General features: G+C 43.1%; 1 protein-coding gene across 1 annotated transcript; it reads right to left on the reverse strand.

Moving 5' to 3' along the window:
• Positions 1–13,476: 13,476 nt before the first annotated feature.
• LOC117039804 (transmembrane protein FAM155B-like) lies at positions 13,477–111,075 on the reverse strand. The gene is made up of 4 exons (XM_033137001.1): positions 110,864–111,075; positions 109,883–110,495; positions 20,319–20,490; positions 13,477–14,087 (listed from the first exon to the last, which is right to left on the reverse strand). The coding sequence occupies exons 1-4, from the start codon at positions 111,073–111,075 to the stop codon at positions 13,477–13,479; spliced, it is 1,608 nt and encodes a 535-aa protein (XP_032992892.1).
• Between the last annotated feature and the right edge of the window lie 33,104 nt (positions 111,076–144,179).

Genomic DNA, 144,179 nt, shown 5'->3' on the forward strand with positions numbered 1-144,179 from the left:
CTGCATCCGGCGGCTGGCTTCGGCATGCCATTCCGTTGGCGCCATAACAGATTGCAGGTGCTCCAACCCTTTGTGCCGTGAGTATGATGGAACAAGGGACCGCCGGGGGGATCCTGGCAAACCCTCCACCTTCAACGGAAGCACAGCTAGACCAGCTGCAGGAGACTGTACAGCAATTGCTGCAAGTCAATCTAATGCTTCAAGGGCATGTCTAGCAGTTAACTCTTGATGTGAACAGCCGGCAAGCGCCACAAGGCGTGGCAGGACTTTCACCTCCGCACCCACCTCCTGTACTGCCTGCTAAGTCCCAGGGGGATAGGCAAGAGTTCCCAGCTTTCAAAGTGCAGGCTATGATGTACATTTGAGTGAGGGAAGCAGAGTTTGGGTCCTCTGAGGCCAAGGTGGCGTTCTTGATTAGTTTACTGGAAGGAACTGCCAGGCGCTGGGTAACGCCTGTGTTGGTGGGGAATCACCCTCACTTGAAAGACTATGACCGTTTCCTGGAGGACCTGACAAACATGTTCGAGGACGGGCAGAGGAAGTCGGCCAACACCCGGAAGCTCTTGCAGCTCCAGCAGGTCGACGGGGCCTTAATAGACTATGTTAGAGTTTTGCTTACTCTTTCAGGAACTGGGGTGGAATGAGGAGGCCCTGTTAGCGCACTTCAAGGCGGGACTACATGACAGCATCCTGGATGAGATGGCCAGGGTGGGACCTCCTCGCTCCCTGGATGCTGCCATCCAACTCAGTGCCCAGATCAATGAACGCTTGCAGGAAAGGAGAAGAGAGAGATGGGCAGTGGATAGACCGACGAGGAGTTGGTTACCTCCACCCCTCGCACTTCCTCTGCCAGCTGAGACAGGGGCTGCAGACCAACCAGCGGGTGAACCCATGCAGCTTGGAGTACGGGGGCCGCTAACCCGAGCAGAGAAGGAGCGGTGGCGCCAGGAGAAACTTTCATTTGTACTGCGACACTTTGCTCATAGCTGCCCAGCAAAAGGCGCCACCAGCTCGCACCCAATAGCCATGGCAGGGGAAGGGCCTTGTTCTGGGCCACAGCCACAGGGAAACCCCAACTCCCAGCTCTGGTAGAGGCCGCAGGGTTGGGAAAGGCGGTCAGTTCAGAACTCCAATGGCCTGCCAGTACTTCCCCCTCCCCCCGTTACCGATCCCAAGCTTGGCCTTGGACGCAGTGTTGCGGCTCCCGGATAGAGGGAAGGTGAGATTGCGGGCCTTAGTGGACTCCGGTGTCTCAAATTATTTTCTGGATGAAGATCTAGCCCAGCAGTTAGGGCTGGGAACCCGAAAGTTGGAGGTCCTATTAGCCGTCCACACCATCGACGGCCGACCTCTGTTCTCCGGCACTGTCACCCATGTAACGACCCCTTTGTCGCTGGAGTTACCAGGACATCGCGAACAGGTGGTTCTGTATCTGGCTAAGCTGTCCACGACTCCGCTGGTACTGAGAATGCCATGGCTGACGCGACATGATCCGGTCATCGCATGGGGCCAGCGCTCCCTCGTGTTTGTTTTGGCGTTTTGCAGGAACCACTGTCTGGAAGAGAAGGATGCAGGAAAAGAAGCAAAACCAAGGACTCAGGCCAAAATAACGATTTGATAGATATAAGTAATTCAAGTCTCTTGTTAGTTTTATTCCTTGAAGTTAGTAATACAAATGAAATGACAATACCAGGACAAGGCCTTGTTTCGGTATTCTTCCACAGCTTAAAAATTAAGTAAGAAAGATATGGTGTGGTCTGCTAAAGAATTAAAGTAGTAGTGGTGCAGTTTGAGATTATAAAATGAGTTATAAGACCAACTGTATCGCTGCTGCTTTAAATTCTCTCAGTAAATTGTTATAACTCGTTTTGCAATCTCAAACTGCACCACTACCACTTTAATTCTTTAGCAGACCACACCTTATCTTTCTTTTAAATTCCACAAACGCATTTTGAGTCACTCAGCTTGAAATAATTGGTTCACTTTGACCTAAAAACTCTAAGACACTAATAGGTAAGATTAACTTTCCTTGTACTTTCCTTGTACATTTCTTTGGATATTTCATATATGTGTTTGTAAATCTGTAGACAACTTCAGACCTTTGATATGATAATTAACATAGGGTCTCTTAATTTTCCAGCTGAGGAAGAATACCGAAACAAGGCCTTGTCCTGGCGTTGTCGTTTCATTTGTATCACAAACCTCAAGGAATAAAACTCACAAGAGACTTGAATTATTTATATCAAATCGTTATTTTGGCCTGAGTCCTTGGTGTCTTTTTTGCTTTTCCTGCATTATTCTAACAAGAACTCCAATTTCTTCAATGGAAGAGAAGGATGTCGTACTGGGTACAGCAGCACAGGGCACGCAAGAGGGAACTCTCACAGGAGAAGAGAGTCAGTTGCCAGCAGAGTATCGCTCCTTCCAAGTCTTGTTTTGTGAAAGGGAGGCAGACCAGTTACCACCCCATCATCCGTATGATTCTAAAATCGACCTCCTTCTGGGCATGCAGCTTCCCACAAGCCGGCTTTACCCGATGTCCGAAACAGAGCTTGCTGCATTGAGAGAATTATTGGACAAGAATCTGGTGAGAAGGTTCATACAGCCCTCCAAAGCGCCTGGGGGTGGGCCTGTCCTGTTCTCGGCTGGTTCCTGATGCGGACTGCTCCTGACTTTGGCTTCTCTTGACCCCAGTACTGATACCTGACTTTGGCTGTTCCTGACTCGGTCCGTTAAACCTAGGCTCCGTCTGCATCCAGCGGCTGGCTTCGGCACGCCATTCCATTGGCGCCATAACACCAGGAGAACCTCCCTGTGGAGAGCGTTCCACAAACGCAATGCAGGAATCATAGTTGAAGCAGCCAAAAGATGGCCAATTGCACCCCTAACCTCACAGCTTGGTGTAAAACACGGGGGGGGGGGGGAAATCTCAAATATTTATGGGGAGAACTCTTTTTTTGTGCTGTGAGTCAGGGCTGTTGCCTGAGCCTTGGGATATGATATCCCTGCCATCTTCATGAGACTATGATGCAGGCGCAGGTGCTTGACATCCTCCCCAGGAGGACTTCAAACTCCGGGAGCTACAACAGAGGATTCCCTCTCATCTCACAGAACTTCAGTTCTTGGATCTTCTTTTGGGGAAGCCTGTTGCAAACTGGCCTAAAGTGTTGCGGGACATCCTGTCAGCACCAGCAGTTCTTAAAGTCCCCACTCTTCCTTCTATTGCTTACTGATACTCCTTTAGGGGAGTGGTAATGACAAACCTACTTTTGCATCCAGAGAACCCCAGGGGTCTAACCTCAGTATCTCAGATCAAAAATAGGACCAAGCTATTTGAAGGACTCTATCCTCCCATATCTCCATCATGGATCACTGCCTTGTCATGGCGAAGTGGCTTGAATAACTAAGGGAAGCTATGAGCTATGCCATGCAGGGCCACCCAAGATGGACAGGTCATAGCGGAGAGTTTAGACTAAATGTGATCCACCTGGAGAAGGAACTGGCAAGCCACTCCAGTATCCCTGCCAAGAAAACTCCATGGACAAAGAAAACAGGCATATAAAAGTTATGACGCTGGAAGATGAGCCCCTCAGGTCGGAAGGCATCCAACATGCTACTGAGGAAGAGCGGAGGACAAGTACAAGTAGATTCAGAGCTGATGAAGCGGCTGGGCCAAAGCCGAAAGATCGCTCAGTTGCAGATATGCCTGGAAGCGAAAGGAAAGTCCAATGCTGTAAAGAAAAATATTGCACAGGAACCTGGAATGTAAGAACCATGAACCTTGGTAAACTGGATGTGGTCAAAAATGAGATGGCAAGAATAAACATTGACATCCTAGGCATCAGTGAACTAAAATGGACGGAAATGGGTGAATTCAGTTCGGATGACTATCATACCTACTACTGTGGGCAAGAATCCTGTAAAAGAAATGGAGTGGCCTTCATAGTCAACAAGAGTGGCGAAAGCTGTACTGGGATGCAATCTCAAAAATGATAGAATGATATTGATACGAATCCAAGGCAGATCTTTTAACATCACAGTAATCCAAGTTTATGCATCAACTACCGGTGCTGAAGAAATTGAAATTGACCAATTCTATGAAGACAACACCTTCTAGAAATGACACGAAAGAAGGATGTTCTTCTCATTATAGGGGATTGGAATGCTAAAGTAGGGAGTCAAGAGATAAAAGGAACAACTGGCAAGTTTGGACTTGGAGTTCAAAACAAAGCAGGGCAACGGTTAATAGAGTTCTGTCAAGAGAACAAGCTGGTCATCACAAACACTCTTTTCCAACAACACAAAAGACGACTCTACACATGGACATCAACAGATCGGCAGCATCGAAATCAGATTGATTATATTCTCTGCAGCCAAAGATGGAGAAGCTCTATACAGTCAGCAAAAACAAGACCTGAAGCTGACTGTGGCTCAAGATCATCAGCTTCTTATAGCAAAATTCCAGCTTTAAATGAAGAAAGTAGGAAAAACTATTGGGCCAGTAATCAAATCCCTTATGAATACACAGTGGAAGTGAGGAACAGGTTTAAGGATTTAGATTTGGTGGATAGAGTGCCTGAAGAACTATGGATGGAGGCTTGTAACATTATACAGGAGGCAGCAACGAAAACCTTCCCAATGAAAAGGAAATGCAAGAAAGCAAAGTGGCTGTCCAATGACGCCTTACAAATAGCGGGGGAGAGAAGGCAAGCAAAATGCGAGGGAGATCGTGAAAGACAGGGGCGTTCCTAGCCCCTTGGCTGCCGGGGGCGGGAAGCCAAGAGGCACCTCTGGGGGCGGGGCATTGCGGTGCCGGGTGGCGGATTCGGGATACTCCTGAAGCTTCCGCCCGGTGGCGGCACCCCTTTGTGCCGCGGCTGCTCGTGCCTGCGTGAGCAGCCGCTGCACGAAGGGGTGCTGGGAGGTGAATTCGGGAGTCTTTGCAGGCTGCAAAGACTCCCGAATCCGCCGCCTGGGCTCCCTTGGCAGAGCGCAAGTCGGGGCAGGGAGAGGGACGGCCCCTCTCCATGCCCCGGCTCCGCAAGCCAGCCAGCAGCGGAGCGAGGCAAGGGGCGGGCCAGCCAGGAGAGGGTGGCACCCCACCTGGCTGTCCCGCCCCTTGCCTCCATGCCGAGCTGCGCCGCTGGAAGGGGGGGCTATTTTTGGCGCTGCTGGGGCGGAGCCGCAGGGGCGGCCAGCAGCTCTGCCCCCACCGCCCCTCCCCTGCGACGCCCCTGGTGAAAGATACAGGAAACTGAATGCAGATTTCGAAAAAATAACAAAGAGAGACAAGAGGGCCTTCTTAAACGAGTAATGCAAATAAATAGAGGAAAACAACAGAATGGGAAAAACCAGAGATCTGTTCCAGAAAATTGGAGATATGAAAGGAACATTTCGTACAAAGATTACCACAATTAAGGACAAAAGTGGAAAGGACCTAGCAGAAGACACCAAGAAGAGGTGGCAAGAATACACAGAGGAATTATACCAGAAAGATATGGAGGTCTCGTACACCCTAGGTAGTGTGGTTGCTGACCTTGAGCCAGACATTTTGGAGATTGAAGTCAAATGGGCCTTAGAAAGCACTGCTAATAACAAGGTCAGTGCAAGTGATGATATTCCAGCTGAATTATTTAAAATTTTTAAAGGATAATGCTGTTAAGGTGCTACACTCAATATGTCAGCAAGTTTGGAAAACTCAGCAGTGGCCAGAGGACTGGAGAAGATCAGTCTACATCCCAATCCCAAAGAAGGGCAGTGCCAAAGAATGCTCGAACTACCGCACAATTGCACTCATTTCACACGCTAGCAAGGTTATGCTTAAAATTCTACAAGGCAAGCTGAAGCAGTATGTGGACCGAGAACTCCCAGAAGTGCAAGCTGGATTTCAAAGGGGCAGAGCAACCAGAGACCAAATTACGAACATGCGCTGAATTATGGAGAAAGCTAGAGAGTTCCAGAAAAACATCTACTTCTGTTTCATTGACTACACAAAAGCATTTGACTGTGTCGACCACAGCCAAAGAAATGGGAGTGCCGGATCACCTCATTTGTCTCCTGAGCAATCTCTATGTGGGACCGGAAGCTACAGTTAGAACTGGATATGGAACAACTGATTGGTTCAAAATTGGGAAAGGAGTACGACAAGGCTGTATATTGTCTCCCTGCTTATTTACCTTATATGCAGAATTCATCATGCGAAAGGCTGGACTGGATGAATCCCAAACCGGAATTAAGATTGCCGGAAAAAACATCAACAACCTCAGATATGCTGATGAGACAACCTTGATGGCAGAAAGTGAGGAGGAATTAAAGAACCTTTTAATGAGGGTGAAAGAGGAGAGCGCAAAATATGGTCTGAAGCTCAACATCAAAAAAACTAAGATCATGGCCACTGGTCCCATCACCTCCTGGCAAATAGAAGGGGAAGAAATGGAGGCAGTGAGAGATTTCACTTTCTTGGGTTCCATGATCACTGCAGATGGTGACAGCAGTCACGAAATCAGAAGACGCCTGCTTCTTGGGAGAAAAGCAATGACAAACCTAGACAGCATCTTAAAAAGCAAAGACATCACCTTGCCGACAAAGGTCCGTATAGTTAAAGCTATGGTTTTCCCAGTAGTAATGTATGGAAGAGAGAGCTGGACCATAAAGAAGACTGATCACCGAAGAATTGATGCTTTTGAATTATGGTGCTGGAGGAGACTCTTGAGAGTCCCATGGACTGCAAAAAGATCAAACTTATCCATCCTTAAGGAAATCAGCCCTGAGTGCTCACTGGAAGGACAAATCCTGAAGTTGAGGCTCCAGTACTTTGGCCACCTCATGAGAAGAGAAGACTCCCTGGAAAAGACCCTGATGTTGGAGAAGATGGAGGGCACAAGGAGAAGGGGATGACAGAGGATGAGATAGTTGGACAGTGTTCTCGAAGTGACTAGCATGAGTTTGGCCAAACTGCGGGAGGCAGTAGAGGATAGGGGTGCCTGGCGTGTTCTGGTCCATGGGGTCACGAAGAGTCCGACACGACTGAACAACAACAATCCTCCCATATGAGCCTGCCTGGGCTCTGGGATTAGATTGCCATATTTCAGAAGGTTAAAATCTGGACACATAAGTTTTGTGGCTGTTTTTTGGGACATATGGCAACCCTAGTCTGAAATCCCTCCTGTCTACTTAAGGCTGCCACCATGCAGCCTGGAACCAAACCTTTGCCTCTTGGGCCTTCTCGGCTGCTAAGCATGAAGGGCCAGGCTGTTGACAGGACACCCTGCAAGAAGTGAACCACTACTAGTGGCAGGAAAAACCCCATGAGGAGGAAGCGGAGGTTGTGCTAGGGTGACAGTAGTCCGGGGGAGGAGGATGGTGTGCACACTAAGCTTGACGTTTTGGAGCTATTTTTATGGAAAATAGGCAAAAATGACACTGCCAACATGGGTTGGCCGATTTCTGCCTGGACTGCAGTATTCCGGATATGTCCCGGAAATTCTGGACGTATGACAACCCTATCTGAGATCTTCTGGGGAGGCCGTTCCCTCTATTCCAGCATCCTCACAGGCTTGCTTGGTGGGGACGTGGGACAGGGTGGTGGCTGCTCCCAGACAACATTGGAACTCCCTTCCCAAAGAAACCAGACTGGCTCCCTCTTTACTGTCCTTCTGCCAGCAGGAAAAGACTAATATATTCCAATAGGCATTGGGGGACGGACTGGTGTTTTCTTTTAAGGAAAGGGCTTTCAATACTACTGTGCTGTTTTTATCTGTATTTTAATAGATTTGTGGTGTTTTAAATATTTTAATTTTATTCAAGTTGAACTACTTTTTAACAATTATCTTTTATGTTTTTAGCTTAATTTTATCTGTGTGATTTTAATCTGTGTAAGACACCTTGAGTCCCAACCTGAGAAAAAGGTGAGGTATAAATAATTAAGCCAACAAATAATAATCAGGGCTGGGGAAAGCTTTTTTTTTTCTTGGGTCCCTGGAAAGGTTCTGCCCATCAGCATGGTCAATTCTGGGCTGGAGAAAGAGTGTGCATGCTCTAGCTCGAGCCGGTCATCTGCCTCGGAACTCCCCTGCCAAGCTAAAAAATTTATGGCCTAAAGCAATGTAAGATAAACAAAGACTAAAGAGTGTGAAGTTGTAGAGAAACCAGGGGTGCCGAATTCAAGCCTACAAACTTGGTAAGAAAGTCACTAAATTAGCTTCAAGCCTAATAGAGATGCCCAGCAGCTTCCCCTTACCTACGGCTTTATTTAACAATTTAAAGATGGCAAAAACATTGAAAGATTTATCAGTTCAGCTAGCAACTTTTCAGGACTTAATGCTTACCTCCCAAAACAACATTAGAGACGACATTAAGTCGGTGAAGGGTGATGTCCTACAGATAGGAGTCTAAATTAAGGGGGTGAAGCAATTAGCAATTCAAGCTAAAGAGCTAGCCCAGGAAACTACTCTAACTAAACAGGTGGCAGAATTGTTGGACCGCCAGAGAAGAGTTAATATGATTTTGGTGGGAATCCCAGAAGAAAAACAGGCTAAAGAGTTGGAAGAAGCACTGAGAACCTGGCTATGCACTCAAGGAGTTAGTTTGAAGCCAGAAGATGTGGAACGGGCCCAACGCTGTCGAGGGTCCAAGGGGAGAAAATCCCCCAGGAATGTAATAAAATTTTCTAGAGAGAAGCTGCAACAGCAGGTCTACCAGACTCTGAAGAAAATTAAAGAGCTGAGTTTCCAAGAGAAAAGAGTGTGGGTGAGTCGAGACTTATGCCAGGCTACTTTAAGGCAAAAAAGCCAAATGAAACCGTATACACAAAGACTGCATAATAACGATATAAGGTTTACCTGGGTATACCCTGCCTCTATACTGATTTTTAAAGACGGTATAAGGTTTATAGCCAAGAACCCAACAGAGGCTGGGACTTTACTGATGCAGCTGGGAATTGAAGTTGATGAGTTACTACTACAGGAAATGGAGGATGAGGAAGAGGCGGATGCCGGAGAAGGACCCTCGGGTGAAGCTTCTACATGACTAGAGAAAAGACCAAGAACACACTCGCAGAATGCTACGACTTAAAGGAGAGTAAAGAGGCCATCTAACAAAAATTTTTAATTGAGATGTTTTGATCAAGGGGAGGGAGGGGATGCGTGCTTTCTTGGAAATGGAGAGAGGGGATGAAAATTCTTCCCCAATATGTTTTCTCTTCCACCGGGGGGGGGGAGGGATAAAGAGTTGTAATGGGGATGGGAATCCTCGGCTTAACGGACACAAAATTCAAAGCAACAAAGAATATGGTTAACTCAATCAAAATTACTTCATTGAATGTCAATGGTCTGACACCCAACCTTAAACGATATAGGTTATCTAGGCTACCTAGAGAAGAAGGAGCCGACATAATGTGTCTTCAAGAAACCCATAAACCAAAAAAGACACTATTTAATGACTTAGCTTGGGAGGTATTAGCAGAAGCAAGAAGTAAAGCGAAAGCAAGAGGGGTGGCAGTCCTGGTAAATAGGAGAACAAACATTAAGGTAACAGAAACGGTGTTGGACAAGGAAGGTAGATTTATGCTGCTCAAAGGTAAACTGGAAAATAAAGTGCTAACAATAGTGAATATTTACGCTCCAAACAAAGGACAGAATAAATTCCTAAATAAAGTACTTAAAAAATTTACCAGTTGGCAGAGGGCGAAATTATAATAGCAGGTGATTTGAATATGGATATCTCAAGAAATAATTGTATTGAGTAAATGGGGATTGCAAGAAGCATGTATCTTAAGTTTAAAACCCAAATCTACCCATATCTCTAGCAGACATAAAACAGCATCCTGTATAGACTTCTTTCTTTTGGGAAAGTGTAGTAATTGGATAGTCAAGGGAATTACAACACACCCAATATTAATTTTGGATCATGCCCCTTTAAGTATTGAGTTAGAACTAAGACTGAGCAAGGACAAGAGATATAATAATCTAATAATGACTAAAGTTCAAGACAGAGTATATGGGAAATCGGATCAGGTTATTTTTTTCAAAATAAAGGTTCAGTTACTCCAGATATCCTCTTGAATGCAGCAAAATGTGTCTTTAGGGGGCACTGTATAATGAAAGAAAAATCTAAAAGACAATTAAAAATCCAGGAATTGGAAATATTACAGAACAAACGATTAGATACTGCTCCAAAACTCAATATCAAATCAGGAAGATTAAAAAACGATCTGACTTTACTGTGGAAGAAGGAAGTAATGATCAGAAATGATTTTCAGAGGAACAATATAAAATCAGCAAAAGACTTGCAAATTATCTGAAAATAAGGAAAGAGAAACAAAGAGTTAAAAGTATAAAAACAAATGGTATTAAAATCAAGACCCAAAGGAAATTAAAGAGGCTTTTGCAAGTTTTTATTAAAATTTATATTAAAAAGGGAGGTAACAAGATTTCAGGAGAACATAAACCTAAAACTGGAACAGTCTGAGAAAAGTAAACTAGACAGCAAAGTTACAATAAAAGAAATAACGGATACAGTTAAGGAATTGAAAAAAGGGAAATCTCCAGGACTAGATGGTTTTACGGCCGAATTTTATAAGGAAATGGTAGAAATTTTGGCCCCGGAACTACTACAACTTTTTAACAGTATACTAGAAGGGGAAAAGGCCCCAGAATCATGGAGAAAGCAGAAATAACAGTAATCCTAAAACCAAACAAAGACCCTAAAGAAGTAGGCTCATATAGACCCATAAGCCTATTAAATAAAGATTATAAAATCTTTGCCAAAATTATGGCAAACAGGCTAAAAAATGCCATCCCCCAAATAATAAAAGATCAATATGGATTTGTTAAGGGTAGGAATATTACTCACCCAATTAGAAATATTTTCAATCTATTATATCATGGACAATTAAAAAAGTTCGGGTTACTGAAATTAGACGTCTTCAAAGCATTTGATACACTCTCACAGGAATTCTAATGGGAAATAATGACTAAATATGGAATAGGAGAGGTTTATCGGCTTGCGATACAAGAACTATATAAGGAAGGAACAGCAGTGGTGAGGGTTAATGGTGAATACTCCCAACCTTTCCCAATATGCAGAGGCATTCGGCAGGGGTGTCCTCTTTCGCCGTTCCTATTTATAATGGCTATAGGACAACTAGCGGAAAGGATAAGGAACTGTGGAAGGACAGAGGGCTATAACATTGGGAAAGAGGAGATGAAAATTAATTAGTTTGCAGTTGACATTATTGTAATTATAACAAATCCTAAGGAGGGGATAAAAGAAATAAAGATAATATTAGAAGATTTTGAGGAATATTCCGAATTGGGGTAAATATAACAAAATCAGAAATAATGTATTTTAATGTGAATCTAGCCGAAAAAAGCAATTAATAGCATAGCAGGTATGGGCCTGGGTTCTAAAAGAATAAAATACCTGGGCATCGAACTCTGCAGAAATATTAACAAGACTGCAGAATTCAACTCTAAGAAGGTATGGAATAAAATCTGAAAAGATATGAAAAGATGGAGAAACAAAACTAAGCATTATAACTAGAGTCAAGGTTACTAAAATGTTCTGGGTCCCTAAGTTGAGCTATCTGTTCCAAGCTATCCCACTAGAGATGAGAAAACAGCAAATGGAACAATGGAATCATGAGATAAGACAATGGATAATTGGAAGTAAAAAATCAAGGATACAAAAGAGATTTGTGTACAACCACAAATCAGAATTAGGGTGGGGCCTCCCTAACATTTATAATTATTACGAAGCTGTTCAAGTAACAATTTTACTAGAAATTGCAGCTGAAAACAAACAAAAGTGGATCAAATTTGAGGATGAGGCCAACAATGGCGCAGGAAGATTTGGAATTTTTACAAATAATGTAATCAAAGATTTGAAATCTGCAACAGGCCCCAGGAAATTGGCATTAAGCATATGGAGGAGATGACAACCTTTATGGTTAAAAAGGATGTCTTTATGCGCACCCCTAGAAAGCATTTGAGGTAATAATGATCCCAAATGGTGGAAAATTCTCAACGCTAAGGGATATCATATAGTTAAAGATATGTATAGAGGAGAGTCCTTAAAGACATTGCAGGAAGTAACAGAGAACATAGGTAACCAATATTGGTTAAAAATTGGAGGACTATACAACAAAATTTCTAAAGTCCAAGAGATAGGAAATATGAGTTCAGAAGAGCCAATAGAGGAATTATACAAACAAATGGGAAAAACTAAACAAGGAATGATAGGTAAAATCTACAAGAGAATGATTACAAATAAGAAACAGACAACCCAACTTATTCAAAAGATGTGGCGTAAGGAAGAACAAGTTAGCGAATCAAAGGTCGAAAGGATAATGAAAGGAATAGATGAGATTAAAGTAAGCAAATTTAGAGCTCTGGAATTAAAATTCTTTCTAAAATTGTATACAACTCCGGCCCAGCTAGCTAATATGGTAGCAGGATTGAATTCTAACTGCTGGCATTGTAAACAAACCAAGGGATGGTTCTCCCATATGTACAGTGGTGCCCCGCTAGACGAAAATAATTCGTTCTACGAATTTTTTCGTCTAGCGGTTTTTTCGTCTAGCGAAGTGGCAATGTAAACCGCAGTTTTCGCTAGACAAAAACCGCGGGGCAGCCTCCCGCTAGACGAATGCCTTCGTCTAGCGAGTTTTTCGTCTAGCGAGGCATTCGTTGGTGGCATGTCCCAGAGGACACGGATGATACAGGTGTGTCCTCAGCTTAAGCCCTTCAAGGAGCAAGAGAATACAACTTGCAAAATCATAAATTGTAGAGTTGGAAAGGACCCAAAGGGTCATGTAGCCCAACACTTTGCAAAGTTGAAGGACAACCAATGACAGATGTTCGACCAAGAGCTCTCAAAGGCTGCTCAGGAGTCAGTGACTGATGGAGGAGCCTTGAACAAGGGTGGGTGGGTGGGGAAGGAGGGCATCACACCATCATGATTATAGTTTTGGCCTGGGCTAAGAAGATGATGGCGGGGGGGGGGGGGAATCCGCAACAGATCTCTGTCAAGCCATTTCTGTTGCCTCTAGTGCAGGTAACCTGGTATGGGGAAGAGATCCCTGTGGCCCTATAAACGAGGCACATTACAGGAGGGGGGAGAAGCAGCCCTCAGTGGGGCTGGGGTGTGTGTGTTTGCCTCTCCTCAGAAGACAGTTCTCTTAGAGCCGCTCCTGTGGGCCTTCCCTCTGCCTCTGAGCCATTTTGAGGCCAAAGGCTATCAGGCTGAAGCCTGCTGCTTACTGAACCATTTTCTCAAGAGGCCCGGCCTGAGGCCTGCTGCCAACTGAAGCCTTCACCAGAGCCTAAGAGCCTGAGGCCTGCTGGTGAATGAACCATTTTTAACTGAAGCCTGCTGCTGGTTTAAACTTTTTCTTCAGAGACCCGGCCTGAAGCATGCTGTTGAAAGATTCCTTCCACAGAAGCTGTTCCCATAGCCTCACATGCTTCACAGACTCTCTCATTGCAGGGCAGTCCCTGTGATGAGGTGCTCTGGGGGGTGGGAGGGGGGTCTGCATGGGGGTGGGTCTGTGTACATCACCCCCAATCCTATGTCACCTCCCACCACTGGACGAAGAGCGTTTATGCACCCAGCCCCTTTCCCCCCACTGGTGAAAAAGAGCTGGCAGTTGCCTTTTCCCTGCATTGCAAAGGAGGGTCCCTTGTCCCTTGTGAGGGTCTCATCCATGGCAGGGAGGGCCCCCAGGCTCAGTCCCACGCTGCTGGGCACACTTGAGAAGGACACCATGGTGTGGAGGAGCATTAGAACCAGGACGCAGAACCGGATCTTGCCACTGGTGAGGTGGGAGCCCGCAGACACAGGCAGCAGGGATGGATGGTGCTGGTGCTGGTACTGGGTGTGGTGGTAGTAGAGGTTGTAGTGCTGCTGCTGCTGGTGGTGGTGGTGAACGTGGTGGTGGTGATGGGGGATGTCACGGCGTTGGTCATGGAATGACTCTGACTTGGATTTGGCTGATGTATTGCAGCTGTCGTCTGGGTGGTGATTGCATGAGTCCCACCGCATGTCGCAGCACTTGGCTTCCTGTTCAGGCAGATTGCTCTCCAGCAACCCTGGCAAAAGGACAACAACAAAGGAGGAGGAGTTGGGGGGGGAGAAGTGGTGTCAGATCTGCTAAGTGCTAACTTCAGGAGCGTTCGCTGGTGTACATGAAACCAGGGTAGTTACAGGAACCTGCTAATGGGCAGGAAAAAGGAAGAAGGAAGCAACCAGAGGGAATGATTGGTGGCTTCTGTTGTCTCTATACTAATGCACAGAGCATGGGAAATCAACAATATGAACTTGCACTCTTAATCAAAATTGTAGAGTTGGAAGGTCCTCTGGGTCATTTAGTCAAACCTCCTACAATGCACAAATCACAGCTAAGAAATCACTGAAAGGTGGTCATCCAACTTCTGTTGAAAAACCTCCAAGGAAGGAGAGTCCACCTCTGTGATCAAATCACAGAGAGCAGATGACTTATTTTGGACCAACCTGGCACTAGCTAGCAGCAGCACCCAGGGTTGGCTGACGTGGTTTCCTCATATTCTGAAAATCAAGAGACAAACCGGAAAAGGGTTGGCATGTACCAGAACACTAGGAGGTGCTGGATACACACAAATAGCTTCCCCATCCCTTCTCAGGGCATGCTGTTATGGGGCACAGGACCTTCAACTAGGCAGGCCTAGTTGAACCTATTGAAATGAATCATGGACACAGAGGCAAGTAACTGGTCTCCATTATTTACACAGAGTTTTTGGAGTTTGCCACTGGTCTATTTGAGGGCTTTAAATGTTATTGGGAGAAGGAGCTAAATGTTCAAATAGAGAAATCTGAATGAATGAATGAATGAACAGTCTTTATTACGGTCAGAGACCAGAAAATCAATAAAACAATTTGTTTCATAAACAGCATCTATATACTAAAATCACATTTAAATTTTATAATCAGCACATTTAGACTTTAAAAATTGGTGAGATATCTCACCAATCTGTCACTTTAAAATCATTCCTAAGGGGATTAAGTGGACTCTTTATCTCTAATATTTGCTGATGTCACGGCATGTCTTAATCTTGACGCAATGTAACAGAATTTAGCTACACTCCTAGTGATCTCTGGATTAGAGTCCACTAGTAAGTATCTGATGTATGTTTCAGTTGAATGACCTGGTAAATTCTTTAGAAGGGGTTCAATTAGCTCCTTCCTCGTGTCTCGATACAATGTGCAGTACAGGGCGACATGCCCAATTGATTCAATTTCGTTATTAGCACAAGGGCATAGTCTCTGTTCTAACGGGATCTGGTAATATCTGCCAGTTAATAGCGCCGAGGGAAGAGCATTAAATCGGGCCCTAGTGAATGCCCAGCAGTGTCTGGAGTTGTCTAGCAATTTTAAATAGTTTGCTGGGTGTATCTTTCGGTGCTCATATAGCTGCCCATATGTTGAGGAAAGTTGAGTTCGATCGATTTGGCGTTCAATATCCGAGATTCTTTCCTTAATTATTTTTTTCACTCTTTCCATTCCCAAACTCAGAACATACCCTGTTGAAAGTCCATATGAGGCTATTTTTCTTTGAAAGAAATCTGAATGGAAATCACTGTGGTTAGATAAGCCATATAAATCGGTTCCATCATATGTGAGGGAACATTCTCTTAAAGATCTGCATAGATGGCATAACACACCTATGAAGATGTCCCATATTACATCACAGTCAGCACAGGACTGCTGGTGGGGCTGTGGGCTTCAAGGGATATTCCTCCATCTTTGGTGGGAATGTCCTCACATTCCATTAATTCTGATCCCAAGTATATCAAGGAATACCTAAAATAAGTAAATCACCTGTTCAGGCTTCCCCACAACTATACAGTAATTATTGAATATGTGGAGGAATAACATGAAAACCTGTAGCTCCAGAGTTTTTGACACTGTTGTTAGCTGCAGCTAGAATAATAGAAACATAGAACTGCAAAGTTCTAAGGGACTCCAAGGGTCATCTAGTCTGACTCCTTACACTGTTAGGATTTCAAGAGCCCAGCAATGAAAACCTTAAAAAATCTGCATTTCGCTGTATCATAGAATCATAGAGTTGGAAGGGATCCAAGGGTCATCTAGTCCAACCCCCTGCATTGCAGGAAACTCAGCTAAAGCATTCATGACAGATGATCATTCTGTTGTGATATCAGTACAAGCCGAGCTGCGAAGAGCCTCGTCTGCGAGGCACCTGACTAAGAGTCATGTTTCACTCTGTGGGAAATCCAACAATCATTCCACACATGTGATGTCATTGTAATTTACTGTTGTATTCTTTACTTTCAGTTCTGCATCAGGAGGTGCAGACGCTTTACAGACAGCTCTGAAATAATGAGCTGCTGCGCAGAGGCATACTCTGCTCTTAATCTCCAATAAAGTAGGTTTTTAGCCAAAAGGCTTGTGTGTGTTGTTTTCAAGCTGGGAACAACCGCATATTACATTGTGCCCCTGGACTCTAGAAGCCAGAGGGCACGGAAGCTTCGTCCGTCTTGGGGTCAGTCTCTCAACTTGCCCCCGCGGGAAGTTTTCATAATATTGGTAGCAGAGGATGGTTGGTTTCCGAAGACATCGGACTCTGTTTGATTTATGCCTGATATCTGCCGGCAAAGAAAGCAGCTAAAAACAGCGTTCCGGGGGAGAGTTTCGTGCTGAAGACGGCCGTTTCCCGCTGTGACGACGCGTTAATTAGACTGTGAGTAACCTGGACTGATTTACGAGGCAATAAACCTCAGAAGGCTAGGTTTGTTTGCTTAAATTGCTTTCTGAAGACAGAGAGTGAAAAGCCTGCTTTTTCGCCACAATGGCAAAGGATAGCAAGCAAAGCAGCAGCTCCCTCTGTCCATTGCTCACTGATGAAAATTATCAGACATGGCGTATTAAAATGGAAGCTGTGCTTACCAGGCAGAATTTGCTTGATGTTGTCACTAATGCCCCTCCACTGTTCCCTACGCCTCGATGGCTAAACAGGGATAATCAGGCGAAGGCAACCATTGTTTTGCATCTTGACCAATCTCAGTTAATACACGTCAGAGATTTAAATCACGCAAATGACTATTGGATTGTTTTGCGAGATGAACATTTAAGGATTGCGGCAGGGAGTTCCATGCTTCATTTCCAACGTCTCACCAACCTAAGGCTAAAGGAGGGAGACAATTTGCGTTCGCATCTTAACCATATGAAAGAATTAAAAAGTGAACTCGCACAACGCAACGTTCAATTACCTGAAGACGTGTTTTGTTTCATGGTTTTGAATAGCCTCCATGCCGGTTATAGTGCTATTGCATCACAGCTAGGTGCCCTGGATGCTCAAAACTTAACCGTTGCCAGAGTCTTCTCAACTTTGCTAAATGAGCAAGATCGTTGTGCTGCTCAAAATGAGGCTAATGGAAGGGGGAGTGAAACATCCTCTACCCCACCTAGTGGTCCAACTGAGCATGTGCAAGCTCTTAAAGTCATACGCTGCACAAACTGTGGAATGAGAGGACACAGTTTCCAGACCTGCAGAAAGCCCAAGAAAGGATCTACCTAACAAGCAGGTGGATCTACAGGCAAGGCGCAAGCCAAAGTCTCCAAAGGGCGCACAGTTGCATTGCTTACACAAGGCGTGCAGGAGCAGGATGACATTGACATTGACCTGGCTTTTGTTATTGATTCAGCTGCCAGCCACCACATGACCGCAAACAAGCGTTTATTTAAGACTTTTAAGAAGCTGGACTCCACTGTGTCGCAGGTGAGTGGAACACACCTGAAATCGACTGGAGTTGGAACTGTTTATCTTCAGAGTCTCCAGCTATCTATTAGCAACGTTCTCTATGTGCCAGAAATTGCCTACAACCTTCTTAGTGTAGCGCAGCTTACCGAGAAGGACTGCGAGCTCAGACTACGCAAAGGACTGTGCACAATTTTTAAGGATGGACAAGTTATCCTTACAGCTCAGAAGAACAAAGATGGACTATTCTTACTGTCTTTTGATTCTACTGACTGTTGTTTTGATGTTGTTGACTCTTATTTTGCAGGTGCTGCTAAGTCCAAGGAGACTACCAAACAGCCACGCAGAGAAAAGGTCACAAAATGTTTCCAGCAGGTTTCTGCTGATGTAATAGGACTTCTGCCAAAATCTAGAGGCGAAGCTACCTGTTATTTATTGCTGTCTGATCGTTTCTCTAAATTCTCTTGGATTTACACTATGAAAAGTCCGCAGCAAGTCTTGGCCAAGTTCACTGAATTTTGTGCTAAGATAAATTTCATGCATGATGGCAAAATTGAATGTTTGTATACTAATCAATTACCAGTGTTTGATTCACAGGAGTTCCAAGAGTTCCTAAGTCAACATTGCATTCGGCACAAAGTTGCTGTCAGCCAATCATCGTGGGACAAAGATTTGTGTGTTAAAATTAACACAATACTACGTGAGGGTATGCAGGCGCAATTGCTAAGTGCAAAGCTGTCTGAACAGAATTGGGCTGAAAGCCTATCTGCCTTCACATATGCTTGGGTCAGGAGTGTTCCAAAAGGAATGGAATGCTCACCTTATGAGATACTGTTTAACAGAAAGCCTTCTGTTAAGCATCTTAAGGTTTTTGGTTCTCAGATGTGGGTGGAATCACTTGAAGGTGCAACCATCCAAGGCATTTTTATGGGCTATGAGAAAGGTCAATACAGAATTCTATTGCCTTCTTCAAACACAGTAATTCTTACTCAGGAGGTAGAACCTACTGTAAAGCCGGAGACACAGGTTCTCCAAAGCTTTCCCATTGATGTCAATACATATGAGGATTCTGACACCAGCAGTAGCAGTGCAAGCTCAACCACGGCTAGTTCCGATACAGGTGAAACTGTCATCGAAAGACGGACTCATGCTATGTCCAGGCCATCATCATCAGATGAAGATGATGTGCTAGGATCTTTAGAGCCACTGTTTACAATTGGTAAAGTTTCTCCAAAAAGTCCTGTTCAGGAGAAACTCAGCAAAGAGGATCTACATCTTGTGCGTAGATCTGAGAGAGTAACAAAGGGTCAGGCGCCCAAACGCTACTCCAAAGAGTTTGCAATCTCAGCTGTTGCAAATGTAGCTGTAGTTTGCACTCAAAATAGAGACACTCAGGCTCATTTCACAGATGTGAAAAAGCCACAGCAACAGGTTGCAAAGTTCAACACTGTTTCTGCCAACACACACAGAGCAAGCGCTCTGGTCCCCTGGAGAGTTGGTTATCAAAGGCTCAAACTGGTAGAACCAGTCTCAGAGAGTTCCAAAGATGGAACGAAGACAACAGATTCATACTGTGTATATGATAACTGTTTGTTTACTTCTCTTAATGATGCCTTAATTTTTGCTGCTCTTTCATTGTCTAATATCGGGGGAGGATGTTGTGATATCAGTACAAGCCGAGCTGCGAAGAGCCTCGTCTGCGAGGCACCTGACTAAGAGTCATGTTTCACTCTGTGGGAAATCCAACAATCATTCCACACATGTGATGTCATTGTAATTTACTGTTGTATTCTTTACTTTCAGTTCTGCATCAGGAGGTGCAGACGCTTTACAGACAGCTCTGAAATAATGAGCTGCTGCGCAGAGGCATACTCTGCTCTTAATCTCCAATAAAGTAGGTTTTTAGCCAAAAGGCTTGTGTGTGTTGTTTTCAAGCTGGGAACAACCGCATATTACATTGTGCCCCTGGACTCTAGAAGCCAGAGGGCACGGAAGCTTCGTCCGTCTTGGGGTCAGTCTCTCAACTTGCCCCCGCGGGAAGTTTTCATAACACATTCAAGCTCTGCTTAAAAACCTCCAAGGAAGGAGAGTCCACATCCTCTCGAGGGAGACTGTTCCACTGTCAAACAGCCGGGTCTTAGAAATCAGAGCTTCCTTTCCTAAGTGCTCACAGACCAACTGCTGAAATATCTGTTCTATGACCTTTCCTGGATGTCTTGATTTATATTGCTGTGTCTCACCATTTCTTCCTCTTACAATTTACAGTATTTATTGTTTGATTCCTCTGGATATGAGACAATTTAATACCCTGCTATAGCACTTTTGGGTTGTTAATTATGTTAATAAAACATTTTGGGTTGTCTCTTGGGGTACATCCCCTACCTTTGTAAGCGGTAAAAGGTGTTCGACAATAAAACATACCACCTCAGAAGGTGGTAGACTCTCCATCATTGGAGGTTTTAAAACAAACTTTGGATGGATGCTTTAGTTGAGATTCCTGCATTGCAGTGGGTTGGACTAGATGACCCTTGGGGGTCTCTTCCAACTCTACAATTCTAAGCCTTACCTGTGCAGATGAAGCCAGGCAGTCCTCCATAGATCAGCTCACCATTGTCAGGCAAGACAAAGGGACACCTTGTTTGCACCTCCAGGCAGTATTGATTGCATGGGATCCGGTGTTGGCACTGCAGTTGGGTCACATTGAAGTACTCAGAGCACAGCCAAGCCTTGTAGACAGCCTGCAAGAAGGGAGGAGTAAGAAGGAGAGGGTGTCAGGAAACAGGGATCCGTGTGAACTCAACAAGGAACAGACTTGCATGCTGTCATTTTCAACTGGTGAGCAGCGGCTCCTTGGAGAATCTTGAAGGATTGTCAGGAGAGCCGCGGGCAGCCCTGGCCTCCCCTCTTTTCTCCTGCTTGCCCAGCGAGCAGCTCAGAAGAGTAAGCAAGCTGGCAGGCAGGTGGTGTGAGTGGTGCCGCTTCCCTGGGCCAAGTCCTGCCTGGTCCTCAACAGTAAGTGTGCCGCTGCCTGCTCCCGAACCGGCCACTAACCCACATGACTCCCACCTGAAGAGCCACTATGCAACATCAAGCTTTTTGTCTTCTTCAATGGCGCCCTGGAAGCACCAGACCTGTTGCATCTGCCTATTGAACCAGTGCCCCCTTTCCTCTGCCACCTTGCAGACACCCTCCTCCACCGCCCCTGCTATTTCTTTTTTGCACTTGTTTCCTCACTTAGCTCTCCCTTTGTCATCTTTTTCTCTCTGGCCATCCACACTAAAAGGGGCCCTTCCCTGTTTTCCTCAGGGTCCCTCTGGCACTAGGGTGCCTGAGAACCAGTGGTCAACTCCGGGGCTGCTTTTCCTTGCCTGTTGAACCACCTGGGCTCCTCTCCTTAGTTCCCTACAGCTTTGCAAAGACTAAATTGGGGGATGCAGCTATAATTTTGTTTTTTCAGCATTCCCGAGACTGTATTTCCACTGTTGTTTTTTTGTTGTAAGCACTTTAGGCTTTACACCCACACCCACACCCACACCCACGCCTACGCCTACTCACCTCCACTTTTCTTTTTCCACATCTCAGGATCCATTTCATTTCCCATCCTCATAGTACAGTGGTTTTCAACCAATGTGCTACAGCACCCTTGGGCACTTTGAATGATTTTGGGGGAAGCCACAGGCAGCACTGGTCTCCAACTCTCCTTCTGCCTCTCCCTCCTCCTAATAGACTAGATTGTGTAGATTAGATTAATAGAAGAGGCCACATGTGGCAGAAGCGGGCCTGACAGAAAATGTAGTTCCCGAGTCCCGCCTCTGCCTCAGAGGGGACTGCACTGCCCACAAACAGGCTGAAGGCGAGCCACAGAAAGAATGTAGTTGGTCAAGGGAGTCGTGGGCTCAAAAAGGTTAAAAACCTCTGTTGTATGGAATAAATAAAAAACCAACACCCCTGGAATTTGATTTGCCATAAACCTAAGAAGAGCCTGCTGAATCAGGCCAATTGCCCATCTGGTTCAGCATCCTGTTCTCACAGTGGTCAACCAGATGCCCATTAGGAGAAGCTCACAAGCAGGACCTGATCACAAGAGTCCTCTCTCTTTCTGCTGTTTCCAGCAAATGGTATTCAGAAGCATTTCTTCCTGCAACCATAGAGGCAGAGCACAGCCACCATGGCTACCAGCCTCAACAAACAATTCCTTAACAAACAGGGTCCCTATAAAAGAAAATTTCTCTAAGTTTCTGTTCCGTTGGTACCTTGGATTGGTCTAGATGACCTTTGGGGTCCCTTACAACTCTACAATTCTATGATTTTAACACTGTAACATCTTCGCTGGAGATACAGAACAGCCACTGGTGCTGGGATGTGGCATATATTCTGGATGTGTCTCCAAATTAGAAAATTCTGAGAAGGTATAGCAATGGAAATTGATGGAATAACTGACTATAGTTTATCCAAGGATCCTCTAATTTTACTATTAGAATACGTTAAAGAAACTGTACTAATAGAGGACAACGAATTAATGCAACACCTCTTAACTCCTACCAGAATTATTATTTGTCAAAATCAGGCTGGGGTGGAATGAGAACACCATCCAGGAATGGATAACTCAAATCTGGGACATACTGTACTGCACATGATTAAGCTTGCATATATGGTGAAAACCAGAGAGGACAGTCAGCAAGGTAATGCCTTCAACAATAATTTGACTCTTCTTGTAACGTACTGGAGTAATAAGGCACAGCACTGATGACTGCATTGCAGGCGGTTGGACTAGATGACCCTTGGTGTCCCTTCCAATTCTAAATCCTATTATTCTATTTTATATAAATCAACAAACAAATGTACTAAAGATTAATACTAATGCCAGGGTGGATTTGATTTAAGGCATTTTTTTACAGAAAGACTCATTCTTGCCGGTACCATCTTAATATTTACAGAAAGAGGAAGATTTCATTTTTGGATCAATAAATTTCCAGAGTCATTTTTACAGTTAAATAAAAAATGACTGATACGGTTCTACTCTTAAAAATACATAGACAGATAATTATGAAATTATGGTAAGGTTTAATAAGTTAACTGTTTCTATTTGGACAACTTTTCTGCTGTACTTGATTGGAAGGAGAAAAAGAATCATTTCCTGAATCACAATTTTAGCACACATGAAAAACTTAAAACAAATCCTTATTTCCTGATGAATAGCCTTTGGACTAGAATGTAACTTAAATAGAACACTATCTTTAGAAATATTTTTCCTCCAAAAGCATTTATTTTAAAAATCCAATTTAAATTTTAAAAACCCCTATTTAAATCAAAAGAATCACACACACACACACACACACACACACACATATATATAGTAAAGGTAAAGGTACCCCTGACCGTTAGGTCCAGTTGCGGACGACTCGGGTTGCGCGCTCATCTCGCCCTATAGGCCGAGGGAGCCGGCGTTTGTCCGCAGACAGCTTCTGGGTCATGTGGCCAGCATGACTAAGTCACTTCTGGTGAACCAGAGCAGCGCACAGAAAATATATAATTGATTTTTATCCACCCTGGTATGATCGGATTTGTGATCATATCAGCTGGGAATGATGGGAGTTAGAGTTCTTGCAGCTAGACATGAGTCAAGTTGGAGTCCGACCAGCTAGGCATGATAGGAGTTGTAGTCCTGCCAGCCAGCCAGGCATAAGAAGAAGAAGGAGGAGGAGGAGGAGGAGTAGTAGTTATTATTTGTACCCTGCCCATCTGGCTGAGTTTCCCCAGCCACTCTGGGTGGCATGATTGCAGTTAAGATCCTTCCAGCTGGGCATGATGGAAGTTGTAGTCCTGCCAGTTTGGCATGATGGTGTTTGTTGTGCATTTGTATTGCAGGCACAGCACAGTAACAGAGCAGCCAGGAAATAGTTAAGGGAATAGTGATTGCTTTTAATTAGCTACAACTGGGTTGGCTAGGCTAGCCCAAGTGCCTATATATGGCAGCAGGGCTGAGGTTTGTGTGTGTCTTTTACTTGCTTGCTGCCATGAATAAATATATTACGATATGACCACTGGCTGGACTCAATATATAACACTGGTGACGAAGGTGGGATTTAGCCAGTGAAGCGCCGCAAAGACGGAGACCAACAGCAACACCCGGGAGGGATCGGCTGGCAATAATGGCAACACGTGGCTCAATTGAGGAGTTTAATATCAATGAGCCAGAGGAATGGAGTGATTACTGTGATAAGACTTAAGTTTTACCTCCGTGCTAACAGGATTACTAGTGCTGAGGAGCGACGGGATACGCTCCTCAGTGTGTGCAGAAAGGCTACTTTTAAACTAGCTAAGAACCTTATCTCCCCGGCCACTCTTGAGTCAAAGACTTTTGAGGAATTGACTGCAGCACTTGGCAGCCATTTTGAGCCGGTGCCTTCACAATTGGCCTGCTGGCAGATGTTTTACCAGGGGTACCAGCAGAGTGGAGAGTCGGCATCATCGTTTGTGGCCGCCTTGAGGGAACTCACCCATTATTGTGAGCTCCACGACCTGGAGGAGATGCTGAGGGACCGTTTTGTGTGTGGCCTGCGTGATGAGAGGCTGCAGCGGGAATTGGTTGCCAAGAAGTCTTTGACTTTCCAGGAAGCTTATGACTTTGTCATCTCAAAGGAGGGAGCAGATCACACAGTTCGAGAGCTCTGTGGCGGACAGACGACCGGTGCACATGCAGTGGAGACTGACGACGCGGAGGAAGGCTCGTCGGATGAGGTAACGGTGGGAGCGTTGAAGGTGTTTCAGTCTTCCCACCAGTCCTCCCGCCGGCAGCAAGGAAGTTGACAGTAAGATGACTGGCCCAGTCGCCCCCCAGGAATTGTGACAGTTGTGGAAAAGCACACGAGCAGCGGTTTTGCAGGTTCCGCAACGCCCAGTGTCGGAAGTGTAAGAGGATGGGCCATATTGCCCGAGTCTGTCTGGTTGGAGACCGAGTGCTGCGAGACGGAGTGGAGAGAGATCGAGGGACTGGAGATCGTTCAAGAGAGAGATTGGGGCACTGGGGCTCAGAGCCTGAGATGGTGGGTCAGTGTTCTTCGACCCGTATTCAGCCCCAAAGTGAGAGTGTATGGCCACCACCAAGGATCACGAAAGTGGTTTGCATAGAGGGGGTGCCCTGTGAACAGGAAGTGGACTCTGGGTCGGGGTTCACGATTGTTTCAGAGCCCACTTTCCACAGTTTTTGCCCCCAAGCGGGCCGTGATTGTCTTCATCCCCTTGATTTCTTTTTAAGAGACTTAATCAGAATCCGGTGCCTGTCCTAGGTGTTGGGGATTTCCGCGTCCAGCACAGAAAATTTAAAGGCAAACTGAAAATTGTGGTTGCTGGGGGCTGGCGGCCAGACTTATTGGGGCGCGATTGGTTTGAGGCTTTCGGCATCCACCTGGAGGGGCCCACAGAATATAGTCGGCATTGTCTTCTTTTGATGCGTTGTGCCAGGAGTTTGCCGGAGGGCAAGGTCACAGAGGAATTCTGGCCGTACGAGTGCCGGCGAGATGAACTGTCGGCTCATAAAGGGTATCTATTGTGGGAGAGTTGGGTTGTGGTCCCCCCCCCCCCAAGCTGCGACAGCGAGTGTTGGAAGCGCTGCATTAGGGTCATCCAGGAATCGTAAGAATGAAGGCATTGGCTCGCAGCTATGTGTGGTGGCCAAAAATGGATGAGGCCATCGAAGAATGGGTGCGAAAATGTTATCCATGCCAAGAATCAAGGCCGGCAATGCCTCAAGCCCCGGTGCAGCCATGGGAAGTTACCAAGGAGCCATGGTCATGTTTACATGTGGACTTTGCGGGGCCTTCAGGGCCAGACATTACTGATTGTGGTAGATCCACACTCCAAATGGTTGGAGGTTATACCAGTGGCCCGCATGACCTCGGGTGTTGTTATACGGAACCTGCAAGCCTTGTTTGTCACCCACGGTCTGCCTGACACCCTTGTGTCAGATAATGGGGCACAGTTTACATCAACTGAGTTCAAGGACTTTATGGACGTTAATGGAATCCGCCATGTTACCTTGGCCCCGTTCCACCCGTCTACAAATGGTCAAGCGGAAAGGATGGTGCACACCACTAAGGACGCGCTGCAGTGGATAGTCTATGGAGATTGGCACCAGCGACTCTTATCCTTTTTTACTATCACAGCATGTAACACCACACTCAACAACTGAGAGGAGCCCAGCAGAGTTACTGACGAGGAGGCGCCTGATGACCCGCTTGGATAGACTGCATCCGGATCATGCGGCAGATCGGCCGCAGCCGCAGGAGGCTACCAAGGCGCTTTGGATTTCCCAACAGGGTGACCCTGTTTACACCAAGAACTATGGGTCCAGCCCTGTGTGGATTTCGGTCACAGTTTCCAGGCCGACTGGCCCCGTGTCATACGAGGTTGAGGCGGATGGAGCAGGTACTCTTTGCCGCCATGTTGACCAACTACGGCAGCGGTGGCCCATCCGGGAAGATGAATCGTCCACAAGGGAAGTGGAGCAACCGCCGGGGCCGGTCAGCAGAGAACCAGCAGTCACCCGTCCCCCTGAGGCAGTTGAAGTCCAAATGGGAGACAGCGAGGCCGAGCCGGTAGAGGTTGAGAGTGGAACCAAGCCATGGCTAGAAGTTGAAGAGACCCAGGTGGGGGGCAGCCCCTGGGAGTCCGAGCTCAGACGGTCCCAGAGGGTGCGAACCCATCTGCGATAGCTGAAGGACTTTGACTGTGGTTTGGTATGGGGGGATGGGGGCCAGGTGCTTCATTGTGTGTGTTGCACTCAATGTTGTTGTTTTTATCCACAATCGGGTTGTTCTTGGCTAAGAGGGGAGGGGTGTTGTGTATTGGATTGCAGGCACAGCACAGTAACAGAGCAGCCAGGAAACAGTTAAGGGAATAGTGATGCTTTTAATTAGCTTCACCTGGGTTGGCTAGGCTAGCCCAAGTGCCTATATATGGGAGCAGGGCTGGGGTTTGTGTGTGTCTTTTACTTGCTTGCTGCCATGAATAAATATATTACGATATGACCACTGGCTGGACTCAATATATAACAGTGTTTGTGATCGTATCAGCTAGGTATGTGAGGTGGTGTAGTCTGGCTGCCTAGGCATGATGGGAGTTGGAGTCCTTCCGGATAGACATGCTTGGATTTGAGATCCTATCAGCACAGCATGATGGGAAGTGTAGTGCAGGCAGCAAGTCCTGATGGGAGTTGGAGTCCTGCTGGCTATGCAGGATATTAGTTCTGCTTCCAGCCAGCCACGCTGGGAGTTGTAGCATGGTGTCCGATTCAACAGCTCACTTTCCATTGCAAAGCCAGGTGCTCATCTCTGCCAAGCTAGTCGCCAACATGCTCTTGGTGGCTGGCGCCGACCACATCATCACTATGGACCTGCACACCTCTCAGATCCAGGTGAGACCCCCAGGGCTCATCTAGTCCAGCCCGCATGGCCACGTGTGGACTTTCTAAATATTTGACTATTCAACACTTATGTTAATGGTGTACTTTTTAATTTTAATAATAATTGGTGTTGTTAAATATTTGAGCGCTACGTGACCTAAATGTTGGTAGTAATAGCAACAACAACAACACCACATTGGCCTGAATATAAGCCTCACTTTTCCCCCAAATTCCAACCATGAAAATTTAAAGCGCGACTTAAATTTGCGACCTTACAAAAGCTGGCTTTTACGATATCTCTGTTGAAACAGACATACAGTAAAACGGAACAGGTGCGAGTAATTCATGAGGGCGGCAGCTGTGTTAATGCCGTCCAGCGTTATCTGTGTACTTGGTCAATAAATCATCCTTTCTACTGAACTACGCTCTCTGTGTGGTCGAGCTGGAGGCTGGATTCCTGACAACCAATCTCCCCGCTGCACCAAGGATTCCCTGCCTGAGCTGCTTCAGGTGGTGGCAGATGTGCTCCTGGAGACACCTAGTTTGGTTGTTCTAGGGGATTTTAACATCCATGCCGACACGACCTTACAAGGGGCCGCTCGGGACTTCGTGGAAAGCATGGCCTCCATGGGGCTGTCCCTGAATAAGTCTGGCCCCACTTATGGGGTGTTAAAGCGTCCCTCTGTGAGGGACTGAAACTGCCTTGGTCGCGCTGGTCGATGATCTGCGGTGGGCTAGAGGAGCTGGGGGCACTGTTATACAGTGGTTCCACTCCTTTCTCCTGGGCCGTGTCCAGAAAGTGGTGTTAGGGGATGAGGGTTCAGACCCCTGGGCTCTCACTTGTGAGGTACCTCAGTGTTCCGTCCTCTCCCCATGCTTCTACATGCAGCCACTGGAAGAGATCATCAGAGGCAACATGCAGATGATACCCAGCTCTACCTCTCTTTTAAATCGGAACCAGCGAGGGCAGTGAAGGCCCTGTGTGGAGGACTCCCTGGTCCTGAATGGGCTAACTGTGCCCCTGAAGGACCAGGTGCACAGCCTGGGAGTCACTTTGGACTCACAACTGTCCATGGAGGTGCAGGTCAATTCTGTGTCCAGGGCAGCTGTCTACCAGCTCCATCTGGTATGCAGGCTGAGACCCTACCTGCCCGCCGACTGTCTTGCCAGAGTGGCACATGCTCTAGTTATCTCCCGTTTGGACTACTGAAATGCGCTCTACATGGGGCTACCTTTGAAGGTGACTCGGAAACTGCAATTAATCCAGAATGCGGCAGCTAGACTGGTGATGGGGAGTGGCCGCAGGGACCATGTAACACTGGTCCTGAGAGACCTGCATTGGCTCCCAGTATGATTCAGAGCAAAATTCAAAGTGTTGGTGCTGACCTTTAAAGTCCTAAACAGCCTCGGTCCTGTATACCTGAAGGAGCGTCTCCACCCCCATCGTTCAGCCCGGACACTGAGATCCAGCACAGAGGGCCTTCTGGCGGTTCCCTCACTGAGAAAAGCAAAGTTACAGGGAACCAGGCAGAGGGCCTTCTCAGCAGTGGTGGAATGCCCTGTGGAATGCCCTCCCATTAGAGGTCAAAGAGATAAACAACTACCTGACATTTAGAAAATACCTGAAGGCAGCCCTGTTTAGGGAAGTTTTTAATCTGTGACATTTTAATGTGTTTTAATATTTGTTGGAAGCCACCCAGAGTGGCTGGGAAAACCCAGCCAGATGGGTGGGGTACAAATAAATAAATAAATAAATAAATAATAATTCCACTTGTCCCTTTTTGATTGTCTGCGCTGGGAGGGTGCAGAGGACGCGCACTCACCTGCCGCTGCAAGGGTGAGTGGGTAATGAGCCACTGTTTGAAATATCATGTGCATTCCATAGCTTCCCTGCAAAAGGAAGTCCTGCTCGCCAACATTATGGAGTTTCTTGAGAAGGGTTACAAGCACCTGCATGAGGGTGAGCTGTTAGACATTATATGCTTGGACTTCCAAAGCCAGTGTGGTGTAGTGGTTAAGAGCGGTAGACTCGTTATCTGGGGAACAGGGTTCGCGTCTCCGCTCCTCCACATGCAGCTGCTGGGTGACCTTGGGCTAGTCACACTTCTCTGAAGTCTCTCAGCCCCACTCACCTCACAGAGTGTTTGTTGTGGGGGAGGAAGGGAAAGGAGAATGTTAGCTTCCAATGGAGAGATCCATCTAGGTGTTTTCCTTTCAAGCAAATCCTTATATCTATCCCAAACATTAAACAATGCTTTCTTAACTATATGATTTTTAAACCTTTTATGTGCCGAAATCTTATCATACCATAAATAAGCATGCCAACCAAACACATTGTCAAAACCTTCCAGATCCAGCAAATTGGTATTTTCCAACTTGAACCATTCCTTGAGCCAGCAAAATGCTGCTGCCTCAAAATATAACTTTAAATCTGGCAGGGAGAAACTGCCTCTTTCTTTATTGTCTGTTAGTAGTTTATATTTAATTCTTGGCTTTCTCCCCTGCCATATAAATTTGGATACAGTGGTGCCCCGCTAGATGAAAATAATTCGTTCTACGAGTGTCTTCGTAGAGCGAATTTTTCATCTAGCGAAGCGACAATGCAGCGCGGAGGTTTTCGCGCTGGAAAAAATTTTTTTCGTCTTGCGAGGCAGCCCCATTGACATTTTCGTCTTGCGGGGTAGCCTTCCGCTAGCGAATGCCGTTCATCTAGAGAGTTTTTCGTCTAGCGAGGCATTCGTCTAGTGGGACACCACTGTAATACCTTTTGCCATTCACTAAAACATTTCACAATATCAATAATAGGCAATACCTGAAATAGAAACAACATTTTTTGCAATACATTCATTTTGACTGCGGATATTCGGCCTAAGAAGGATAATTTCAAATTTGACCATATCTCAAGATCTCTCTTAATTTCATTCCATAACCTTTCATAATTGTCTTTATATAGGTTCAAATTTTTAGATGTTAGGTTTACTCCAAGGTATTTCACCTTCTTGGTGAAATTCAAACCTGTGCTGGCCCCAGGGGTTTGTCCGTGAAGCAAGGTCTAGTCTAGTATTTTTTTTTATAATAAAGGGCGGTGAACCCGTCCGGTCCCGGGGATTTTCCTAATTGAAGTTTTTTAATTGCCTGATGCAATTCCATTGCTGTTACAAGTAAGTTGAGAGCTGATAGTTTTTCTTTTGATAATTCCTTTAATTTATGTTTTTTAATACAGTTGTGCCCCGCTAGACAAATGCCTTGCTAGACGAAAAACTCGCTAGATGAAGGCATTCGTCTAGCGGAAGGCTGCCCCGCAAGACGAATTTGTCTATGGGGCTGCCTCGCAAGACGAGAAAAAAAAAAATTTCGACTAGCGAAAACCGCGGTTTGCATTGCCGCTTCGCTAGACGAAAAACCCGCTAGACGAAAATACTCGCAGAACGAATTATTTTCGTCTAGTGGGGCACCACTGTATATAATTTAAGCTTTTCAATGTCTACTTCCTCCTTTTCATATAAATCTGTATAATCTATAAAGCCATTATTTATTTTATTTTGGTCCGTAATCAACTTATCTCCTAATCTAATTCTGTTGATGATGCGCTGGTCTTTTCTTTCTTTCAGTTGCCAGGCTAAAAGACTGCCTGGCCTATTACCATGCTCAAAAAATCTTTGTTTCATGGATTTAATTTTCCACTCTATCTCATCACTTATTATTATTTCATATTGAGTCTGAAGAAATTTTATTTTTTCCTTGATAGCCGCATTCTCGGGAGTTCTAAATAATTCTTTCTCATTGCTTTTTATTTTCTTCCATATATCTATTTCTTTTCTTTTCTTTTTTTCAGGAATGAATTTTGCTGAATAAAAAATCATCTGAGGACGGTTTTACTCACCTCCCAAACAGTTTTGATGTTAACTTCATTGTTAAGATTAAACTTGAAATATTCTTTTAAAGTTTTCTCCACTGCTGATAGAGTTTTTTCATCTCTCAATAAATTCTCATTAAGTTTCCACCTTCTACCTCCTGATTGTCTATCTCTTATGTTGATTTGAATAGGGTTATGATCTGACAGGGTACACTGAAGTATTTCCACTGTTTGGGTCCCCATGAGAATTTCTTTTGTTGTCCATATAGCATCTAATCTTCCTGCTGACTTTTTAGAAAGTGAGTAGTGTGTATATTCTTTATCATAAGGATGTTTATATCTCCAAGAGTCAAATAGGCCCATAACATCTATCAACTGAAAAAAAGAATTTGGGAGCTTACTTTGTTTAATGTCTGCTTTTTTCGCAGTTCTATCCGTTTTAGGCTCAGCTACCCCGTTAAAATCCCCCATCAGTATCAGTTTCTTCCCGAGGTAATCGTATAATTTTTCCTGCAGCATCAAGTAAAATTCCTTTTTCCTTTCATTTGGGGCATAGATTCCAATCACGATTAGTTTTTCTCCCCTATATTTGATTTCCACCACTAAAATTCTCCTTGGTCATCTCTATGTAGAAATTTTGGTTCTAATTTAGGGTGGATGTACATGACCACTCCTCTTTTCTTTTCTTTTTTTTACTATATGAGGAAATAAATTCTTGGCCCAGCTTTTCATTAATTAATTTTTTTTTTAAAATAATCTTTATTAGAGTTTTTCCAATTATAACCAAATTACAACACATGATTAAATTTTTCTAACCCCCCCTTTCTCTCACCAAGAGGAGCATGCCAAATAAACCCCCCTCTCACTGGGGTGAACAATTATGCTTTGCCAATTTAATCACTTACAATGCACCTACCATCTTAACACTCGAGGACTTCCCGATTCCCACCCGTTGACTCCCAACTTAAACCTAATTTACAGTTATTGCCAATTAATCCCCATACTATTTCCTCTCCTTCTTACATTTACCAATATTTCTTACAGAATACTTTTCCAGCTTACAAATCTAATTCATCATTTTTAACTATCCTCCACACTCACTGTATTTCTAAGCTTTCATTGTCTAATCCCCAATCTATTGCAACAACATATTTAGGATTGAATTTACATTAAAGTCCTTCCCCCCCTTATCTCACCATTCATTTTAAGACAATTAACCATTATTTCATTAATTAATATTCTATTATGTTTTGTAATAACATGGGTTCCCTGCAAACACGTAATATCGTTTTTTTTTCTTTCCAACATGGAAGATTTTGTTTCTCTTATTTTTCTCATTTAATCCATTTATATTCCACAAAGTTATTTTCAAATCCATAGTTTATTGTTCAGCTATAATAATATTTATGCAGTTATAAAAGATACTTTAATTAAGGTGTTCCTCACTGCCTGGTTCTGCTGCATCCATTTCAGCCTGTTTCTTATCTCCAAAGTCGCCCCAATACTTTCTCAAAAAAAAATTCAATATCCGCACCTGACTGCCGTTTTTTCCTCATGCCCTTATAGGAAAAGGATATCCCCTTGGGATATTCCCATTTATATTTCCCATCTTTTTTCCTTAGGGCTTCCACAAGTGGTTGGTACGCTTCTCTTCTTTTTAACAGGCGATAAGGAATGATTTTATATATCAAAATCTCTTTTTCCATGATCTCCAGTTTTTTCCTATTGCTTGTTTGTAAAATCTTGTTTCTTATCTCCATTGTCTTAAAAGTGACCAGACAATACTTGGCTGTTAGCTCATCTGGTCCTGGGGCCTTCCCAATTGCCATTTGGCTTATAGCCAGTTCCACCTCATGTCTCGTAATCAAGTCATTAAGTAGAGTCTTCTTCTCTGTAGGAATTTTCTGCAGACCTTTGGAATTCAAAAACTGTTGCATTTTGTTTTTATTTTCTTTCTCCTTTGTATAAAGTTGCTTATAATACTTCTGAAAATTTTTTCCTAATCTCTGCAGGGTTCTCAATACATTTCCCATCCACAGTAATACAGGTATGCGTCATGGTATTTTCCTTCTGTCTCCTCTTCACTTGCCAAGCAAGTAATTTTCCACATTTATTAGCCGATTCAAAAGTCTTTTGTCTCATTGATTTTATCTTCCATTCAATCTCCTGATTGATAATTTGAGAATATTGAGCTTGTAAAGCTTTGATTTCTTTCAGGATCTGTTGGTTTTTTGGATTACTTCTAAGTTTCTTCTCTTTCTCTTTCAATTGGGATAGAATCTTATCTTTAGTCTCATTCTGAGACTTTTTCCAAATTGAATTTTGTTGAATTAAAAAACATCTCATGGCTGCCTTGCTTGCATCCCAAATGACCCTCAAAACAGTTTCAGTATTCATATTTAAGTCAAAATAGTCTCTAAGGGTCTTTTCAGCTTTTCTTACGATCGGATCCTTCCTGAGTAAGGCATCATTCATTCTCCATCTAAAAGAACCCTGCAGATTTAATTTCAATTCAATTAAAACAGCATTATGATCGGAGTAAGTCTTTGGTAATATCTCTGCTTTTATTGCCCTTGGAACAAGGTCTTTTGTAATCCATATATAATCGTGGCAGCTAAGGGATTGTTTTGGCTTGGAAAAATATGTGAATTCTTTCTCAATTAGATGTTTTATTCTCCAAATGTCCAATAAGTCCAAATTCTCTGCCAAATAAAAGAAAGTTTGGGGTAGTCTTCCATCATTTGAAAACTTGTGTCTCTGAGGTCTATCCATTAAAGTGGAAGCCACTCCATTTAAATCGCCCATCAATATAATTTTGTAGTCCAATAACTTTGTTCGAAGGTTTTTAAAGAAGTCCGATTTGCCTTCATTTGGTGCATAAATTCCAACCACTAAAACTTTTTTTGCCTTGCGCTGTAATTTCAACTGCTATATATCTTCCTTCCTCATCCTTAAAAAAACAATTTCGGTCCCATATTCTCTTTGACATATATAACAACACCTCTTTTCTTGACTGTGTCCGATGATATAAATTCTTGGCCTAATCTTTTGTTCTGTAGGACTTTCCTGAATCGTCTTTGTCAGGGAACTGTCCCTGGCTCAGTGCAGGGTGGTGGAAGGGCTCTCGAGATGCTACAGAGAGCCCTGGCCCCACCTGATGAGCAGCACCTCCTCTTCCAGCAGAGGTAGCAGCGATGTCTCTTGTGGTTTGGGGCATGCAGCTCAGAGGCTTGAGAGCAGAGGTTCTGGGGATGTTGGAGACCCTGCACCCACCTCGCTCAGCAGGCAAGGAGGGGACAAGCCATTTCCGTCACCCCAAGTGCACAGAGGGGTGAAATGCAAGGATGGGAGGTAGAGATTTCGTGTTTTTTTTAAATAAGAATTTATTCAATTTTCCATAAAAAATAACAAAGAAAAGATTACAATACAAACATACAAATACAAAAAAAGAAAGAAAAACATTAAAAAAGAAAAATACAAAAGCATTAAGAAAAAATACAAATAAAAAAGAAACATTTATCTATTATCTTAATCTTATTTTAAATCTTCTTCATGGGACTTCCCCCGTCCTCTCAACAGCGTTCAGTTCTAGTTTACTTTAGTAACTTTGTAACTATTTTGCAATCATTCACCATAATTCTTCAAATTCCAATATCATCCTATCTTATTTCTATAGAAATTAATTGTATATTCATTACTTCAAATACAAACAACAACATCTTCTATTAATTCTGTTTCCAACTTGGATTTCTCTGTTTGAAAGCCTATTTTCTTATCTGCCTTAAAAACTTCATTTATTTGATAGTACTGCAACCAGTCAGTAACCTCATCTCTAAGCTGATCATAACTTTTCAACTTAAAGTTTTGGCCTTCCTGTTGCAGTATATCCGCATACCTTAGCCATTTTGCAGACATGTTAGGTCTCTTGTAGGCCTTAGCCTCTACTGGAGATATCCATCTGGGGGTCTTTTTCTCTAATAAGTCCTTATTTCGAATCCAAACCTGATATAAGGCATTTCTAATAATATGATTTTTAAAAGCCTTGTGGGCTTTGACTTTATCATACCAAAGATACGCATGCCAGCCAAACACATTATCATGTCCTTCCAAGTCCAAAACATCCGTGTTTTCTAGTCTAAACCAGTCCTTTAACCAGCAAAAGGCTGCAGCTTCAAAATATATCCTCAAGTCTGGCAGGGAGAATCCACCTCTCTCCTTAGAGTCTGTCAGTATCTTATATTTTATTCTAGGTTTCTTCCCCTGCCAGATAAATTTCGATAAGTCCTTTTGCCATTTTTTAAAACAATCCAATCTATCAATTATAGGTATCACTTGGAATAAAAACAGCATCTTTGGTAGCACGTTCATCTTTATAGCTGCAATTCTTCCCATCAGGGAAAGCTTTAACCTAGTCCAAATCTCTAGATCATTTTTAATCTCGTTCCACAGTTTTTCGTAATTATCCTTAAACAGGTTTACATTCTTTGAAGTCAAATTCACCCCCAGATATTTTAACTTCTTGACAAAGTTCAATCCAGTTTGTTCTTGTAATTTCTCTGCTTGCAATGGTGTCATATTTTTTGTCAATACTTTCGTTTTGGCTTTATTCAATTTGAATCCTGCCACTTGTCCAAACCTATCAATTGTCTCTAGAGCTTTAGGGAGACTTCTTTCGGGTTCCTCTAGGGATAACACCAAGTCATCCGCAAAGACACGAAGTTTATACTCCTTCTCTCCCACCCTTATTCCTTTTATCTGCTTATGCGTCCTAATCATGTTCAGAAGTACTTCCAGGACCATGATGAAAAGTAAAGGTGAGATAGGGCACCCTTGTCTTGTTCCATTTTCAATCCTTATTTCTTCTGATATTACACTGTTCACGATTATTTTTGCTTTTTGTTCTGTGTAAATGGCATTAATGCCATTCATAAATCTTTGACCGACCCCCATCTTTTCCAAATTTTTCTTCATAAAAGTCCAAGAAATATTATCAAAGGCCTTTTTCGCATCAATAAACATCAATGCTGCATCTGTATTTATCTTCTTTTCCAGCCTTTCCAGTATATTCACAATATTCCTTGTATTACTATTTATATGTCTTCCAGGCAAAAAGCCCGCTTGATCTTTGTGGATATAATCTTTCAGCAGCCTCTTTAATCTTGTGGCCATAACATTTGCAAAAATTTTGTAATCCACATTTAATAACGATATTGGTCGGTAATTTTTCATTAGTGTTTTATCAGAGTCTGGTTTCAAAATTAGTGTAATATACGCCTCCTTCCAAGAGTCTGGTGCCCTAACTCCTTCCAATAGTCTATTGCAAATATATTTCAGAGGTTGAATCAGCCAGTCCTTCAGAGTTTTATAATATTTAGCAGTCAATCCATCTGGCCCTGGGGCCTTCCCTATCTGCATGCTATTAAAAGCTTCTTCTAGTTCTTGAGTTGAAATTGGGTGGTTAAGCATTGTTACCTTTTCTTCTGGGACTCTATGTAGGCCATTTTCCTCCAAGAATTACTCAATATCTTTCTCCTCTACTTTTTCTTCTTTGTACAATTTCTTATAAATTTTTTGGAAGCATTTCCTAATCTCCTCCGGGCTCTCCACAATCTTCTCTTTAACCTTTAAATTGGTGATGATATTCAGTTTTTGTCTCTTTTTTAACTGCCAGGCCAACATTTTTCCACATCTATTTGCAAAATCAAAAGTTCTTTGCCTCATCATCTTAATTTTCCATTAATTTCTTGGTTTAAAATCTTTGCATATTGGGACTGCAAGATCTTTATTTCTTTCTGAATTTGCTTATTTTTTGGATGTCCTCTTAGCTTCTTCTCTTTTCCTTTTATTTCATTCAATAATCTTTCCTTTTCAGAATTTTGTTGCTTCTTTTTAGCTTTTTCCCTTATCAGGAATCCTCTCATCACCGCCTTGCTTGCATCCCACACAATCCTTTTCTCCACTTCTTGGTTCAAATTTAGCTGAAAATATTCTCTCATCTTTCTGGCAGCTTCTTCCACTAGCCTGGGATCTCTCATCAAAGCATCATCCATTCTCCATCTAAATGAGTCCTTGGAGTGGATCTTTAAATCCAATTGTACCGCGTTATGGTCTGAGCATGTCTTGGGGCAGATTACTGCCTTCTGTATTTTTGGTGCCAAGCCTCTAGAAATCCAGATATAGTCCAGCCTCGACCACGACGCTGTGGTTCCGAAAAATAAGTTGCTTCGGTTTCTGTTGGGTTCTTTAATCTCCTTGCATCTATTAATTCTAAATTGTCAATCATCTGAAAAAAGGTTTTGGGCAGTTTCCCTTCGTTAGTAATTTTTGTTCTTTGTGATCTGTCCATCAAAGTGGAAACAGTCCCATTGAAATCTCCTAAGCAAATCACATTATAGTCCAAATACTCCACCAGCAAGTCATGTATTTTTTTTTTAAAGGCTGACTTTCTTTCGTTTGGTGCATAGAGTCCCAGAATCATATATTTTTCGCCTTGTACTGTAATTTCAATTGCTATGTATCTCCCTTCTTCATCTTGAAACAGCTGCCTTGGATTGTATTTCTCTTTTGCATAAATCACAACTCCTCTCTTCTTGACCTTATCAGATGATATAAATTCTTGTCCTACTTTTTTGTTTTGTAATATTCTTCTATGATGTCGGATCACATGGGTCTCTTGTAGACAAATTATATCCAAATTCTTCTTTTCCAATGCATGGTACACTCTATGTCTCTTCGGCCTCTGGTTCAGGCCATGAATGTTCCACGTTAGAATCTTCAACATCTTAAAGTCTTGCCCCTCCTTTCGCACCTTCTTCCTCTTCCTCTTCTTCTTCCTCTTCGCCTTCACCTCCTTCTCCTGGTACTGGCTTTCCTGGTGTTGCCAGCTGATACAATCTGTCTGGGTCTAGTAAGGAGCCTGCGAAGTCCGCAATGTGCTTGTCCAGAAACTTCTTCTTATCTTCCAGGGACCGAATTCTTACTCTTCTCTCTTTATACTTGAAATTCAGGCCTTCCGGAAATTCCCAGCTGAAAGGGATCTTTCTTGCTCTCAATTCAGTTGTCAAGTTGTTGTAATCAATCCTCCTGTTAAAAAAGCACCTTGGGATATCTTTAAATATGATAATCTGCTTCTGCTGAATCACCAGGTTGTTCTTATAATGTAAATCAAGAATCTGGTCTCTCTGAAATCTGTTATGGAATACGATCATACAGTCATTCACTCTTTTCGGGTTCTTCTTTCCTTTTGTTCCAAATCTATATGCCTTTACGATGAAAGATAGTAGATCGTTTTCTTCGAGCTCCCAGAATACAGAGAATTCCTTAATTAAAAAGTCCTTCAAATTGTCCTGCTCCAACTCTGGGACGCCCCTTAGCCTTAGGTTCACCTCTCTTTCCTTCAATTGTAAAAAGGCAAGAGATTCCTGTATGTCTTTTTGTTGCACTCTGATCCTTTGAATTTCTTCAGGGTCAACAGTGTCAATTTTACTTTCCACAGTCTTGATTTTTTCTTTAAACTCCTTTGACTCTTTTTTAAGCGTCTCCACTTCTTCTCCAATTTTCCCAATCGCAATTTTATTCTCTTTCACTGTCCTCTCAACCGAAGAAATTGCATTTTTCAGAGAATCAGAGGATTTTTGGATGTCACTTTGAAGTCCTCTAGTTTCTTTGAGCTCAGTATGCAGCTTCTCTGCAACTGCTTGCAGATTAGCATTAAGTTTCTCAATAGCACTAATCATTTGCTCTTCAGAAGTTTTTGACACTGAGCCCTTCCTCTGTTTTTCCCCTTCTTTGACTTTGGATCTTGTGGATGCAGATGGTGCAGTTGGTGTTTCTTGAGCTTGCATGCCTAAATTGGCTGTTTTTTGACAGCTCAAGGTCACCTTAGGCAAGATAAGTCTCAGAGAGCTGGTCTCAAAACAATCCCAGTTGTAAACACCAGGTGGCTAGCAGACACAGTCAGAAACCAAGGACAAAGAGAAACCAAGCAGATCTTTGAGAACAAAGGACCCTGTGCTTCCGTTTCTCCAACTTACTTTAGCAAACTTTTAAAGTCAAGAAAAGTGCCTCAACCAAGCCTAGCCAAGGCAGTTGTTGCATCAAGTCCACCAAAAGTCTCCAAAAATGCAATAGAGTAGCAGGAAATAATACAAAGTTACAGTTCTCCGTTGGAAACAGTAATTTAAAAGTGCACAACAAAGTATCGCTGCCGCTAACTGACCCGGTCTCCTTATCCAGAGGGTGTAGTGGTGTCTTCTAAGTTATTTGTAAATCCACAAAGGAAGAAACAGTCAATAATCCATATAGGTCCAGTAAAACGTGAAATCAGCCTCAAAGTCTTAAATGTAAAAGCCGCGGCTCAGCTTCACTGACGTTACTTTCATCTTGCCGCTGTCAAAAAGGAACGGGCTTCCTCAATTTTACGTTCCTCTCCGCAAGCCAAATTCAGGATTTTTAAAGCCAAATTAAGTATATTAAAAGTCTCTACTTACAGATTTCTTAGTTTGAGTCCAGATTGAGAAAGAAGGGGTCCCAGCCAGAAGGGGTCACTCCTGGATTCTGCTAGCGAATGATACGGTAATGTTTTTCAGCACTCTGCACTGTAAGTAGTTTGCACAATAAAACTGTTAAAAGACAGTTCAGACTCATGCTTGCTTACTCGTGAGCAACCCAACGCAGACCTGACAGTCTTGTTAAATGGGTTTCTTGTAAACATACCAAATCCAATTTCTGCTTCAATAAAACATGAGCTATTTGATTCCTTTTTCTTGGGGAACTAAGGCCATACACATTCCAAGACAGCACCCTCAGTGCCATCTTGGGAAAATCTTTAATAGAAAAAGGAAATAAAGTTTATACTGCAGCTTCTGCTCCTTGAAGTTCTTCTTATTGTTTCAATGGTCTAGGTAAACCAAATGGTAGCAGACTTGGATCAAAATCCTTGGCGTATTTCTCAAAGAATCTTCTCTTTTCCTCCGGTGTCCTAATTCTTTGTTTCCTTCCTTGGTACTTGAAAGAGAGGGCTTGGGGATATTCCCAACGAAAGAAAATTTTCTTCCTCTTCAATGTGTCAGCGAGGTCAGCAAATTGTTCCCTTAATTGAAGAAAGCATTGGGGGATTTCTTTAAAGAGGACTATTTGTTGGTTTTGAATTACTAGGCTTTTATCGTAGTGAAATCTGAGAATTTTGTCTCTTTGTTCTCTCGTCTGGAATATAACCATGCAGTCTGTGACTCTCTTCGTGTCCTTTCTTCCTTTAACTCCCAACCTGAATGCACTCACAATCCAACTGGCTACGTCTTCTTCTTGTAAGTCCCAAAAGGTCGTCAGTTCATTAGTAACCCAGTCTTTCAGATTTTCTCTGAAAATTCAGGCACTCCTCTCAATCTCAAATGCGATTCCTTCTGCCTCATTTGTAAAAAAGCGATATCATTAAGAGCTGATTCTTGCATCCTTTCCACATCCAGAATTCTAACATCTTCTAATTCCTTAACTTTTGAATCTATTGTAGTAACACTGACTTTGGTCTCAGCCACCTCTTTTTTCAAAGATCCTAAATCCTCTTTCCCCTTCATGGATCACTGCCTTGTCGTGGCGAAGGGACTTGAATTACTCAGGGAAGCTATGGACAGGTCATAGTGGAGAGTTCGGACCAAACGTGATCCACCTGGAGGAGGAACTGGCAAGGCACTCCAGTATCCCTGCCAAGAAAACTCCATGGACAAAGACAACAGGCATATAAAAGATATGACGCTGGAAGATGAGCCCCTCAGGTTGGAAGGCATCCAACATGCTACTGGGGAAGAGCGGAGGACAAGTACAAGTAGATTCAGAGCTGATGAAGTGGTTGGGCCAAAGCCGAAAGGACGCTGAGTTGCGGATATGCCTGGAAGCGAAAGGAAAGTCCAATGCTGTAAAGAAAAATATTGCATAGGAACCTGGAATGTAAGAACCATGAACCTTGGTAAGCTGGATGTGGTAAAAAATGAGATGGCAAGAATAAACATTGACATCCTAGGCATCAGTGAACTAAAATGGACAGGAATGGGCGAATTCAGTTCGGATGACTATCATATCTACTACTGTGGGCAGGAATCCCGAAAAAGAAATGGAGTGGCCCTCAAAGTCAACAAAAGAGTGGCGAAAGCTGTACTGGGATGCAATTTCAAAAATGATAGAATGATCTCGATACGAATCCAAGGCAGACCTTTTAACATCACAGTAATCCAAGTTTATGCACCAACTACCAGTGCTGAAGAAACTGAAATTGATCAATTCTATGAAGACTTACAACACCTTCTAGAAATGACACCAAAGAAGGATGTTCTTCTCATTATACGGGATTGGAATGCTAAAGTAGGGAGTCAAGAGATAAAAGGAACAACTGGCAAGTTTGGCCTTGGAGTTCAAAATGAAGCAGGGCAAAGGCTAATAGAGTTCTGTCAAGAGAACAAGCTGGTCATCAAAAAAACTCTTTTCCAACAACACAAGAGACGACTCTACACATGGACATCACCAGATGGGCAACATCGAAATCAGATTGATTATATTCTCTGCAGCCAAAGATGGAGAAGCTCTATACACTCAGCAAAAACAAGACCTGGAGCTGACTGTGGCTCAGATCATCAGCTTCTTATAGCAAAATTCCAGCTTAAACTGAAGAAAGTAGGAAAAACCACTGGGCCAGTAAGATACAATCTAAATCAAATTCCTTATGAATACACAGTTGAAGTGAAGAACAGGTTTAAGGATTTAGATTTGGTGGATAGAGTGCCTGAAGAACTGTGGATGGAGGCTCGTAACATTATACAGGAGACAGCAACGAAAACCATCCCAATGAAAAAGAAATGCAAGAAAGCAAAGTGGCTGTCCAATGAGGCCTTACAAATAGCGGGGGAGAGAAGACAAGCAAAATGCGAAGAGATCGTGAAAGATACAGGAAATTGAATGCAGATTTCCAAAGAATAGCAAGGAGAGACAAGAGGGCCTTTCTAAACGAGCAATGCAAAGAAATAGAGGAAAATAACAGAATGGGAAAAACAAGAGATTTGTTCAAGAAAATTGGAAATATGAAAGGAACATTTCGTACAAAGATTACCACAATTAAGGACAAAAGTGGAAAGGACCTAACAGAAGCAGAAGACATCAAGAAGAGGTGGCAAGAATACACAGAGGAATTATACCAGAAAGTTAGGGAGGTCTCATACACCCCAGGTAGTGTGGTTGCTGACCTTGAGCCAGACATCCTGGAGAGTGAAGTCAAATGGGCCTTAGAAAGCCTTGTTAACAACAAGGCCAGTGGAAGTGATGATATTCCAGCTGAACTATTTAAAATTTTAAAAGATGATGCTGTTAAGGCGCTACACTCAATATGTCAGCAAGTTTGGAAAACTCAGCAGTGGCCAGAGGACTGGAGAAGATCAGTCTACATCCCAATCCCAAAGAAGGGCAGTGCCAAAGAATGCTCCAACTACCGCACAATTGCACTCATTTCACACGCTAGCAAGGTTATGCTTAAAATTCTACAAGGCAGGCTGAAGCAGTATGCGGACCGAGAACTCCCAGAAGTGCAAGCTGGATTTCGAAGGGGCAGAGGAACCAGAGACCAAATTGCAAACACGCGCTGGATTATGGAGAAAGCTAGAGAGTTCCAGAAAAACATCTACTTCTGCTTTATTGACTACGCAAAGGCATTTGACTGTGTCGACCACAGCAAACTATGGCAAGTTCTTAAAGAAATGGGAGTGCCGGATCACCTCATTTGTCTCCTGAGAAATCTCTATGTGGGACAAGAAGCTACAGTTAGAACTGGGTATGGAACAACTGATTGGTTCAAAATTGGGAAAGGAGTACGACAAGGCTGTATATTGTCTCCCTGCTTATTTAACTTATATGCAGAATATGCTGGACTGGATGAATTCCATACCGGAATTAAGATTGCCGGAAAAAATATCAACAAACTCAGATATGCTGATGACACTACCTTGATGGCAGAAAGTGAGGAGGAATTAAAGAACCTTTTAATGAGGGTGAAAGAGGAGAGCGCAAAATATGGTCTGAAGCTCAACATCAAAAAAAAACTAAGATCATGGCCACTGGCCCCATCACCTCCTGGCAAATAGAACGGGAAGAAATGGAGGCAGTGAGAGATTTCACTTTCTTGGGTTCCATGATCACTGCAGATGGTGACAGCAGTCACGAAATTAGAAGACGCCTGCTTCTTGGGAGAAAAGCAATGACAAACCTAGACAGCATCTTAAAAAGCAAAGACATCACCTTGCCAACAAAGGTCCGTATAGTTAAAGCTATGGTTTCCCAGTAGTAATGTATGGAAGTGAGAGCTGGACCATAAAGAAGGCTGATCGCCGAAGAATTGATGCTTTTGAATTATGGTGCTGGAGGAGACTCTTGAGAGTCCCATGGACTGCAAGAAGATCAAACCTATCCATTCTCAAAGAAATCAGCTCTGAGTGCTCACTAGAAGGACAGATCCTGAAGTTGAGGCTCCAGTACTTTGGCCACCTCATGAGAAGAGAAGACTCCCTAGAAAAGACCCTGATGTTGGGAAAGATGGAGGGCACAAGGAGAAGGGGACGACGGAGAATGAGATGGTTGGACAGTGTTCTCGAAGCTACTAGCATGAGTTTGGCCAAACTGCGAGAGGCAGTGAAGGATAGGCATGCCTGGCGTGCTCTGGTCCATGGGGTCACGAAGAGTCGGACACGACTGAACGACTGAACAACAACAACAAATCCTCTTTAACCTGTTTCAAACTTTTGTTAATCTCCTCCAATCCAGCAGAATTTGTTTTGACCTCTGTTTTGATCTCATCCAGTAGTCCAATGACCGTCTCCTCAAAGCTAGGTGTTTTGGAGTCTCTTCTTGCTTTTGACATAGCTAACAATAAGCCTCAAGGTCGAGTTCCCGGCGTGCACTGCGGGAGGATGGCGGACCGTAACATCTCTGCTATCTATCACGAGTTAATTTGGCGGTTGCGATGGGAGTAAAGCAGCCTCCCGACCTCCCCGGGACGACGGGGAGGGCTGCCTTGCCCGCGGTACCCTTTAACTCACTCTGGACCCTTCGGGACCGAGTGGGTGGGTCTGGGCACATAGCGCTCCAGATAGATAGAGCTCCTGGAGCCAGCCCCGTTCGTGCGCGTCCCCTTCAATTGGATATATAAATTTGTTTAAAGATTTTGGGCATGTCTCGGACAAAGGAGTGGGAAGAATGTTGCCAACTGCAGCCCTGAGTGATTAAGAATGAAGACTGGAAGAAGACATGGACTTTACATTGGTATGTGAAGGAGGGAAAAGAAGGGGGGGTAAGCTCTGGGATCTCCGTTTGTTTTGCCTCAATATCTACTTAACACGGGCGAAACCTCCCCCAGAAAATCCACTTTCACAGGCAAATGGCAAGTGGACTTTAAAGACTGAATGCAAATTAGATTGGAAATTACAAGAAATAAACTGTATGGAGTTGAAATAAGATTTGGACTGATTTAAATAGTAATGGAGGATCTCCAGCTGGTGTGACGCAGCAAGAATTAATTGTGGATTGTTGATGAGAACCTGTGGAGCTGAACACCGCTTCAAAGGGAGAAGCCAGCTTTGACGGACGATTGATAGTGGAATTTACGAGGTGTCTGGCTCTCCTGGAAAGGAGCGGAGGAGGGCACGCAGAGTTGGGGAAGTTTGCTGTGTCGTAGTTTGATTTACAAGCTTGATTTATGAGAAGACGAAGGCAAGATGGCGCCGGCTGAAATACGATATTTGGAGGATGACGGCTTTATCCATACAAAGACATTATTTATTATAATCGTGTCTGCTTGCTGGCATTGATCAGAGGCTGTGAAGATATGGGTTTTTGAATGCAACGGGATGAGATCAGAAAAGCGCTCTGGAGTCCAAGACATGGGGAACTCATAAATTAAAAATTTGGCATAATTGGAATTGTTATAATTGGAAGTGTATAATTAATTTGGATTGTAATTCGATTGGTAATTGGAAATATATATTGGAAAATCAATAAATATGATTTAAAAAAATAAATAAGCCTCAAGGTCACAGCTGTGCCTTGTGATAAGCAGGAAGTTGCAGTGTAAACAGTTCAGTCAAAACCAAGCCTTACTGAAGCATTCAAAATTTCCCAGTCTTAATAGCTTAAAGCATCTCTAAATAGTCCAGAACAAGTGCAAGAAAATAATTTTTTCTACTTTCAGAATGAGTAGAAGGAATTAATCTAGTGAACTGTGCTGAAAATCATTAAAATCAAGCAGTATGGGCAGCTGCAACAGTATTTGCCCTTTTAAACTCCAGGCAGCGGAAAACGAAAGTAACTTTGTATCCAGTCTATTGTGATGTAACAATGGAGTCTAGCCACTGCTGACAAGCGATTCTGCTTTCAAGAGGAGGGAGTGGGTTATTTGTGGGGCATAGGAATTCGTTCATCCCCCCCCCCCTCCAAAAAAGTCCGGCCCACCACATGGTCTGAGGGTTGGTGGACCGGCCCACGGCAGAAAAAGGTTGCTGACCCCTGCTGTAACCTCACTTCTCACAGGGAGGGAACCGCCAGAAGACCCTCAGGAGGTGGACCCTGGTATCCGGAGTGGACACGCTCCTTCAGGTCTACTGGGCTGAGGCTGTTGAGGGCTTTAAAGCACCAACACTTTGAATTGTGCTCGGAAATGTCCTGGGAGACAATGTAGGTCTTTCAGGACTGGTGTTATATGGTCTCGGTATGACTTGATTTAAATCCTTTTTTTCAGAAAGGTTCGATCTTGCTGGCATCCTCTTAATATTGACAACCGGAGGAAGGTTTTATTTTTGGAATAATAAATTTCCAGAGTCATTTTTACACTTATATCAAAAATAACTGATTTGGTTACACTCTTAAGACAGGTAATAATGTAATTATGGTGCGGTTTAATAAGTTAACTGTTTCTATTTGGAAAACTTTTCTGCTGTACTTGATTGGAAGGAGAAAAAGAATCATTTCCTTCATAACAATTTAAACAATTTATTTCACTAAAGCAATAACATGATAGCATATGTATCCATGATTGTTAACTGATGTGGTTAAACAATTAAAATAAAACTTAGACTGAGTTTTAGCACACATGAAAAACTTAAAACAAATCCTTATCTCCTGATGAATAGCCTTTGGACTAGAACATAACTTAAATAGAAAACTATCTTTAGAAAGATTTTTCCTCCAAAAGCATTTATTTTAAAAATCCAATTTAAATCCAAAAAATCCGATTTAAATCCAAAAAATCTGATTTTCATTTTTTTGAAAAAATCATTGATTTTTATCCACCCTGACCAACACCATTGCTGATAAAGGACTTTTAATTCATTCAAGATTTAAAAGGGATATGTACAAAAAGGGGGGAAATCACCAGAGAGGAATTCAAACAAATAGCCAGCACGTGTAGAGACAAAGTCAGAAAAGCTAAAGCACAGAATGAACTCAGGCTTGCTAGAGAGGTTAAAAGCAATAAAAAGGGCTTTTATGAGTATGTCCGTAGCAAAAGGAAGAACAAGGAAACAGTGGGGTCACTTAGAGGAGAAGATGGTGAAATGTGAACAGGAGACAGAGAAAGGGCAGAACTCCTCAATGCCTTCTTTGCCTCAGTCTTCTCCAAAAAAGAAAACAATGCCCAACCTGAAGAATATGGAGCAGATGATTCAGCAGGGGAAACACAGCCCAGAATAAGTAAGGAGGTAATACAAGAATACTTGGCTAGTTTAGATGTATTCAAGTCTCCAGGGCCAGATGAACTACATCCAAGAGTATTAAAAGAACTGGCAGAGGTGATTTCAGAACCACTGGCAGTAATCTTTGAGAATTCCTGGAGAACAGGCAAAGTGCCAGCAGACTGGAGGAGGGCAAATGTTGTCCCTATTTTCAAAAAGGGGGAAAGAGAAGACCCCAACAATTACCGCCCAGTCAGCCTGACATCAATACCAGGAAAGATTCTAGAGCAGATCATTAAGCAAACGGTCTTTGAGCACCTAGAAAGGAACACTGTGATCACTAAAAGTCAGCATGGGTTTTTGAAAAATAAGTCATGTCAGACCAATCTGATCTCATGTTTTGACAGAATTACAAGCCTGGTAGATGAAGGGAACACGGTGGATGTAGCCTATCTTGATTTCAGCAAGGCCTTTGACAAGGTGCCCCATGATATTCTTATAAAGAAGCTGGTAAAATGCGGGCTACACAATGCTACCATTCAGTGGATTTGTAACAGGCTGACTGACCGAACCCAAAGGGTACTCATTAACGGCTCCTCTTCATCCTGGAGAGAAGTGACTAGTGGGGTGCCACAGGGCTCTGTCTTGGGCCCAGTCTTATTCAACATCTTTATCAATGACTTGGATGATGGGCTTGAGGGCATCCTGATCAAGTTTGCAGATGACACCAAATTGGGAGGGGTGGCTAATACCCCAGAGGACAGGATCACACTTCAAAATGACCTTAACAGATTAGAGAACTGGGCCAAAGCATTTTAACAGGGAGAAATGTAAAGTACTACACTTGGGCAAAAAAAATGAAAGGCACAAATACAGGATGGGTGACACCTGGCTTGAGAGCAGTACATGTGGACACTTCCGGTGTGAGCGCCATTCCGTGCAGTCGGGAGCTGTTTCAGTTCTGAGACAGCTCCGGTGTTTTCGGGGATTGGAGCGACTGCAACCGCACTGCGGGCTCCGTTAAACCTCAGGAGGAGCGTCCCAAGGACTTGGGTTCTAGCAGGCGCCAGACGTGCCGACCTTGCTCTCGAGCAACCCTTGTAAAAGGGAGGCTTGAGCGAGCGAGGCTCCGGTACTGCGCTGAAGAGCCATCCCTAACCGAAGACACGAAGCAGCGGGTACTGTCAGATTTTGAGCGCTCCGCTTTTCTTCAATCTGGATCTAAAACAAGGACTCTGTAAGTACGGAGCTTAATTTGAACCTAAAGTGTGGAAATTCGGCTTGCGGAGAGAAATTTAAAATGAGGAAGTCCGTTTCTCTCTGACAGCGGCAAGATCAAAGTAATGTCAAAGGAGCTGGAGCCGCTTAAGACTTGCTTTAAAGTTTAGCGCTGATTTTAGAGACTGTTCAAACCCCGGTTTGGGGTAAGACTGAGACATTTTATTGCTTTCTTTCTATGGATTTACAATTTTATAAGAAGACACTGCTCACCCTCTGGATTAAGGAGTCCGGGTCAGTTAGCGGGCGGCAGATACATTGTATTATATTACTTCCGATTTGTGTTTCCAACTGGATACTTTTGGTTTCCTGCTACTGTTTAACTTGGAACTGCTTAAGTTGCACTACCATTTGGATTTTAAGTAACAACGGACTTGGATCGTTGTGGTTTGGTTACTTTTCTTGACTTTGGAAGACTTTTTAGATCTTTTAGAACTTTAAGTGCTCAAGACTGTTGTAAGACTGTGGAGCTGGAATTGCAAGGGGACTCTTGTTTTAAAGGACGTCGCTGGGTCTGCTCTGCTCTTTGTTCTCCGACTCTGTCTTGTGGCCACCTGGTGTTTATTTTTAAGATTGTTTGGGGTCTGGCTCACTGTGACTCATTGTGACTGAGGTGACCTTGAGTTCCCAGCTGCAGAGTGTTTTGGAAATGCAAGAGATAACTCCGACTACAAGGGCAAGAACAAAAAAAGCCTCTGTTACAAAAAGTATTGAAGAGCAAATGCTTGCTGCTATTGCAAAAGTTAATGCCAATCTGCAGGCTGTTGCAGAGAAATTACAAAGTGATATTAAAGAATCATCAGATAGATTGGACAATTCAATCCGAGCCATTGATAAGACGGTGAAAGAGAACACGGCGGCGATTGATAAGACTGGGAAAGAGGTTAAAGTCCTTAAAAAAGAATCAGAGGAATTTAAAGAAAAAATTAAGATTGTGGAACATAAAATTGAAAGTGTTGACCCAGAGGCTTGAATGTCAACAAAGAGACGTGCAAGAATCTCTTGCTTTTCTGCAACTGAAGGAGAGAGAGACGAACCGAAGATTGAGACATCTTCCCGAGTTGGAGCAAGACAGTTTGAAGGATTATATAATTAACAAATTTTCTGTATTCTGGGAGCTGGAAGAAAACGATTTGGCAGCATTTATTGTGAAGGCCTACAGATTTGGAGCCAAAGGAAAGAAGAATCCAAAGATAGTGAACGACTGTATGGTTGTGTTCCAGAATAGACAACAGAGAGACCAGATCCTTGATTTTCATTATAAGAAGAACCTCGTGGTCCAACAGAAATCGGTCATCATTTATAAGGACGTCCCACGTTACTTTTTGAATTTGAAATTCAATTACAACGATTTATCAACCGAATTGCGTGCAAGAAAGATCCCCTTCAGCTGGGAATTTCCAGAAGGCCTAACTTTTAAGTATAAAGAAAGGAGAGTGAGAATTAGATCATTTGAAGACAAGAAGAAATTTTTGGACAAACACGCAGCAGATTTCATAGGATCCTCATTGGACCCTGCAAGATTGTACCCAGCTGGACCAGGGGGATCAGGCCCAGGAGAAGGAGGAGAATTAGAAGGAGCGACGGGAGGCACTGCGAAGTAAAATGACGTTGAAAGTGTTGACGTGGAATGTTCATGGTTTGAACCAGAGGCCGAAGAGACACAGAGTATACCACGCACTAGAAAGGAAGAATTTGGACTTAATTTGTTCACAGGAGACCCATTTAATCCAGCACCACAAAATGATTTTACAGAATAAAAAATTAGGCCAAGAATTTATATCATCGGACAAAGTCAAGAAGAGAGGAGTTGTGATTTATGTAAAAGAGAAATATAATCCAAAACAGTTGTTCAAGGATGAAGAAGGGAGATACATTGCAATTGAAATTAAGGTACAAGGCGACAAATATTTGATTCTGGGACTTTATGCACCAAATGATGGAAAGTCAATTTTTTATAAAAAGATCCATGACATGCTTTTGGACTATTTGGATTATAATATTGTTTGCCTCGGAGACTTTATTTTTATTTTTTTATTATCAAAAAAACTTTATTGATTAAAACACAATACATCCAATACATTCTCACAATAACATACAATATCATTTTTATCATACATTTCCCCTTTTTCCATCCTCACACCCACCACCACCACCCCTGACTTCCCTCCATCACTCTTTCGACTTCCATTATAAGCTATTTGTTCACTATTTGTACAATCATAGTTACTATATATTTCTGTAATCATCTTTAATTCTTTATATTAATTTATTATTCTACAATTCCTTCATACCTCTTACTCCAAGCATATTAGCACTTCTTTCTTTGAGCAATGTTTCTCCATATACTCTTCATAACATTTCCATTGTTCCTTCAAATTTTGATTTGTTTGGTTTCTTATTGCTGCTGTCAGTTTTGCCATTAACAAATACTCATTTAACTTGCCTATCCACTCATCCTTTGTTGGGACCTGTTGTGTTTTCCATTTAGCTGCTATCACCATTCTGGCAGCCGTGCTAGCATACAAAAATACACTTTTATTTCCACTTGGTATTTGCTCATCTAATAAACCTAGCAAATATGCCTCCGGTTTCTTTACTATTGATTTTTTCATCATTTTTGTCATTTCTGTATGTACCATTGACCAAAAATTTTTTATATCCTCGCATAGCCACCACATGTGCAATAGCGTCCCCACTTCTTTCTTGCATCTCCAACAAAGGTTAGACTTCAATTTATACATGCTCGCAAGTTTCACGGGGGTTAAGTACCACCTATAATGCATCTTAAAAATTTTTTCCTTAATATTATATGAAGCCGTGAATTTAATGTCCTTTCCCCAAAATTTGTCCCATTGCTCCAGATATATTGTATGCCCAAGATCCTTGGACCATCTTAACATTGTCTCTTTTACTTCCTCCCCCATCAGATCCCACTCTAATAACAGATTATATGCTCCCGATAATACTTTTTTATTATTTTGTATCACCACTCTTTCAAATTTGGAAATTTCTTTTGAGAAACCTTTCTTTATATCTGCATTAAACATACTGTAAAGCTGTATGTACTGCCATTTATCAATTTCATATCTCCTTAATTCCTCAAATGTTTTTAATTTATATTTGCCTTCACGATTTTCAATTAATTGTCTGTATGTCGGCCAAATTTTTGTTATATTTAATCGTTTCCTAGCAATGGCTTCTAATGGTGAGATCCACCAAGGTGTTTGCATTTCTGCATATCTTCCGTATTTTTCCATACTTTGTATAATGCTCCCCTTAAGATGTGATTGGTAAATTCCTTATTTATTTTTGCTTTCTCGTAATTAAGATATGCATGCCAGCCAAAGCTACAATTAAATCCTTCTAGATCCAAAATCCTATTTCTTTCCAATCTAATCCATTCACACACCCATATTAAGCATTCCGCTTCGTAATATAATTGCAGGTTTGGAAGTGCCATTCCTCCTTTTTCTTTCCTTTCTGTCAACAGCTTATATTTTATCCGGGGTTTCTTCCCCTGCCAAACAAATTTTGTAATGTCTCTTCTCCATTCATCAAAACAATTTTCTTTAATGATAATTGGTATAGTTTGAAATAAGTAAAGCATTTTCGGCAGCACATTCATTTTTACAATCGAAACTCTCCCCCATAAAGATAAATTTAGTCTATTCCATCTTTCAAATTCCTTCTTTACCCCTTTCCATGTTTTCTCATAATTATTTTTAAACAAATTTATGTTTTTCATGGTTATATCTATTCCTAAATATTTGGCTTTTTTGACAATTTGTAATCCTATTTGTTTTTCTAACGCCTTTTGTTCATTTACTTGCATATATTTTTGTCAGGAGCTTTGTTTTTTCCATATTTAATTTAAATCCAGATACACCCCCAAAATCCTCTGTTGTTGTTGTTGTTGTTCAGTCGTTCAGTCGTGTCCGACTCTTCGTGACCCCATGGACCAGAGCACGCCAGGCACGCCTATCCTTCACCACCTCCCGCAGTTTGGCCAAACTCATGTTAGTAGCTTCGAGAATACTGTCCAACCATCTCATCCTTTGTCGTCCCCTTCTCCTTGTGCCCTCCATCTTTCCCAACATCAGGGTCTCTTCCAGGGAGTCTTCTCTTCTCATGAGGTGGCCAAAGTACTGGAGCCTCAACTTCAGGATCTGTCCTTCTAGTGAGCACTCAGGGCCGATTTCCTTGAGAATGGATAGTTTGATCTTCTTGCAGTCCATGGGACTCTCAAGAGTCTCTTCCAGCACCATAATTCAAAAGCATCAATTCTTCGGCGATCAGCCTTCTTGATGGTCCAGCTCTCACTTCCGTACATTACTACTGGGAAAACCATAGCTTTAACTATACGGACCTTTGTTGGCAAGGTGATGTCTTTGCTTTTTAAGATGCTGTCTAGGTTTGTCATTGCTTTTCTCCCAAGAAGCAGGCGTCTTCTAATTTCGTGACTGCTGTCACCATCTGCAGTGATCATGGAACCCAAGAAAGTGAAATCTCTCACTGCCTCCATTTCTTCCCCTTCTAAATCCTCTACTAATTCGATTACTTTGGCAATACTTGTCTCCGGGTCTTCCGTTGTAACTAGGATGTCGTCTGCAAAGGCCCTAACTTTAAATTTCTCTTTACCTAATGTTATTCCTGTTACTTCATCTTCCTCTCTTATGTTTATTAATAATATTTCCAATGGCAAAATAAACAGCAGTGGTGAGAGGGGGCAACCTTGCCTGGTGCCCCTCTCTACCAAAAAACTTTCCATTCTGCCTCCGTTTATTATCAGATTGGCCGATTGCTTCTCATAAATAGATTTTATTCCCCTACAGAAATCTTCTCCCAATAATGACATTTCCATTACTTTCATTAGGAAGCATCTTGACAGGTTGTCGAATGCTTTCTCAGCATCAATCATTATAAAGCCCGCTCTCTTACTTGGTCTCAATTCTAAGTATTCTATTAGATCTATCACAATCCTCATATTTGATTTTATATGTCTATTTGGTAAAAAACCAGCTTGGTCCTCATGTATCACATCCTTTAAAACCATTTTCAACCTATTAGCCAGGATGCCCGCAAACAATTTACAGTCGTTGTTTAATAGAGAAATGGGCCTATAATTATTTACAGATTCTCCATCTGTTCCTTGTTTGTGTATTAACACAATGTTCGCTTCCTGCCAAGAAGTTGGTATTTTCCCTTCCTTCATGCTCTTATTCATTATTATTTTTAGTGGTGCTATTATGGAATCCTCTAATTTTTTTGTAGTGTACTGCAGCTAATCCGTCTGGACCTGGTGACTTTCCTCATTTAAGTTTGCCTATTGCTTGGTGTATTTCCGTCTCTGTTATCGGCTCATTTAAGATTTTCGTTTTTTCTTCACTTATTTTTGGTATTTTCCTTTTTTTTAAGTAATCCTGTATCTCCTCCTCTGATTCCTGACCTTTACTATATAAATTTGTAAAAAAACACCTTAGGTGTTTTAACCAATAATTTCTCATATTTCTCTATTTCTTGTTGTATTTGCCTTAGCTTAGATTCTTTTATACGTTTCTGAATTATGTTCTGTTTTATATAAAAGCCCCTTATGAAGGCTTTGCTTGCGTCCCATACTACTTTTAGATCCACGTCCTTTGTCATATTTATTTCAAAAAATTCTTTCATCGCTTTTTGTGCCTCTATTACAATCTTTTCATCGTTTAGTAACCTCTCATTCATTCTCCATCTTATCTTTCTCTTGTTATTATCTCTTATTTCTATCATAACTGGATTATGATCCGTAATTTATTTTGGCATGATCTCTGATTTACTTATTTTGGAAATTAAATTACCTGAGACCCATATCACATCAATACTACTAAAAGATTTTTTTGCATCAGAGTAAAATGTGTATTGCCTCTCTTTCTCATTTTTCTCCCTCCAAACATCCTTCAGATTATAGTCCTATACTATCTGAAAAAAACTTGTTGGTAATCTCCCCGATCTAGATTTGACAGCCCTTTGTGATCTATCCCATTCCAAAGAGGTTACCCCATTCCAATCTCCCATCATAACCATTTCATCTTCACTATACTCTGCCAATTTTCTCTGTAATTTTTTGAAAAAGGACACTTGATTTTCGTTTGGGGCATATATTCCTATTAGTAGTATTTTCTTCTTATCCTTAACTATTTGCACTCCTAACATTCTCCCCTCCTCATCCTTAAATTTTAGTTCTGCTTCCAATTTTGAATTTATATACAAAACAATCCCTCTTTTCTTACTTTTATCTGAAGCAATAAATTATTTACCTAATCTTCCATTGACCAGGACTTTTTCATGCTTTTGCGCAATATGCGTCTCCTGTAGGCATATCACATCCCATTTTTTTTCTTCAAAACACGTTCTATCTTATTTCTTTTTTTCTTATCATTTAATCCATTCACATTCCAGGAAACTATATTTAAATTCATTTGTTTTATTTACTAAAATCAAATATAAATTCACTTTATTTATTACTTTGTAATTTATCAACACCGATTAATACAGAGCCAAAAGTAGTGATAGTAATAAGCTTATGGTTTGCTAAATCTTCACAGTTCCTTACTCTGCCTTTAGGTCTCTTCTGTTAAGCTGATTGACCTCTCCTCTGAACCTCTCTGTTCCTCCTCTCTCACCTGGTTCCCCTCCCCTCCCAGTTCCTTCTTATAAGTTCTCCTAAATTTCTCCAACTCATCTACTGTCCTTATGTTCCTTCTCCTGTCTCTAAACGTAAAGGACAGACCTTCCGGAAATAACCACTTAAACATTATGCCTTTCATCTTCAGTACATCCGTCAATGCTTTGTAGTTCCCTCTTTTTTTCAAGATTCTTTTCGGTATTTCCTTATAGATCAACACATTATGACCATCAATAATCAACTTCCTTTTTTGAAGAATCTTATCTTTCAGCAGTCTATAGTTTTAAAAAACCAAACAGTCCCCTGGCCCTCTATATTGTTTTTTAGCATCTGGTCTCATCCTAAAAATTTTATCCACATCCATCATTAATTCTTCTTCTTTTACATCCAGCCCTTTAGCCATTTCTGTTATTAGTTTACTCATAATATCTTCATCTTGCATCTCTGGGACACCCCTTTTACTGCCTCGGAGACTTTAATGGGACAGTTTCCACATTGATGGACAGGTCGCAAAGGACTAAAATTACAAATGAAGGGAAACTGCCCAAAACCTTCTTCGATATGACAGATAATTTGGATTTGATAGATGCATGGAGTTTGAAGAATCCAACAGAAACTGAGGCAACGTATTTTTCAGAACCACAGTGTCATGGTCAAGGTTAGATTCTATTTGGATTTCTAGAGCATTGGCACCTAAAATACAGAAGGCAGAAATCTGCCCCAAGACTTGTTCAGATCATAATGCTGTACAATTGGACTTTAAAACTTTCTCCAATGATTCTTTTAGATGGAGAATGGATGATGCGTTGCTGAGAGATCCCAAGGTAATGGAAGAAGCCGCAAAGAAGATGAGAGAGTATTTTCAGATAAATTTGAATACACAAGTAGAGAAAAGAATTGTTTGGGACGCAAGTAAGGCGGTGATGAGAGGGTTCCTTATAAGGGGAAAAGCTAAAAAGAAGAAGGAACAAAATCTAGAAAAAGAAAGATTGTTGGACCAAATAAAAGAGAAAGAGAAGAAGTTAAGAGGTCACCCGAAAAATCAACAAATTCAGAAGGAAATAAAGATCTTGCAGTCCCAATATGCAAAAATATTAAACCAAGAAACTGAATGGAAAATTAGGCTGATGAAACAGAAAACTATTGATTCGGCTAACAAATGTGGGAAAAGAAGAGACAGAAACTGAATACCATCACCAATTTAAAGGTTAAAGACAAGAATGTGGAGAATCCAGAGGAGATTAGAAAATGTTTTCAGAAATTTTATAAGCAATTGTACAAGGAAGAGAAAGTAGAGGAGAAAGTTATCGAACAATTCTTGGAAAAGAATGGATTGCACAAAGTCCCAGAAGAGAAAGTAACAATACTCAACCACCCGATTACAAACCAAGAGATGGAGGATGCTATCAATAAGATGCAGATTGGAAAGGCCCCAGGACCAGATGGTTTGACAGCAAAGTATTATAAGTCCTTGAAAGATTGGTTGATTCAGCCGTTGAAGGATGTACGTAATGGGCTGTTGGAGGGAGGTAGGGCACCAGACTCATGGAAAGAAGTGTATATCACATTAATTTTGAAGCCAGATACAGAAAAAACATTAATGAAGAATTACCGACCAATTTCATTATTGAATGTGGATTATAAATTTTTTGCAAATGTCATGGCCACAAGGCTAAAAAGAGTGTTGAAGGAATATATCCACAAAGACCAAGCAGGTTTTCTACCTGGAAGACATATAAATAGTAACACAAGGATTATTGTGGATATATTGGAAAGGTTGGAAAAGAAGATAAACACTGAAGCAGCACTGATGTTTATTGATGTGGAGAATGCCTTTGACAATATTTCTTGGAGTTTTATGAAGAAAAATTTAGAAAAGATGGAGGTCGGCCAAAGATATTTGAATGGCATAAATGCCATCTATAAAGAACAAAAAGCAAAAATTATAATAAATAATGTGATATCAGAAGAAATTAGGATTGAAAAAGAAACGAGACAAGGGTGCCCTATTTCCCCTCTACTTTTTATAACGGTCCTGGAGGTCCTTTTGAACATGATTAGAATGGACAAGCAGATAAAAGGAATAAGGGTGGGAGAGAAAGAATACAAATTGAAAGCCTTTGCCGACGACTTGGTTTTATCCCTACAAGATCCTGAAATCAGTGTGCCTAAAGCATTAGAGATAATTGACTCATTTGGACAAGTAGCTGGATTTAAGTTAAATAAAGCCAAAACTAAAGTGTTGACAAAAAATATGGTACCTATGCAAGTACAGAAATTGCAAGACCAAACTGGACTTAATTTTGTTAATAAGGTGAAATATCTGGGAGTCAATCTAACTCCTAAGAATCTGAACCTGTTCAAGGACAATTACGAGAAATTGTGGAATGAGATAAAAAGAGACTTGGATATATGGACAAGATTAAAGCTTTCTTTGATGGGCAGAATAGCAGCTATAAAAATGAATGTATTGCCAAAGATGTTGTTTATATTCCAAGTACTCCCGATTATAGACAAGCTGGACTGTTTCAGAAGATGGCAAAAGGACTTATCTAAATTTATCTGGCAGGGGAAGAAACCCAGAATAAAATATAAGATTTTGACTGATTCTAAAGAAAGAGGTGGATTCTCACTGCCAGATCTAAGAATTTATTTTGAAGCCGCAGCCTTTTGCTGGTTAAAGGAATGGTTCAAGTTAGAAAATACGGATGTGCTGGACTTGGAAGGACATGATAATGTGTTTGGTTGGCATGCCTATCTTTGGTATGACAAAGTTAAAGCCCACAAAGCTTTTAAAAACCATATTATTAGGAATGCCTTGTATCAGGTTTGGACTCGGAACAAAGATTTATTGGAGAGAAAGACCCCTAGATGGTTGTCACCAGTGGAGGCTAAGGCCTATAAGAGACCTAATATGCCTGCAAAATGGCCGAAGTATGCTGATATTCTGGAACAAGAAGGTCAGAACTTTAAATTGAAAAGTTATGAACAATTGAAAGAGGAGGTATCTGACTGGTTGCAGTATTATCAGTTAAATGAAGTTTTTAAGTTAGATAGAAAACAAGGCTTTCAGACAGAGAAATCCAAGTTGGAAACAGAACTAATAGAACCGAACACTAAGAACCTTTCCAGGATGTACAACTTGTTGCTAGAGTGGCATACAAATGATGAAATGGTTAAATCAGTAATGATTGACTGGGCAAGAGATGTGGGGCATAATATAATGTTGGAGGATTGGGAGAGGTTGTGGAGGGAAGGTATCAAGTTTACTGCATGTAATGTATTAAGAGAAAACATGAAAATGATATATAGATGGTATTTAACACCAGTGAAATTAGCTAAGATGTATCATGGTTTGAGTAATGAATGTTGGAAGTGTAAACAAGTAGAAGGTACCTTCTATCACATGTGGTGGACGTGCCCAAAGGTAAAGGACTTCTGGGAGAAAATTTATAATGAACTTTAAAAAGTGTTGAAAAACACATTCACTAAGAAACCAGAGGCCTTTCTGCTGGGCATGACCAATCATGAGATCCCCAACAAAGATAGAATATTTTTTATGTATGCCACAACAGCTGCTAGGATTTTAATTGCTAAAAACTGGAAAACTGAAGAACTACCAACAGTGGAAGACTGGCAGATGAAGTTAATTGAGTATATGGAACTCGCAGAACTGACCGCGAAACTCCGAGACCAGAGGGAGGAGAAGGTGCAAGAAGATTGGAATAAATTTAAAGAATATTTGAAACGACGCGAAAAGTTAGACATTTGAAATTGAAATCAGTGGATATTATAGGCGAGGGCATTGAAATGTTAGTTTAAAATAGAATATAAGAAGATAGAATTGTGATTTTTTATTTTTTGTATTGATGTTAAGAATAAGGTGATAGATAGATATCAGATGATAGATAAGGGTTAAGATTAATTGTAAAAGAAGAGTTAAAGGGGTTACAAAGTTACTACAGTATATTTGAAATGAACGCAGAAGAGAGGGCGTGAGGAAGTCCCCCAAGTAAGATTATAAATAAGATTTAAATAGTTAAATTAGTCCGGGCAAACTACAGAAAAAAATGCTAGAACCTGGGCAAAATTGCAACATAAACGTTATTAATGGCATTTTTATGAGAATTGGGTGTAGAATAACATATTAAAAATTAGACAAAATTAAATGACAGGAACACTGTGAAATCGTGATTTCAAAATGGCCGACCTGCTGTATCAATTGTATTGTATTTCAATTAGTTTTCTAAACTTAATTGTGTGTATCCTATGTTTTTTAATTGTTGATATATTAGAAAATTTTGAAAACAGTCACGTTCTTCTAGCTGCGGACAATATTGATCACAATATTCTTACACTGAATGGTGAAACACATTCCATGGTATGGGGATGATAGCAGCAAAACCCCCAGCAAAAACCTTTTCTCGTTGTATTCCAAGAAAGAATATGTTGAGCTGTGACTTAAAAGCTGCTGCATCTATCAACATTCATGAATATCGATTTGCATCCAGTACTCTCAGAGGCATTAAGTTTAAAATATTGCCTGATATCTATCCCACAAATGTCAAAGTAGATCTGCTGTGGAAACTGTCAAGGAACTTTGAACAACCAATGCCTGGCTGGTCTGGAATGATGCACTTAATACATAATAACCAAAACAACCAGAAAGTTGAGAAATCATCAGTACTTTTCCTACCTATCATTGATATGAAGCGCACTGAAATGACTTGCATCCTGTCTACCTTAACATACCTACGAGATTTAGCTCTTAAGCACAATATACCAACTATCATAACATTTGATCAGCCACTCTTTTGGAAAGCATCACAAATAGTTCATTCATCATGTGTTGGTAGTGCTCTCAAGGACATCATTCTATTGCTTGGTTCCTTTCATACTTTCATGAATCTTCTTGGGGCCATTGGTACACTCATGGCAGGATTGGGCCTTAAAGAAATCCTCGAAGAGATTTATGGGGAAAATACAGTAGTGCATATGTTAAATGGGAAATCAGTATCAAGAGCTTTTCGTGGACATTTGATTCTCGATTCATGCTTAAGTGCTGAAATAATGTCGCAGATAATTGAAGATCATTCAGAATTCCCCCAGGTCTTAAAAGAAGCTTCTGCACTGTATGATTCACTAGTGTCCTGTAACAAAACTATAGAAGAAGTGGATTCTTCACAGACTATGATACACATAAGCTGTGCATTGGATGCAAAGAAGAGCGAACTGAAAGCAAACTCAGCAACAAGTAAACTATGGCTTGAGTATCAAAATATGGTTGATCTTGCTAGAAACCTCATCACAGCAGATAGAACTGGTTCATGGAAAATGCATATTGATGCCATACATCAGTGTCTACCCATTTTCGCAGCTGCGGGTCACAATAATTACTTGAAATCGGCATACCTATATTTGCAGAATATAATTCTGTTGCCAACAACAAATGCGACTATTTCTGCAATGTTTGAAAAAGGATTTCATGTGATACGCAGAAGTGAACGGTACTGGGCAGGATTGGGTTCTGACTTAGTAATCGAACAATGTCTGATGTGCTCTCTTAAAACTACAGGGGGGTTGACCAGAGGAAGTGGATTGACTGGCGTTCAGAGAGCAGTTTGGTCTTTATCATTGCCTGTATCGTCAGGGTATAATCTAGCTATGCAGGAGTTTACCAATGTGTCATATTCATCAAGTGAACAACACAAGGAACTATCTAGTGCAAGGCTGATTAGAGACAAAAGTGATTCACAACCGGTATTGAGCAAGTTGCAAGCATTCTCGCCATTTACACCCGAGTCAAGTCTGCGAAATATTGTAACACGTGTAACTGCAGATTTGGCAAATGTTAATGTGCATGAATTGCAATAAGTTGGTAAGGTCATTGTAGCTAAACTTATTGACCAAGAAGTTTTTGCATATAAATGTAAGCGCTCTGACAAAGTTAAAACATTAGCGTTCTCTGCTGCACTGAAAATTCCTGGAGATGATGAAAGAACGATTGACCCAGCATTGCTGTTTCAAAGGCTATTGGACATTGTTAACACAGGCGAACTAAATTTGGAAGAAGTGCTGCAGTATGAATTGTGCTCATACCCACCTTCATTGTTCAAATCATGCTCTATACCCAGGAAGGCTGACAAGCCACAGATAGTACATGTTATCAAAAAATATGTGATGCAGAAACAGAATAGTTGTAGTACCGAATATGTTCCAAAAAGTGATCAATTCGTGTTAGATGGTGGTCCGCTGCTGCATTGCCTTAAATGGAAGAAGCATGAAACGTATGATGACATTTGTTGTTGTTCAGTCGTTCAGTCGTGTCAGACTCTTTGTGACCCCATGGACCAGAGCACGCCAGGCACCCCATCCTCCACTGCCTCCCGCAGTTTGGTCAGACTCATGTTGGTAGCTGTGAGAAAACTGTCCAACCATCTCATCCTCTGTCGTCCCCTTCTCCTTGTGCCCTCCATCTTTCCCAACATCAGGGTCTTTTCCAGGGAGTCTTCTCTTCTCATGAGGTGGCCAAAGTATTGGAGCCTCAGCTTCAGGATCTGTCCTTCCAGTGAGCACTCAGGGCTGATTTCCTTCAGAATGGATAGTTTTGATCTTTTTGCAGTCCATGGGACTCTCAAGAGTCTCCTCCAGCACCATAATTCAAAAGCATCAATTCTTCGGCGATCAGCCTTCGTTATGGTCCAGCTCTCACTTCCATACATTACTACTGGGAAAACCATAGCTTTAACTATACGGACCTTTGTCGGCAAGGTGATGTCTCTGCTTTTTAAGATGCTGTCTATGCTCCATGGACAAAGACAACAGGTATGATGACATAGCATGTTCTTATGCGAATTTTACAACTCGTCATTATGGGAAAGCTATTATTGTCTTTGACAGCTATGAAAACATCCCATCCATTAAAGATATGACTCACAAATGTCGGAAATCTATGTTCTCTAGCCCTGAAGTACACTTCTCTCCGCAAACTAAATTCATATTAAAACAAGACAACTTTCTTTCCAATGAAAGTAACAAACAGCGAATCATTCTCCTCATAGCTGAACATTTGAAGAGACAAGGATGCACTGTTGTACTAGGTGAAGGAGATGCTGATGTTGAAATTGTGAAGGCAGCTGGGGCATCACCTCAGTTCCAAACTACTACTGTGATTGGAGAAAATTCCGATTTATTGATTCTACTCCTGTATCATGCTAACCATCAAACGGAATTTAATTTGTATTTTCGTAGTGATAAACAAGGAAAAAATCCAAACCACACATTTGACATTATTGCTTGTATTGCTGTGACAGCACATCCAGAATATTTGGGATAGGAAAGGCAAATGTTTCAACAAACGTATCACAGATAATCGACTTCGTGAATTAGCATCGGCATATCAATATAGAAGATGCTGGTCAGAAGGTGATGGTTATACTTTTTGGTGGAAAAGTTGATGATACCCTTGGAACATTATGACATCGCATACTAGTGGACAAAGTAACATCAGCAAACTCTTTCGTTGCACCAGAACATCTACCACCAACTACATCTGCAACAAAATTCCATAGTTTTCGATCATATTACCAGATAATGGAATGGTCATGCCACAAAGAGGGTTTACGACCTAATGACTGGGGTTGGATGATAAAGGAGGACAACCAGCTTCACCCTGTGATGTCAGACATGGCCCCTGCACCTGAAAGTCTTTTGAAAGTTATCCACTGTAACTGCACCACTGGTTGTTGTACATTCCGTTGCACGTGCAAAAAAAATAGTTTTCCATGTTCAACAGCTTGTGGTCAGTGCCAGACCATTGGTTGTGAAAATGTGTTGTTGATTGAACATTGTTCTGATATAGAAGATGATATGGATGACTGATGTCTGCTTTCGTTATTTGTAATACATAATAAAAGTTCTGGTTCAAGCGCCTTATTGTGACCTTTTTTCAATGTACCATTGCTTTCACTTTGTTGTTTTTAGCAAACATTTAAATACAGAAATTATGTAGCCTAATAACTAGATCAATGACAACTTTGTATTATTTTCCCTGATGTTTGGTAACAACAATTAAAAAACATAGGATACACACAATTAAGTTTAGAAAACTAATCGAAATACAATACAATTGATACAGCAGGTCGGCCATTTTGAAATCACGATTTCACAGTGTTCCTGTCATTTAATTTTGTCTAATTTTTAATATGTTATTCTACACCCAATTCTCATAAAAATGCCATTAATAGCGTTTATGTTGCAATTTTGCCCAGGTCATTTTGTATATTGACCGGACTAAATAGGTGTTTTAATGTAAGGTATGTTTTTTTGCTGTTTTAGGTGTGTTTTTATGTATTGTATTGGTTTTTGTTCTGTATTTTGTAGTTTGTATTTTGTATGTACTTTTTTTTCCTCTTGTGTTTTGTTTAAATACCAATAAATTCCTTTATATATATAAAAAAGAGCAGTACATGTGAAAAGGATCTAGGAGTCTTGGTAGACCATAAACTTGACATGAGTCAACAGTGTGATGCAGCAGCTAAAAAAGCCAATGCAATTCTGGGCTGCATCAATAGGAGTATAGCGTCTAGATCAAGGGAAGTAATAGTACCACTATATTCTGCTCTGGTCAGACCTCACCTGGAATACTGTGTCCAGTTCTGGGCACCACAGTTCAAGAAGGATACTGACAAGCTGGAACGTGTCCAGAAGAGGGCAACCAAAATGGTCAAAGGCCTGGAAATGATGCCTTATGAGGAACGGCTTAGGGAGCTGGGTATGTTTAGCCTGGAGAAGAGAAGGTTAAGGGGTGATATGATAGCCATGTTCAAATATATAAAAGGATGTCATATAGAGGAGGGAGAAAGGTTGTTTTCTGCTGCTCCAGAGAAGTGGACACGGAGCAATGGATTCAAACTACAAGAAATAAGATTCCACCTAAACATTAGGAAGAACTTCCTGACAGTAAGAGCTGTTCAACAGTGGAATTTGCTGCCAAGGAGTGTGGTGGAGTCTCCTTCTTTGGAGGTCTTTGTCAGGAATGCTTTGATGGTTTCCTGCTTGGCAGGGGGTTGGACTGGATGGCCCTTGTGGTCTCTTCCAACTCTATGATTCTATGATTCTTTGACTTCATCAGCAATGACAACACCAATAAGGAATGTCAGGGCACCCCAAAGTGAGGCTCCAAATGTAGGATAGCCTTCCTGCGTCTTCCTCTGTGAGGCTAGAGAAGGGCTTGGGGGAGTAACTCCAGTCCCCCACCCTTATTTTTCCCCTTTGCTCATGGCTACCATTCACTTGCTTCCTCAAACCCAGTTGTGCTGCCCTGGCGTGCCCACCCCCACAAGCATCCTGCACATCCTGCTTCCCTAGAAGCAGGTTGCCATGGCAGCCGTTAGATCCCCCTCCCACAACGAAGAACAGGGATGAAGAGCCAGTGTTTGAAACTGGGAAAGGAAAGCTAGGTGCCACATGGCACCTAGAACCTGGGTTGTGGGGTGCCAAAACACAGTGTCTAGTTGCAATTGTGCTGTGGTACCCCACAGACCTCCTAGCTCATGCAGCACCAAAAGAGACACGTGTTTTGGTGCTGTGCGAGCCAGGTGATTCCCCGCAGCAGGACAGCTGCTCAAGCTCATCGAGCTCCAGTGACTCCACTTCCTTTAGAAGGCTGGCATTTTCCTTGGAGCCCCCTGTCGCCAAAACATCCACCAGTGCCAAGCCGCTTCCTCCTTTTTGCTCAGGCTGCCTGGGGCTGAGGCAGTGACTCTCGAGCCCCAGCATCAGAGGGCTACTCCTGGAGACAGAGGGGGAAAGTGTGATGCTGATGACCGCAGCAAGAGGATCCAGCCAACAGCGTGCAGGCACTTGACCCTCCGCCACTGTGGATGCTGCTGAGGAGCTATTTGGGGCTGCTGCCCAGAGCCCCAACAATGATGCAAGTGCGGAGCTGCTCATTCTGCTGCTCCAACTTCTTATGCCGCTTCTGCAGCTTCTGCACTTTGGCATTGGTGGCGCTGCGGCTCCAAACAACCCTGCGACCCTCTCACTCCACAAGGCAATGGCATGCAAGAATTAGACTGAAACAAATGAGGAAGTGGGGTGTCTTCCGGCTCTGGGCAGAGCCAATAGAAGGGAGGTAGTTTCCTGCTCTGTGCAGAGCCTACAGAAACTAGAATATTGCTGTGCCTACATTTCCCAACCTGTCTTGAGGTCTAAAAAGGGAGAAAGGAACTATCTTTTCTTAAAGTGGCAGCATTGTTATTCCTTCTACCTAATACTAATACACAGATTTGCTATCACTAAATAACTGACCTTTGTTGGGGGCAGAACAGGATTGCTTCTCTCTTGGGGTGGGGAGCAGGAGGAGAGATATGAATCACTAACTTTGCAAGCAAGCTGTCTTTCTGTGGTAGCAAAAACCCACCCCACAAAACACAACAGGCCTTTCCCTGGGATTCTGAAGGCTGTAACAACTGATTTTTCAGCCCGCCCACCCCCCATCTCGCCTCTGTCTCCCTTTGCTGCTCTGTTGAGGCACATTTTCAGCTCTGTTTGGGGTTCCTTGCTCCTAGATAAAAGGGGTGGATTGGTGTCCTTCCCCTTCTTCCTTTTCCAAGTGGTCATCTCCCCCACCCCCTTCTCTCAGAAGAGAAGGGGGTGTATGGGTGTGCTTTTAAGCAAAATTAGCTTTGCTTTGGGACTGAGGGAGGGGGAGGAAATCAAGGAAGGGGGGTTGCTTTGTTGTTGTTTTGACATGTTTACTTCCTTCCAGCTTGTGGGCATTCCTTTCTTGTTTATTTAATGAGGAACTGGAAGGCTGCTTTGAAGAGGTTTGGGACGTCCTCTCTTCCCCCAACCCCCATTATTTAGGAGAAACTGCTCCTAGAACTATATTCTCAAATTCTAGATATTCAAATGAAGGTCTGCAAATGCAAAATGCATTACCATTTACAGAGTTTGTTTACCACAGTAAATGTGGTATCCCAGGTACCCAGAACCTTTCATGTATCAGGATTTTGAAGGCTCAGATGTACAGGCAGTACATTCACCACCTTGAAATCGGCAGCCCTGCTTTTCCTTGCATGAGGAGCGATATATTGCTGTGTACTGCTGGGTCGAAATCGTTATCGTGGTGTGATTTCAAAGCTGATTTGGATCAATATATTGAAAAATGGCTCAACGCTAAAACAGACCATAAAATATGTGATATTACCATGCAAAAATGACAAAAAAAATAGTTGGAGGAGGCAAGTGATGGGGCCGTGGACCCCCTGGATGCGTTCCGCAGACCCCCAGGGGTCCCCAGATCTCTAACTGGGAACAACTGGTCTACAATACTGGCTTTATAGTTTATGTTACTTGTCAAACTCTCTTTTTTATTGTTAATCTGTCTTTTTGTGAACGTTTCCCAATTAATAAAGGCTTTCTTCTGTTACGGAAATGAAGGTGGGGGCCACTACCAGTGCTGTCAAGTATCCCTTTTTCCCCGGGAATCTCCCTTATTTCAAGCAGTTTCCCCGCTGCTATCCCTTATTTTTTATATCCCTTAAATTTCCCGTTTTTTCTAAGGAAGCAGCTCCTCTCCCTCCCCCTGCTGGCCAAGGACTGGGAAGACCTCGCCTCCTTGCAGCCTCAAAGCAAGCGGGAGCCATTTCCTGCGCTTACAGGCGTCGTAGCCCACGGGCAGCATTTCCAAAATACAGTAAGCCTACTGCATGCGTTCACACCAGTGCCGCCCACTTTTGCTTCTGGCTCCGCCCACCACTGCCATGTGACTGTCCCCGGGATAGGTGAGGCTGCTGATCCCTTATTTTCAAATCCGAAACTTGACAGCTATGGCCACTACACGGAAACAGTTTTCCCCTTCCTCCTCAAAACCAGGGATGATGAGCCCAACTACCTTTCCTCACAGTTGCATAAGCAGTACACTACACCATAGCAATAAAATTTTAAGTTTACAAGAATCAACCGTTGAAATACAAACTCCATATGTATAAATCAGGTATGTCCAACAGGTAGATCGTGATCCACTGGTAGATCACTGGTAGATCACTGGCTCCCCACAAAGAAGCTCAGCAACTTTGGCTCCCCTAAAAAAGCTCTACATCTTTGCCCTGAAGCCCCCAAAACAGGGCTTTCCTTCCTAAAAAAAGCTCAACAACCTCGACCTGAACCCCCCAAAAGGGGGTAGATAACTGCTAGTTTATAACTCTGTGAGTAGATCGCAGTCTCTTGGAAGTTGGCCACCCCTGGTATAAATTAAGAGACAATATTACTGTTTATGAATGAACTCTGTATTTTTGAATCACCTAAAGATCAACCAATAGGGAGCTTTAAAATTTGACAGCTAGCCAATCGGGTATTATCAGTGACCTCTATTATGCAAAGTAGGTAACCAGCAGGGAAATGCTGCAAAACCCTCAGTTCAGTCTTTGCAGGGTTGACTGAGCACACTCCTACTGTGCAGATAATGGGGCAAGTCTATCAAATGTATCCATCCTAGTTTCAATTGCCTTAAAGTGTTACATTGTAACAAGAAGTGTCAAAATGTATCCTTTTGGACTTGACAGCGCTGGAAGAGTGCTAACCTTTGGAAAACTATATAAAATCAATGCCATAACCGATTCTCCCCATTCCAACAGCATTTTACTGCTACGAGAAAGGCAGACTTGGACATCACTTTCCTTCATAATCCTCCAAGCACGAGGTCACATACACAACTTGGACGCCCCCTCCCACCATAATCCCCGAGACACATATACAACACCCTCCCCAGGGAGGTGGAAAGACAGTAACAATGGACAACCAGGTGTTCACAAGGCCCATCCTCGGGAAGCCCCAAAGGGCAAGGATATGTATAGATAGCTTTATTGTTCTATGGCTGATGGGTACTTAAGAGGTGTCTGGAACTGAATCTGATAACAGGCAAGTTGATGACTCATGTAACCTCACAACTGTGGGAATGTTCAGGGATGCAGGAGAGGATATATTGTTTAATTATATCCTTTCCAACTTGTTTTAACAAGTTCTACAATTTAGCAGAGTAACATTCCCCTTTTTTCAAACTTGCATAGCGGATGCGTTTGCTCTAAAATAAGTTTTGTTGGTAATTTCCCCTTTTGTTGTTGTTCAGTCGTTCAGTCGTGTCCGACTCTTCGTGACCCCATGGACCAGAGCACGCCAGGCACGCCTATCCTTCACTGCCTCTCGCAGTTTGGCCAAACTCATGTTAGTAGCTTCGAGAACACTGTCCAACCATCTCATCCTCTGTCGTCCCCTTCTCCTTGTGCCCTCCATCTTTCCCAACATCAGGGTCTTTTCTAGGGAGTCTTCTCTTCTCATGAGGTGGCCAAAGTACTGGAGCCTCAACTTCAGGATCTGTCCTTCTAGTGAGCACTCAGGGCTGATTTCTTTGAGAATGGATAGGTTTGATCTTCTTGCAGTCCATGGGACTCTCAAGAGTCTCCTCCAGCACCATAATTCAAAAGCATCAATTCTTCGGCCATCAGCCTTCTTGATGGTCCAGCTCTCACTTCCGTACATTACTACTGGGAAAACCATAGCTTTAACTATACGGACCTTTGTCGGCAAGGTGATGTCTTTGCTTTTTAAGATGCTGTCTAGGTTTGTCATTGCTTTTCTCCCAAGAAGCAGGCGTCTTCTAATTTCATGACTGCTGTCACCATCTGCAGTGATCATGGAACCCAAGAAAGTGAAATCTCTCACTGCCTCCATTTCTTCCCCTTCTATTTGCCAGGAGGTGATGGGACCAGTGGCCATGATCTTAGTTTTTTTGATGTTGAGCTTCAGACCATATTTTGCGCTCTCCTCTTTCACCCTCATTAAAAGGTTCTTTAATTCCTCCTCACTTTCTGCCATCAAGGTTGTGTCATCAGCATATCTGAGGTTGTTGATATTTTTTCCGGCAATCTTAATTCCGGTTTGGGATTCATCCAGTCCAGCCTTTCGCATGATGAATTCTGCATATAAGTTAAATAAGCAGGGAGACAATATACAGCCTTGTCGTACTCCTTTCCCAATTTTGAACCAATCAGTTGTTCCATATCCAGTTCTAACTGTAGCTTCTTGTCCCACATAGAGATTTCTCAGGAGACAAATGAGGTGATCCAGCACTCCCATTTCTTTAAGAACTTGCCATAGTTTGCTGTGGTCGACACAGTCAAATGTGTTAAATTTCCCCTTTAGTCCCTCATAAAAAGATAGACACGACACAATCTTCTATAAAAGTAGTATAAAACTCTCACAAAGCGTTTACTCACATTCTGTTCACAAATGGAACCCAGAAGGCAGACTCAAGTTACAAAAGTACTACACACCTGGAAACTATCCTATAAGGAGACAGCTCTTTTGTCCTCTCTTGGCATCTTAGGCTGAGCAGATGTTGCTTCTTCGACAAATGTGGCCAGAGAGAGAGAGAGAGATGGCTGACCAGTCCTGCTCTTTTGTTACCTGGGCAGGTGAGGTCACGCCCACCTCTAGTCACATGCAGAGGAAGTCTGTCCCAGCCGAGGAGAAACAGGAAGTTCCGACTGGCTGGTCCAGACATCCCCTTTTATGTCCACTCTAGGGATGTTGTACTTGACTGCTCTTGTGTTTCACATCCCACAACAATAGCCCCTCCCTGGCTGTGACATGTTGGTGATGTATCAATGATGTATCGATGATGCTTTTGGAAAGGTATTATGGGAAGGGAGGGAAGGTCTTAAAAGGTCATGTAACCCAATGTCCAGGGTTCTTACCCTGTGTGTGTGGGAACCTGTTGCGCAACAATAAACATTGAGGTCTACTGACTACTGATTTGCTCCATTACTTGGCTGGAACTTCCTTCTTTGCTGACTGCATAGATCCACGGGGGCTTGCACCCTGACAAGCTGGGCTGCAGAGCATCCTGGCACCCAGAATTTTCCTTAACACTTCACTCAATAGGCTGTCAGTCTTCCATCCACTGAGATCCAAAGAAACTCTTTCCCCTTGCCTAGTGGTTGCTACTAGCCAAGACGACTACTTGCTAGCAGGACACCCACTATTTTTCAAAAGCCAAGCCACCCCCTACTTTTGAAAATTTTGATAACTCTATGGTAGTTACCTGTGCAAAGCAATTTTTTGAAGAAAATGTGGGGTAGCCCCTAATAAGCAAAGGATTTTAGGTATACGTACTAAAAGAAGCAGACCATAAAATTTGTGATATTACCATGCAAAAATGACAAAGATTTAGTTGCAGAGGACACAAATTTAATTAAATAATAATAATAATAATAATATTTATTATTTATACCCCGCCCATCTGGCTGGATTTCCCCAGCCACTCTGGGCGGCTTCCAACAGAAATCAAATACAAAAATATCAAACATTAAAAACTTCCCTAAAAAGGGCTGCCTTCAGGTTTTTTCTGAATGTCAGGTAGTTGTTTATTTCCCTGACCTGTGATGGGAGGGCGTTCCACAGGGCGGGCGCCACTACCGAGAAGGCCCTCTGCCTGGTTCCCTGTAGTTTTGCTTCTCGCAGTGAGGGAACCGACAGAAGGCCCTCGGCGCTGGATCTCAGTGTCCGGGCTGAATGATGGGGGTGGAGACGCTCCTTCAGGTATACAGGACCGAGGCCGTTTAGGGCTTTAAAGGTCAGCACCAACACTTTGAATTGTGCTCGGAAACGTACTGGGAGCCAATGCAGATCTCTCAGGACCGGTGTTATGTGGTCCCGGCGGCCACTCCCAGTCACCAGTCTAGCTGCCGCATTTTGGATTAATTGCAGTTTCCGGGTCACCTTCAAAGGTAGCCCCACATAGAGCGCATTGCAGTAGTCCAAGCGGGAGATAACCAGAGCATGCACCACCTTGGTGAGACAGTCCGCGGGCAGGTAGGGTCTCAGCCTGCGTACCAGGTGGAGCTGGTAGACAGCTGCCCTGGATACAGAATTAACCTGCACTTCCATGGACAGCTGTGAGTCCAAAATGACTCCCAGGCTGCGCACCTGGTCCTTCAGGGGCACAGTTACCCCATTCAGGACCAGGGAATCCTCCACACCTGCCCTCCTCCTGTCCCCCAAAAACAGTACTTCTGTCTTGTCAGGATTCAACCTCAATCTGTTAGCCGCCATCCATCCTCCAACCGCCTCCAGGCACTCACACAGGACCTTCACGGCCTTCACTGGTTCTGATTTGAAAGAGAGGTAGAGCTGGGTATCATCTGCATACTGATGAACACCCAGCCCAAACCCCCTGATGATCTCTCCCAGCGGCTTCATATAGATATTAAAAAGCATGGGGGAGAGGACAGAACCCTGAGGCACCCCACAAGTGAGAGCCCAGGGGTCTGAACACTCATCCCCCACCACCACTTTCTGAACACGGCCCAGGAGGAAGGAGCGGAACCACTGTATAACAGTGCCTCCAGCTCCCAACCCCTCTAGCCGGTCTAGAAGGATGTTATGGTCGATGGTGTCAAAGGCCGCTGAGAGATCCAGCAGAACTAGGAAACAGCTCTCACCTTTGTCCCTAGCCCGCCGGAGATCATCGACCAGCGCGACCAAGGCGGTTTCAGTCCCATGGTGAGGCCTGAATCCCGATTGGAAGGGATCCAAATGGTCCGCTTCTTCCAGGCGTGCCTGGAGTTGTTCAGCAACCACTCGCTCAATCACCTTGCCCAAGAATGGTAGATTTGAGACTGGGCGATAGTTGGCCATATTGGCCGGGTCTAAAGATGTTTTTTTAAGAAGCGGTTTAATGACCGCCTCTTTCAGCGGGGCTGGGAAGGCTCCCTCACAGAGGGAAGCATTCACCACCCCGCGCAGCCCATCGCCCAGCCCCTCCCGGCTAGCTTTTATAAGCCAGGATGGGCAGGGATCAAGGAGACAGGTGGTTGGTTTCACTCGTCCAAGCAGCCTGTCCACATCCTCGGAGGTAACAGACTGAAATTGATCCCACGCAACTGGACTAGACAGGACTCTGGCACTCTCCCGCCCTGGCCCTGCTCCCACGGTGGAGTCTATCTCTTTCCGAATCTGAGCGATTTTATCCGCAAAAAACTTTGCAAACGCATTGCAGGAGATCTTGGGGTCCCTACCAGGCCCCGATGACGAAGGTGGCTCCGATAGATTCCGAACCACCTGAAAGAGTCTCCTGCTGCTATTTTCCGCAGATGCAATAGAGGCGGTGAAGAAAGTCTTCTTTGCCGTCGCTATCGCCACTTGGTAGGCTCGACGTTGAGCTCTAACCTGTGTTCGGTCAGATTCAGAATGGGTTTTCTGCCACCGGCGCTCTAGCCGTCTCAACGATTGTTTCATCGCCCTCAGCTCCGGGGAAAACCACGGGGCTGTCCGGGCTCCATGCAACCGGAGAGGGCGCTTCGGAGCCAAACAGTCAATAGCCCTGGTTAGCTCCACATTCCAGAGGGCCACCAGGGAATCGGCTGAAAGGCCATCAACATGGGATAAAGTATCCCCTACCACTCTCTGGAAACCATTTGGATCCATTAAGTGGCAGGGGCGGACCATCCGAATTGGTCCCACCTCCCTGCAGAGGGGAAGGGTTGCGGAGAAGTCCAGTTGCACTAGGAAGTGATCTGACCATGGCACTTCTTTAGTTTCACTTTTTTTTAATGTCAGATCACCAACATCCATAGAGGTGAATACCAGGTCTAAGGCATGTCCTCGGCTATGAGTTGGACCAGACTTATTCAGGGTCAGCCCCATGGAGGCCATGCTTTCCACGAAGTCCCGAGCGGCCCCTTGTAAGGTCGTGTCGGCATGGATGTTAAAATCCCCTAGGACGACCAAACTAGGTGACTCCAGGAGAACATCCGCCACGACCTGAAGCAGCTCGGGCAGGGAATCCTTGGTGCAGCGGGGAGGTCGATACACCAAAAGGAATCCTGTACTGCCCCTATTGCCCAACTTCCAGAACATGCACTCAGAGAACTGGGTCTTCCCAATAGGACGCCTGGTGCAAACTAATGACTTCCTAAAAATCACTGCAACCCCCCCTCCCCGCCCACAAGGCCTGGGTTGCTGTGCGTAAGAGAAACCTGGTGGACAAGCAGCGGCAAGGACAGGCCCATCTGCCTCGTCCAACCAAGTCTCTGTTACACATGCCAGGTCAAGTCCACCATCCACAATCAAGTCATGGATGGCCGTGGTTTTATTTAACATTGACCTCGCATTGCACAGCAGCATCTTCAGGTCATGTGGGTATCCCTTGCTGAATCCAGTATCCGTCCGGTCAGGACCAGACCCGGAGGCAGGAATAGTCCTCAGACAACGACTAAACCTGCCTCCTCGGCAATGACATGGTCTGGTCTTAGCGTAACTCCTCCTCCTGCCCATGATCACTGAGATCGGTTGTCCCAGTGCATCCCACCCTGTGGAACCTGCCCCAGCCATTTTGTTGGCCAGGACCCCCTCCCAGGCAGCCCTGACCCCACCCCTTAAGAACAAAATTAAACCTATATAAAAACAGAAAACAAAACACAATAATACAAAGCAAAAACTATAAAAATTACAAGTAACCCAAATTAAACAAAACTCAAAACCCCACTAAACATCTATCCCACCCCCACAACAAAAAAACTTAAAAAGATGAAAAGAAATAATGATAATAGAAACATTTTAAAACATAAAAAAAAGAGCTGGACAGCAGCAGCACTCAGGCACTCAGGCAGGGGAGTCCTCCTGGGCAGCAGCAACCAGCAGCAGTGCAGAGGCAGCAGCAGTCCTTTTATGGCCTTACCAGGCCCCGCCCTGGGCCAGGTGGTGAGTGGCAGGAACGGGGCCCTCAGGCACTCAGGCAGGGGAGTCCTCCTGGGCAGCAGCAACCAGCAGCAAAGCAGAGGCAGCAGCAGTCCTTTTGAGGCCTTACCAGGCCCCGCCCTGGGCCAGATGGTGAGTGGCAGGAACGGGGCCTTCAGGCACTCAGGCAGGGGAGTCCTCCTGGGCAGCAGCAACCAGCCAGCTCCTGGGCAGCAGCAACCATTTGCTCACTTGTAGTAAATTAATGTATACTACAAGTGAGCAAATTATGACATGTCTAACAGCTACTAAACCTCATTAGTAATACTGCTAACAACAACAGCAACACGTATATACCTACACACCCCACCTGTCTGGCTGGGTTTTCCCAACCACTCTGGGCAAGATGTTGATATAACAAGATGTTGAAAATGTTTGTTCACAAAGATATACGGAACACAAAGGAACTACATGTTTCAAAGCTTTTTCACCTAATTTCTTATAATCAGCAAAAACCTTCAGCCAGAATTGGTACAGTCTACATTCTTTGAAAAATGATTTCAATGAACCATCACAAGTCACGTCAAGAACCGCATCTTGCTCTTCTGCAGATAGAGTTGTTAGTTGTACAACACCACATTCAAAAGGATTCCTTATACATGAGTTTTCAGGATTTGGTTCAGGGAAGTAATCTCTGAAGCTAGTCGCTAAATCACACAGGTGCTCAGTGATGTAATGTTTTACTTCTGGTATCAATGCTTTGTCAATGGCCTCCAGAAATGTCTCCAGTGTTGGGATGTTAGTGAGGCTACCACCTTTTACTCGGCTTGCCATAACCATAATTTTTAAATCACTGCCTGAGTCTTATCTTCAATGTAAAATCACTACCTTGAAGGCTTGTTTTGAGAGTGTTCAAGTACATGAAAATGTCTGCTCAGTAGGCTACCATAGGCTTGGGAGGCAACTAGGGAAGGGCTGAGGCTGAGGGTGCTATGCACACTGGCTGGCAGGCTCTGTTGCATGTGGTTGTTGTAAACATGCCCATATGGTCCTCAGCAGCTCCCCTCCTTCAGGCTCTGACCCACCCCACCCATCTGCCAGGCACTCAGATGGACTGGCATGCACAGCAAGGGCAAGGAGGCACTGGAGGTCCTCTGAGGTAGGCTGTCTGACTGCATCCTTCCAAATGATTTGTGGTTCAAAAGATGAAATTTCTCTTCACCAAGCACTTTAGTCCCTCTGTAAAATCGCCACCCTCTCCATATCAACTAAAAAAACCCACCCCTAACAAGATTACACACTTAATGGAACATGCTGTTAGTTCCTCAGAATGTCTTTAACTCAAGAAATATATATGCTCTTTTTTCTTTACTTTTTATTTCTTTATTTATTACATTTATATACCACTTTTATCTTCCAGGGATATAGAATCATAGAATTGGAGGGGACCCCCAAGGGTAATCTACTCCAACCCTCTGCAATGCAGGAATCTCAACTAAAGCATCCATGGCAGCTAGCCATCCAACATCTGCTTAAAGGTTCTCCTCAATGGGTGTAGCAAGGATTTATTTTTTGGGGGGGCAGGCTTTTGTTGGGGGGCAAAACCTCAGTTAGTTAAGTATTTTTATTGATTTTTATTGATTTTGGGGCAGCTGCTCCCCTGCCCCCCCCGGCTACGCCCATGTCCTCCTCCCCATTTCATCCCCACAACAACCCTGTGAGGTAGGTTAGGCTAAGAGATGGTGACTGGCCCAAGGTAACCCAGTGAGTTTCATGTCTGAGAGGGGATTTGAACCCTGCTTTCCCAAGTCCTAGTCCAACACACTATCTAACCATTACACAACCACCATGATAGCTATCTGTAATAGACAAACACAGGTGGGGAAACTGCTGTACATTTTTACATGATCGAAACAACTCCTTGCAATGTTTTCTCATCAATGATATGTACAATACATTTCAAAAGAAACATGACTATCTTCTATTATTCAATAGAGTGAGAAGACTACACATCTTAATATCTTTCATCTCTCTGCTGTCTTGATTGGGTGGCTCTGCATACCTACTTTCAAGTTTTTTGCTTTAAAAAAGAACACCCCTCTTTCCCCATTGTAACATCCCCTACAATGGCCAGTCTTTTAAAGACCCACAAAATGTAGAATCATAGAACTGTAGAGTTGGAAGGGGCTCTAGCGGTCATCTAGTCCAGCCCCCTGAAATGCACAAAGAGCTGCTGTTCTGCAGCAAGCAGGGAAACCAGAAACCAAATCCTCACTCAACCATAGAGCTTCCAAAGAGATCTTGGGCCACTCACTCACTCAAACGAACCTACTTCACAGGGTTGTTGGAAGGATAACAGGACAGGGAAAAACTATAGAGGCCACCCTGAGCTCTTTGGAGTTCAAGCAAGATATAGAACATTAATCTTGTGAATGGGATGGTGGTTCCAGTATAGATGTTTAATGGATGTGAACACAGGAGCATAGGAAGTTGCAATCCTCCAGTGTTTGTGGCAAACGTTAAAACAGCACAAAAAGGAGACCAATATGGTGCCATGAATCAAACCTACCTGGGACCTTCTGCACGCAAGGCAGAGCTCTGCCATAAAGCTCTCCTCTCTCTTCAAATACATGGAGCATGTGCAGTTTTGCATTTTGGTTGGAAGGAACCCTAAGGGTCATCTAGTCCAACCCCCTGCTATGCAGGCCTCAATGTATTTAATATGTGTTTCTTAAATATGTATGTTTTAACAGCTGATTATTAATATTTTGATACTTTTAGTTGTATTTGATTTTAACTTCTGGCTTCTTACTGATAATTTAATTGTATATTTTCTATTTTATGCAAATATGGGTTGTTATTTACAATATAAATACAGTACAACTAATTAAACAAAAGATAAATAAATGTAAATAGTATGACAGTTCTGCCAAACTCATTAGCTTTTTAAAAAATTGTAATCCACAGTTAATACTTAAATAAAGTGCTGATCTGTACAAAGAAAGATAACCACCTCCCGCCCTACCCCAAGTCTAACATATTGTCCCTATTTTCAAAAAGGGGGAAAGAGAGGACCCAAACAATTACTGCCCAGTCAGCCTGACATCAATACCAGGAAAGATTCTAGAGCAGATCATTAAGCAAACGATCTGTGAGCACCTAGAAAGGAACGCTGTGATCACTAAAAGTCAGCATGGGTTCCTGAAAAATAAGTCATGCCAGACCAATCTGATCTCATTTTTTGACAGAATTACAAGCCTGGTAGATGAAGGGAATGCTGTGGATGTAGCCTATCTTGATTTCAGCAAGGCCTTTGACAAGGTGCCCCATGATATTCTTGTAAAGAAGCTGGTAAAATGTGGGCTACACAATGCTACTATTGAGTGGCTTTGTAACTGGCTGGCTGACCAGTTACAAAGGGTGCTCATTAATGGCTCCTCTTCATCCTGGAGAGAAGTGACTAGTGGGGTGCCACAGGGTTCTGTCTTGGGCCGTCTTATTCAACATCTTTATCAATGACTTGGACGATGGGCTTGAGGGCATCCTGATCAAGTTTGCAGATGACACCAAATTAGGAGGATAGCATCTAGATCAAATAGGAGGATAGCATCTAGATTAAGGGAAGTAATAGTACCACTGTATTCCACTCTGGTCAGATCTCACCTGGAATACTGTGTCCAGTTCTGTGCACCACAGTTCAAGAAGGATACCGACAAGCTGGAACGTGTCCAGAAGAGGGCAACCAAAATGGTCAAAGGCCTGGAAACAATGTCTTATGAGGAACGGCTTAGGGAGCTGGGTATGTTTAGCCAGCGGCATAGTGAGTCCAGGGTAGGTGCTGGAAGAACTGCTGGGAGACGTATCACTAGATAGGAGTGGCTGGGGCTGCCTGTACCCACTGCGACCTTGCCTGGCCGCGGAGGGCAGATCCCTGACAGTTACACAGGATTAACATAGGAGTAATGCTTTTGGGCAAAACGCAAATATGAGATAAGTATCGGAGGATACACCCTGAGTGCCCACCGGAACAGGACAATAGACTCTTGGTTTGCATAGTCTATCACCCGGGTGGGTCCGGAGGGAAGCATTTGCCCAGTGATTATCCCCTGGGGTATTTCCCTGTGTGTACGTGACCTCCTGCTAGAGGGATTATGGCGGGGACTGAGTGTTTTGTAAGTCTTTGACCAAAGTTACAATCTGGTGGAAAAACCGAGCAAATCGGAAATACCATTGATTTCTTATGAATTTCCATGTATTTGAGGGATTTTGCTATACTGTAGACAGTTCTGGAAATGCCCTGGTCTGACTTGTTACATTGTAGCAAGTTCTGATTGGATTTTAACAAGATGCAAGGTTTCGATTCACTCCGTCCATTGTTCTCTCAGCGGGGAGCTGTCAACGCCTTGTCAGCGCTTAATGGAGCGTGTAAGGGAGCTCCAGCAGAGCTGCCTGCAGAGCCGTTGCATTGAACTGATCAGCTAGAGTGCGCTTCCATGCAAATACACTGTTCATTCATAAAATACATGACTCAACAGTAACCTTTTCTGAGTGTAGCAATGGGGAAACAAAGCCTTTATTCATGGGATTTGGGGGGAAGTTTCCTTCGGGAGTTTGTGTAGTGCTTGTGCAACATTGTGATGGACAGAGGGGTCGTTGCTCAGGAGGGTTCCCTAGAAGTCATCGCCTCGGTCCCTCGCTTGTTTACTCAGAAGGAGATCTCGTTTAGGTACCCCCCACCCCTCAAAAATTTATGCAAGGTGGGGACTTAATTTATGCAAGGTGGCAACGCAAAACGGATCGCTGCAGTAAGGGGCGACCATTTCGGGCTGTCAGGACCTGTAGGGGAAGCGCCTGGGCTACGCGCTCCTCTGAAAAAGCCCCACGGAAGAGTGGGGTCTTGAGGGGACCAGCTGAAGTGGGGGAAAACTCACCGCAGGCTCCCGGATTCCTTGCCATTGCGATAGCAGTGAGTGGGGGAGGGGGAGCCAAGAGCGGCTTGAGTCCGTTCACGGCAATATTGCAGTCCAACAGCTGATGCCATAAGTCACCACCAAAAGTAGCAGGTTTTCCAAGCAAGGTAATTAATGCCAAAACGTTGGGACTCTTTAATTTTTAAAAAATTAGACTTTAAAAACCAATTTGGCGAAGACAGAAACCAAACAGGAAGTCAACTTCTGTTTTCTAAATGACAGGCTCTGCAAGCAGATTTGTGAATGGGAGCTGAAACTTTTTCTACAGCCTTTGGAGCTTCTCTTACATCTTTTGGCTGCACTTTGATAAGTATTTGAAGGACCCCTTCTTTGATGGGAGCAAAAACTTGGGCTGAACTTGAACTATTGTCTTTTTGAATTTGGAATGACCACTCTGTTTATGGAGAGCTGAGTGACCAGGCAAGTAACAGGCAATCTTGGTGACAGATCATAAATATATAAACTTCCCAAATAAATTTGTAATAAATTAAAAGGACCCAGGGATTTTGCATGTACAACCAAAGCTTGGCAGGAGAACACTCTGTCGAACTTGTGGGGTAACCTCAGGGGAGGCAGAGTGCCTGGAATAGCTGGTGTTGGATTTGAAAGGAGGAACTTTTCCACATTAGTATTGGAACTAAACCAAGGCATTGCATTGGAAATTATAAATATTGGATCTTGCCACGCAGTGAACTACAACATTATAATATTAACATTTGGATGACAACCGATTTCTCCCTCTGGCGGCTTCTGGATTATAAAACTCATTGTACACATCTGGAAGATTGTTGGAATAGAGCTGAAATATAACTTTGCATGGAATCCTGAATTTAAAGAAAAATTGAGCTTCCTTATATTGACTAAAGATATTTAATAGCCAAATTCTCCTTCCTTTTTCTATTTTTCCTTTTTGCTTGCTTCTTTCCTGGGTGAGATATTTTTAACTTTGTGCATATATAGTTTTTGAATTGTTTTGTGTATAAACTGTGTAAATTGTGGGAGTTAGTGAGACACAGCTGGTGGGCCTGGAAGTGGAATTTTCCAGTACCGAGCTCTCCAGAGGGAAAGAGATAAGAGTTGGTAGCTCTGACCTTAAAGTCAGCTGAACTGAAGTAACTGTTTTAAGAACAGTCATGCCAGAAAAAAGCAAACAAGAACAGATTATAGTAACAAGACAGAAAGTGCTAGAGAAGAAAAGAGTCTCTGCTCAGGAAGAAGCGGGAAAAATAGCTAAATCAGATCTGTCAGAACTTATGGCTTTACATTTTGCAGAATTTAAAAAGGGGATGGACCAGTCTATGGAGAAACTAACTAGGGAAGTAAAAGCTGACATTGAGAATAGTACTGAAGTACTTTCACAGAAATTTGATAAATTAGATGAAAAAGTGAATTCATTGGAATCAAAGACTGGAAAATTGGAAAAGTCAGCTGGAGAGGTAGAAGCACTTAAGACAGAACAAGGGGCGATGGGGGATCTCACCACGAGGCAGAATGATCTCGAAGATCAGTTTCTCCTTCTTCAATTACGGCAGGAAGTGAACACTGTTCGAATAAGGGAGTTACCGGAAAATGAAAAAGAACAAGGCCTGGCTACATACTTAAGATATTAGCAGATTGGATGGAGGAAGGCCAAGCGGGGATGGAGGAACTGTTTGAAAACATTTATCGAGTTAGGACAAGAGCCTCTAGAGAAAGGAAACAACCTGCAGACGTCTTGGTAACTTTTGTTACAAAAAGAGTGAAGGATGCAATCCTTCAAAAGAGTTTTGAAGAGGGTCTGCAGGTTGAGGGTAATAAGGTGGACTTTTTCCGGGAAATCCCCTTTAAAATTAAGAATCAGAAGACAGAGGTACAAGAATTTGACAATAGCTCTCAGCAGAGCAGACATAAGATATAAATGGGAATTCCCGGAATGAGTTTCCTTTACATACAGAAAGAAAAGATACAGACTCGTGACGGAAAGTCAGGCACAGGAATTTTTGGAAAGACGTAACAGAGACTTTGAGTTTAGAGATGAGGCTAAGGGAATGAAAAGCCCACTAAGACAGCAAAAAGAGACACTGGAACAACTGGAAGGAGCAGTGGGAGGAGAAATAGATTTTTAAAATAAGTTTGATAATGGCAAATCTTAAAGTACAGTCATACCTCGGGTTACGGCTGCTTCAGGTTACGCGATTTCGGGTTGCACACCATGCCGAACCCAGAAGTAACGGAACAGGTTGCTTCTGGGTTTCAACACTCGCACATGCACAGAAGCACTAAATTGCGCTTTGCACATGCGCAGAAGCGCCGAATTGCATCATGCGCGTGTGCAGACACAGCAGCGAACGCTGTGGGTTGCGAACACGCCTCCTGCACGGATCACGTTCACATCCACTGTACTTAGCTGCAATGTGAATGGATTGAACAACAAAGCAAAAAGAAATAGGATTGAACATGCAATTCTTAAACAAAATTTAGATATAATTTGCTTACAGGACACACATGTAGCTAAAAGACATGGAAATAATAGGAATAAGAGTAAAGACAACTGAACATAAACTGAAAGCATTTGCAGACGATTTAGTTATTACTGTTGAAGATCCACAGAACTCTCTCCCCAGAGTTTTAGAAAAGATCCAAAAGTTTGGGAGGTGGCAGGTTTTAAACTTAACAAAAGCAAAACTAAATTATTAAAAAATCTAAAAGAAACAGAAAAGAAAGAGCTATCAGAAGCTTTAGATATAGAAGTCCATAAAAGGTAAAATATTTGGGATTATGGTTGATGTAAGGTTCGCGTGAAGGTGCTTCACGAGTAACGGAGCAGGAGCCCAAACAGTCTTTTGCAGTTTCATTGTGCAAACTTTTTACAGCCAGCGCAGAGCTACAAAAAGCATGTCTGTCTCAGTCGCTGACAGAATCCGGAAGTGGCCCCTTCTGGCTTCTCCCCCAGCATAACAACTTTGGCACCCCAAGTCTCCTCCTACCCTCCTTGCGTTTCACCCCTCTGTGCAACTGAGGTGCCAGAAATGACGTGCCTCCCTCCTGACCAGCCGGGCAAGGTGAGTGCAGGGTCTCAGCAACATCCCCAAGCCCTCTCCCCGCCAGGCTCCCTGTTTGTGGCTCCTGGCTAGAAGAGGCGCTGGGGCTCTCAGTGGCATCCCTAAGCCCCCTCCCCGCCTGGCTGGTTCCTTCCCTCTCCTCCCCACAGGAGGTGTGGTGGCTTTCCCCGCTGGAAGAGGTGCTGCTGCTGAATTGGCGTCGGGGCTCTCTGTATGCTAACGGACCCTCCGTTCCCCTCAGCGGGCCAGGAGGCAGTTCCCTGACAGGTGACTACAAAAAATCTTAATATTTATAAAGATAATTGGAATGAAATAAAAAGGAATCTAGAAATATGGAACAGGATGAATCTTTCCTTTTTAGGAAGAATTGCAGCAATAAAGATGAATGTATTGCCGAGAATGTTGTTCCTCTTTCAAACAATACCGATAATAAGTGATAATGCTTGCTTCAAAAAATGGCAGAAAGATATTTCAAAATTTATCTGGAGTGGGGGGAAACCAAGAATAAAATATAAAATACTTACAGATGTAAAAGAAAGGGGAGGCTTTTCCCTTCCAGATTTTAAACTTTATTCTGAAGCAGCATGTCTTCAAATTACAAAAAGAAGAGGCAATAGATTTAGAAGGACATGATAACAAATTTGGATGGCATGCATACTTATGGTATGGGAAAGCAAAGGTACATAAAGGATTCCATAATCATATAATAAGAAGGTTCCTATTAAAGGTTTGGGAAAAATATAAAGAGTTACTGGAACCTAAAACTCCATGGTGGATATCACCTGTTGAAGCATTGTCATTCAAAATGTCCTCAAAGAAAGGAATATGGCCAACATATAGAGAACTACTAATTGAACAGGAAGGTAAATTAAAATTGAAAGAGTATGACGAAATAAAGGAATATCTTCAGAGTTGGTTGCACCATAGCCAACTGAATGAAATTTTTAAAGAGGATAATAAAAAAGGATTTGCCTATAGAGTTTCCAAATTCCAAAGAGACGTTATAGATGAGAACTCTAAATTGTTTTGTTTTTTTTTAAAAAAAGGCATATGGCACACTTTGGAATGGGAAACTAAAGATGAGGAAGTTAAATCAGCAATGATTAAATGGGCACAGGGCATAGGGCATAATATACAATTTGATGATTGGACAAAACTTTGGAAAGTGGACTTGAAGTTTACGGATTGTATATTGTTGAAAGAGAACTATATGAAGATGATTACAGATGGTATGTTACACCAGCAAAATTGGCAAGAATGTATAAAACAGAACAAAGGAACTGTTGGAGGTGTAAAGAAGGGGAAGATACCTTTTTTTTCAAATAATATTTATTGTATTTTCAAAAAAGAAAAAGAAAAGACATCTACAAATACACACTAACAACAACAAACAACATAACACAGTAAAAAAGAAAAACATCAAAAAATAACCACACAAAAAATACATCATCATACTAAAAATTCTCCATTTTCTTATCATCTTTTACGGACTTCCTCCTGTTTCCCCTTATTTGCGTCCCTTAAGAATATTTCACGTAACTTCCAAATTTAATTTCTCCCGTATTTTATGAATACTATCAATCTTAAAATTCAAACTATTTAAATTTATAACTATTTGTAACTAACACAAATTCAAAATCTAGTTCTATAATCTATAATTTCCTAAAGTTCTTATTATTTACTTCAACTTATACATTTAACAGCCTATCCTTCTTTTGCCAGTAAAAATTAACTTTTAAATATTACAATGCTTTTTTAAATACAATTTAAATTTCCCCCATTCTTTCTCCACCACGTCGTCTCTCTGGTTACGGATTCTTCCGGTCATTTCCGCCGGCTCCATATACTCCAACATCTTCATCTGCCATTGTTCAATAGTAGGTAGCTCTTCCAATTTCCAGTTCTTTGCTATTACAACTCTTGCTGCTGTTATGGCATATAATACTAAATTCCTATCACATTTCAAAATGTCTTTACCTAAAATACTTAATAAAAAGGCTTCCGGTTTTTTCTTAAAAGTATATCTAAGAATTTTTTTCAACTCATTATAAACTCTTTCCCAAAAGTCCTTCACCTTCGGGCACCCCCACCACATGTGAAAAAATGTTCCGTCAGATTGTTTACATCTCCAGCACTTATTACTTAAACCATGATGCATTTTGACCAGTCAAATACCACCTGTAAATCATCTTCATAAAGTTTTCTCTTAGTAAACTGCATGCCGTAAATTTGATATTTTGATTCCACAGTCTCTCCCAATCCTCCATCATGATGTTGTGCCCTAGGTCTTTTGCCCATTCAATCATTGCCGATTTCACCAACTCATCTTGTGTATGCCACCCCAGTATCAAATTGTACATTCTGGAAAGATTTTTAGTTTTTGGTTCTAATAGTTCTGTCTCCAACTTGGATTTTCCTGTCTGGAAACCAACTTTCTTGTCTGCTTTAAATGTTTCATTAATCTGATGATATTGTAACCAGTTTGTAACTTGGTCTTTCAATTGTTCATAACTTTTTAAATTAAAACTCTGTCCTTCTTGTATCAAAATCTCTTTATATTTCGGCCATTGTCGATCCAAGTTTTTACTTTTATGTGCTTCAGCTTCCAAAGGTGATAACCATCTGGGTGTTTTGTTTTCTATAAAAACCTTATATTTCATCCAAATTTTAAACAGAGAATTTCTAATTATATGTTTCTTGAAACCACGGTGTACTTTGCATTTGTCATACCATAAATAAGCATGCCAACCAAAAACATTATCGTGTCCTTCTAAATCTAATACATCAGCATTATCTAACAGAAACCAATCTTTCAACCAGCAGAAAGCTGCTGCCTCATAATAAGTTCTTAAATCTGGCAGGGAGAATCCCCCTCTATTTTTTGCATCTATTAAAATCTTGTATTTAATCCTGGGTTTCTTTCCCTGCCAGATAAATTTCGTTAGATCTTTCTGCCATTTTTTGAAACATTCCATCTTATCTATAATTGGCAACGACTGAAACAAGAATAGCATTTTTGGCAAAACATTCATTTTTATCACAGAAATTCTACCTAATAATGACAATTTCAATCTAGTCCATATTTCTAGATCTCTCTTTATCTCATTCCACACCTTCTCATAGTTGTCTCTATATAAGTTTAAGTTATTTGCAGTCATATTAACACCCAGATATTTTACTTTCTTCAAGAAGCTAAGCCCTGTTTGTAATTCCAATCTTGTACTCTCTTCTTTACTCATATTTTTAGTTAAAACTTTGGTTTTGTTCTTATTTAACTTGAAACCTGCGACCTGCCCAAAATGTTGAATTGTCTCCAGTGCATACCCTGCACTGTTTTCTGGATCCTGTAGGGTTAAAACCAAATCATCTGCAAACGCTCTCACTTTGTATTCTCTTTCTCCCACTCTTATTCCTTTAATATCTTCATTTTGCCTAATCATATTTAATAGGACTTCCAGGACCGAAATGAAAAGTAATGGGGATAGAGGGCACCCCTGTCTTGTTCCCTTCTCGATTTTTATTTCCTCTGAGACCACATTGTTCACAATAATTTTTGCTTTCTGTTCATTATATATTGCATTTATTCCATTCAAAAAATTACCTCCCATCTCCATCTTTTGAAAATTTTGTTTCATAAAATTCCAAGAAATATTATATTCTCCGCGTCGACAAACATCAAAATAGCTCTTGTATTACTTCTCTTTTCTAATCTTTCCAACACATCCACTATATTTCTTATATTTCCATTCAGGTGCCTTTCTGGCAAAAAACCTGCTTGATCATTGTGGATGTATTCCTTCAACACGCTCTTCAGTCTTTTGGCCAGAATATTTGCAAATATTTTATAATCCACATTCAGTAATGAGATTGGTCGGTAATTCTTAACTTGTGTTTTATCAGTGTCCGGCTTCGGTATCAGAGTAATATAAGCTTCCTTCCAAGACTCTGGTGCCCTCTTGCCCTGTAGTATTTCATTGCATACCTCCATCATTGGTTGAATCATCCAGTTTTTTAAAACTTTATAGTACATTGCTGTTAGGCCATCCAGTCCTGGAGCCTTATCCAATTGCATAGCTTTAATTGCTTCTTCTATATCTTGTTTTGTAATAGGGAGATTGAGAATAGCTTTTTTCTCCTCTGGTATCTTACGCATTCCGTTTTTCTCCAAAAACTGTTGGATCAAATCATTATCCTGCTTTTCTTTCTTATATAGTTGCTTATAAAATTTCTGAAAGCATTTCCTAATATCTTTAGGATCTTCAATACTCTTTCCATCCTCCATTAAATTGGTAATGGTATTCTGTTTCTGTCGCTTCTTTAACTGCCAAGCCAGTAGCTTCCCACATTTATTTGCCGATTCAAAGGTTCTCTGTTTCAACCATTTAATTTTCCACTCTATTTCTTGATTTATTAAATTAGAAAACTGTACTTGTAACGCTTTGATTTCTTTTTGTAACTGTTGATCTTTTGGTTTACATCTCAATTTTTCTTCTTTTTCCTTAATCTTTTCCAAACATTTTTCTTTCTTTTCATTTTGTTTTTTCCTTCTAATTGCATTTTGTTGAATCAGGAAACCTCTCATTACTGCTTTGCTTGCGTCCCAAATCACCCTTTTTTCCACATTTGTTTCCAAATTTATTTCAAAGTAGTCTTTTAGGGTTCTTTGGGCCTTTTCGACAATTTTTCCATTTCTGAGAAGCGAATCATTCATCTTCCATCTAAATGAACCTTGCAAAGTCAGTTTTAATTCCAATTGAACTGAGTTATGATCCGAGCAAGTTTTTGGGTCTATCTGTACCTTAGTAATTCTTGGTGCCAAGTCCTTTGTAATCCAAATGTAATCGAGCCTACTCCATGCTAGTACTGCCTCTGAAAAGAAAGTTGCTTCCCTTTCCAGAGGATTGCGCAGTCTCCATGAGTCAATTAAATCCAAGTTATCTGTCATCTCAAAAAATGATTTTGGTAATCTTCCTTCATTTGAGAACTTGGTTCTTTGTGATCTGTCCATCAGTGTGGAGACCACACCATTCAAATCTCCCATACAGATAATTTTGTATTCCAAATAGTCTAATAATATGTCATGGATTCTTTTATAAAATTCCACTTTGGCATCATTCGGTGCGTAGATTCCCAGAATTAAAATTTTTTCTCCTTGCACATTCAATTCTATTGCCACATATCTTCCTTCATTGTCCTTAAAAAGTAACTTTGGATTATACTTTTCCTTTGTATATATCACCACTCCTCTCTTTTTAACTTTGTCTGACGAAATAAATTCTAGTCCTAATTTTTTATTCTGTAGCACTCTTCTGTGCGTTCTCATTACATGGGTCTCTTGTAGGCAAATTACATCCAAATTCTGTTTAATTAATATATGGTTTACGCGGTTCCTCTTGGCCTTTGAGTTAAGGCCTCTTACATTCCACGTCAAAAGTCTTAACGCCATTTTTAGTCTTTGTCAGGTATCGGTGCTGCTGCTCCTAATGCGTCAATGTCGTCGTCGTCGTCCTGTTCTGGTCTTGTTAGTGGTTTTGGTATCGGTAGCCTTGATGATGGTATTCCCAAACTCCCAGGGTGCTTCTCTTGTTGTTTTCCTTCTTCAAATTCCTCTGAATGTTTATCCAGGAACTTTTGCTTCTCCTCAACCGATCTTATTCTTACCTTCCTCTCTTTATACTTGAAGGAGAGGCCTTGTGGAAACTCCCACCGGAAAAAGATTCCCTTCTTCCTCAGAGCTGTAGTTACGTCAAAATATTTTTTCCTAAGATCCAGGAGGTATTGAGGAATGTCTTTAAAAAGTATGATCTTTTGGTTTTCAATCACCAAATTTCTTGCGTAATGTAGTTCCAGTATTTTATCCCTATCTTCTCTGCTTCGAAATTCAATCATGCAGTCATTGACTGTTTTCCTTTTCTTACTTTTGCCTCCAAATCTAAATGCTCTCACCACTACTTTATTTAACTCCTCCTCCTCCAAGTCCCAAAATTCCGCCAACTGCTCAATCAAAAATGTTTTTAGATCTTCTTTTTCCAGTTCTGGTAACGCTCTAATTCTCAAATTATTCTGTCTCTCTCTCAATTCAATCATCGCCATCCGAATCTGTAAGTCCTCCTGTTGTTGGTCCACCACCCTGAGTCGGATATTTTCAATAGCATTCACCTGTGTTTGCACCTCTGTGAGTTGCTCTTTATTTTGTTTTATTTCTGCCTTCATCAAACCCACCTCCTTCCCAAGTCTATCAACTGTTTCTGTGTTCTGTCGCACCTCCTGAGTATTTTGCTTCAATTGCTCAGAAATAGAATTCTGGCCTGCCTGCAAGACGGCTAATTGTGCTAAAATTTGCTCCTCAAATGTTTTCATACAGCCTTTCCTTTGATCTCTCCTTTTCACTGTTTGTGCTGGTGTAGTTTTGTCATCCTCCATCTCAAGGTCACCCAGCTGCAGATATGTTCCTAGGCTCTGAGAATTCCAAAAGTCACTTTAAACTGTCAATGCAATTTATTTGTGGCCACTAGAGGGACCTTCTCCAAACCGTCTGTAATTTCAGTAACTCACCACAAAAGAGTACCGTTTCACTTTCAGGCAAAGTCCAAAGAGTTAACAAAAGTTTTTGTACAAATCCAAACTGTTTCAAAATGTTTCTAAGTGGCTTTCCTGCTCCTTGTCACCCTTCAAAGTCCTCCCAGGGCTTCCACAGGATTCAAAGTAGCAGTAAATTCAAGTTGGAAACAATGTATCAAGCAGTTCATACAGCTCTTTCCTCCACAATGGCTGCCCGCGGACTGACCCGGTTCTCCGTAATCCAGAGGGCGCGCGGGGTTTCCTCTTTTAAATTAAACCTTTTTAAAGTATTTCAAAGTCCACTTTCTTGCCCCCCCCCACAAGGTTTTACCCTTCAGGGGGCTTGCTTCTTCCAGATTTAAACTTTTTCAAAACTTCTGAAAAGTTCTCGGCTGTACTAAAGTCCCGTTACAACAGTCCTATCGCAAACAGGGGGAAACGGACTCCCTTTTTACGCTTCCCTCCGAGCCAAATCTTCTGAAAGTTTTTTAAATTAATGCTCTTTACTTACAGAGTCCAAATTTTCAATCCAATTAAAGGAAGGATGGTGCGCTCTTAATCCGTCGGCAATGCTGCAGCACGGTGTCAGGCAAGCGGTCGATTCAAGCGCCCGCGCCTACCACCTCACCCGCTCTCGGCAGCTCTTACTAGGGCTTACCAGGGGGCGAAGGAGGCGCAGAGGGCATCTGCCGAATCCCCAGGTCCTCAGAACTCTCAATCTGAGGTTTAAACGGGGCCGAATCGCAGTTTCGGTACCCCAAAAGCCTGGCAACGTCGGTACCCTCCCGGACTGGAAAGGGACCCTGCCGATCGGTAATGGCGCCCACCGGAAGTCGGAAGATACCTTTTGTCAGGAAACCCCCCTCCCCACAATCGACGGGATGGCGGGAGCGTTTGCAGCATAGGGAACCTCCTGTGCATTTCACCAGCTCGTCCTCCCCCTCCTCCTCCGCCGGAAGCTACCATTCCTCCAGTGGGGAGGGGGAGTCGGGAGCAGGAAGGTGGTGCAGGGGCTCTGGCAGGATCGCAGAGCCTCAGCCCCAAGGGGAAAGCAGGGAACGGGGTCAGGTTCCCACGCTCCGAGGGCGCAGACAGGAAGGACGCGGAAGGGGGAGGCGGGGGTTCAGAATCCCGCGCCTCTTTTGCTGGACAAAGAACAGGAAGGGGTCATTCCTGGACTCTGCGGAGGGATGAGATGGATGTTTGAACTTTTGCTCCACTGTATATAGCTGTGCACAATAAATAACTTAGTTTTTAGAAGTTCTGCGTTTGGCGCTGTACTCATGAGCAACCACTGAACGTCCTTAAACCTTTTATCATATGTGGTGGGAGTGTAAGAATATTCAAATCTTTTGGGAAATGATATATAATGAACTGAAAAAATGTTTAAAATGACATTTATTAGACTTCCGGTGAGGCAAGATGGCGATCGGCATGGGACCACAGAGCTCCCGAAAGTGATCTACACGATCGGAACTGCCCGGCTGGATCCCGTGCCGCCGAGACCGCCGCCGCTGCGCAAACACAGAGAACGTCAGCAGGGAGGCTGCTGGATGCACACACACACCCCGCGGGACCGCGAGAGAGGACTCACCCGCCCAACGGCCGGGCGGATCCCTGGGCCCCGAGGCCTAGCAGCCTACAAAGACCTGCCTCGCGGAGCGCCAGTGCTCTGGAGGCTGAAAACAGACGCCCCAACCCCACCAGCGCTCCCGCCGCCGCTAGAGCCGCCGCCCCCGGAGAGAGGTAGGAGGGCGAACACCTTCCCTGTCCCCAACGCCCCCGGACCAGGGAAAAGGAGTTCTGGGCCCCGAGGCCTAGCGACTTAGAAAGACCTGCCTCGCGGAGCGCCGGTGCTCCGGAGGCCGAAGAGGGACGCCCCAATCCCGCCGCCGCTACAGCCGCCCCCCCCCCCCCAGGAGAAAGGTAGAAGGGAGAGGACGCTCCCTGCCCCTATCGCCCCCGAACCAGGGGAAAGGAGAGGGACCCCTGGGAGGGGAGAAGTGCCAGCCCCCCACCGCCATCGTCGCAATTGCCGCCACACCGCTGTGCCCCGGAGGGAGCGAGGCCCTGATCCTGCAGCCCAGGACCACCGCAACCGACACCAAAAGAAAAGGGAGGCGAAGGACGGACACGGAAAAACACAGGTCCGACCCAAACTTACCTCCCAAAAGACTGGCGCTCTAAGAAAAAGCCTCCCCTTGGGAAGACATCGCTTTTTTATATATATTTGGAGGGGTTTCCCCTTTCTCCCCTTATTTTTATTTTTTATTTTTTATTATTTTTTAATTTTAGTTTTATTTTTATTTCCCTCTCCCCACCCCACTCTATAAAAATACCCTTGAGGAGAAGAGAGAGAGGAAGAGGGGAAGAAGAAAAGAATTTATTTTATTTTTTTATTTTTAAATAGAGGGGAAGAGAGAAAGAAAAGAGGAGAAGAGGGGTTTCCCCCCTTCTTCCTGCTCCTGTTTTTATCCTAGTTTCTGTTTGTTTTTTAAACCACTACTTTTTGTCTTTGTTCTTGCGGGTTTTTTTTTAAATCCCCCCTCCCCCCCAATCCATTTTTGCTCTCACTGTTTATCCATCTGCTCTTTCAGCCCCCCCCCCCGCATCCCTCTCTTATACTGTCCCTTCTCACCTTCTCTCCTTAAAATAGTTTCCCCCTTCTTGCTTCCCCCCTTTTTTTCTTTCTTCTCCTCTCCTTCCCCCCCCTTTTTTCCCCTCCCTCCCCCCCCTTCTTTAACTTTTGGAGGGGAAAAAAAAGAAGGGGGGAAGGAATAAACTTAAACTAAACTAAAACAAAAAACATTTTTTTCCCTAAAGAAACCCCCCACCGCCGCTGTAACCACTCTATTTGAATTTTTATCTTTATTTTTACCCCTTTCTCTCCACCTCTTTCTCCCCCTCCCTCTTTTCTTTTCTTCTTTCTTTCTTTCCCTTTTTTTAAATTAACCTCTCCCCCCCATACACCTTACTCTTACCATTTCTCTTTCAAAAGGGGACCATTACCACTACAGCCATCCCTTATGTGAACTTTTACTTTTATTTTCATTCTATTCTCTCTCTCTCTCTTTTTTACCCCTTTCTACACACTACTTAACACCACCCCCAATTTATGTTCTTCCGCCCATTTTTCCACTCCCAGCCCCATTTGTCTTCTATCCCCACCTCTCCCTTTCTCTCTTTCCCTTTGTGTCCCTCTCTCCCCAATTTTTAAACCAAATCCCCCCCTTTAGTCCCCTTGCCAACCTATCTTAGAGGGGGGAGACCTCTCTCTCACCCACCACACCCCCTTAAAACAAAACCTTTCCCCTATAGTAGCCACAATCCCCCCCCACATCTCTGCCCACTGAACCACCCCCCCAAAGTGAATTGTCTATCTACTAACCCACCTGTTTGTCTACCTATCTGCCCCCCCCCACTCTGACAACACTGCTGAGGCGACTCCGGAAATCCCAGAGAAGCCCTTAGATCACAGCCAAGAAGTGATACAAATGGCCGCCTAAACCAAACGCTCTGTAAAAGCCACCAATCAACGCCTGATCAACCCAACAACACCCAGGAATCACCAGTGTTACAACCCCTAACCGCAGCACACCACACTCCAAGAAGACGCTGAGCAGACACCAAACCAAAACCATCAGGGAGACCAAAATGGCACCAACCAGGGAGATGGCTAACGACACTCAGAACACAACACCCCTCCAAGACGACAACCACCCAATAACAAGACGAGATCTGAGAGAAATGGAGGCTAGATTAGCAAGGGAACTGAAGAAAGAAATGAAAGACGCAATGGCTCCCATGCAGATACTAATCGAAGCTCTAACCTCCAAAGTGGAAGCTCTAGAGAACAAGACCCAAATGCAAGAGAGAACAATAAAACAATACCAAGAAGAGAACACACGGGTGATGGAGAAACTGAACAAACTGGAAGCAGAAAAAACAGAATTGAGAATCAAACAAGCAGACCTTGAAGACCGAAGTAGATGCTGCAACCTCCGTTTTCGCAACTTCCCCGAAAACGCAGAGGAGAAAAGCACAGCAGATCTAATTGTAAGCTGGCTGAAAGACACAATCCCAGGTTTGACATTTGAGACAGATGACCTCGAGAGGGCTCACAGAGCCCTAAAAGCTAAACCGAAACCCAACACCCCCCCAAGAGACATCATAGTGTGCTTCGCACGCTACAAAAAGAAGGAAGAGATATTGAACAAACTCAGAAGTACAACCAGCCTCCAATACAAAAACAACAACATATCAGTCTTTCAGGATTTATCCCAAGACACCCTAAATCGGAGGAAAAGTCTACGCCCATGCACCCAGCGTCTTCAGCAAGCAAAGATCAACTACCGATGGGGCTTCCCCTTCCGCCTCATCGTAACAACAGACACAATGCAACACATGGCTACCAACATACCTGAAGCTCAGCAAATACTAGAGGACCTCAGATTCGACCTTCCACCGGAATGGCAACAGGAGGACCCACCAAACGAAAACCGAAACCACAACACTGAAACAACAGCAGACAAATGGACGACAGTGCAGAAGAAAAAGATGAGAAGAAAGCAGCAAAACAACACATATAGGTACAACCAAATACCGGCACGCACAGAACCATCCCACCGAAGACTCAGCACAAGAATTCAGTCCAAATTCAACCAAACCAACACCTCACAAAGGAATGACCCTACAACAACAGTCATAACTGAATGAAGCAACCGGAAAACACCCTAAGCTACAGGACGGGTGAATGCCCCCACTCCCCCCCACCATAAAAAATGCCAACACTATCAACAACCCCCAACACCACACTTCCACAGTAACCCCCACCCCAACACCAGTCCAGACCTCAACCACACTCCCCCTCACCCAACAACCCACTCCCTCATCACCCCCACTCCACACCAAAGCAAAACAATCTCTCCAACCCAAACACAACCCACAATCAGGCTTCAAATTGATACCTAACCAACACAATGGTGGCACCAGAGCACACCAACACACACACCCTTACCCTAACACACCAACAATGTTGCTATTTACACTGACAACATTGCTTCTGAACCTTATTTACAACACTTACAACATTGGCATCAAAAAGACGCCTCAGACCATCTCGCTGGACACCCCCTGTCACAGAAGACAAGGGAGATGGCCTGTCCCTGAACACGGCCCTCCACACCAGCCGAGACCCAGGACCAACCGGCTAATCGCCAAAGGGTCCAAAACACCCCAAACAAACGCATATATGACCACACATAGGAAACCCTCTACAACCTACCCCCCACTCTCTAACCCAAACCCAAACCCAACCCCACCAACCCCCTATCCACCACAACCTGGGTCAGCGCAACCCTGTTGGTTCAATAAACAACATAAAATGAGAGACATAAGACAACCCAGACGGGTTGGCAAAGAATCATCCTACACAAGAAAGAAACAAGATGGCTAACTTAAAAGCAATTACACTAAGCGTGAGGGGGTTGGGAAATCCCATCAAAAGAAAACGCATCACCTCATATATAAATAACATGAAACCACACATCACCTTCTTACAAGAAATACACAACCCACCCAAAGGGAGCAAACTCCTGAATGACCCCCGCTTCAGTCAACAAAGGATAGCAAACGGCTCAGGAAAAGCCCGGGGGGTAGCTGTGATAATAAGTAGAGATCTGAACTTCAAAGCCACAACAGTCCTTAAGGACAAAAAAGGTAGATTCGTCTTCATAAAAGGGACATTAGATGGTAAAAATAAATTGACAATTGGCTCTGTATACGCCCCAAATTTGAAACAACTGGAATTCTTCCAAAACACATTAAACAAATTCCTCTCCTTCTCTGAAGGGGAAGCAATCCTGGGAGGTGACCTCAACATAAATTTAAAAGGCTTATCCCTGAAAAACATACACCCTACAACCCCAGGGGCAACCTCCCTCCAAAAATCCCCCCCAACAACCAGGGACTCTTACAAACTACTGAAAATGCTAAAAAACAAGGGTCTTTATGACATCTGGGGTGAGCTAAACCCAGGAGACACCAGCCACACATTCCAATCTGGACAGCATGGCACAGTATCCAGATTAGACAGCATTCTACTTACACAAGGCCTAATCCCCCTAGTGGAATCAACAAACATAGGCAACATCAAAATCACAGACCACGCCCCAGTAGAAGTCACTGTCAAAATAGAAGAAACACAAACCACCCCATCATGGTCCTTCAGTCCCACCCTAACTACAAACCAACAAATTAGAGAAAACCTCACCAAAACCCTCCAAAACTACTTCAAAGAAAACGATGTAGACAACATAGAAACCCCCCTCCTATGGGACGCAATGAAAGCGGTTACCAGAGGAGTATGCATAAAAGAGAAAGCGCTCCTTAAAATCCTCCTCAAAAATTAACAATTTAGAACAGGACATCACAGTGCTCTCATCACGCTACAAACAAACAGGATCTAAAAAACTCCTTCAACTTATAGAACAAAAAAGAAAAGAAATAGACTCCCTAGAAATCAACATAGCGCTTCTATGAATATGGAGGGAAAAACTCCATACTATTGGCAAATAGATGTAGGAAAAAAGCACTCAAAGCAAGAATACATTGCATCACCAAAAAAGATGGCAGCACTACATTCTCCCCCAAAGAAATAACTTCAGAATTCGCAGAATTCTACTCCAACCTATACACCTCCCGCAACCCACCCGAGAAGGAAATCAGAGAATTCCTAACAGGAATGAACATACCTACCCTAACTAGCAAGGAACAGGAACTCATGGACAGCCCTATCACCCCAGAGGAAATAGACACAATCCTCAAAAACTTGAAATCACACAAAGCCCCAGGTCCAGATGGCTTCACAGCAGAATTCTATAAGAAATTCAGAGAACCCCTGATTCCCTACATGACACGCCTGTTTAATGACATCATAAAAGGAGGGCCCATCCCCAAAACCTGGACCCTATCCAAAATAGTCTCCATCCCCAAACCACTAAAGGACAGCCTCAAAGTAGAATCTTACCACCCAATCTCATTAATAAACCAAGACTACAAAATATTCACATCAATCTTGGCCAACCGCCTCAAAAAATTCCTATCCAAGCTAATAGCCCCAGACCAAACTGTCTTTGTCCCTGGTCGCAACATTACAGACCCCATCAGGAAACTACTAAACCTAATCGAATACAGCAAGGCAACTAAACTCCCACTGACAATCATGTCCCTAGATATTCTCAAAGCATTTGATTGCTTAGAATGGAAATACCTGTCAGCAGCAAGAAATTTGGCCCCAACTTCCTACAAATCATCAAACAAATATACTCCCATGCCTCAGCAAAATGCAGAATTAACAACATGGACTCAAAGACCATAACAATCCAAAGAGGCACAAAACAAGGATGCCCACTGTCCCCCTTCCTATTTATCCTGGCACTGGAACCCCTAGCAATTCGAATCCGAGCAGCCACAAACATCAAAGGGGCGGAAATAAAAGGCAAAACGTATAAACTAGGACTTTTTGCAGACAACCTAATGGTCACGACACCAGATCCCTTAAACACAGCACCCTCCCTAATCGGAGAACTCAACACATTTGCAACGGTGTCAGGCCTACAAGTAAATTTTGCAAAATCAGAAGCCATGTGCTTCAACACCCCCCCTGACGTCCAAAGAAAACTCACCAAAACCACCAAGATAAAACTCTGTCACACCAAGTTCCGATATCTTGGGGTGCAAATAACCAAAAACCTCAACAAACTATACCTCCACAACTACAAACCCCTATGGCAACAAATAAACAAAAATTTAAAGAGATGGAACAACATGAACTCCACTCTCTCAGACAAAATAGCCATGATCAAAATGATCACCCTCCCAAAACTAACATACCTGTTCCAACCCCTCCCAATCTGGATTCCCCCAACCCAACTCCCCAAATGGCAGAGAAAACTACACTCTTTTATCTTCTCACACAAAAAACCAAGAATAAGCACCAAATACCTACACCTCCCCACCTCAGAAGGAGGATGGGGAATCCCCAACATAGAAGCATATTACAATGCCAACCAACTACGTCACATAATCCCATACATACTAGAAGACGAGACAAAACAATGGATACATCTAGAAAGGGACACAATTGAAAACATCTGCACCACAGCATACCCACTCCTCCCAAACAAACTAAGAAAAATCCCCACAACACTTAACAGGTACACACAAACCATGTTCAAAGCATGGAAAACAGAAATAGGCAAATTTTCCCCAACCCCATCCCCACTAATTCCCCTGGCATACCACCCACTATTCCTCCACGCAGCACAAAACCTCCAAACAAAAACATGGCAATCCAAAGGCCTGCATCGCCTAACAGACTTTTATAAAAAAATAACACACCCTTATCAACACAAGAAATACAGGACAAATTAGAAGACACCCAAATACCCTGGCTAGCACAACACCAATTACATGCCCTTTTAAACAACCCAGCAGTAAAATCAACAGTAACTAGACCCCTGACAACCTTTGAAAACCTCATCCTAATGACAAAGGGACACGGCAAAGGAATAGTATCCGCAATATACAAAATACTACTAAAGAATCCCACAAACCCCCTAGACACAATCAAAAGACAATGGGAAGACGACATAAGATACGAAATCAACCCCACCCAATGGACCAGAATGTGGTCCAAACCCCCCTTTAAATCCATATCAACAAAAAGAAGGGAACTCACCCTAAAACTAACCTACAGGTGGTATCTAACACCAAGAAAATTTGCACAAATACCCCCAGGAACCTCACCAAGATGCTGGAGAGGATGCACATCTACAGGCAAATACTTCCATATGTGGTGGGAGTGCCCCAAAATCCAAACATTCTGGACAACAACCATACGAGAAATAAGCAAAATAACCAAACAAGTGCTAGAAACCACCCCATAATTGGCTCTACTAAACATCTTCCAAGACTATAATGCCCACTTACAACACAAGGAACTCATAATCCATCTACTCTCAGCAACCAGAAACATCATAACCACACACTGGAAAGACCTGTCAGGAGTCAACATGGACCAATGGTACCAAGTAGTATGGGAAACAGCCCTACAAGAAAAACTAACCAGCAACCTAAAACTAGCACGGGGACGAACAGAAGAAGACACCTTCACCCCCGTATGGTCCCCCTTCATCGCACACACAGCCCAACAAGACAACGACAAAAATCTACCAACAGCATACAAATCAATATGGCTAAACTGATCCAAAACACCCACCCACCCCACTCACACAGGAAACCAAAGACCACCACAGCCAACCACAAATGAACAATCAAACCCTACGCCAATCGCAACCTCTCACCACCAAAGAAACACAAGCAAACAACAGAGAACCAACACAAGCAACGCTGATACCAAATCCTACATATATTAAGGGAAATAGAAACATCATCTCCCCTTCCCACCCATCCCACCCACTTCCTTCCCCTCCTCTCTCCCTAATGTCTCAACAACTAAAATTGATGTGTAAAAATGTTTTATGGAAAAATACGAGACATTACACACACTTTGTAAACGAAGAAAATCTTTAATAAAAAAATGACATTTATTAAAAAACCAGAAGCTTTTTTGATAGGAATTTTAGGACAACTTGTAAGGACGTTCAGTGGTTCATGTCCTTGGCCCGGGGGCAGCGCGCCAGCTCATCCTTCACTTCATCGCTGAGCCCCCCCATGAACATCGCTTGGCTCTGTTCTGATAAAAGGCCCCAATTCAATCTATGAATCAGCATCGAGAATCTTGACCAATAATCTCTCACCATCATCGACCCCTGCTTGAGCGCCAACAGCTCCTGCTGCGCCACGTCCTTCTGATCCAAAGAGGTGAACATCGTATCCATCGCCTCAAAAATTTCTTAATGTCCTCCAGAGCATCGTTCCCCAAAGCTATCAGGGGGCGGACCCACTCCCTGGCTCCCGCCTCCAAATGCGTAATGACAAAAGCCACCCTCTGCCTGTCGTGGGTGAATTCCTCATCCTGCAGCTTCAGGGCATACAGCATCTCAGTTTTAAAGTTCAAATAGTCCCCAGGGTTCCCACCAAATCTGCTCACCAGCGCCCCCAGCTTACGTCCAACTGGTCCCACGTGCGTGTGCTGGTCCTGCTGCCGTCGCTCCTCCAACCGCGCGCTGAGATTGTCCGCGTGTGCTTCCAGATCCTCAACCCGCTTTTGGAGAGTCGCTACCTGCTGCTGCCGCTCTCCCAAACGCCCGCTGAGCCTCTCCGCATGTGCCTCCAGCTCCTGATTGCGTTTCGGTAGAGCTGTGATCTGCTGCGCCGCCGCTATCTGCCTCTCCCGATCGCTGGCTCCTGTAGCCATATCACCATCGTCTGAGCTCATGGCGCCTCTCCGGGGTCTTCAAATTCCCTCACAAGCAACCTGCAGTGATTCCTAGACTGCTGTAAGGACGTTCAGTGGTTGCTCATGAGAAATCAGCCAAACGCAGGACTTTTAAACTAAGTTCTTTATTGTGCAGAAATATTTACAGTGGAGCAAAAGTTCAAACGTCCATCTCATCCCTCTGCAGAGTCCAGGAATGAACTCTTCCGGTTCTTTGTCCAGCAAAAGAGGCGCGGGATTCTAAACCCCCGCCTCCCCCTTCCACGTCTTTCCTGTCTGCGACCTTGGAGCGTGGGAAACTGTCCCTGTTTCCCGCTCACCCCTTGGTGTTGAGGCTCTGCAATCTGCTCACAGCCCCTGCGCCGACTTCCTGCCTCCAACTCCCCCTCCCCACTGGAGGAATGGTTGCTTCCTCCTGAGGAGGGGGATGACGAGCTAGTAAACAACAGAGGAGGTTCCCTGTACTGCAAACGATCCCGGGGTGCTACCTGCCGTGGGGAGGGGGGTTTCCTGACACAACTGCTGAAAGAAAAATGGACATTATTTATGTATGTGATGAAAACGGCAAGAATTCTGATAGCACAGAACTGGAAGACTGGAGAAATACCATCAAAGGAACAATGGCAAGAGAAGCTGATGAACTATGCAGAGTTGGCAAAGTTAAAAGATAAACTATGTGAAAAAGACAATAGTGACTTTGAAAAAGAATGGGAAACTTTTAAATTATATCTGCAGAAACAAAAAAAAAATCAGTGGAGGGTTTAAATAAACATTTGCAATTTTATTTATAAAAACCAAGAAACTCAATAGTATGACAATACAGAAATAAATATAAACAGCAGAATGTAATATGAGATGTAATAAACCAGGGATGGAAGTTGAGGGAAGTCAGCAGGGGATGGGGAAATTGAAATTTGAATGTAATGTAATGTAATGATTTGTTGTTGTTCAGTCGTTCAGTCATGTCCAACTCTTCGAGACCCCATGGACCAGAGCACGCCAGGCACCCCTATCCTCCACTGCCTCCTGCAGTTTGGCCAAACTCATGCCAGTCGCTTCGAGAACACTGTCCAACCATCTCATTCTCTGTCGTCCCCTTCTTGTGCCCTCCATCTTTCCCAACATCAGGGTCTTTTCTAGGGAGTCTTCTCTTCTCATGAGGTGGCCAAAGTACTGGAGCCTCAACTTCAGGATCTGTCCTTCCAGTGAGCACTCAGGGCTGATTTCTTTAAGGATAGATAAGTTTGATCTTCTTGCAGTCCATGGGACTCTCAAGAGTCTCCTCCAGTACCATAATTCAAAAGCATCAATTCTTCGGTGATCAGTCTTCTTTATGGTCCAGCTCTCACTTCCATACATTACTACTGGGAAAACCATAGCTTTAACTATACGGACCTTTGTCGGCAAGGTGATGTCTCTGCTTTTTAAGATGCTGTCTAGGTTTGTCATTGCTTTCCTCCCAAGAAGCAGGCGTCTTTTAATTTCGTGACTGCTGTCACCATCTGCAATGATCATGGAGCCCAAGCAAGTAAAATCTCTCACTGCCACCATTTCTTCCCCTTCTATTTGCCAGGAGGTGATGGGACCAGTGGCCATGATCTTAGTGTTTTTGATGTTGAGCTTCAGACCATATTTTGCGCTCTCCTCTTTCACCCTCATTAAAAGGTTCTTTAATTCCTCCTCACTTTCTGCCATCAAGGTTGTGTCATCAGCATATCTGCGGTTGTTGATATTTCTTCCGGCAATCTTAAGCAGGGAGACAATATACAGCCTTGTCGTACTCCTTTCCCAATTTTGAACCAATCAGTTGTTCCATATCCAGTTCTAACTGTAGCTTCTTGTCCCACGTATAGATTTCTCAGGAGACAAATGAGGTGATCCGGCACTCCCATTTCTTTAAGAACTTGCCATAGTTTGCTGTGGTCGACACAGTCAAATGCTTTTGCGTAGTCAATGAAGCAGAAGTAGATGTTTTTCTGGAACTCTCTAGCTTTCTCCATAATCCAGCGGATGTTTGCAATTTGGTCTCTGGTTCCTCTGCCCCTTCAAAATCCAGCTTGCACTTCTGGGAGTTCTCAGTCCACATACTGCTTGAGCCTGCCTTGTAGAATTTTAAGCATAACCTTGCTAGTGTGTGAAATGAGCGCAATTGTGCAGTAGTTGGTGCATTCTTTGGCACTGCCCTTCTTTGGGATTGGGATGTAGACTGATCTTCTCCAGTCCTCTGGCCACTGCTGAGTTTTCCAAACTTGCTGGCATATTGAGTGTAGCACCTTAACAGCATCGTCCTTTAAAATTTTAAATAATTCAGCTGGAATATCATCACATACACTGGCCTTGTTATTAGCAGTGCTTTCTAAGGCCCATTTGACTTCACTCTCTAGGATGTCTGGCTCAAGGTCAGCAACCACACTACCTAAGGTGTACGAGACCTCCATATCTGTCTGGTATAATTCCTCTGTGTATTCTTGCCACCTCTTCTTGATGTCTTCTGCTTCTGTTAGGTCCTTCCCACTTTTGTCCTTTATTATGGTAATCTTTGGACGAAATGTTCCTTTCATATCTCCAATTTTCTTGAACAGATCTCTGGTTTTTCCCATTCTGTTGTTTTCCTCCATTTCTTTGCATTGCTCGTTTAAGAAGGCCCTCTTGTCTCTCTTTGCTATTTTTTTGGAAATCTGCATTCAGTTTCCTGTATCTTTCACGATCTCCCTCGCATTTTGCTTGCCTTCTCTCCCCCGCTATTTGTAAGGCCTCATTGGACAGCCACTTTGCTTTCTTGCATTTCCTTTTCATTGGGATGGTTTTCATTGCTGCCTCCTGTATAATGTTACGAGCCTCCATCCATAGTTCTTCAGGCACTCTATCCACCAAATCTAAATCCTTAAACCTGTTCCTCACTTCCACTGTGTATTCATAAGGGATTTGATTTAGATTGTATCTTACTGGCCCAGTGGTTTTTCCTACTTTCTTCAGTTTAAGCTGGAATTTTGCTATAAGAAGCTGATGGTCTGAGCCACAGTCAGCCAGTTGTTCCTTTTTTCTCTTGACTCCCTACTTTAGCATTCCAATCCCCTATAATGAGAAGAACATCCTTCATTTGGTGTCATTTCTAGAAGGTGTTGTAAGTCTTCACAGAACTGATCAATTTCAGTTTCTTCAGCACCGGCAGTTGTTGCATAAACATGGATTACTGTGATGTTAAAAGGTCTGCCTTGGATTCGTATCGAGAGCATTCTATAATTTTTGAGATTGCATCCCAGTACAGCTTTCGCCACTCTCTTATTGACTATGAGGGCCACTCCATTTCTTTTACAGGATTCTTGCCCACAGTAGTAGATATGATAGTCATCCGAACTGAATTCGCCCAGTTCAATGTAATGATAGATATTGTTAAATGTTTAGTGTAAAGATATATATTGTTATCAATATAATGATAGATATTGTTTTAAAAAATGGATGCAGCTCCCTCTGGCATGGAATGCAGGAGGCAGGTAGGCACTGTTGTGATATTATGACATGACGAGCTGCGAATGCTGCAGCAAGGTCACAAGACTCAAGAGTCATGTTTCCTCTCTGTGGGAATTACACTGGGCATACCAGCTCCCACACATGTGATGTCATTGTAATTTACTATTGTATTCCCTTACTTTCTGTTTTGCATCGGAGATGAAGGTCGCATTTACAGACAGCTCTGAAATAATGAGCTGCTGCGCAGAGGCATACTCTGCTCTTTATCTACAATAAAGTAGATCTTAGCCAAATGGCTGATGTGTGTTGTTTTCAAGCTGGGAACAACCGCATATTACATTGTGCCCCTGGACTCCAGAAGCCAGAGGGCACAGAAGCTTCGTCCGTCTTCAGTCTCTCAACTTGCCCCCGCGGGAAGTTTTCATAACAGGCACTGGGTGCAAAAGTACTTTGCCTGCTGATAATCATCAATTCAGTCCACTAATGATAGAGAATAGAGAAGAGTCAGCTCTAAGTTTCCCTCTTGCAAAATAGAGCTTTCCTCCCTCTTTCCTTCCCCCCTCCCATTTTTACACACATATACATATATACATAATTTAAACTAACATTTCAGGAAGGTTTATTACTGAGGTATTTGAAGTGCATGTGATTGCTCTCCTTCCCAGGCTGAGAAAAAACAATAGCGAAAACAGGATATCTATTGGAACAGTGTGATTTTTGCAACTGCTGTTGAAGTTGTAAAACAATAAATTGGACGGAGCAATGAAGAAATTCGGAAACAACAATGGGATATTAGCTCCGCCCAAGGCACGATGGAGAGCAGCAACGGCTAGGAATTGATAGACATAACATTTTACAAGGACAGGAAGTAACCCCACGGACAGAATAATTATCACCCACAGGAAGAATAAGGAATGCTTCACCTATGGATTTATAAATCTGCGGAAGGAAGCATGAAATGCTCCAAAAACTCCTGGTAGATGGCTGCATTGACCCTGGACTTAATGAAGCACAGTGGACCAACACCAGCAGATGACATGGCTCCCCAAATCAACACAGACTGTGGAAACTTCACTGGACTTCAAGCATCTGGCATTGTGTGCCTCCCCATTCTTCCTCCAGACTCTGGGTCCTTGGTTTCCAAATGAGATGCAAAAGTTGCTCTCATCAGAAAAGAGGACAACTGAGCAACAGACCAGTTCTTTTTTTCTGTAGCCCAGGTAAGACGCTTCTGACGTTGTTTCTTGTTCAGGAGTGGCTTGACAAGAGGAATACGACATCTGAAGCCCATCTCCAGGAACCGTCTGTGTGTGGTGGCTCTGGATGCACTAACTCCAGCCTCAGTCCACTCCTTGTGAAAGTCCCCAACACATTTGAATGGTCCTTTCCTGACAATCCTCTCCAGGCTGCAGTCATCCCTGCTGCTTGTGCACCTTTTTCTTCCACATTTTCCCCTTCCGCATAACGTTCCATTAATGTGCTTTGATACAGCACTTTGGGAACATCCAACTTCTTCCGCAATTACCTTTTGAGGCTTTCCCTCCTTATGGAGGGTTTCAATGATGGTTTTCTGCACAGCTGTCAGGTCAGCAGCCTTCCCCATGATTGTGATTCCTACTGACCCAGACTGGGAGACCATTTAAAGGCTCAGGAACCCTTTGCAGGTGTTATGGATTGAGTAGCTACTGCACCTTTTCACTATATTCTAATTTTCTGAGATTGTGAATTTGGCGTTTTCATCAGCTGTACGCCACAATCATCACAATTATGACAAATAAAGGCTTGACATCTCTCGGTTTGCATGTCATGAGATTCTATCTCATATGTTAGTTTCACCTTTTAAGTTGAATTCCTGAAATAAATGAACTTTTCCACGATATTCTAATTTTTCGAGTATCACCTGTAAGTTACTTTTGGAATGGCATACGAAAGATGAAGAAGTAAAATCTATAATGATACATTGGGCAAAGGATATTGGTTATAATATACAGTTAGAAGATTGGGTAAGATTGTGGAAAGATGGAATAAACTTTACCACATGCAGGTCGCTTAAAGAAAATATAATGAAAATGATGTGTAGATGGTATTTAACACCAGTGAAATTAGCAAAAATGTATAGAACAAATAATAGATGTTGGAAATGTAAAGAAAAAGAAGGTACCTTTTACCATATGTGGTGGGTTTGTAAGGAGGTCTTCTGGGAAATGATATATAATGAACTTTTTAAAATGTTAAAATATATGTTTACAAAAAAAAAAAAAAACAGAAGCCTTCCTGCTAGGTATAGTAGGTAGAGAAATACATAAACAGGATAAAACTTTGTTTCTATAGGCAACAACTGCAGCGAGAATGTTACTAGCCCGAAGATGGAAACAAGAAGATTTACCAATGAAAGAAGAGTGGCAGATGAAATTATTGAACTATGCTGAATTGGCAAAACTGATGGGAAAAATTTGGAACCAGCAGGATCAGACTTTTCTGAAAGACTGGATTTTTTTTTGTTATACTTAAAGGAAAATTGTAAACAATTAACATCGCTAGTAGGGTTACAAAAAGTTTTGTAAGGTTAAAACTATCACTTACTATCCATTATATTTAATTTAGTATTTACACAAGATTATGATTTAATAGTATTAAGAAATATAGGAAAATGCAGTACCCAGAGAACAGGTTTAAAAGCCATCAATCGGGAAGGGGGGAAGTCACAGGCTTGGGGAGCCAAATGTTTTATTTACTTTCGTATACTATGATGCTATGTATGGAAATATATGTAAAAACCAATAAAATTATTATATAAAAAAGAGAAAATCCTTACAACAGCCAGGAAAGGAAGGGGGAGGACATGGTGCTTTGTGCTTTCATATGGTTTTCAAATGGTCTCCTTTCTTCTTGTCCTCCCCTGCAAAATGAAAGAGACGTGTGTAGCCACTGCTGTTATTCTGTTTGTTACTTCGGAAGAGGGAGGAGGCTTTTGATTTATGCTCAACAAGGAATTTAACAAGGTTTTACTATGCCCTCCCTCCTTGACCGAGGCTGAATGGACTTTATTTAAAATTATTCCTGGACTGGACTAGTAGTGCTGTTGGTGCAATGAAAAAAGAATTAAAGGCTGAATTTGAAGAAAAAGAAAAAGAAAAGAGAAAGAGGCTGAAAAAGAAAAGAGGCTGAATTTGAGAAAATATATTCTTTTTAAATGTGTACTGAGGAAGAACTCCAGAACAGAATTTTAATGGTGGAGTTTAGATATGCATTCTGTGAGTTGTTTATGGCCGCAGCTTGTACGCTAGTTGGTAAACAGTGGAAGGAATGGAATGTGACCTTGTACCATCCAGATAAACCCTTCAAAAAACTGAACAATGGAAGATAGTAATGAACTCTCCCAGCACACCAGCTCCAGAACAACAATGTGTATGAAGGACTACACACGTGAAATAGATTACTTATTTATAAGATGTAACAGAGGTGCTGTTTGTAAGATGAAAAAAGAGACCAGCTGGAAGAATGGTTTAAGATGTTAAGATGGCGGCACACATAGACGCTGCGACTCAGTGCTCTCCCTTTTCCCCCCAGCGTTTATCAGCAGCCAGCAGGACAAGTATCCTGAAGCTGTGCACATCATTGCTGGGGATTTCAACCATGCTGAACTTAAAACTGTGCTCCTGATGTTCAATCAGCATGTGAAATGTGCCACGAGAGGGGACAAGACACTGGACAAGGTCTATTCGAATATAAAATATGGTTATAGGGCTTTACAGCTCCCACATTTGGGCCAGTCCGACCATATGACTCTGTTCCTTGTACCAGCATATACCCCCCTCAGAAAACGGGCTCTCACTATAACAAGGACTGTTAAAATCTGGACTGAAGGTGCTATTCACCAGCTGCAGGACTGTTTTGAGAGAACCAATTGGGATATTTTCGATCATTCAGACCTGGAGGTGAATACGGAGGCAGTTCTGTGCTATATCAATCACTGCACAGATACTGTCACAGTAAATAAATCCATCCAGGTTTATCCCAATCAGAAACCCTGGATGAATAGAGAAGTCCAGTGCCTGTTGCAGGAAAGGAACAGGGCTTTCAGGTCGGGCGAGGTGCAGCTCTACAATGCGGCAAGAGCAAACTTGAAGAGAGGCATTCGACGGGCAAAGCTGGATTATAGGCAGAGCATTGAGGATAACTTTAGTAGTAATAACACGAGGCAGGTGTGGCAGGGGATACAGCATATTACCAACTACAAACTGAACCTTGGTGCTGTCGACAGTGACCCATCGCTGGCGGAGGAGCTTAATCTCTTCTTTACTCACTGTGAGAGGGAGCCACCGGAGACAGCTGTATTACAGCCACCAGCCCATAGTGGCCCCTCATTCACTGTAGAGGAGCATGAGGTGAGACAGGTTTTGAGGATGGTGGATCCGAGGAAGGCTGCTGGACCTGATGGCATCACTGGAAGGGTGTTGAGGGGCTGTGCGGATCAGCTGGCGAGGGTCTCTACTAAGATCTTCAACAAGTCTTTACACCAGTCTATTGTCCCACCCAGCCTGAAGTCATCAACTATTGTTCCTCTGCCTAAAAAAACAACAATTAGTAGTTTGAATGACTACAGACCAGTTGCACTGACTCCAATTATCATGAAGTGTTTTGAGAAACTGGTACGCAGTCACAGTCAAATTATTTCCTGTCTTCCATCGACTTTTGACAGCTACCAGTTTGCATACATGGCAAATAGATCCACAGAAGATGCTATCACTACCTCTCCCCATGCTGCTCTGTCCCATCTGGAGCAGCCGGGGAGTTATGCAAGGCTGCTGTTCATGGATTTCAGCTCTGCTTTTAACACTATCCTCCTCCATAGACTGGTGTCCAAGCTAGAGGCGATTGGACTTTCTAACTCCATTTGTCTCTGGGTTTTGAACTTTTTGTCAGATCATTTTCAGAGGGTTAGAATAGGGTCACATATGTCCACAGCCCTTAGCCTTAACACCGGTTCACCACAGGGTTGTGTGTTGAGCCCCCTGCTCTATACCCTCTATACGTATGACTGCACAGCCATCTATTCCAGGTGGAGAGGATGGCAGTATTCAAGTTTTTGGGAGTGATTATCGAGCAGGGTATGACTTGGAGCACAAATACTACTGCTCTGGTAAAGAAGGCCCAGCAGAGAATTTATTTCCTCAGACTTTTAAAGAACAATCTGAGTGAGAGACTGCTGGTGTCCTACCAAGGCTCCATAGAGAGCATTCTTACATACTGTATTTGTGCTTGGTTTTCCAGCTGCACAGCCATGGAGAGGCAGGTACTACAGGTGGTCATAACCACAGCCCGAAATATTATTGGTCACCCTCTCCCATCTTTGGAAGAACTATACAGTTCCCGTTGCCTTAAAAAAGTAAACAATATTTTACAGGATCCATCTCATCCGGGATATAGTCTTTTTGCACCACTGCCTTCAGGCAAGAGATATAGAACAATTAGATCAAAAACAAATAGATTGAAGAATAGTTTCTACACAAGAGCTATAACCATCTTAAATGCTGTAACCAGATAATATGACCTTGGAGAGTTGTGATGGATGTGTAGGTATGTGCATGTGTGGCAGACAATGTGTTTTCTTTTTTTTCCTTTTTTTGCTGTTTTTGTTTTGTTTTTATGGGATGGCATCCAATTTCGTTGCACTTGTACAACGTTGTACTTGTACTTGTACAATGACAATAAAGAAATTTTATCTTAACAGCAAATGAAGGATGTCAACCGGACTCTAAATAAGAAATGATGCGGCTATGTGAGGAAATGATGATGATCATATGTTCGGAAGAGGAGCGAGAAACCTGGTTTTAAGAAATTGTATTAAATTAATTTAGTTTGATTTGTAACCATTTGGAAAATTAATTTTAAAAATGGGGGAGGGGATTAAGCAAGGTGGAACAGGTAACCTGAGACATAACGTACTGGACTAAGAGTCCAACACACACACCAGTATTTATCAATATTGTTACAAAAGTCAGGTGCCTCCCCCTCTCTCTGCTGAGTGGTGCCAAGAGCCCATGTGGTTCCCAGCACTCAACCAGGGTCTGTGGTCCTTTGGAGAATTGAGACATGGTGGAGACTGTTGTAGCTTTAAGAAATATGGTTTATTCACCTACTTGCACCTTCAGTCTGCATGGAGTCCAGATTTTACAGCATGGTCATTTCAAGAGGGGCTTGCTCCCCACAGCAGTGCAGCCCTATAGTCAAAACCATCTCTCTAAGCCAGCTCTGTAGTCAGCCTGTCCAAAGATGGATCCCAGATCTTCCTCCTCCCAGCAACCCTTGCTCAAACCTCTGTTTTCCTGTCACCTCACACCCAGTTACCCTGGCAACCTTCCAAACCCATTCCCTGTTCACACCTCAGGGCAAGGAGGAAGGGTGGTTCTTTTACATTGCTAATGTCCCTCAATGACGCTCTATTGTTCATTCATGGTCCTAGCTTAGCCAGGTCTTTTTGCATAGGCTAGCCCAGGAATTCCTCTGCAGGTTATATTTCTCCCTTCACATCCCAAATAATCAAAATTCTAACATTTATTAATTTCTAGGGTTTAGGGGTCCCCCTAGTCTATAACAGTAGGCCTACTTATGATGGCAGCTATTGCTAAGACTGAGCCCCATTTATGTTTTTGGTGTCCAAATAACAATTACTATTAAAAATGTGATATTAAAAATGTGTCACTGATGTGAATTGTGTATTAATTCATTATTATTATTATTTTTTAAAAGGTTACTGTAATTGGTAAAATGGGTGACTGAATTGTAAATTGTGACAATATACACTTCTTTTTGCTTTGTAATCTTGCAAAAAATAAAATAAAAACGGAGACTAGACATTCCGTTGTTGTACCAATAACTCAGGATTAAGGAGTCATTTGGCGAGTAGCTTACCGTAAATATCTGAGTTTCTAACACTGCTTGAATCTTCCAACAAGGACAAAGGGGAGCACTTTCCAACTTGCTGTACTTATCTCAGTTTTTATCAGGTTGGTTTGAAATTTAGCAGGTTCCTAGACCTCATGAAGTAGACAAATTCCCACCAAGCTACATGATACGAGCGCAACAGGCATCATTTTTATAAGTAACAGAATTTTGAAACCTATAACAGGAAGTTTAAAAGAGGATTGATCCAGCAGAACTCTTCTGATATTATGCAACCTCCAGGTCCAGAGGCAGTCTATCTCAATTTCTAATCTCTTATGGGTATCTGGCAACTGTGAGGACAGGATTGACCTCATCCAACAGGCTGCAGAATCAGGCCAATGGTTCATAGCCCTCTCTTCCATGAATTTGTCTAATCCTCTTTTAAAGTCATCCAAGTCAATGGCCATCATTGCCTCCTGTGGGAATAAGTTCCATAGTGTGTAACAATGTGCTCCAGAGGACAAGTGAACTTTGAGAGCTAGTTTCCAGCAACTAGTATGCAGAAGCATCAGTTCATCCAACCGTGGAGGCAGAGCATAGCCATTGTGGCTAGTAGCTATGTATAGCCTTTCTCCATCATAGGCTCCATGGCAACTCCCCACCCGCCCTGCCCAACAATTCATTGACTGTTCAGGGTGGTGAGATATCAGGCTGTCCTCTGCTTTCCCTCCCTTTATAAAACCAACGTTCCTGCTGTGCTTCCACCTGCATTGCAGAGGACTGGACTAGGTGACCGTTGCAACTTTACAGTTCTATGATTCTATACCTAGATTTGAGCCATGTTACAGAGCAATTTACTCCGAATGAGTAAGGTGGGCAGGTGTGAGCAAGCAAACCCAAGGGAAAACAAGTCATTTGTGTAGTGTAATGGTTAAGAGTGGCAGACTAAGGAGACCTGGATTTGAATCCCCACTTGGCCATGAAGCTCAATGCTTGTAACCTTGGATGGTCAGTCATACACCCTCTCAGCCTAAGACTACCTAACAGGACTGTTGTAAGGATTAAATGAGAAGTATGCACACCACATTGAGCTCCTTGGAAGAAAGGTAGGATATAATGGCAATTAGTGATAGTGATAGCGATAGTGATAATAACCCTACCTTACACTCCCTTAGGCAGGAGCACACAGAGTAGTCCTTAAACTGCAGATACTTCTCCAGCAGCTCTTCAAACTCATAGTATTTTTCCTGAGCGTGTTGGTCTAGCCTCTGGTAGGCCTCCAGGCAGCCGCTGCAGGCCTCCCCGCGACGCGCTCCGCCCGCCGCCACGTCAGCCAGCAGGCTCCGGAGACTGCAGTCCAGGCTCTCCGGGTCGGCCATGCCCAGCAGCAGGTCCCAGACGGTGTAGGCCTCGCAGAACGGGAGCCGCAGCACCCGGAAGTGCCGCTCCAGGAAGGCCAGCTGCGACGGTGAGGCCTCCGCACGCGCTGCAGGGAAGGCGACCCCGGGCGGTCCTTGCAGGAGGTGCCGTTGGCTGCAGGCCGAACTCAAGTTCAGACAGGGCCGAGCCGTCGGGGCCTGGCCATCGTCACTGCCCATCACTGCGACTTCTGGCCAGGAGACGCTCCTATCTTGGGCTCCGAGCTGGGCCCCAGCGGCGATGGCGCAGAGCCAGAGGCTGTCGGAAAGAAGGACTGTGAAGAAAAGGAACGAGGCCAGCGACAGGCGCCATTTCTGGGGCCGCTCAGAGTCGGCGCAAGGCTTGTCGGGCGGGCTGGAGGGGGGGGCGGGGGTGAGGGCTCTGGAAGGCGGTGCCGCCGGTCATATTTTTGGAAGGGGGGGCGAGGGAGGGGCTCCTTCTCCTCCTCCTGACTCCTCTTCGCGCCCCCTCCCGGCAATGTCACCGGTCTCCTCCTCCTCCGCAGCATGGTGGCTCGGCGACGACGGGCGGCGGCGGCGGCAGAAGCATCTTCAGACACAAGGAGACGCGCGGCGGCGGCGGCGGCGCCCCCTGTCCGCCGCCGATCCCCGCCCCGATGGTGCCCCCAGCCTTTCCCTGCTGTTGCCGCTGGGCTGCTGCTGCTAAGGGCTCCCGCCGAGCAGTGCATGATGCTGTGTCGCCACCGCCGGGAAGCCCTTCACCATGGCCGGCACCGGGTTGTCGGCATCCCATAGCCAGCCACCTGGCAGCAGTCCTCTTCTTCATCTCCGTCTGTCACCGCTCGGCCCACCACATCCCCATCCTGGCCGGCCAACTCTCTCTCAATCGACCACTTCGCCTTCGCTGGTTTCTTTCCCGGCCGGCCGCGCAGCGGCGCGGAAGTCTGGCGCAGGGTGGAGCGCAGCTTGCTCATTGCTCGTTCGCTCACTCTCCCCACACTCCGCGAGAGGCGGATTTAGGGGAGCGCAACCGATTTGGTCGCACCGGTCAATTGTACAACTATTATGTAGAATTGGAGGTGGGGATAGCTGCCGAATTGGCGCTGCTAAAATTTGAGGTCACAAGGTCTGCCACTCTCCCCGTTGCTCACCTTCTTCTGAGAACACCTTGCGGAATTGAGCCGGGGCGGGGACTGGCGCATGAGCTCTGCTCACGGAGGTGGTGCTGAAAGGACAGCTCTGGGCAGCCCTCGACCAAGGCAGCGGCGGTGCGCTGCTACTGCTGCATTGCCTCAATGCGGAACAGGGTAAAACGCGGATCTACATGGATCCTCCACTTTTTTAAAAAATAGCCTAACTCCAACAAATCCAGTGTCAAATCACATCTGGATGCCACGCCTACAGACTGGACTATAAAAAACGTGGATCCAACACTTTGCCACGCTGCAGCACCACAAAGACATGGCTCCATGGCATGGATCCTCATGAATTCATATGATTTTTATATTGAAACAAAATAAAACCACCATGATACTCTAGACCACATCTTAGTTTGTAGGCAGCACCAAAAAAATAACGCATCCACTGTTTCATGCGGCCGCAATGGCGCAAAAACATGGTTAAAAAATGGATCCTCATGGATCGTCATGATTTTTGCACTAGATCAACCCAAAGTCACCATCAGATCACATTTCATGCCCATGGGCACAGCATGCACCACAAAAACCACACATCCACGGCTTCCTGGCGACACCATGGCCCAAAAACATGGTTTTGAAGCACAGATCCTCATGGATCCTCACGCTTTTTGCATTAGGCCACCCCTAACTCACCGTCAAATCACACATCATAGCCAGGGGCACAGCCTGCACCACAAAAATCTTGGATCCACGGCATCGTGGTGATACCGTGGCCCAAAAACGTGGTTTCGGAGCACGGATCCTCATGGATCCTCATGGTTTTTGCATTGGGGAACCCCAAATTCACCCTTTTATGAAGAGTTTGGATTTGATATCCCGCTTTTCACTACCCGAAGGAGTCTCAAAGCGGCTCACATTCTCCTTTCCCTTCCTCCCCCACAACAAACACTCTGTGAGGTGAGTGGGGCTGAGAGACTTCAGAGAAGTGTGACTAGCCCAAGGTCACCCAGCAGCTGCATGTGGAGGAGTGGAGACGCGAACCCGGTTCCCCAGATAACGAGTCTACCGCTCTTAACCACTACACCACACTGGCTATTCAAATATCTTGTACATAACCACAGATCTGACCACAAAAATCATGGATCTACTGCTTCATGGTGCCGGCCAGATGCTACCCTGGATATATTGGCCAATTTTTAGGTGGGTGTGCTGGGATGGAGGAAACGGAGTCGGCTGAATCTCAATCCATTAAAGATGGGGGTCCAGTGGCTGGGCCAGAATGATTTCGGTTCAGTTTGCCAGCTGCCAGCTCTTGATGGTGCACAATAGTCACCTGTACCCGCCATCAGGAGTCTGGGTGTGATCCTGGACGCTTCTGTCTCTATGGAGGCACTGGTCACAAATGTAGCCAAACTGGCATTTTTTAACCTATGCCAGGTTAGGAAATTGGTACCGTACCTGTCCCTTTCCAACATAGCCATGGTGATCCATGCAGCGGTCACCTGCAGACTAGACTACTTAAACGTGCTCTACGCGTGAGCCGGGGAGGGTGGGGTATAGATAGACTAGATAGATAGATAGATAGATAGATAGATAGATAGATAGATATGCAGGGCTACCCTTGAGACTGCTCCAGAAACTCCAAATGGTCTAAAATGCAGATGCATGAGTTCTTACTGGGACTTTGTGGAGAGCCCACATTCAGTTGGTGGTTCATCAGCTGGATTGGTTCCAGGTGGAGTATCAAATCAGCTTCAAGGTTTTGGTGCTAAACTTTAAAGCCCTTAACAGTCTGTGACTTTTCTTATTTGTGGGAATTATCTTCCAATACACCCCCCAAAGAGCGTGATGCTCATTTAACAGCAACCTACTAGTGGTCCCTGGCCCAAAACATATCCAACTGTCCTCAATGAGCATTTTTGGTGGAATGCTTTGTCTAATGAGACCAGGGCTCAGCGCAATCTATCTCAGTTCTCTCACTCGCTGGATCATCACCTTGTCGTGGTGAGCGGGCTTGCACATTCCTATGACCCTTGTGAGTGAAGCCGTCGGGAATCTCATACTCCCAGCAGGGTCACCCAAGGCGGTAAGGTCAAAGGGAAGGAGCTAAACAAAGAATGATCCAAGAAGTCCTCAATGGCAGAACAGGCGGGTGATAACAAGCGGTATGTTACAACGGCTGTGATGGCAGATGAAGGCTGCAGCAGATAGGATCTACCAGTTCACCGTGACTACTCATGCCATCAGAACAGAGCCCTACTGCGAAGACTGTGCTTTGGTCAGCGTGCACTGATCTACACACATAAAACAAATTCACCCACAGGCATTTTCAAAAAACCCAACCCAAACCCCCAAAGTCCCTTGGCAAATGGTAACAGGGGCAGGATCGTGAAATCTGGAAGCCCCTAGTCATGAACTGGCACATGGCCGGTGGATACAGATTCAGTCATTCTGACTCAAGGAACGAGGCAGTTGAGCAGTTCGGCAGCTGTATCCATGACTGAGCAGTCCTTTTTAAGATCCACTCTGCTCACCCTGAAAAGGGGGAGGGGCTACAAAAGGTGCCCTAAACATAGTCTGCCTGCCCTTTTCCCTGACTGGATTACTGCACCCAGTGGGGTCACCACCCAGTGGTCGTAAAAGACAATTCAACTTTGGAACATGGAATATATGGACTTTGTCAGATAATACAGATAGCGAGCGTCCTGAATGCAGAACTGCCATCATTGCAAGAGAGCTGTGACGTTTTAACATCAATATTGCAGCGCTTCAAGAGACTCGAAGAGCAGGCGAGGGACAGCTGAAGAAAAAGGAGGCTACACATTCTTCTGGAAAGGTCTATCTGAACAAGAACATTGAATACATGGGGTAGGCTTCACTACCAAAAACGACCTTGTGAAGCTCCTGTCAGAAGTCCCTACCGGCATTAAGGAGCAACTCTAAACCCTTCAAATAAAGCTCACCAAAAGCCAACAGGCTACTATTATAAGCACTTATGCACCAACACTGGATGCTGATGAAGACATTAAAGAAAAATTTTACACTCAGATGGATACCGTCCTATCAGAGATGCCTAAGGAAGATAAAATTATCCTCCTGGGTGATTTTAATGCAAGAGTTGGGCGAGATTTCGATCTGTGGCCTGGGACTATTGGGAAAGAAGGAGTTGGCAACAGCAACCAGAATGGAATCTTACTTTTTACGATATGTGCAGCGCACAACCTTGTTATTACCAACACACCCTTTCGACAAAAATTTGTTTAAAAAACTTCATGGATGCATCCTCGGTCAAACCACTGGCACCTCTTAGACTATGTTATTGTCTGTGCTAAAGATCGCCGTGATGTGCTCCGACGACAACTGCTGGACAGATCACCAGCTAATACGCTCCATGATGGCTATCAAGATTATACCTCAACACAGGCTTCAAGGAAGGAAACCAAGGCGCAAAATGAACATTCAAGCCCTTCAAGATCCCATTTAGCGGGATTGCTTCCAAACGACTCTTAAGGACCATCTGCTTTCAGAATTCCCTGATAACATCAAGGAACACTGGACCAAGCTAAAAACATCCATTATTGTAGCCTGTGAACAAACTATTGGATACCAAACCAAGAAACACCAGGACTGGTTTGATAAGAATGACAGTGAGTCTGAACGCATGATTGACAAGAAAAGGAAGGCCTTTCAGATATGGCAAAGAGATAGAAACTGCGCCACTAAGAAAAAAACCTATGCCAATGCTAAGGCTGAGGGTCAACGAAGAACAAGAGAACTAAAAAACACCTGATGGATAAAAAGCTCAAGAGATCCAGCACTTAGCCGACACTCATGATGCACAGAGTTTCTTTAAAGCCACAAAGACCATCAATGGGCCAATAAATCATGGCATATGCCCCCTATGCTCAGCAGATGGTACCACACTTCTGAAAGATAAAGAAGCTATTGCACTGCGCTGGAAAGAACACTACCAACATCTCCTTAACCGCAACTCCCCCGTAGCTGCTGAGGTCCTCTCACAAATTCTGCAAAAACAAGTTAGAGATGAGCTTGCAGTATCTCCAAATCTGGGAGAGTTGTGTACAGTCATTAACCAAGTGAAAAACAACAAAGCCATTGCACCTGATGGGATACCTGCTGAAATCTTCAAAGTGGGTGGAATTGAACTTACACAACAACTTCACAAGCTCATCAAAAAAATCTGGGAAAGAGAAACGATCCCAGCAGACTTCAGGGATGCCAAAATTATCAATCTCTTTTAAAAAGGTGACAGAACTGATTGCAGAAACTATCAAGGCATCTCTCTATTACCTGTGGCCGGCAAAATTCTTGCAAGGATCTTAGCAAACCGTCTCTTAACAATATCCGAGGTGACCCTTCCAGAATCCCAAAATGGTTTTTGGCCTTCTAGTGGGACAGTGGACATGATTTTCACCGCTCAACAACTTCAGGAAAAATGCAGAGAGCAAAACCAACCCCGGTATATGGCGTTTATTGACCTGACTAAGGCTTTCGACACTGTAAATCGTAATGCCCTGTGGACTGTCCTTCTGAAAATTGGTTGCCCAGATAAATTTGTAAACATCTTTCGGCTCCTCCATGATAATATGACAGCAACAATCGCAGATAACAACGGCTCTCAAAGTGAACTATTTGCAGTGGGATCAGGAGTTAAACAGGGTTGTGTTATTGCCCCAACTCTATTCATTATTTTAATTGCCATAATCCTACACTTTGTCAAAGGGAAACTCCCCACTGGGGTAGAATTCATATATCAAATAGATGGAAATAAAGCTCTTCAATCTGAGCAGGCTGAAAGCAAAGAGTAAGGTTACCGTAACTTCCGTCATAGGGCTTCAGTATGCTGATGGCAACGTAGTGTGCGCACACTCAGAGGATGACCTCCAAACCATCCTACATATCTTTGCAGAAGCTTACAAAAAGCTTGGCCTATCACTCAACATCCAAAAAACCAAAGTGCTGCACCAGCAAGTATAAAATAACCCCTCTGCAGCGCCACAAATCCAACACACTGGTGTAACGTTGGAAAATGTTGATCACTTCTCCTACCTAGGCAGTTATCTTTCCACAAGGGTCAACATTGATGCCGAAATCCAGCATTGCCTGGGCTCTGCGAGTGCAGCTTTCTCCCGATTGGAGTGCAGAGTGTTTGAGGACCGGGGCATTCACAGGGAAACCAAAATGCTTGTTTACAAAGCTATTGTACTACCAACCTTACTGTATGCTTGTGAAACATGGACCACTTACAAAGCCATCTCCAGCTCCTCGAAAGATTCCATCAATGGTGTCTCTGAAAAATCTTACACATCACTTGGGAAGACAGGCGAACTAGTGCCAGTGTACTGGAAGAAGCAAAAATCACCAGTGTTGAAGCAATGATTCTTCAACATCAACTTCGTTGGACTGGTCATGTTGTTCGGATGCCTGATTATCGTCTTCCAAAGCAACTACTCTATTCCGAACTTAAAAATGGAAGGCGTAATGCTGGTGGTCAACAAAAGAGTTTTAAAGACTGTCTCAAGGCAAATCTTAAAAAATGTAGTATAAACACTGACAACTGGGAAACACTGGCCTGCGAGCGCTCCAGTTGGAGAACAGCCTTTACCAAAGGTGACATGGACTTTGAAGACACTCGAACTCAGAACGCAAGGGAGAAACATGCTAAAAGGAAGGCACTTGATCAACTGCTGCTCAGGAAGGACGTGTGGGTCGAGAACTGGCCTCCACAGTCACTTATGGACTCATTGTTAAAACCGTGTTTATGGAAGTCAATCTTACTCGGCTACGAGTGATTGCCAAAGAAGAAGAAGAAGATCTCAGTTCTGTAGAGCTTGTAAGACCGAGTTGTTTCACCATTCCTAAGGCTGAGGGCAGCAATGGTTTTATTTTTACCTTTCCCTTCCCTTCCCCTCTCTTTATTTTCTTCTCACTCATTCCCTCTTCCTGTTGGTCCTTTCCCTCTTCCCCTTTTATCCTTACCCTTGCTGGGCTAGTTGCTGGTAATCAGGGTGCCTCAGTTATTGGAGTCAAATTGTCTTTTAATCTATCTGTTTTATTGAATTTCTGATGTTGTACACTGCTCTGAGCCCACTTCGGTGAGGAGAGCAGCTTAAAAATCTAATAAATACAGGTAATAAGAATTAGTATTATAATTATTGTTTTTTTAAAAAGGGCCAGGGTGAAGGCTGAAGCCCATTCTCCCCTTTCACTGTGGTACCAATCCAAATTTGGCCCCCATGGTGCTTTTCCCACAAGGAGGTCACAACTGCTGCCCTGCTGCAAGTCCCTGTGGCAATCCTGTGTTTCGCAGTCTCGTTTTGCCTTTAGAACTGATGGCATACTTGCATTCTTTTGCAATGCTAGAATGTTGCTTTTCCTCAATTGCCTTATAACAGGATTAACTGGTGGTTGCACTTGATTTATACCTGATAATTCCCATTCCCACAGGCCACGAGATATACTTAATCAAAAGAGATCCCCTTCCATCAACAATCCTTGCATTTCCCCATCGTTCAGCCCAGACACTGAGATCCAGCGCCGAGGGCCTTCTGGTGGTTCCCTCACTGAGAGAAGCAAAGTTACAGGGAACCAGGCAGAGGGCCTTTTCGGTAGTGGCACCCACCCTGTGGAACGCCCTCCCATCAGAAGTCAAAGAGATAAACAACTACCTGACATTTAGAAAATACCTGAAGGCAGCCCTGTTTAGGGAAGTTTTTAATCTGTGACATTTTAATGTATTTTAATATTTGTTGGAAGCCGCCCAGAGTGGCTGGGGAAACCCAGCCAGATGGGCGGGGTACAAATAAATTAAATTAGGGGTTTTTGATTAGAAACCTCACCAGACTGCTGAGAGTAATCTTACCAGCCATGGGACCAAATATTGGGCCCGCTGTGGGATTAAAATTGGTCAAGCGACAGGAAGTTGGGAAAAATGGACAGTTCTCTCAGTGAAAGAAAGTGAGCAGTTGGGTCCCACAAGGATCAGAACCGCTGTTATTTCAGTTATTCATGTATGATCTGGAATTAGTGCTGAGCAGTATAGTGGCTATGTTGGCAAACCAAATTCCATGCTGGAGACTATTGAAAAAGGAACTGAAAATGAAATGGTCAGTATTGTAATGTCCCTGTACAGTTCTATAGTGTGGTCCCATTTGGAATACCGTGTACAGTTTTGGCATAGCTGGGAAAAGTGCAGAAGAGGGTATTCTCGCTCTGTGTGGGATGGTCGTTCTCTTCCATGGAGTGTGTGGCATAGGGAGGGATGCACAGTGATGGAGATGGCAGACACATTCCTTGCCAGTCTGATCAGCCAAATCATTCCTGGTGATCAACAGGGTGATAGATGTGGCAACCAGATTGCTCTTACATCTAGAATTGGGCAACCAGACATCCGGTTTTACCGCCGCCCAAGAAGGAGCGCAGGATCGATCTCGGAGCGATTCTGAGCTTTGAAAGGCTATAACGAGGTCCGTGAGGGCGCCACGAACCTCAAAACCCAGGGAGGAGAATCTCTGGGGCAAGGAATCCCTGCTGCGTTCAAGGCGACTCTCTGAGCGGAACACCGGACCAGTTTGAGGGTCCGGGAGGCGCAGGATTGAGACGCGAACACTGGGATCATACTAGCCTACAAAGCAAAGCCTCGAGCTCCCAAGGATCAGCGGTAAAGCCCTCCGGGACTTATTGTTTACTCCAGACCCTATCCGCAGAAGATAATCAAAGTGGAAAAAGGACTGGAAGGGACTGAAAAGGAACGTAAAGGTTAAAAACTGAGGAAACCACTATACCAGGTATGGAGCAGATATAAAGATTGGCTTGAGGTGAAGACGCCTGGCTGGGTGTCACCAAAAGAAGCCTTTGCAATTAAAAAACCTAACATGGAAGTGAGTTGGTTAACCTATAATGAACTATTAGAGATGGAAAGTAACACACAGGTGATGAAGCCATATGAAAAAATAAAAGGAAAGGTTACAAGTTGACTAGAATACCATCAATTGTATAGTGTCTTTTTAAAAGATAAGAAAATAAAAGGCTTCAAACAAGAGAAGTCATGGCTTGAAAAAGAGGTTATTCAAAATAATACAAAAATACTATCTAAGGCTTATGACTATTTGTTAAAATGGAATTTGAAAGACGAGGAGGTCAAGATAGTGATGACAAGGTGGGCTATCGACATCGGACATAATATTGAATTCGTTAAATGGACAAGCCTATGGAACAACAGTTGGAAATTCACGGCATGTTCATCACTCAAGGAGAATTTGTACAAAATGATGTACCGTTGGTACCTTACTCCAATTAAACTAAGGAAAATGTATAAAACAGGAACTAAACATTGTTGGAAATGTGAGGTGCATGACGGGGAGTTCTTTCATTTATGGTGGACGTGTGACCCAGTAAAGCAGTACTGGGAAGATATATATAATGAGCTTAAGAAAATATTTAAAAAAAACTTCCAGAGGCATTCCTTCTAGGAATGGTAGGAACGGAGATAAAAAAATTGGATCATAAGTTTTTCCTATACGCGACAACAGCGGCGAGACTTCTGTTGGCCCAGGTCTGGAAAACGAAGATAATTCCAACTGTCCAGCAATGGCAACAAAAAGTCACCGAATATATGGAAATAGCAAGGATGACAATGAGAGTCAGGCAACAAGGGGAGGAAACATTTAAAAAAGAATGGGGAAAGTATATTGAATATCTAGATAAAATATGCAAATTGTGAAATACTGACATATAACTCATGGTGTATAAAGATAAACAGAAAATGTATTGTAAATTTTTGTTAATAAGTGGAATTATCAAAAATATGAAAGGATTTATAAGTTTTTAAGTGAACTTGGAAAAAGAAGAAATAGGAAGTATTGAGTGAACTTAATGAATGAAAATGGAAATTGACGTGCGAAATTTAGATGTAAGATATAAGGAAGACATAACATGAAAGAAGGGAAGTCTATGGTTATAAGTTGTGAATGTCTGGAACAATACAATTTTATGTTTTATATTTTTATATTTTATTTTCATTTATAAGGTCATTGTATGTAAAGTTTTATGTTTGCATTTGATCAAAAAACTAATAAAAATTATATACGGGGGAAAAAACTGAGGAGATTCTTTTGGAAGATGTCGGGAAAAATGGCGCACGGACTGAGAATGCTATGAGTGAGTAAGTCAGAGAGACTGCGCAAAGCAGAGAACTAAGGAGGTGCTCCGGTAACCAAAGGGGAAGGAGCAAAGATAAACTGAGTTTTAAGTTGGCAAAGTGATTTAATGTGGGAAAGATACAGTTTCAAAGCCCTAGAGTCCTGGCTCTTGCGGATTTAAGAACGGGAAAGAACGGGGGCTTGAGTTTTACTCTGAGCTGCAACATTGTTTTGTTTTGACTCTGCGTAAGTAACAGTAAAGCACTGAGAGCTGCTGGTGCAAAGTTCCCCAAGCTCAGCGAAGGGAAACTCCACTGCTATTTTGTTTATCCCGGACTTTAAAGATTAAGCCAGCAAATTGAACTATGGACTCTCTCCTTAAGCAGTTAAATTAAGAAGTTTGGAAGGAAAAAGAAAAGGGACGTGCGGATGCGGGACATCTAAAATCCAGAGCCAGAACTTCGGAATAGGACTGGAGGGGGTTTGGGCAAATGTGTATTTATGTTACCGGCTTGTAATGAGATTGTAAGCGGGAGATTTTAATTGCGTAACTGAAACTGTGTAACTGTGAAATGTGGTTGAGTTAGGTGTGTAGAAACAGCTTGGGAGAGAGTCAGAGTGACTAAGCGGGGAGCAGACATGATAGTGGTTTAAAAATTTAAGAAGAAAAGTGGATAGAGAGAACTTTTCGTCCCTCTCCCATAATACTGACCTCAGGGGCACCCAGCGAAAGGAAGTACCACTTTACTCCAGTGGGAGCCAGTGTGGTGTAGTGGTTAAGAGCGGTAGACTCGTAATCTGGGGAACCGGGTTCGTGTCTCCGCTCCTCCACATGCAGCTGCTGGGTGACTGATCCGTATTGTAACGGTATGGGGTGGCCACGAGCCATCTGGATAACGTGCACTCCCGACAGGTCGTTACCTGGGTCCAGTGTGCTTCCTGATTAGGCACGTAAATAACAGTCTTAGCAGAGCAACGCAGCTTCGTCCCTGGAATGTGAGGCTTAATAAGGCTTCCGGAGTCCAAAGACTTTTTTCTAACACTACTTTATTGCAAACTATGTACATATCAACCTGGAGCACATTCTTCCAGCATGGTGCTCGGAGCTCACACAAAATAGAACTGCGACACACAGAAAAACAACAGTACTATACAGGAATGTCAACATCCAGCTGAGGAGCGTCAGGTCACTTCCTCTTCAGGTTTAACCCTGTGTTAACCTGTTACTCCAACAGTGACCTTGGGCTAGTCACACTTCTTTAAGTCTCTCAGCCCCACTCACCTCACAGAGTGTTTGTTGTGGGGGAGGAAGGGAAAGGAGAATGTTAGCCGCTTTGAGACTCCTTCGGGTAGTGATAAAGTGGGATATCAAATCCAAACTCTTCTTCTTCCATGAGAGATTAAACTGTGGAGTTAACTGCATGAAGATTTAGTGATGGCCACAGGAAAAAAATAAAAATATTATTGGCACAAAAATTCTGGCCCACTGGTCTTATGCACCCCTTTAGAATTAACTTTGGGAAATTATTCCAATAAAAGAGACCACTCCAATGTATAGAGCTTTCTTAGTGACATTATTGAGCAATTGCACAGAAAGGTAGAGACAGAGACACTGCATTAAAGCTGATCATTTAACATTTTCTTGTATAATTTTATATACATTTGTGTCAAGAGAAAGGCGAAATGGATAGAACTAGCAGGATACACACAGGTGAAGGGAGAACTGAGAAAATCAGAGCTTGGGTTGGATATTAAAAAACTATGAATTAAACATTTACTTAACAGTCACAAAGATCATATATGCACAACTTTTGTTTGAAGAGGTCATCCTCCTATTAACTATCAGCCTCATGCAGCCTTCTCCTCTGTCCACATGCTCATCATATGGAGACCTGAAAGCATAATGCAGAGAATTATATGCTGAACTTACATTCTTCATTCCTCCTTTCATAACAACTTTTCCTAAACATTTGTGTTATTTTTTAGGAAGATACTGTATTTCAGGCTTTAGGTGCCATCATAACACTAATGTTTCAAAAATGATAACAACAGGGCATTATTGACAACTGGAAAAGGCACTTCAGATGTGGTGTGGTGGTTATGAGCGGTGGACTCATAATCTGGTGAGCCGGGTTCACTTCCCCGCTCCTCCACATGCAGCTGCTGGGTGACCTTGGGCTAGTCACAGTTCTCTCTCCACCTCCCAGGGTGTCTTTTGTGGGGGAGGAAGGGAAAGGAGATTGTTAGCCACTTTGACTCCTTAAAGGGAGTGAAAGGCGGGGTATATCATGTCCTCCCTAAAGGAGGGCACATGTTGCGGTGAGACCTGAAGACCAATCTCCTGTGTTGTGGGTGGGTAAGATTGGTCAGCCACAACACCCGATTGGTAGGTCCCTCGATGTTGTGTTCAATCTGGCCAATGGGGTGCAGTCCAAACGAATCGAGGGATCTATATATACCCATGCACGTGACCCAGAGCTTTCTCTTTCAGTGCGTGCATTCAGAACAGCAACAACTGTGTGGTGTAGTGGTTAAGAACGGTAGACTCATAAACTGGGGAACCGGGTTTGCGTCTCCGCTCCTCCACATGCAGCTGCTGGGTGACCTTGGGCTAGTCACACTTCTTTGAAGTCTCTCAGCCCCACTCACCTCACAGAGTGTTTGTTGTGGGGGAGGAAGGGAAATGAGAATGTTAGCTGCTTTGAGACTCCTTAGGGTAGTGATAAAGCGGGATATCAAATCCAAACTCTTCTCTTCTCTGTGCGACCGAGAGAGATTTACTTTTGTTGTGGTATTGGGTCATAAAAGCTTTGACCCAAGTGGTGCTGCTAACCGGCACTGCAATCAATCACCTTTACAATCTTCTCCGACATCAATGGCGCCCAGGCACACTTCTCGCTGCGCCCTGAGCGTCCTTCAGTAGCAGAGTAAAACGCAGCAATGGGATGGCTTGTTGAGGTCTGCTTCAAGTGGTGTCTTGAAATAACTTGACAGACACCAGTGCTACTAATCTAACTAAGCTTTATTTAGTAGCACACACACAAGTCCTACAGACTCGAGCTGCATGTCTGCAGCAAACAAAGAAATCACATTCAGCAGTAACACAAAGCACAAAGCACTAAGGGGAAAGTGAAACCAAACCTCCCCTTTTCTAGACAAAGGAAAAGTGCCCGTATTACAGTGGGCAAGGCTCCCAGGATCAGAACGCCTCTTGCATCATTAACTCTAAGATGCCCAGAAAACCTGACACCCCCTCTCGTTCGCAATCCTTGGTATATACATATATACATTTCATCCAACATTTAACCCATCACAGAAAACTTCGTGTTTCTGGAAACTTAAGGGCTTTGTGAATCCATCGGCAAGATTCATTTCGCTAGGACAATATTCCAACTTGACCACATTTGTCCTAACGCTCTCATGCACATTTTTGAACCGAATATCCAGATGTTTGGTTCGTGCGTTGAATTGACCAGATTCAGCCAACTTCAGGCATGGCTGGTTATCCTCCCATATGGTGATGGGCAGGTAACACTTCTCACACACTTCCTGCACTAGGCACTTGTAGAATTCAAGCTCTCGACAAATTTCTGAAAGAGCACTGAACTCTGCCTCAGTTGACTAACAGTTCCTGAGGAAATGTTTCTCACAGGCAGAGGCTCCGGTTCCCCATCTGGAGCAATTGTTCGAACACCTACCCAGATGGCCGCCCACAGATCCAGGCGAAATATCAGTCCTAATATCCCAGTTGAAAGTGGGCAAGGCCCCTGGCTCTGACCTGGTTCCTGCAGAGGTCATTAAATCACATCCCGAGTGGTGGTCAGGAATCCTGGCCAAAACCTTTGACGCCATTAATGCTACTGGCTGTATTCCCAAGACATGGAAGGAAGCCATTATTATACCAATCTATAAAAAAGGTTCTCCTGCTGATCCAGGAAACTACTGTTTTATCAGCCTCCTTTCGACTATAGGGAAAATTTTTGCCCGCTTGTTGCTGTCTAAACTGTCTCAATGGGCAGAAGAATCCAACCTGATTGGCCATGAACAAGCGGGCTTTAGACCCAATCGCTCCACCATAGATCATGCCATAATCCTTTATCACCTTGCAAGGAAATACTCCTTCCCCAGTCGAGGACATTTATGTGCTGCCTTCATAGACCTGAAGGCAGCCTTCGACAGCATCCCCAGAACCATTCTATGGGAGAAATTGGCGAGGTGGGGCATTGATAAAAGGCTCCTTTGGCTCATGATCCAACTGCATGGTGGATCCTCTGCCAGAATTAGACTTACCCCCGCTGGTGACCTTACAAATGCGGTCCCGATAAATAAAGGAATCCGACAAGGTTGTATATTAGCACCTTACCTTTTCAATTTGTTTGTCAGTGATATGAGAGAGCCTCTAAACGAGTTGCATGCTTACATCCACACCCCCCGTATCGCAAACTACCGCTGTCCACTGCTTCTATATGCAGATGATGCAGTGATCCTTTCTTACTCAAGGGTTGGTCTATGTAGGGCGTTAAAGATCTTTACTGCTTACTGTCAATCTAACCAATTGTCCATCAACCACTCAAAATCCAAAGTTGTAGTCTTCTCTAGAAGTCGGAAACTTTTTCAGTGGAAGCTTGGTGGAGTAAAAATAGATCAAGTTTTTAAGTTCCAATATTTAGGGATTGTCTTTCAATATACTCTGAGCTGGAAATCCCAAGTTCAACAACTACTTATCAAGGGCAAAACTCTATCTCATGCACTTCTCCAGTTCTTTTTCTCAGACGGAGCCCTACACGTGCCCTCGGCTTTAAAGGTGTACAATGCAAAAGTTATTACCACTCTTACTTATGCCGCTCCGCTTTGGGCAGCTCTGGTAAATCCGGCCCCGCTGGAGGTGCTGCAAAATCAGTTTCTTCGCCGGCTTTTAAAACTCCCTACGTGTGTTAGTAATGCAGCTATACGACTAGAATTGAAGATTCCTTCACTAGAGACTCTCTTATGGAAACGAATTTTCATCTACTGGTTAACTCTTTGGCATAGATTACCTAGCCATTATCTCGTCCAATGTCTTTGGCGTGACGAATTTGCAAACCCTTGGATAGGGAAAATCCACGCCAAACTTCTGTCTTTTGGAATCTCTCCTTTAGACTTGCTTAACTTAGACCCTGCTTCAGCAAAAAGATTAATCAAACAAAGGCTGGACGACATGGAGCTACAGCGTAATCATATGCTGGGTGGGGGTGTCTGCTTGCCTCGGAATTTTGGAGTTGTTCCATTACATCATGTCCCTCTATACCTATCCTCCCTCTTCTCTGCTGGGCACCGATTCGCTTTCACCAAAGCGAGGTTTAATGTTTTTCCTTCTAATGTCCTGAGACATAGATTTTCCAAGGGCTTAGTTTCCGCCTTTTGTGATTGCGATAAAAAGTCAACGGAATTTCTCCACCATATAATCTTTATTTGTCCCCTGCATAGTGAGGCTCGGGTAAAGTTACTAAGACCAATAACTCAGAAACTTACAGGTGCACCAGCTGAGTCACACCTTGCCTTATGCCTGCAAGACAATGATTCCTATACAACCTTGCAGGTGGCAAGGTTTTTAAACTCTGTCATATCTCAAAAAAGGCGTTGTGGCCAACTACACGACCACTAATACTTTTGTTTTCTGCTCCTTGGTTGCAATTTTAAAACTTGTATCTGTGCTGTGGTTTGATTCCCTATGACTCCAAGGTCTATGGTATGCTGTAACTTTATGTTATATATTCCATATTTTATGTTTTTATGGGCTTGTAGCCGCAGTAAATTTGAATTTGAAATTTGCCTCAGTTGACGATAGAGCAATTAAACTCTGCTTTTTGGACCTCCAGCCAATTACAGAACCTCCAAATTTTATCACTATTCCAGAAATTGATTTTCTGTCTGAGCCGCTAGCCCAATCAGTATCAACCCAACATTGAAGCTGTTCATCACCTTGGGCTGTCAGTGTGAGGCTAAACTCTCTGTTCTCTTGCAAATATCTAAGAACTCTTTTAATCCCATTCCATGCCATCACACTAGGCTTTGCTGCCTCTTGGCTCAGCAGATTGACTACAAACGCAATATCAGGTCTGCTCCATTGTGAGAGATAGAGCAGGCTTCCCAGAGCAGATTGATATACCTCTTGGTTCTCACACTCTCTCCTTTCATCAGACTGGTTATCGTTTACAAAACCCGTTTCCATTGGTGTTCTTGCACCTTTGCAGTCTGCCATATTGAATTTCCTGAGCAACTGATCAATCTTTGCGCTCTGGTTCAACACAAAACTGCCATCTTGGTCTCTGTGAATCTGAACCCCTAGATACATGTTCACAGGACCCAACTCCTTGAGTTTGAAGTGCTGCCTCAGCTTACTTGCAAACTCCTGCACCTGTTTGTTTGTGTTGGCCACAAGCACAATGTCGTTGACAAAGATCAGGGCCAATTCTTGTTGCTGGCCTGTCCCTTTTATGTACAAACAATTGTCTGCACGGCTTTTCCTAAAACCTAGCTTCTCCGATGCTTGGTCGAGGCACTGATTCCAGTGTCTCGCGGACTGTTTGAGACCATAAATGGAGCGATGTAGCCTCCATACCAGACCTGGCCTGTCGCCCTCAAAACCCGGAGGAGGTCGCATATAGATTTCCTCCTGCAGCGGTGCATTTAAGTAGGCAGCATCAATATCAAAATGAGCAGCTTCTGCGCCTCTCTGCGCTGCTATAGCAAGAAGCAATCTCATTGTTTCACTACGGGACATGGGTGCATAGACTTGTCAGTAATGCACTCCTGGCCGCTGGCTGAAACCTCTTGCCACCAATCTAGCCTTATATTGTGGCTCTCCACTTGCAGTGGGTTTCAATCTATAGACCCAGCAACAGCTCACAGTTTGCTGGTCAGCTGGCAGAGTTGTCAGCGTGAAAACTCCAAGAGATTTCATGGCACTAAGTTCCTTCTCCATTGCTTGTTGCCACTTGCTGGACTCTGCCTGAGGCAATTTCTGCACCTCAGCAAAGCTTTCCGGTTCGCAGTGAGCAAAACCGGCCCAAACATTAATGGCTTGGAACTTGTCAGGAGGTTTCCCCTTTGTAGTGCGCTTGGAACGCCGTGGCACCACTGGTGACTCGCCCCCTGACCCAGACGTGCTAGACTCAGCAGACTCAGCCTGAGAGTCCCTGGTGTCTGGTGGACCATCAAGCGACTTGCTGAGCTTGCTATGCCCCCCTGGACTGGGCTTCCCTGTTGGAGACCTTGGAGACCTACTTCGCTTGCCTCTTCTAGCTACTTCTGGAGATGTGGGTGCACTACTGGGTTCTACCTTTACCCATCTTTTGGGATTGCCCCCTCTGACACTGCACCCTGGTCGTGTTCAGGAACATGGCCCGAAACACCAGCAGGTTGACCATCTTCTGCACCACTAGCAGATCATGCGTGGGTAAGTTGGCATACTGAGCTTGTGCCTCCTCAGAGATGCCATTACCTGTTTCAGCACCCTGCGCCCCCTCAGCGGCGCTGTTGTCAGTTTCCAGCATATACACCCCATCATGGCCTTTCACCTGGACCAACTGTTCCCCACCTTTGGAAATGGTGCATACCTGGTTGCCAAAACTGACCAGATAACCTGCATGGTCTAAAGCTGAAACAGAAAGTAAGCCATATTTCATACCATCTAAAACATAAACATCAATATCATCATTAAGACAAGGCATGAAAACAACACCAGCTTTGGTAACAGATCTTGTAGTTGCATCAGCCAAAGTGACTGTAGTCGCATCTTGGATCGGCCTGCAGTTCCGCAACTGACTGCCAGGCTGGATGTCTACATGTCTGCTGGCCCCACTGTCGATCAACCAACACAGCTTGGGGTTAGCAACTGTTTTTCCAACAAGAAAGTATGCAGCTGCTTTGCAGTGGGCTCCAGCCCCTCCTCTGCTTCCTCTGGAAGGTCCTCTTCTCCCATGACGTGGTCTGCCTTTCATCTCCCGGTTGCCATGGAAGCCAGCTTTGAAGTCAGCCTGATCACAGTCTCGCTGTAAATGCTTATCTGAATTGCAGAGATAACATCGCTTGGCTGCAAAAGCTTTAACAGAGCTCTCAGCGTCTTCTTCACTCCTGAGCTTGGGCAAAAAACAACCCCCCTTAACAGCTTTCCCTTTCTCTCTCTGCCTCCGGTCCTGTTCATCCTGCAACCTCCCAGAAACATAGTCCAGATTCAACTGGTCTGCAGGCATGGACTCCAGCGTAAGAGAAAGAGTTTCATAACTGGGGTCTAGTGAGCTCAAAAGGATATAGACCTTTTGCTCCACCAGCATTTTGGAGACATGTTGACGCACACAGCCTCCAGCTTGTAAACGTAGCTCAAACAGCTGTCTAGTTGCATGAATTTTGGCACCAGCTGACGTTCTCTGGAACACATGCTGAAGACACTCCCAAATTTGATGGGTGTTAGTAGCAGCGTCTATGTGCACCATCAGCTCTTCCTCTATGCCCATGACTATGTGAGCAGTAGCCCTAAGGTCTTCCTTAAGTGCTGCAGCTGCCTCAGTAGCAGGGGCTTGAACTGGTGGGCTCTGAGTACAAGTCCAAAGACCCTTAGCAGTTAAAAGAATCTGCATTTTCTTGGACCAGTCTGCCCAGTTCCTCCCATCCAGCCTGGGAAAGGGTGGCACAAAACTTTCATGGGACTGCGCCATCTCCCCCCTGGGGCTTGAGGTAACTCACGTGGCTGCAAACTCAGCACTTGCCTCTCAGCTCCCAGCTCCGGAAAACGGCTCCTTTCACCAGCCTTAGAGCATGGCACAAAACAGTCCTCCAGCTGGGCTTTCAGCTGCCGGCTTCAGCAGACACGCAGACCTCCCGTCCTGGCCATCAATCTCCTCAGGACGCCTTGCCATCAAAGCGTAGCTTCTTGGCCATTAAGCTATAAAGCCATTAAGCCATAAACCCATAACCTGTTGTGGTATTGGGTCATAAAAGCTTTGACCCAAGTGGTGCTGCTGACCGGCACTGCAATCAATCACCTTTACAATCTTCTCCAACATCAATGGCGCCACACTTCTCGCTGCGCCCTGAGCGTCCTTCAGTAGCAGAGTAAAACGCAGCAATGGGATGGCTTGTTGAGGTCTGCTTCAAGTGGTGTCTTGAAATAACTTGACAGACACCAGTGCTAGTAATCTAACTAAGCTTTATTTAGTAGCACACACACAAGTCCTACAGACTCGAGCTGCATGTCTGCAGCAAACAAAGAAATCACATTCAGCAGTAACAGTACACTAAGCACAAAGCAGGCTAAGCAGATTAAGGGGAAATTGAAACCAAAACTCCCCTTTTCTAGACAAAGGAAAAGTGCCCGTATTACAGTGGGCAAGGCTCCCAGAATCAGAACGCCTCTTGCATCATTAACTCTAAGATGCCCAGAAAACCTGACAACTTTCGACGGATCATCTTGTTGATTTCTTTCTGTTATTCTTCCCCTTTCCATTATTCCTTTCTTTATTGTTCCCCTTTTGAGTTATCCTCTTCCCCCCTCCTACTTCTTCCCTCCTGTCTAGCAGGGCTTTGCCCCATAGGGGCTCCAGCCCCTGAGCACTTCTAGTTGCGGAGCTTGCCACTGCCCTTGATTTTGCCTCACTCGGCTCCCTTTGCAGTGGCTAGTGTCCCTGTAATTGGCTGTGGCTGCAGCTTTGGGGCTTTTTTAGCTAATGCAACTTTGGGCAATTGCTACTGTCACTCTGGCACTTTCATTCACTGATTTGTTTAACTTTGCTGCATTGAGAGTTCCCTCTCCGTTGCAATATTGATTTTTGTGTCTCATTTCGAGGAAGGCTGGTGGGGTATTTGTTTGAGGGTGGGAAACCCTTCTTATTTTCATTCTGGCCACCATTTGGGGTTCCTTTTGTATGGAGAGGTTCGTCCCTGCTTAGTTTTTGCGGGAGCGCCATTTTGTTTGGCGGGAGCACAATCTTGTTTTGGCGGGACCGCCATTTTGGTCTGCCTAGGTCCCATTGGTTTTTGTGAAGATGCCTATTAAACAGAATCCCAGTCCTGCTCTCCCTTCTTAGAGGGTGATTAGAGGTCTGTCTCAGTCATTGCGTTCCGCTCCGGCCCCTGCAGTCCCTCAGCGTATGCCGGATCGCTTGAGTGCAGTTATGGTTAATATTGGTTCAGACCCTGCTGCCATGACTAGGTTCAATTCAGAACTTGAGTCGTTGGCCCAGCAATTTGGGAGGTAGCCTGATTCTCAGCCTGGCCCCTCCATGTCTTCTACTGTTTTTGAGGCTCATGGTCCTTCAGATGTGAGCGAGGGGAGCATGGTTCATGACCCTTCTGGGGCTTTGCTTTCCCAATTTCAGCCTTCCAGAATCTCAATCCCAGCTAGTCCTAGGGGTATTAGATTGAGATTGATCAGTTTTTAGATTCCACATTATAGTGAATGGGAAGAAAACAGAGCTTTGTTTTTCAACAGATATAATTTAACACTAAATAGTGGTTCAAATTGGAAAGACACGGAGTGGCTCTGGAACAGATCAGGCTGCTTCCCAAAGTTACAGGTGCAAGTCTAATATTGCGGCCAGTGTACGCCCTGTCACATAAATAGATTGGTCCTGAGCTGTTTAATTGTAATCTACAGTATTCCCATTGTTGAGGGGAAGGGTCAGTAAATTAGTTAAGGCTACTGTGGGCTGAAAAATGGAATTTGACATATGGATTCAAAATAACCAAGTCAGTCTCAAGCTGCCAGTCTTCTATTTTCAAGAAGTATAGGACTAAATGGATTAGGCTGGAAAATGAAATAAATGAAGGAATAGGAAGAGAGGGGATATTTATTAGAGATATTAACATGGCTTGTAAGAAGACAATAGGCCCAAGAAAAAATGCGCTAGGAATCTGGAAGAAATGGAATACGAAATGGATGCCAACTCACTCAAGATGGATGCCGTTAAAATATATGCAGGAGAGTCAGGGGGAACCTGGCTGGTGGAGGAGATTGGAGGATCGGGGATTTGTTAGATTGGGGAATATGTTTGATGAAGAAGGGAGTTTAATTTTTTAAAAAAATTTGGGGGGAAAAATAGGAAAACAATATTGGCTGAAAGTGCAAGGACTTTATGATTTAATAAAAACGGAAAGAGCAGAGGAGACGATGAGGACAAAAATGAAAATAGATATGGTGCTGAACAAAAGACAAATAATGGAGAAAGGGATAGCAGGGATGTTATATAAATTGATGATAAGTGAAAAAGAAATAAATTCAATAAAGTTTCTTAAAATTTAAATAAGAGATGAAGGAAACCCACGAGGCAGTGCTAGATGCGATTGCTATGATCGAGATGCACAGGAGGGAAAAAACCCTCAGGCTAAGAGCGATCCCAGAAGAACCAAATGAACAAATAGAGGAAAAAATAACCCTGGAGCTGGCCAAATGGCTCGAAATGGAAGACCTAGAGGTAGCTCAAAGCATAGAAAAGGTGTATAGAATTAAATCGAGCTACGCTAAGAAAAATAACTGGCCAGGCGACTGTCTACTCACCTGTGTCACTATGGACTTGAGAGATAAAATTCTACAAGTGAGTAGTAAGAAAAAACTTAAAATATCTGGCTCAGAAATTATTATACACAAAATTGTACCACCAAGATTGCTGAGAAAACGTGACAAATACAAACCACTTGTTGAAGCATTAAGAGAAAGATCCATAGTGCACAGGTGGGAGTTCCCGGAGGGGATCTCCTTCTATTTTAAAGGAAAGAGACGGAGATTTACAACCTGGGCAGAGGCAGACAAGTTTAGAAGAACCTATAAAGAGGAGTTAGGAGGGAAAAAGTGTCAGTGGAAGGGAGCGGAGGTTGTGGGGAAACAACAGGAGGAAGAAGAAGGTTAGCGGTCTGGATTGGGTGAAACAGAAAATTGTATATTTCAACAGGATTATAACTTTTTTCTCTGTCTCTCTTTCTTGTGGATTTGGTTTTAAACAATAAAAGGATAAATCAATACTTCATCAATAAATAAACAAAAAATTAAATAAGGCGATAGAGACCCCTCGAAAACTAAATAAAAAGATCAATATGAACTTGAAAATATTAACGTGGAACGTTAACAGCTTAAATGAAAAGACTAAAAGAAATAAGGTAGAGCATATATTATATAAGCAGAAACTTGATTTAATCTGCTTGCAAGAAACACATGTCGCACAACAGCATACTAGAATCCTAGCCAATAAAAGACTAGGATTAGAATTTGTCTCATCGGACCAAAATAAGAAAAGAGGGGTGGTAATCTATGCAAAACCCCAATTAGAACCGGAACTGGTGTACAAAGATACAACAGGTAGGGTAGTAATTATTAAAATAACAGTTCAAGGTGAGAATCTACTGGTGGTAGGCATCTATGCCCCAAATGAAAAAAAGAGAGAATTTTATCAATCTCTGGAAGAGCGATTAATGGAGAATATAGGCGAAATAATAATCTTAATGGGGGACCTAAATGGTGTGGCTGCCCCAGAATGGGACAGGACTCCAAGGGTTTCCAAAAAGAAACAGATAAAGTTACCAAGTACTTTCTTCTCCCTGATGGAAACATTAAATTTAGAGGATGCGTGGAGGAGCCAAAATCAGTTTAAGAAGGAATACACATATTTCTCCTACCCCAACAACACAGCCGGCAGAATTGATGCCATTTGGTTATCTAAAGACCTAATTAACAAAATATACAAAACAGATATCCACCCAAAAACAATATCAGATCACAGTGCGGTGACAGTATGCTTAAAAGGCGAAAAGAGAAAAACAATAAGATGGAGACTCAACGAAATCTTACTAAAAGATGAAAAAATTGTGGAGAAGGCAAAGGCTACCTTAAAAGAATACTTTGAGTTGAATCTAACGGACGAAATAGATATTAATACGGTATGGGATGCGGGGAAAGCAGTGGTAAGGGGTTTTTCATTCAGCAAAGTGCCTATTAAAAAAAAGAAAAATAAAAGAAAATTCAGGGCTTAGTGGAAGAATTAAAGAAAAAAGAAAGGGAATTATACCAAAAGCCAGATGACGAAGAAATAAAAACAGATATTAAAATATTGCAGTCGCAATACTCGATGGTAGGTAATCAAGAATTGGAGTGGAAAAGGAAGCTTATGAAACAGAAAAATTTTGAACAAGCCAATAAGCCAGGAAAACTCCTGGCTTGGCAGCTAAAGAAAAAGGAAGATGAAAGGATAATTAATAAAATAAAAATAGGCGATCAAATCATAATAAACCCCGAGGATATTAAAAAAGGCTTTGTGGATTTTTATGAAGAACTTTATAGAGAAGGAGAGGAAACCGATGAAGAAATTAAAAATTATTTAAAACAAGCTAATATATCAATAATATCAGAAGAACAAAGGAAACTATTAAATGCTCCTATATCAATGTGTGAAATCCAGGAGGCAATAAAGAATGCTAAAAGTGGGAAATCACCGGGCCCGGACAGCCTGCCGGCTAGTTACTATAAATGTTTGGAAGAAATAGTAGCGATACCACTTAAAAGTGTTATGAATAGTATTATGAACGGAGGAAACATCCCGGAATCCTGGAGGGAGAGTTATATCACTCTAATCACAAAGCAAGGAACAGATCATCTAAACATGGCAAATTATAGACCGATATCACTCCTCAATAACGATTATAAGCTGTTTGCATCCATACTCGCAGAAAGAACAAAAAAAGTAATGCAAAATATCATCCATAGGGACCAAGCAGGGTTTCTCCCCGGGAGACAAATTCAAAACAACATGAGGATAATAATAAACTTGATAGAATATTTAGATACCAGAATTGATAAACCGGCTGCATTCATGGCAGTGGATGCAGAAAAAGCATTTGATAACCTGTCATGGAAATTTATGTTAACAACAATACACCAATTGGCAATGGGGGATAAATTCTGCAATGGTATGAACGCAATCTATAAGAGACAAAGAGCTAAAATCATCATAAATGGAGATATATCGCAGGAGTGTGTGATTAACAAGGGGACGAGACAAGGGTGTCCGATGTCCCCACTGATCTTCATTTTGACTATGGAAATACTAAATAATCAACTTAGAAAAGAAGATAGTATAAAAGGCATTCGATTGGGGAAGAATTCCTATAAGCTAAAGGCCTTTGCGGACGATTTAATTGTCACTACAGAAGAACCAGCAGAAAGTCTGATGAAAGCTTTAGAAATTATGAAAGATTTCGGTAGAGTCTCTGGATTTAAATTGAATTATAATAAGACCAAACTGTTAGTTAAAAATGTTTCGGTGGAGGATAAAAATAAAATTGAAGAGATAACGCGACTTAAAATATATGCCAAAATCAAGTATCTGGGCATCTGGTTGTCAGATAAAAACATAAACCTCTTTGAGGATAATTACAAAAGATGCTGGGAAGGAATTAAAAAAGATCTTATATTTTGGAACAAACTAAAGCTTTCCTTTCTGGGATGGATAGCAGCAGTCAAATTAAATGTATTACCCAAATTACTCTTTTTGTACCAGAATATCCCAATAATAGGGAAACTAACATCAATAGAGGAGTGGAACAAGGAGATAAGAAAATTTATATGGGCGGGTATGAGACCAAGAATAAAATATAAGGTGCTCATAGATAAAAAAGAAAGGGGGGGATTTGGACTCCCCGATCTTAAAATTTATTACGAAGTCGCATGTTTTGCGTGGCTGAAAGAATGGTTTCTACTCGGTGATAACGAATTGTTAGATCTAGAAGGACACGATCTTCGATATGGATGGCACGCATACCTACACTATGGAAAATACGCAGTTCACAAAAATTTTACAAGTCACATAATCAGGAATGCTCTATTTAAAACCTGGGAAAAATATAAAAGATTATTAGAACCAAAAACGCCAAAATGGACATCCCCCGTAGAGGCAAAGGCACTTAAAAGAAGAAATATGAGAACTAGCTGGCTCACATATAATGAGTTATTAATAGAAGAGGAAGGAGAACTAAAACTAAGAAAGTATGAAGAGATTAAAGATCAACTGGGGGGGGTGGTTGGATTACCACCAACTATACGGAGTGTTCCAGCAAGATAAAAAGACGGGGTTTGCCAAAGAGGCAACCAGGTTGGAGATAGACCTAATAAAGAACAATATCAAAGTAATTTCAAAAGCTTACCAATTATTATTAGACTGGGAAGTATTGGAAGAGACTGTGAAGTCCTCCATGGTGAGATGGGCACAAGACATTGGAAGACCGATTATGATGAGGGAGTGGGAGCACCTGTGGAAGGTTAGTATGAACTTTACGACTTCCTCTAACATAAAAGAAAACATGATGAAAATCCAACACAGGTGGTACCTCACCCCTTCAAAATTGTCAAAAATCTACAAAGGATCATCTAATGTGTGTTGGAGATGCGGGGGGACTAATGGAGACTTGTTCCATATGTGGTGGGCATGCCAGAAGATAAAAGCATTCTGGAATTTGATTTATGAGGAAATTAAGAAAATGTTGGGAATCACTTTCTGTAAAAAACCTGATTCTCTCCTATTGAGTATAGTAGGGAATGAAATCCCAGTTAAAGTACGGGAAGTTTTTCTGTATGCTACGGCAGCTGCCCGAATTATAATAGCAAAGAGGTGGAAAGAACAGGAGCCACCTACAATAACAGAGTGGCAAAACAAACTACAAGACTTCGCCGAAATGTCCCAGATGACCAACAGTTTGAGAGGGGGATCAAAGCAAAAATTCTTAGATAATTGGGTTGGATATAAAACATACGTCAAAAAGTACACTAAGGGAAGGATAGCCATGACAGCTTTTCAATAGTCTTGGTGATGGAAAAGAAGACGTCGAAGCGAAATGGGGGCACTGAACGAGATGGTAGTGAAATAAAGTGTACTAAAAAGATAAGAAGACAGGTTGATTTGCACTCATAAGTAAGAGTGAGTATTATGTTTGGGCTTGACAGGAAGTCAAGAGGGTTGAGTTCTGTTTTATTTTTGTTTCGTTCTATTTTGTTCTATTTTGTTGTGTTTTGGGTTGATATTGTTCTCCAATTTCGAAGTATGTAGCTTTGGTTTATGTGGGGAAGGGTGGGGGGGCGAGGGTATTTGATTGATTTCTCTTTTTTCTTTCTATCTTTTGCTTGTCATGTATATACGGATTGATGAAAGGAGAGGTTCGGTGAATGCCATCCAAATTAATACAGAAAACCTTATTTATTTATTTATAACTCTATGTAATAATTCAGAAAGGAATGGTACAAAAACCCGACAAATTGATGACAATATTTGACAATGTTTTATCTATTTTTTCTTCTTTTTGGAAAAGTTTTTTATTATGACCTGCAACTGGAATGTTTGTCGTATATTTTTGTTAAACAGCTAATAAACTATTTGCTCTAAAAAAAAAAATTAAATAATAATAATAATAATAAAAAAGAAAGAATGATAAGGATAATCCAGATTAAATGGGAGCAGGAAGGTTTGATCCATCAAAATACGGCCCAAGAACTGATGAAGAATATAAACAATATTAAAATAGAAAAGTTTAAAGAACTAAGTAGAAATTTTTTATTAAAATGGTATAGAACTCCGGCACAAATGGCGTATATAGTGAAAGGGTTTAGCCCCAAATGTTGGCATTGTGGTCAGGAAAAAGGATTATATTCCCACATGTGGTGGGAATGCAGTCTGGTTAAGGAATATTGGCAAAAGATTACAAAGGTAATTTCTGGATTATTTCAAATAAATATAGAAGTGAATAGGGATTTACTATTTTCGGGAATACTGGGAAATAACAAAGTAAAAAGTAATATGCAAGAGCTGTATAAGATTATGATTCTAGACGGAATGGCAGTTATTGCACTGGGATGGAAAGAAAAGGCTAAATGGAAAATGGAAAAATTGAATGATTATGTTTTTGAATACGTACAATCTGAAATATTTGCACAGATAGCGGCAGAGGATAGTTGGGAAAATAAATTTCAAAGAATTACAAATAAATGGGCATTTTACAGGAATTGGATAGAAAGGGGTGAAGCCAACCCAAACATACAGGCTCGAATGAACAGACTGTGTACATGGTTAAAGATCTGAAGAACGAAGGTCTGTCCAGAGGGGAGGGTGTGAGGGGAGGGGGAAGGGGAAAAAATGTCTCCTAAAAGCTTGGTTGTTTACTCACGCCTATTGGAGATGTTTGAGAGCGCTACCTTGTTCAGTGGCTGTTTTAAATGTTGCATTCGAAATGTATTAATTGTATTCTGAACTTTGTGCATATCTTATTGTACTTTGATTCTTTTTCTGTAAATCAGCTGCAGATTTTTGTTAAGCGGTATATACATTTTCTGAATAAATAGTAAGTGGCAAAAAAGTACCCCATATTTTTTCCCCTTTATAGCTCAACTGAGGGATTTGGCGTGGTAGAGAAGATTGCACTGCTCACCTTTATTTCTGCTGTTATTCTTATGGCTATCCTGGGAAATCTTCTGGTGATGGTGGCTGTATGCAGAGACAGGCAACTCAGGTGAGTCCATGCATATGTTATTATCAATCTCTTTGGCAGAATGAGCTTTTCAAGGGTGGGATATTTGAATCTCCAGGGCAAAGAGACAAATGTGAAAATAGCTGTGAACATAAACAATGTGGTAAAAGAACATTCTCACTGTTTTTTTCCATCCAAGCTTATTAGTGTAATGTCAAATTTTGATTGCCTGTAGTGTCAAAGTTAGAATTTATATTGCAGTTGATTAATCATTTTATTATCTAGTGCCCGCATTTCTAGAATTTGCATCATCAAAACACATAAATCACCAAATAATTCCAAAGTGACTAACACTGCACTTTTAGGGCAGAAGCTACATGTAACAAGAGACAAGGAAACACTGCCAAAAATAGCAATTTCTTGCCAGGTTTTCTTTCTCCTTGATATGCACTAAAAATCTACATCATGTATTGATTGTAATGACATTGGATTTCCCAGCTCCAATGAGCAGAGCAGATGATGGAGAACAGACATGGGTAACAGACTTTGCAATTATGCCAGGAATGAATATTAGACATGGAATGGATTCAGGATTTCTGCCCTGAAAGGGCAGTGCTTTGGGTTTATTTGACAATGGAAAGTATGATTAATTAGAAAAAATTAAATGCTACATTTAAGCAGTGCATCCATTCACATTTCACAATCAATTTCCACATCTCTAAATGTATAGTTTACTAGATATGTCACATTTTTTATTTTAGGCTTATTTGACCATATATCAGGAAGTAGTAGATATTAATGGCAATCTGACTGTGTAAATTGTTGAAGAGGCACAACCTGTTATTTAAAGGCCTTTTATGACATTAATGAATCAGTATGATAGCAGCATAATTGGTCATACAAGCTTATGTGACCTTTGTTTTCTGGCTCTGCATGTGAGTATCATTTTGCCTACAGTGTTGATTCATATCTTGATGTTAACATGTATTATGGTCAGTATATGGCAAGTTCTTTAAATATATACATATATTACTGCAGAAGCTATAATGAAATAAGGGTTTCTTCAAAGTAGCTGCTTTTATCTTATGCTGGCCTGTGACTGTAATAAAGATTTGGATTGGATTGGCAGGAGCAGCAGAATTTTTAAGTTCACATCTTTAAACCTAAACAAAAGATGTGTTGTGCATGCATAAGGGGGAACTACATTCCCAGCAAGAGCTTTTTTGTTTTGTTTTTCTGTGCAGTAGTTCCTACTGCGTCAAAAAGACAAGGCACTTTTCTAACTGAGCAGCTGCTTGTCTCTTCAGTGGAAACAGCTCGAAAGAAAACATCAAATCAACTACTGGCAGCATCCCCGCTAAGGTCCCTCACCACTGAAGCATCACATGTCCAATATGTATGCATGTTAATGTCTTTGAAAGAGAGTTGCTCACCATGAGTGATAGCAAATCAACAAATGCAGGTGGGGATTTTAATTGCTAATGAAAAGCTACTACTTTGTGAATTTGAGATCTGTATGTGGATAAAGAGGCTGGTGCACACATTCGACTATCTCCTGGACTATCTCCGGTCTGAACATAAGGGTGTGCCCCATGAGGAATTTACATACTCAACATGGGCACTTGATTTAGAGAGTGATAAAATAAAAAGGGATGGATGTTTTAAAATGCAGAAGGCAACACTGTCCTACAAATTGTCATCTTGATGATGTCTTTCTGAATCAATACATTTGTGTTCCTTGCAGGAAAATCAAGACCAATTATTTCATAGTCTCACTTGCCTTTGCTGACTTGCTGGTATCAGTTCTGGTGATGCCATTTGGAGCCATTGAGCTGGTTCTAGATAACTGGATTTATGGAAGAAAGTTCTGTTTAGTCCGCACTTCTCTTGATGTCCTCCTCACAAGAGCATCAATTTTCCACCTCTGCTGTATCTCATTAGACAGGTAGGATAAAAAAGGTACATAAAATAAAATGCTGCTGTTTTCAAGTTTGTTGTTGTTGTTCAGTCGTGTCCGACTCTTCGTGACCCCATGGACCAGAGTACGCCAGGCACGCCTATCCTTCACTGCCTCTCGCAGTTTGGCCAAACTCATGTTAGTAGCTTCGAGAACACTGTCCAACCATCTCATCCTCTGTCGTCCCCTTCTCCTTGTGCCCTCCATCTTTCCCAACATCAGGGTCTTTTCTAGGGAGTCTTCTCTTCTCATGAGGTGGTCAAAGTGTTGTGATATTATAACATGCCGAGCTGCGAACGCTGCTGCAGCAAGGTCACAAGACTTAAGAGTCATGTTTCACACTGTGGGAAATCCAACAGCCATTCCACACATGTGATGTCATTGTAATTTACTGCTGTACTTTACTTTCAGTCCTGCGTCAGGAGATGCTGGACGCTTTAACAGACAGCTCTGAATATCTGAGCTGGCTACGCAGAGACATTCTGCTCTTTATCTACAATAAAGTAGGTTTTTAGCCTTACTGGCTTGTGCGTGTTGTTTTTCAAGCTGGGAAACAATCGCATATTACATTGTGCCCCTGGACTCCAGAAGCCAGAGGGCACGGAAGCCTCGTCCGCCTTGGGGGTCAGTCTCTCAACCTGCCCCCGCGGGAAGTTTTTCATAACATTGGTAGCAGAGTTGCTGGTTTTGGTTTCTGCCTGATGTTTGCCGGCAAAGAAAGCAGCTTTAAACCGCGTTCTTCGTTCCGGGGGAGTTTTCGTGCTGATGACGGCCGTTTCCCGCTGTGAGAAGAAGACGCGTTATCAAAGAGCTGTGAGTAACCGGACTGATTTACAAGGCAATAAACCTCTTAATTGCTTTCTGAAGTCAGAGAGTAAAAAGCCTGTTTTTTCTCCATAATGGCAAAGGATCAGAAAAGCAGCTCCTCATTATGTCCATTGCTTACTGATGAAAATTATCAGACATGGCGAATTAAAATGGAGGCGGTCCTAACAAAGCAAAACTTGCTTGATATAGTGACTAATGCACCCCCATTGTTCCCTACGCCTCGATGGCTAAACAGGGACAATCAGGCGAAGGCAACCATTGTTTTGCATCTTGATTCAACCCAATTCACGTGAGAGATTTGGATCACGCTAATGATTTTTGGAATGTTTTGCAAGCTGAACATTTAAGAATAGCGGCTGGGAGTTCCATGCTGTATTTCCAACGTCTTACAAACCTTTGGCTAAAGAAGGAAGGCGATTTACGTTTGCATCTTAACCACATGAAAGAGTTGAGAAGTGAACTTGCACAACGAGATGTGTGACTGAATGAGGATGTGTTTTGTTTCATGGTTCTAAACAGCCTCCATGACGGTTACAGTGCCATAGCATCACAGCTTGGAACCCTGGATGCTCAAAACTTAACCGTTGCCAGAGTCTTCTCAACTTTGCTAAATGAGCAAGATCGTTGTGCTGCTCAAAATGAGGCTAAATTCAAATTCAAATTTTATTGCGGCTATAAGCCCATAAAAACATAAAATATGTAATATATGACATAAAGTTACAGCAAACCATAGACCCTGGAGTCATAGGGAAACAAACCACAGCACAAAGACAAGTTTTAAAATTGCAACCAGGGAGCAGAAAAAAAATAAAAATTAGTGGTCGTGTAGTTGGCCACAGCGCCTTTTTTGAGATATGACAGAGTTTAGAAACCTTGCCACCTGCAAGGTTGTATAGGAGTCATTGTCTTGCAGGAGTAAGGCAAGGTGTGACTCAGCTGGTGCACTTGTAAGTTTCTGAGTTATTGGTCTTAGTAATTTTGCCCGAGCCTCACTATGCAGGGAACAGATAAAGATTATATGATGGAGAGATTCCGTTGACTTTTTATCACAATCACAGAAGGCGGAAACTAGGCCCTTGGAAAATCTATGTCTCAGGACATTAGAAGGAAAAACTTTAAACCTCGCTTTGGTGAAAGCGAATCGGTGCCCAGCAGTGGAGAGGGAGGATAGGTATAGAGGGACATGATGTATTGCAGTAACTCCAAAATTCCGAGGCGAGCAGACACCCCCACCCAGCATATGATTACGCTGCAGCTCCAAATCGTCCAGTCTTTGTTTGATTAATCTTTTTGCTGATGCAGGGTCTAATTTAAGCGAATCTGAAGGAGAGATTCCAAAAGACAGAAGTTTGGCGTGGATTTTCCCAGTCCAAGGGTTTGCAAATTCGTCACGCCAAAGACATTGGACGAGATAATGGCTGGGTAATCTATGCCAAAGAGTTAACCAGTAGGTGAATATTCGTTTCCATAAGAGAGTCTCTAGTGAAGGAATCTTCAATTCTAGTCGTATAGCTGCATTACTAACACACGTAGGGAGTTTTAAAAGCCGGCGAAGAAACTGATTTTGCAGCACCTCCAGCGGGGCCGGATTTACCAGAGCTGCCCAAAGCGGAGCAGCATAAGTAAGAGTGGTAATAACTTTTGCGTTGTACACCTTTAAAGCCGAGGGCACGTGTAGGGCTCCGTCTGAGAAAAAGAACTGGAGAAGTGCTTGCGATAGAGTTTTGCCCTTGTTAAGTAGATGTAGAACATGGGATTTCCAGCTCAGGTTGTATTGGAAAACAATCCCTAGATATTGGAACTTAAAAAACTTGATCTATTTTTACTCCACCAAGCTTCCACTGAAAAAGTTTCTGACTTCTAGAGAAGACTACAACTTTTGATTTTGAGTGGTTGATGGACAATTGGTTAGATTGACAGTAAGCAGTAAAGATCTTTAACGCCCTACATAGCCCAACCCTTGAGTAAGAAAGGATCACCGCATCATCTGCGTATAAAAGCAGCGGACAACGGTAGTTTGCGATGCGGGGGGCGTGAATGTAAGCGTGCGACTCGTTTAGGGGCTCTCTCATATCACTGACAAACAGGTTGAAAAGGTAAGGTGCTAATATACAACCTTGTCGGACTCCTTTATTTATCGGGACCGCATTTGTAAGGTCACCAGCGGGGGTAAGTCTAATTCTGGCAGAGGATCCACCATGCAGTTGGATCATGAGCCAAAGGAGCCTTTTATCAATGCCCCACCTCGCCAATTTCTCCCATAGAATGGTTCTGGGGATGCTGTCGAAGGCTGCCTTCAGGTCTATGAAGGCAGCACATAAATGTCCTCGACTGGGGAAGGAGTATTTCCTTGCAAGGTGATAAAGGATTATGGCATGATCTATGGTGGAGCGATTGGGTCTAAAGCCCGCTTGTTCATGGCCAATCAGGTTGGATTCTTCTGCCCATTGAGACAGTTTAGACAGCAACAAGCGGGCATAAATTTTCCCTATAGTCGAAAGGAGGCTGATACTACGATAGTTCCCTGGATCAGCAGGAGGACCTTTTTTATAGATTGGTATAATAATGGCTTCCTTCCATGTCTTGGGAATACAGCCAGTAACATTAATGGCGTCAAAGGTTTTGGCCAGGATTCCTGACCACCACTCAGGATGTGATTTAATGGCCTCTGCAGGAACCAGGTCAGGGCCGGGGGCCTTACCCACTTTCAACTGGGATATTAGGACTGATATTTCGCCTGGATCTGTGGGCGGCCATCTGGGTAGGTGTTCGAACAAGTGCTCCAGATGAGGAACCAGAGCTTCTGCCTGTGAGAAACATTTCCTCAGGAACTGTTCCCAAGTAGGGGCCGGGATAATAGTCAAGGGATATTTCCTAGCTCTACTGTTAATTAGTGACCAGAATTCATTAGCTCTGCGAGATTTGGAAGCTAAGATCCAGGCTTGCCAACGGGTAGACTGCCACTCCTGTTTTGCCATTTTCAGAGCCTGTTTATAGACTAATTTGGCTTGAAAGTATATAGATGGTAAGCTGGAAGCGCCTGAGTTTTTATACTCATTGTATATTGAGCGCAGTTGGAGTTTGGCTTGTTTACATACAGAATTATACCAGGGAGCTCCTGAGTTATATTGGGCTCGCGTAACTGTTTGAGAAGGCGATGTAAAAAAAGCAGTAAAGTTTGCTGTAAGGTGGCTAAAGAGATTCAGAACTGCACTGGGTTCACATGAGTCGGAAATTGAAACAATTGGATGAACTTGGATTTCTTTCTGAAAAAATTCTTTATACTTTAGGGCAAGAACCTCTGACCATTTAATCCCTCTTAATTTAGATGCTGCATTAATTTCCATGAGGGGGAAGTGTCTATGATCAACCCCTTGCCAAACCAGAGAAAGTGTGGCCGTTAGGGGAAGGTGGTCACTAACTTGCACATTATCGACCTTAAAGGAAAGGACACTCTTAGCTAAATCCCTGGAAACCAACAGGTAGTCAAGGACGCTATTAGATTTTGTGCCAAGATG

This window comes from Lacerta agilis, chromosome W (assembly GCF_009819535.1).
Source record: "Lacerta agilis isolate rLacAgi1 chromosome W, rLacAgi1.pri, whole genome shotgun sequence".
NCBI lineage: Eukaryota > Metazoa > Chordata > Lepidosauria > Squamata > Lacertidae > Lacerta > Lacerta agilis.

Excerpts from the sequence above, each read along its gene's own strand:
- LOC117039804 (XM_033137001.1), bottom strand. The coding sequence starts at position 111,075 with ATGAGCAAGCTGCGCTCCACCCTGCGCCAGACTTCCGCGCCGCTGCGC. Across the intron at positions 20,491-109,882 it reads CCTGCCTAAGGGAGTGTAAG|GCTGTCTACAAGGCTTGGCT; the intron begins GTAGGGTTATTA and ends CCCTTCTTGCAG. Across the intron at positions 14,088-20,318 it reads GCCTGGCTTCATCTGCACAG|GGTTGCTGGAGAGCAATCTG; the intron begins GTAAGGCTTAGA and ends TCCTTTTGCCAG.